This window comes from Lissotriton helveticus, chromosome 10 (genome assembly GCF_964261635.1).
Source record: "Lissotriton helveticus chromosome 10, aLisHel1.1, whole genome shotgun sequence".
NCBI lineage: Eukaryota > Metazoa > Chordata > Amphibia > Caudata > Salamandridae > Lissotriton > Lissotriton helveticus.
The window spans coordinates 988,552,239-988,696,417 of NC_136071.1; the positions used below are offsets into that span (position 1 = coordinate 988,552,239).

Genomic DNA, 144,179 nt, shown 5'->3' on the forward strand with positions numbered 1-144,179 from the left:
TTGCACCCATACTTCTATGGCATAAGGTATGGGTCACCCCTGAAACATCGCTAAATAGAGATTTGATCTCCGATTGCCTCACTCTTGACGGAGCTAGTAACATTAAATGGCTAGCTTACATTAAGAATATGCTTGCTGAGATTGGCCATCCAGAATATTTTTCGAGACCATCCAGCATGGAGCTGGTGGCTAGAAAATCATTGGCAAAAACGTCCCTAGACCACCTAGCTAGCAAGAGATGGGGCTTGGAAAAAGCTAAAGTGTCAGTTTTGGATTATCAACAAATTACCACCAAAGAGGGGCTCCAATGGTATCTTATAACTAAATCAAACTGTTATGCTCGTAGGCTATTGACCCGCTTCAGGCTTGGTACTTTTTTCCGCTTGACCACTTTTCCAGACTGTAACAATTGGTCAAGGGAGAACCTAGTATGCCCATGTGATGATGTTTCTGTTCAATCAAATATTCATTGTATTTTATTCTGTAAATTTTATACTGTACCTAGGGTTTTTTTCTGAAACCTATTTTAAGGGCGTGGGGACATCACACTTGTAGATTAGCTTTTATCAGGCTGCAACAGCTGGAAAACGACTTTGTCATCCATGCTGTATTTAGCTTTTTAAAACTAGCAATCAAGTTCAGAAATTCAATGTAAATAACGAAAAGAACTAACCTCTTTTTAGACTTTGTGGTTTTTATTGTAATCAATTTCTTACTTTTAGCGAATGTTATAAATGTAACATTTTTAAACAATGTGTTAGGCACTTTTTATCTATGCTTTCATGATTTCAATTTTGAATATCGAATAAAGCTTTTTGAATTTTGTTTTCATTAGCACCCCCTTTGAGAGGGTGTGCATCGACTTTGTGGGGCCTCTGGACCCCAAGACAGCCATGGGCAACAGGTTCATCCTGGGCTTGGTAGACCATGCCACTCGGTACCCAGAAGCCATCACTCTCCGGACTGTTATGGCCCCTGTGATGTGTTGTCCGTTGATGAGGATTTTCTCCAGTGCGAGGTTCCCCAGAGAGGTGGTGTCTGACCGAGAGACCAACTTCATATCTAGGTATATGAACTCCCTGTGACAGGAGTGCGGTGTAACCTACAAGTTCACCAGTCCTTACCATCCCCAAGGAAATGGGCTGGTTGAGAGATTCAACCGGACCCTGGAGGGTATGATTATGGGTCTTGGTGAACCCATGAGGTCTAAGTGGAACATCCTCTTACCATGCCTGCTGTTTACTTACAGAGAGGTACTGCAGAAGTCCTTAGGGTTCAGTCCCTTTGAGCTCCTGTATGGGCATCCTGTAAAAGGGCCTCTAAGTCTGGTCAAGGAAGGCTGGGAGAAAGCTCCCAGTAAACCTCCCCAGGATGTATATAGCCACATGCTGGCCTTCTGGGACCAGACTAAGCGCTGCAGGCAACTTGGTAAGGTGGATCTGGAAGCCAGCCAGGAAGAAATTAAGTGGTGGTACGATCAGAATGCCACTCTGATTGAGTTTTAGCCTGGCCAGCAAGTGTGGGTCGTGGCCCCAGTGGAGACTTGTGCACTCCAGGATAAATGGACTAAGCCATTTGAGATGGTGGAGCGCAAGAGTAAAGTCACCTATTTGGTAAACTTGCAGTCTCCCCGGAACCCCTTTGCGTGTCGTACATGTGAACCGCCTCAATCCCCACTTGGAGCGGTCCGAATTGGGCATGCTCCTAGCGACATATGATGGGATGGAAGAGGAGAATGAGCCTCTCCCGGACCTCTTGTTAGCTAAGGAGCACAATGGGTCAGTGGACGGTGTGAACCTCTCCCCTGAACTGACTCCTGAACAGCAGAGTGGCTTCCGCCAACTGTTAGGACAGCTTGCTGCTTCGTTCTCCCTGACCGCTGGTGTTACTCAGTGTTGTGTCAATGATGTGGACACTGGGGATAGTCCCCATGTAAATCAAAAAATTTAAAAGATGACTGACAGGATCAAGGCTAGCATCAAGGAGGAGGTCTCTAAGATGTTGGCGCTAGGGTTAATTGAGCCATCTAAGTGCTCATGGTCCAGCCCAGTGGTCTTGGTACCAAAGGTTGCCACACCCGGTGCCATGACAGAACTCCAGTTCTGTGTGGACTACCGAAGGCTCAATGCAGTCACCAGGACTGATGTACACCCCCTCCCCAGAGCTGATGAGCTCATAGTTCGGTTGGGAGCTGCCAAGTACCTCAGTACATGTGACTTAACGTCTGGGTACTAACAGATTGCCTTAACTGATGGGGCAAAGGATAGGTCAGCATTTTCAAGACCAGAGGGGCACTGCCAATTCCAGGTGATGCCCTTTGGGTTGAAGAATGCCCCTGCTATCTTTCAGATACTGCTCAACCAGGTGTTGGCTGGGCTGGAGACTTTCAGTGCTCCCTACCTGGATGGCATTGCAGTCTTCAGTGTTGGAAGGAGCACCTGCATCACCTCTGGGAAGCATTGAAGGCTCTGCAGAGGGCAGGACTCACAGTCAAGGCTAGCAAGTGCCTGGTAGGCAGGGGTCAGTGGTGCACATGAGACATCAGTTAGGGAGATGCCAGGTGGCACCCCTACAATCCAAGATTGATACCATTCTGGATTGTGAATCCCCCAAGACCAAGATCCTGGCAGAGGTGAGAGCCTTCTTAGGATTCACCGGTATTACACAAGCTTTGCAAGGGCTATGGCTCCTTTGTTGCCCCCTTGACTGAGCTGACCTATAGGAAGCAGCCCAGGAAAATGAACTGGACTGACACCTGTCAGAAAGCTTTTCATGCCCTGAAATCTGCCATGTGCATGGCGCCTGTGCTCAAGCACCCAACTTCTCATAGGAATTTGTGGTCCAGACACATGCTTCAGAACATGGCATGGGAACAGTGCTCTCACAACTAAATGAGGAGAGCCTAGACAAACTCGTAGCCTTCATTAGTAGGGGGCTACTTCCACTGGATCAGAGGTGGAGTGCGATTGAGCTTGAGGCTTTTGCAGTGGTCTGGGCACTGAAGAAGCTGAAGCCCTACTTGTTTAGAATTCAGTTCTGGGTTCAGACCAACCACAGGCCCCTCATATGGCTGAGGCAGATGAGGGGTGACAATCCAAAGTTGTTGAGGTGGTCTATTTCCCTACAGGGCATGGACTTCAAGGTGGAACACTGCCCTAGTACAGACACGCCAGTGCTGATGGTCTGTCCAGATTTTTCATCCTTAGTGAAGAGAACTTCCAAGAGGGTGGGTAGTTCTCCCCACATTTCAGTTGGAGGGGACATGTGTCAGACCTGGCAGCCTTGGCGTGGGTATCCCCTGCATTTTTTGCCTTTGCCTGTATCTTTACCCTGTAATGGATCTCGTTTTGCTGGTCTAGATACTTTGGGCACTTTGCCACTGCTGTTCAGTGCCAAAGTGCAAGTGCTCCCTTTGTAAATTGTTGCTATGGATTAGTGTTTCCATGATTAGTTTATTTTGTTTACTGTTAAGTCCCTAGTACAGTGCACTGTGTGTGCCCAGGGCCTGTAAAGCAAATGATGCTAGCAGGCTTGCGGCACTGATAGTTACACCTACACAAGCAGCCCTGCAACAAGGTCTGGGCCTGCCATTGCAGTTTCTGTGTGCAGTCTAGTACTGCCATGTCGACCCGGCAAGTGTGCCCACTTGCCAGGCCCTAACCTTCCCATTTCTTACATGTGAGTCACCCCTAAGGTAGTCCCAAGGTACCACTGTGGGCAGGGTGCAGTGTATGTGAAATGTAGGACATGCCCTGATGTGTGTGGCATGTCCTGATAGTGAAATACTGCCAATTTCATTTTTCACTATTGTAAGACTATCTGTCCCAAAGGAAAGAATGGGGAGTTTGCTCATAACATCTTATGAGTATTATTGCCCATGGGAACAAGATGTAAAAATAAAGTTTGACGTGCCTGAACTCAGTATGATAATATGAACTTTTAGTGAGGATGATTTTTATATTCTGGATTTGTAAATACCACTTTTAGAAAGTAGGTATTGTCTTGCCTAACCATCTAATGGGCCTCTGCTAAGCTGTGTATTGACTGTCTGGCTTTGGATTGGCAGGGAATGGGGATGTGCATTCTGTTCAGACAGCAACTTGGGGGGGTTAGGAGTGTCCTGCCTTTCCAGGGTGAGTCAGGGCTGGGCTGAATAGACCTGGGCTGCATTCAGAGTAGGGGGAGGAGATTTCTTTCACATTTGAATGGGCCTAATCTCCCTTGGACAATGCTGTCTCCATCTCCTGCCAGGAAGCTGCACATGAGAGGACAGAACTGGCTTTGGCTGGGTAAGGAGCTTATCTTCCACCAGAGAACAAAGGATTTTGTATTATAAAAAGAGGGGCCCAGACCCCAGACGTTTAGATCACTTCTGGGAATCAAGCGGAACATTTGCCAAGGAGAAGAGCTGGAGAAACTGAGGTGGAGTACTGCCCCTTTGCTGTTAGCTGTTTGGGGTTGGCCTGCAGTGGCTGTTTCTGCAAGGAAAGGACAAGGGTTTTGCTATTTGCTGTGTCCCCTGCCTGAAGAAGATCTACAAGGGCTTGAAATAGAGCTTGCCTCCTGTTTTGAAGTCTCAGGGACACAAATACTTCACCACTAGCTCCCCTGAAGTTCCTTGTTGGGAGATCTGACCTGATAAGAGGTGCCTGCTGCTGTTTTGGACCTCTGGAGGCTGTTAGCTGCTGGGAGCTGGAAAATTAATGTAACTTCGAGAAGAGCAATGCATCTGCACCTGTTTCCATCGCATCGCCAAAGAAATCAATGCAGCGCCTGGCGTGGCTCGAGAAAACACCGCACGCAGTATGCTGTGCGCCGATCTCTGACATCTGAGACCAACTCACCGATGCGGCTGCAAGAATCAACACACCGTGGGACTGCGGCTGGAGAGAACAACACAGTGTTGTCACTGCCACATTGAGAACTGACGCATCCCCGATCCTCACGCATCACATCTGGGCGTCACACCAGCAAGAACACCGGGTTGCAGTAAGAAACTGATGCATCACCTCAGCGGACAGTATGAAACCAATGCATCACCTCCCCTTCTGTAAGGAACCAATGCATCTCAATGCAACTCTGCTTCTGAAGCTGCTTTATTTATAATCCTCTTGAGCTACAACCCTCCCTATCATCCACCTACAAGTACCTCTTAACAGCTGATAAAGGGCTGAATGTGTGAAGGTTGCTTGTAGGATGAGAGGGTTAAAACTGAGGGCAATGGGCACCCCATTGTGTGTTTCTGTATGGATAGCATGGCAGGAGGACTGATTGCAGGACAAACCTGCAGAAAGTTTCTCCTTGCAACTGGGCCCATAGGAGAGGCTCCCTTCCCCAGTTCTTGATGCGCTACACAATGGCTGAGATGCACCGGGGAGGGGAGGCCGATAGGCACAATTGCAATGAGACACCTCACTCTTAATTTGGTGGCATGGGTCACGAGAGGACAGGCGTGCAGTGGCCAGACTCTGCGCACTAGTGTGGGTCCCCATGTTGGTGAGCTGAGTGTGGGGCCCTTGCCAGCTGCCCACACTGCCCATGCCTAGTGCCAGCCCAGGATATTTATTTACAGGCCATCATTGGCGAGGCATTGTCAATTGTTTAATAATGTAGAATGTAGGAGTTCCCCATTTATATGTGGTTTATCTCTTACTAGCTTGTGTGCTGGGTAGGGGTGTGTGCTGGATTACACTACATTACAGCAGTGTTATGATAATGAAGTGAAAGATGCTTACATTTTGAAGGTAAATTGAGGCGGTTTAAGGGGGGGGGAGAGATGTCACATGACCAACCTGTAGAAGAGCACCGCAGGCAGAATAGACCACAAGCCTAATAAAAGTTGTGAAGGGTCCCTTTGTCTGCACCTCGTTTTGCTGTGACCCACTCAATGGGAGGCTCAGCTCGTAGGTTAAAATACAAATTGTGTTGTGTAGTTGTATTTGTGTTGGGTTCAAGCAAATGATGATATTTAAGCCATGTGAGGGCTTTCAATGTTGTGTTTGCATAGCTCTTCATATTTCTGACGAGGCACTGAAGTGTTTATTTGTATGTTTTTGTTACAAATTAGTGTAAAAGTCTCTTCAACAGGACTGTGGAAGTGAAGGTGGGAAGCAAGCGTTTCCATCCTTAAGCATTTTGCGGGTGCATCATTTGTGTCTTTGGTACTAGATTTGATGTACTTTTGGGGAATATCTGTGGTAAATGTCTGAGAGCAGGGCTTTTGTGTGTACTTTTGGCAGAAGCGGCTGCTACCAGATGGGGGTGGTGGGCGGGGAGAGTTTTAAGTAAACCTCCCTGCGTCCTCTTCCCTTCTGCAGTACGGACAGCAGCAGGAAGCACCCGGAACACAGGCTCCCCTGAGCAAATCGCAATGCAGTGTTGTGATTAGTCTGAGTGCCGTGGATCGGCGCTCAGACTGGAACAGGGAGCCTGTGCATGTTCCTCACCAGTCTGTGTAATGCTGCCTGGTAGGAACATGCAAAGTGCGCATGAACTGTTCGGTCGGCCCAAGACAGCACTGTGGGAATGTAAACCACTCCCCCCCTGTTCTGGCTAGCCCCCTCTACACAGGCCACTGAATGCATACAATCGGAAAAATAAAATGACAATAACGATATGTTAGTGTCATTTTATTTTCCCTTTTTGCTCAGTGGGGCAACACTCCTCGGCCTTAGTAAAGGAGCTGCCACTGACTTTGGTGAATGTCTGAGATAAATGTCTGATGGGGGCATTTGTCATCTGCAGTCACGAAATGCCTGAGTTACACTTTAGCTGTACCTTTTTAAAGGATAATTACCTTTAGGCGTTTGATATCTTGCTTTTAAAAATAATATACAAGTAACGAGCATTACACATTAGATTTCCTCTCAGACTACCACAAAGTAGCTAGTAGCAACCTCTTTTATTTACGGCGCCCAGAACGGGCAGAAGTGTGGCATTCCGCTCCACACAAAATGTTCATTTAGTGTCTCATTAGCGCTAACCTCTTCATGGGGTACAGTCGCAGATGGCGTTTGCTTGAAGCAGGAATGAGCTGCTTGCGTACCTGTGAAATACACCCGGACAGTGAAGATCTGGAAATGTTGAAGCTGAAGCAGGGAGGTTGCTTTGTTTACCTTCTGGGTCTGCTCGTTTTGGCCACAAAGTGCACGTCACTTTACATTTAGTTGTAGTGGTCAGAGCCGCAGCGATGGAGCCATTCATTAGTGACTCCCACTGTACAGGAAACGCTTCAATTACCTTTGCATGGTTTCCCAGGAGAGGATCCCATAATCTTAAAATACCATAGAATTTATTTTTTTCAGAATGTGTTCTAGGAAGTGTGTAATGGTTGATAGGCATGTAAATTGATGTATGCCATTTCTTTCTATGTGTTGGTGTTGAATATTCTTATTAAAAGAAATCTCTAATGCCACTCACTATTTTTGATATATTTTAAAACATTTATAAAATGTCAACATTTGAAAGCATGTGTTCGTATACTCGACATCTCTTTGGCCTTGCATATGGCTAGTCTGCCAAATTTCCTATTACATCGGGTGCATACCTAAATATATTTTTGTATCGTATTAGACCAAGCAGTCATCTAGTGCCTAAATGCCACTACAATTTAAAATTGGGTGCGTTTCAGTGAGAATAACCTAAAGTGGTCTTGCTGCAGAGTTCAGGATTCATTGTGGTTTTTTCGTGGTTGATAAGTATGATCCTCCCTCACTCACCCCCAAACCTCTTTCTATGACTATGATCTGTTATGTTGTTATGTTATGTGAAAAAGTATTTATAAAGTGTGCATACACCAACCAGTTTCTTGGTGCTAAACAAAGCTCTTTGTTCACTCATATGCTTATATGAAAATCCATGTTTTCAGGAGTTGTTTAAATCTAGAGTAGGAAGAGGTCATTCTAATATCAGATGGAAAGGAGTTCCAGAAGCAGGGGGTAGTATATAGAATCTGGTACCATCAAAACTCTTCTTCCTGAAGGAGAGAATAGCGAGAAAATTCAAGTAGGTGGACCTCAATTTAAGAGCAGGAGTTTACCTTTGGATATGAGAAAAGACAAACTCTGGACTGTTGCCATAAAGAGATTTAAAGATGATGCATCCCATCTTAAAAGCTGTTCGCTGTTTTACTGGCAGCCTGTGTAGTTTCCTCATCAGGTGGGTGATGTGGCACCTCCTAGGTTGATGGTAAATAAATCTTGTAGGCAACAAGGTACCAGTTGTAATCTCCGAGTGAGGCTTCCAGTTAGACCTACACAAAGTGAACTAGCATAGTCTATCCACAGAATGACTAATGCAAGGATGACCTGGATGAGAGCTTCTGGGGTAAAGAATTTACAAATGTTTCTAATTTTCCAAAGCTGCAAAAAGCAGGAGGAGACTACTGCCCCTAGTTGAGGCTTCAGGGCTGCAACAAGAACTCTGACACTCCTAACTGAGTTCTAAGGCTAGGGGGAGCCCATTGCCGCTGGTCAGAATGTGGAGTTCCATGAGTCATGCGTATTATTAGTTAAAACAATCTCCAGCATTTAATTTAAGTTGATTACTATTTATCAAATCATGGATGAATAGCATCGTATTTTTGGAAGGTCATTTTTGAAGCTGGAGAATTATTGATAGCAAAAAGTAGTTGCATATGCTCTGCATAGTTATAGATTCCCAGCTTCATTTGTTGCAGGAAGTGCACCCGGGGACATACATACAAATTAAAAAGGTGGGGGGACAAGGAAGATCCCCGGGGTATGCCACAGGTGAGTTGGACCTCGAGAGATCCAAAAGGAGATAAACGGACTGACTGAGAGTGGTCCTTCAGAAAGGAGATAAACAAGTCAAGCGCCATGCCCAGGAGACATGAGGCCTCGACAGGCTCCAACAAAAAAGCTCATGATTGACCGTATCGAATGCCACAGAGAGGTCCAGTATTAAGGAGAACAAAGGTCCTTAGGATTAACAAATCTAAACAGTACAATGGAATATAGACTCAAATCAGTACTATATCAGAAGGTTTATTCAGTACCCAGCCGGGCCTGAAACTTTTTAATCAAAATATGTACAACAAAATAGGTAGAGACCACCAGAGGGTCTAATTCAAAAGCTGATAGGGTAAAAGCCTGTACCTATCCAGAGCACACTTGAACAGGGTTCAGGAGTGAAAGAAAATAGGAAAGCAAGAAAACGTGAAGAGAATATCAGGCAAGAACAAGGAGCCAACTGTCCCTTGCAACTTAAATACAATTGGTAAAGCAAGTTCAGACATACAATTACTGTAACATTATTGACAAAATTGAAAAAGATTACAGAATTGTTAAAATGTCGACGACGTTTCGATCCCTTGCTCCTAGTGAACTGGGATCATCATCAGGACTTAATAATAGAATGCCTGTTTGTACTTTTATCAAAGCCTGTTCAAAGCGGGAAAAATTAGAAGAAAATTCTTGTTTAAAAACAACACTATGTCAGGGAATTATATACAAGAAATTACTTTTTGAACCATCCATGGCATGCCAGGGTGCTGGGTGGTGGACTGTGCACACATTCTCATAGTTGTCAATTGTGGTGTTTCAATTCCTTTTGATCAAGTGCACGCAGGTTATAGAGCCAAAGCGAGTGATAGCCTAAGGTGAAATGACTATCAGCGGTATTGCGCAATCTAATTGTGGCATGCCAGTGTGCTCGGCGGACAATTGTGTGCGTGTTTTTACATTCGTGGTTCCTCATAAATAAATACACGCGAGTACGTGCCTGAATGGTCGAGTGATTCGAAGTGACTGTCAACGTGACTGTGGCTAAGGAGTTGAAAACGATCCGGCACAAGGTGTGGGCGTGCATACAAGTCATATGTTATAGCTAGGTGCCACGACTCACTTGGTGCCTGGTGAGATAGTGTATTGGCAACCAGTAGAACTAACCTGCTGGAGTGTTTACTCCAAATCAGACGACAGAGGGTAATAATCAGTTGATATGGGAGAACATCTGAAAAAGCAAACGGGCAATTATGGTGCCGCTAGGGGGGTGGACAGAGCAAGCAGTCCGCAACAATTTAATTAATCCATTACCTTCTATTGTAAAAGGGTGGACACGTTAATGTCATACGTTCAAGGTGATTCTTAAGATGAAAATTACATCGGGGTCCGCATTACAAGAATTGGTGCTCGAATGGAGACCTGAAAGGACAACGAAGTTCTAATATCAACATATGCGCGACTGCTTGTGAACGGTGGCCGGGAGAGCTACCTTTCTAGCGCTTACCTTAAATTGCAGTCAATGCTGTCTTGCTCGAGATCAGAGCAGAATTCACTCGGCGTGCTCAGTGGCATGCTCCCGAGAATGCGGAAGTCCGGAAGTGGTTGCCGACCGTCTTTGTGCTCATATATGCGCAGGGAAAGGGGAGTGAGGATATGTGACATAGTGGCGGCCATCTTGGAACGGTGTTATTTGCGTGAATGCGAGCCGTGAAAGCTAGACTCTGTGCCTGCATCTGTTACTTTTCATAGTAAGGAAACCAATTAAAGCTATGGAGAATATGGAATATTTAAAGCAACCCTTGGCCAACATTTACACATTTTTCAAAGAACATCTTTACAACAGTTATGACCAGCATATATACATACAGTGCTCAATTGTCATAATTGGAGAATACTGTAAGAGGGCTTTTTGGTCTGTATTAAAACAGTCTTGGAAATGCCCTCACGTGCATTAAAGAAGTCCAGCCCAGTCTTCAGTGCGATTAAGCCCATTCTGTATCGTATCCAGAAGTATGATACATTTCAATTCTTCTTTATTAAGAAGCTGGCTCATGTTTCCTCCTCTCGGTGGAAGCTTTAATGTCTTTAAGATAGTCCAGCGTAACTCATCCTCCTTGTGGTTAGCATTGGTAAAGTGTTCCACCAGTGGGGCATTCGGAGTTTGGCAGCGAATTCGACTCTTGTGCTGGCAGATCCTTGTTCTTATCCTCTGTGATGTTTTGCCTACATACATCTTGTTACAGGGACATAGAACCAAATATATGACATTACAGGTATTACAGTTAGTGAGGGAAGAGCTTGTAAAGGTAATGTTGTTAAATACTCTTGTCTTTCCCTCAATGGTCATGTCACACACACTGCAATTGCCACATTTCACATGTCCGACCACAGGGGGCAGACCCCATCTGGCTTCAAGTGTAGGGGATTGGTTGGAACTTGGTAGTGCTGCTCGGACTAAATGGTCCTTCAAATTTCTACTTTTTTTAAAAGCAAAAAGAGGACGGTCAATTTCCAGTGCACCTGCATTAATAATAGGCCAGTGGTGAAGTACCATTTTCCTCATTTTATTAGACACTGGGGAAAAAGTCGTGACACATGCCAGTCTATCTTGTGGGGTCTTTAGGGTAGGCGTAAGCAAGGTTTCCCTAGGTCTATACCATGCTCTCTTGAGTGCGTTTTTCACAATTTTCCTTGGATAGCCCCTATTTTTTAGTTTGTCTGCTAGAATGGCACTTTCTTTGAAGTAGTCCTGTCTGCAGGAACAATTTCTCCTAATTCTTAAGAACTGGGAAAAAGGTAGTGAGTCACGTAGAGCTCTCGGATGATTACTAGAATAATCAAGCAATGTGTTCCGCTCTGTCGGTTTTCTAAACAGACGAGTAAGTAGGACTCCATCCTGGTGGAAGATAGTGAGGTCCAGAAAGTCCATAGAGGATTTACTGGATGTCAGAGTGAAATGTAGACCACAGCAAGTATTATCCATCCAGTGCAGGAAGTGGCGTAGATCATTGACTTCACACCTCCAGATCATGAAGATGTCGTCAATATATCTACGCCACATACCGATTCCTGAATGAAAGGGGTTAGACGGGGACAGTATCACCTCAATTTCGATCTCATTCATGAATAGTATAGCTAGATTAGGAGCAAAAATTGCGCCCATGCTCGTGCCTTTTATCTGCTGATAAAATTGACCATTGAATGTAAAAAAGTTCTTGGTCAGACAGATTTCAAGGAGTTGCATAATGAAAGAAGTTGGTATTGCGTGTGGTCGTGGGCGTGTGTCCAAGATCTTCTAAATAACCCTAAGAGCAGTTACCTGAGGGATATTCGTGTAAAGGGACTCCACGTCCATTGTACATAGAGTCTCTGTTCCTGGATCAAAAGGGAGATTTTCAATCAGTGAAATCATGGACATAGAGTCTCTCACGTAACATGGCGTAGAGGGGACAAATTCCTTTATGAAAAAATCAATGAAGGCTCCTAGTGGCTCGAGAATAGATCCACAAGCTGAAACAATGGGGCGTCCAGGTGGTGAGGTTAAGCTTTTATGGATTTTTGGGAGAGTGTATATTACTGGTGTTCTAGGGCTTTTGATATTTAGATAATTGAATTCTTTCTTGGTTAAGAAGCCCTCCATGACCGCATCTGTGGTGATTTTATTTATCATCTCTTGGATTTCTTTTGTGGGGTTGGACGCTAACCTTTGGTAATGTTCCCTATTGTCTAGCTGTCTCTGTATTTCCGTAGTGTAGGAATCAAGATCTTGGAGAACGATACCGCCCCCCTTATCAGCACTCTTAATGATCAAGGAATGGTTCATTTTTAGTGTGTTAATGGCCTGTTTCTCCTTCAATGTAATGTTGTAAGGAGTAAAACTACGTTTATTTTGCAGGGCGGAGAGGTCTTTTAATACCATTTTCTCAAAGGTGACTATTTCTGGAGGAATCATACCAGAAGAAGGCAAAAAGGTAGAGGGTGGGCGGAAAGGAGTTAGAGTATTCTTCTCGTGGCTCGGATGTAATTGAAAAAATGCCTTAAGCCGAACTCGTCTAAAGAACCGCATAAGTTCCGTTTGAAGTTCTAAAAAATTGGGAGGGATTGTAGGCACGAAGGTGAGTCCTTTTTTAAGAAGGGAGACTTCATCAACTCCCAAAGAGTGTTTAGAGATGTTGAAAATTGGGATAGTTTCTATATGTGCGGAGGGAGGAGTTACCATTGATAGTAGTTGTTCCTCGTCCGTCGTTCCCCTGGTGGATTGACCCATCTCTGGGTTTTCTTGACCTTGCCTCTTTGGGGTGTGCCTTGTTGGCCCCTCTGTAAAAAATTGTTTGTGCCTGTGTTCTGATGTGCACCACCCCGTCTAGAAGTACTACTTCCTTCACCTGCGTCAGAGTTATCGGACGATTCAGCCGAGGTATCTGAAAAACTCACCAGATTACGGCGTCTGTTATATCTGCCCCAGGGTCTATACTGTTGAGAATTAGAGTACGCTCTATTTGTGTAAAAATCCTTTTGTAGATAAGGATATGTTACTTCTATATTGTATGATTTTATGTCCTTTTTGATTTTATTGGATTTTTTGTTTTGTTCTATTCTCTGATACTCTGCAATGGTTTTATCTACCTGTTCAAGAAGTTTTTTGCTATCTTCAGTCGTGCCAGAGTCTTGAATTTGTTTTAGGATATCAGAGATCTCAACCTCAAGGGATTTTAACGTTTCAACAGCAGTATCGATCCCTAGTGCCAGCCAATGACGTGAACAAGTTGTTCCTATATAGCTGAAGCTAGTTGTGTATTTAGGATTATCCGTAAAGATCCCTGGTATATTACGGACTTGTAACCCCAAGGGGATTACGTCGGCTTTCAAGTAGTCCGTTAGCATCAATATCATCAGTTGCAGACGAACCTGTTTCTTTCTTAGTCTTTCCAATTGTTCGGGAATTGTGGTACTCTCCTGACTAGGGACTTCTGAGTTTTCTGATAGAAGAGATGGGCCAGAGCAAAGTTGTTTTAGATATTCATCTGTGTAGAGTGGAGCATGGGCTGACATAGTGCAATACTTTAGAGAAAGGAGGAGAGGGATTGGGGGATTTGGAAGAATTCAAGAATGATTGGGAATTGTGAAGAGGATTAGGGTACTAGGGGACCCAGGCCCACTGAGGGTTTGGACAATTAGAGAGCCCTTGCAAACCAGCGTTTGCGCTCAAGTCTTTTCAACAAAACAAGGGAACCCACTTGGTACCTAGGGACCATGGGCAATCAATTATTAAGGAGAACAAAGGTCCTTAGGATTAACAAATCTAAACAGTACAATGGAATATAGACTCAAATCAGTACTATATCAGAAGGTTTATTCAGTACCCAGCCGGGCCTGAATCTTTTTAATCAAAATATGTACAACAAAATAGGTAGAGACCACCAGAGGGTCTAATTCAAAAGCTGATAGGGTACAAGCATGTACCTATCCAGAGCACACTTGAACAGGGTTCAGGAGTGAAAGAAAATAGGAAAGCAAGAAAACGTGAAGAGAATATCAGGCAAGAACAAGGAGCCAACTGTCCCTTGCAACTTAAATACAATTGGTAAAGCAAGTTCAGACATACAATTACTGTAACATTATTGACAAAATTGAAAAAGATTACAGAATTGTTAAAATGTCGACGACGTTTCGATCCCTTGCTCCTAGTGAACTGGGATCATCATCAGGACTTAATAATAGAATGCCTGTTTGTACTTTTATCAAAGCCTGTTAAAAGCGGAAAAATGAGAAGAAAAAGAAGATTCTTGTTTAAAAACAACACTATGTCAGGGAATTATATACAAGAAATTACTTTTTGAACCATCCATGGCATGCCAGGGTGCTGGGTGGTGGACTGTGCACACATTCTCATAGTTGTCAATTGTGGTGTTTCAATTCCTTTTGATCAAGTGCACGCAGGTTATAGAGCCAAAGCGAGTGATAGCCTAAGGTGAAATGACTATCAGCGGTATTGCGCAATCTAATTGTGGCATGCCAGTGTGCTCGGCGGACAATTGTGTGCGTGTTTTTACATTCGTGGTTCCTCATAAATAAATACACGCGAGTACGTGCCTGAATGGTCGAGTGATTCGAAGTGACTGTCAACGTGACTGTGGCTAAGGAGTTGAAAACGATCCGGCACAAGGTGTGGGCGTGCATACAAGTCATATGTTATAGCTAGGTGCCACGACTCACTTGGTGCCTGGTGAGATAGTGTATTGGCAACCAGTAGAACTAACCTGCTGGAGTGTTTACTCCAAATCAGACGACAGAGGGTAATAATCAGTTGATATGGGAGAACATCTGAAAAAGCAAACGGGCAATTATGGTGCCGCTAGGGGGGTGGACAGAGCAAGCAGTCCGCAACAATTTAATTAATCCATTACCTTCTATTGTAAAAGGGTGGACACGTTAATGTCATACGTTCAAGGTGATTCTTAAGATGAAAATTACATCGGGGTCCGCATTACAAGAATTGGTGCTCGAATGGAGACCTGAAAGGACAACGAAGTTCTAATATCAACATATGCGCGACTGCTTGTGAACAGTGGCCGGGAGAGCTACCTTTCTAGCGCTTACCTTATGTGGCGAAGATATATTGACGACATCTTCATGATCTGGAGGTGTGAAGTCAATGATCTACGCCACTTCCTGCACTGGATGGATAATAATTGCTGTGGTCTACATTTCACTCTGACATCCAGTAAATCCTCTATTGACTTTCTGGACCTCACTATCTTCCACCAGGATGGAGTCCTACTTACTCGTCTGTTTAGAAAACCGACAGAGCGGAACACATTGCTTGATTATTCTAGTAATCATCCGAGAGCTCTACGTGACTCACTACCTTTTTCCCAGTTCTTAAGAATTAGGAGAAATTGTTCCTGCAGACAGGACTACTTCAAAGAAAGTGCCATTCTAGCAGACAAACTAAAAAATAGGGGCTATCCAAGGAAAATTGTGAAAAACGCACTCAAGAGAGCATGGTATAGACCTAGGGAAACCTTGCTTACGCCTACCCTAAAGACCCCACAAGAAAGACTGGCATGTGTCACTACTTTTTCCCCAGTGTCTAATAAAATGAGGAAAATGGTACTTCACCACTGGCCTATTATTAATGCAGGTGCACTGGAAATTGACCGTCCTCTTTTTGCTTTTAAAAAAAGTAGAAATTTGAAGGACCATTTAGTCCGAGCAGCACTACCAAGTTCCAACCAATCCCCTACACTTGAAGCCAGATGGGGTCTGCCCCCTGTGGTCGGACATGTGAAATGTGGCAATTGCAGTGTGTGTGACATGACCATTGAGGGAAAGACAAGAGTATTTAACAACATTACAAAAACAATAAAGGAGTATCCACTCAAAAACAGAGAGAACGTGAAAATGCGTTCCTCTGGATAGGGGCTAAGGTGCTCAATTCAGCACCATGTGCCTCAGCCTGTTTTCGGATAATGCATATCCTTATAGAAGACCCCTCACTCACCAACCTAGTTGGTGACATGCTTCATCATCGGGGTCCCACCCCATAGGCCGAATGCCTATAGGGTGTGCTGCGACACCTGATTACAGTGGAGCTGGTTCGTTTTTTTCTTTTATATATACAGGGCGATCAAACAGGTGATTTAAAAAGGGCCAACACTACTCACTGCAAGTAATTTATTCTTGAGTGCTTGAACCCTTAATTAAAAACGTGTTGCACCTATGCCTAATTAGGTAGGCTTCGGTGGTATAATTAGTGTTTGATAAAAATAGCTAAGTGTGCTATGTGAGGTGTGATAAATACTATAAGTTTAAAAGGGTCTACATGTTTCAACCATCATTTTATTCATTGGTTTTCGTCAGGACCATGTGACTGAACTGGGTGGTCCACACACGCTAAGGTGCGTCCTGCCCTAGTCCAGATTAGAGTGCACAAATTGTGGACTCGTGTAAAATAAGTGCTTATTCTTTTGTTCAAAGAAAAAACCTGTAAAAACAGGGAAACAAAAAACAAACAGGACGGGGTCACATACAGGGGTAGACAATACATATATGTCACATTTAACATACACAGCCATACCAAGTCAATAGTCGATGATAATCCTGAGTTTGGAACAGAGGGATTCATCTATTTTAGTTACATTGCTACAGTGCTATAACAGGACTGTGGCTGGTCGCTACTCGAATAATGCCAAAGAAGTGGTGTCGACCTAGTTCTGGCATTTAGTGAATAGCTAGTGAATAATAATCGGCGTGCTATGAGTGAGTGATCTCTACTTGTGATCACGAAGTGAACGGCTGCTGGAATATGTGGGCAGTCGTGACGTCGCTTTTGGTGAATTGCGACTAGTATTGTATTTTGCTTACGCTTCTTTGCGGTATTGCCGCTTCATGGGCACCTGCACTTCCAAGACGGCAAGAGTCCGTCTCCTTAAAATCGTTATGTAGAAAAGAGGAAGAAAAAGAAAAGTTTGCCCGGTTTTAGTTGTTCTGACCAATTGAACATGTGGCCTTGCCCGCGGGCTTTCCATTTCAGAAATACGAGGAACCTCTTGTTCCTTCATTAAAACGGTTGCGCATCACTTACTTGCTGCTTCTGTTCATCAGGCGGTAAACCTACTTGGTTCCGGCTGGTGGTGCCCCGAGGAGTAACCGGTGCTCACTGTGGCTGCCGGTAAAGTACCGTTTGGAGCGCTTCCTGGTTAGGCGTGGCCGTATCACGTGGGGTAGTCACGTGACTTTGCCATTGGCCAATCAGGGAGCTCCGAGTCGGCGCTTTCGGTTGATGTCATCGGTATCTAGCAGACGCAGTCAGAGAGAGTCTCTTGTTTACGTTGCCATGGAGACCAATCGTATTTCATATGAAATCGTTTTTTTGTCGTTTTTCGAAGGGCATTTCTTCATTACCAGGGCAAAATAGGGGTAACTTATAACGGATCAGCGAACAGAGTCAGAAGTCGACTTTATTAACTGTATAATTGTGAAGTCTACATTTTACTCGATGTTTTGAGCAAATTTCGATACATCATGATATTGTTTGTGGGTAGTGATTCATGCCAATACACTATTCCACGGGATATTATCATTCAAACCAGACTTGTGGGTAGACAACCTGTATACCCATCTTTGCTCCTTTTCGAAAAGTCGTTTAGTCAGATTCGTTCCTGGCTTGACTTGCTCAATGATGGTCCATTCCAAGTCATCTGGTGTATGGCCTTTTGCAAGAAAATGTTCAGTGAGTCTTGTGTTAGTCTTTTGGCACCTGATAGTGCTTCTATGTTCTCCTATCCGGAGTTTTATTTTCCGGCTCGTCATACCCACGTATCTTAGGTCACACGGGCATGTCAGCATATAGACAACATTCTCACTGTTGCAATTTGTATGACTCCTGATAGTCCAGGTTTTATTTGGTTCCAATTGCAGCGTTTTTGTGTTCCTAGTGAAGGGGCAGACACTACAGGTACCACATCTGAAGTGGCCTGTCACTTTCGGTAAATCCCATAGAGTTGTTTGTGTCTCCCTTTCGGGGGTTGTCTTTATTGGTCTTGTGTTGACCACCCTGTCCTTTATACTCTGCGCCCTTTTGAAGCTGAACAAGGGTTTTTCCCACTCTAGGTTGCCAGTATTTAGGATATTCCAGTGTTTCCTTATTATTCGGGAGACGTCATTGGAAATGGTGTTATAGGTAGTAACACATGTCAGGGGTATTTCTCCAGCTGTTTTGTTTGTATGCTCTAAGAGACCGGAACGTGGTTGGTTCCGCGCACGTTTTTGGCTCTTTTGGAGAATCTTTTTTGGATATCCCCGGTTCTGCAGTTTTTTGGTGAGATCCTCTGCCTGGTTCTTGTAATCAGCGAGTTCACTGCAGTTCCTACGAAGCCTCAAATATTGGCCATAGGGTAGGTTTTCACGCAAAGGTCTCGGGTGGAAGCTTTCGAAGAGTAGCAGGTTATTTTTTGCAGTTGGCTTGTGATGGGTCACAGTTGTTAGTTTACCTTCTGTTTTTGTGATTGTTATATCAAGAAACACAAGTGTATCTGGACTTTTTTCATAGGTGAAGCGTGGATGTTCATCGCAAGTATTTATCCAATTAAAGAAGGAATTCAAAGAGTCCTCAGTGCCTTTCCATATGGTCAGCACATCGTCGATATACCTGCGCCATATTAGGATGTTTGAGCTATAGGGATTTGTTTGACCAAGGATGTACTTCTCCTCGAAATCGTAAACATACAATCCCGCTATGCTCGGAGCAAAAGAACTGCCCATGGATGTCCCACCCGTCTGTAAGAAGATCTGGCCTTCAAACTCAAAATAATTTCTTTTGAGAGCCAGTCTGGCACATTCCAAAACGAACTCTCTAGGGGTTCTCGACGTCCACTCTTCTTTTTCAAGGGCTCGACCTAGTACATCCAGTGTTGCGTCTTGGGGAATACTGGTGTACAGGCTTTCTATGTCGAAACTCACTAGTATAGTGTCATTCGCAACAGTAAGTTGATCCAGAATCTGAAGCAGACTTTTTGTATCTTGAAGGTAGGTGCTTGTTTTTTGTACCATTTTTTTGAAAAATACATCACAGAATTGTGAAAGGGGTTCCAATACCGACCCTATGCCAGACACGATAGGTCTGCCAGGTGGTGGTGTCTTGTTCTTATGTATCTTGGGGAGGGTGTAGAAATACGGAATCTTTCGTTCACTCCCACACAAGAAATCAGCCTCTTGTTTAGATATAAAGCCTTCCGACTCGCCATGTTCCACTAGCGATTTTATCTCGCTTTCCAGATCTTCTGTTGGATCCACTGGTAGTCTGCGGTAGCTGGTTTGATCTGCTAGAAGTCGGAGACATTCTTTTTGATAGGCTGTACGGTCTTGTACAACAATACCTCCGCCCTTGTCTGCAGGCTTTATCACAATAGTGTCACAGTCTCTCAGGTTGTCAAGGGCACTTCTTTCTTCCCTGGTTAAATTCATAAAGGTTTTTTTCGGGTTAGTAGTCTCAATCTCATTAAAGACGGCCTGCTCAAATGTGGAAATTTCCACTGGAATCAAGTGTGGTGGTGGTAAGAACGTGGACTTAATCCTAAGTCCAGTTTCGTTCATGTCCAGGTTTTCTTCATTGTTAGTTTTTTTCTCAAAGAAGGCTTTCAATCGTAGTTTACGAAAGAAAGACGACAGTTCACAGTGCAGCCTGAATTTATTAAGGTTGGCAGTGGGTACATACCCCAAGCCTTTGTTCAGCACTGAGTTTTCAGCCGTGCTCAATTGTCTGCTTGACAGGTTTGTTATCAAGTTTTCCGACTGCTTGGGCCTGCTTGTTGGGGGTTGTTCCTGTTCTTGTTCGCATTCGGATCTTCCGGTGCCCAATGTACTTGGCCCCCTTGATTCTGGGTTTTTCTTCTTCCCCGTCCTCTCCCGCCCCGGTATAAAAAAGGCGGTCTGTAGGCATTCGGTTGGAAAAAAGGTTGCTGGAACGGTGGTTGCCAGCCATACATTCCCATATTTTGTGGGTTGTAGTAGGGATCAATATATCCTTGCATCGGTACTGGGTTCATGGGTGGCCAGTTGCCTTGTCCTCTACCCCGTCCTCGCCCTCGTTGTTGTTTGGTGCTTCCGCCACTCGAGTTAACACTGGTGTTGGAGGTATTACTAGAAGCATTGCTGGAGGCGTCAGAATTATCATCTCCTTTTGACGGCGGTACATACTCAGGATCCGAGTATGGGTAAGCCTTTGTCATGGAGAATCTTTTTAAGTCTTTCTGAAATTTGTGTACTTTCTGTTGTGACAGGTTCTCTTTATACTCTGTCATCTCCTTGTTTAGTTCGTCCAGCTTTTTTTTAAAACCTGTGATGGTGGTTTTCATAGTTCCTTCCGCCAGTTGGATATCCACCTGAATTTTTTCAGAGAGTCTTATGGCTGTCTTTAGGATTAGGACTATCCAGTCATGCGTGCAATGCCACGCTATGGCTGCCCAGTCTTTCCAAAATGCTTCATCCTCAAGAAAAATACGTGGTGCGTTAGAAACCAACAACCCCTTGGGTGCCATGTTATTAGTTAAATATTGTTTGAGTATGGTTCCATGTAGGATGGTTCTGATTCTGTTTTCCTTCAGTTCAGTTAGGTTATCCCAATCTTTTGTCGTGGAAATGCTTTGTGCTATCTTCACATCCGCGAACACTGATAGATCACTCATAATTTCATCAATTTCAGCCGAAGTGTATGACAGGCCCTGGTTCTCGGCCATGTTTACAATAGAGATTGCCTGTGTAGTGATATGGTATCTATTGTGTTAAACACTCTCGCAGCTGTGCGCTGCCTAAATCTTAAATAACAAAGCGAGAGAGTAAGGGATTTTACACTTTATCAATGTGAGTTGAGAACTCCTGGTCCCCAGAATTACTTACAAAAACAATAAAGGAGTATCCACTCAAAAACAGAGAGAACGTGAAAATGCGTTCCTCTGGATAGGGGCTAAGGTGCTCAATTCAGCACCATGTGCCTCAGCCTGTTTTCGGATAATGCATATCCTTATAGAAGACCCCTCACTCACCAACCTAGTTGGTGACATGCTTCATCATCGGGGTCCCACCCCATAGGCCAAATGCCTATAGGGTGTGCTGCGACACCTGATTACAGTGGAGCTGGTTCGTTTTTTTCTTTTATATATACAGGGCGATCAAACAGGTGATTTAAAAAGGGCCAACACTACTCACTGCAAGTAATTTATTCTTGAGTGCTTGAACCCTTAATTAAAAACGTGTTGCACCTATGCCTAATTAGGTAGGCTTCGGTGGTATAATTAGTGTTTGATAAAAATAGCTAAGTGTGCTATGTGAGGTGTGATAAATACTATAAGTTTAAAAGGGTCTACATGTTTCAACCATCATTTTATTCATTGGTTTTCGTCAGGACCATGTGACTGAGCTGGGTGGTCCACACACGCTAAGGTGCGTCCTGCCCTAGTCCAGATTAGAGTGCACAAATTGTGGACTCGTGTAAAATAAGTGCTTATTCTTTTGTTCAAAGAAAAAACCTGTAAAAACAGGGAAACAAAAAACAAACAGGACGGGGTCACATACAGGGGTAGACAATACATATATGTCACATTTAACATACACAGCCATACCAAGTCAATAGTCGATGATAATCCTGAGTTTGGAACAGAGGGATTCATCTATTTTAGTTACATTGCTACAGTGCTATAACAGGACTGTGGCTGGTCGCTACTCGAATAATGCCAAAGAAGTGGTGTCGACCTAGTTCTGGCATTTAGTGAATAGCTAGTGAATAATAATCGGCGTGCTATGAGTGAGTGATCTCTACTTGTGATCACGAAGTGAACGGCTGCTGGAATATGTGGGCAGTTGTGACGTCGCTTTTGGTGAATTGCGACTAGTATTGTATTTTGCTTACGCTTCTTTGCGGTATTGCCGCTTCATGGGCACCTGCACTTCCAAGACGGCAAGAGTCCGTCTCCTTAAAATCGTTATGTAGAAAAGAGGAAGAAAAAAAAAAGTTTGCCCGGTTTTAGTTGTTCTGACCAATTGAACATGTGGCCTTGCCCGCGGGCTTTCCATTTCAGAAATACGAGGAACCTCTTGTTCCTTCATTAAAACGGTTGCGCATCACTTACTTGCTGCTTCTGTTCATCAGGCGGTAAACCTACTTGGTTCCGGCTGGTGGTGCCCCGAGGAGTAACCGGTGCTCACTGTGGCTGCCGGTAAAGTACCGTTTGGAGCGCTTCCTGGTTAGGCGTGGCCGTATCACGTGGGGTAGTCACGTGACTTTGCCATTGGCCAATCAGGGAGCTCCGAGGGCGGCGCTTTCGGTTGATGTCATCGGTATCTAGCAGACGCAGTCAGAGAGAGTCTCTTGTTTACGTTGCCATGGAGACCAATCGTATTTCATATGAAATCGTTTTTTTGTCGTTTTTCGAAGGGCATTTCTTCATTACTAGGGCAAAATAGGGGTAACTTATAACGGATCAGCGAACAGAGTCAGAAGTCGACTTTATTAACTGTATAATTGTGAAGTCTACATTTTACTCGATGTTTTGAGCAAATTTCGATACATCATGATATTGTTTGTGGGTAGTGATTCATGCCAATACACTATTCCACGGGATATTATCATTCAAACCAGACTTGTGGGTAGACAACCTGTATACCCATCTTTGCTCCTTTTCGAAAAGTCGTTTAGTCAGATTCGTTCCTGGCTTGACTTGCTCAATGATGGTCCATTCCAAGTCATCTGGTGTATGGCCTTTTGCAAGAAAATGTTCAGTGAGTCTTGTGTTAGTCTTTTGGCACCTGATAGTGCTTCTATGTTCTCCTATCCGGAGTTTTATTTTCAGGCTCGTCATACCCACGTATCTTAGGTCACACGGGCATGTCAGCATATAGACAACATTCTCACTGTTGCAATTTGTATGACTCCTGATAGTCCAGGTTTTATTTGGTTCCAATTGCAGCGTTTTTGTGTTCCTAGTGAAGGGGCAGACACTACAGGTACCACATCTGAAGTGGCCTGTCACTTTCGGTAAATCCCATAGAGTTGTTTGTGTCTCCCTTTCGGGGGTTGTCTTTATTGGTCTTGTGTTGACCACCCTGTCCTTTATACTCTGCGCCCTTTTGAAGCTGAACAAGGGTTTTTCCCACTCTAGGTTGCCAGTATTTAGGATATTCCAGTGTTTCCTTATTATTCGGGAGACGTCATTGGAAATGGTGTTATAGGTAGTAACACATGTCAGGGGTATTTCTCCAGCTGTTTTGTTTGTATGCTCTAAGAGACCGGAACGTGGTTGGTTCCGCGCACGTTTTTGGCTCTTTTGGAGAATCTTTTTTGGATATCCCCGGTTCTGCAGTTTTTTGGTGAGATCCTCTGCCTGGTTCTTGTAATCAGCGAGTTCACTGCAGTTCCTACGAAGCCTCAAATATTGGCCATAGGGTAGGTTTTCACGCAAAGGTCTCGGGTGGAAGCTTTCGAAGCGTAGCAGGTTATTTTTTGCAGTTGGCTTGTGATGGGTCACAGTTGTTAGTTTACCTTCTGTTTTTGTGATTGTTATATCAAGAAACACAAGTGTATCTGGACTTTTTTCATAGGTGAAGCGTAGATGTTCATCGCAAGTATTTATCCAATTAAAGAAGGAATTCAAAGAGTCCTCAGTGCCTTTCCATATGGTCAGCACATCGTCGATATACCTGCGCCATATTAGGATGTTTGAGCTATAGGGATTTGTTTGACCAAGGATGTACTTCTCCTCGAAATCGTAAACATACAATCCCGCTATGCTCGGAGCAAAAGAACTGCCCATGGATGTCCCACCCGTCTGTAAGAAGATCTGGCCTTCAAACTCAAAATAATTTCTTTTGAGAGCCAGTCTGGCATATTCCAAAACGAACTCTCTAGGGGTTCTCGACGTCCACTCTTCTTTTTCAAGGGCTCGACCTAGTACATCCAGTGTTGCGTCTTGGGGAATACTGGTGTACAGGCTTTCTATGTCGAAACTCACTAGTATAGTGTCATTCGCAACAGTAAGTTGATCCAGAATCTGAAGCAGACTTTTTGTATCTTGAAGGTAGGTGCTTGTTTTTTGTACCATTTTTTTGAAAAATACATCACAGAATTGTGAAAGGGGTTCCAATACCGACCCTATGCCAGACACGATAGGTCTGCCAGGTGGTGGTGTCTTGTTCTTATGTATCTTGGGGAGGGTGTAGAAATACGGAATCTTTCGTTCACTCCCACACAAGAAATCAGCCTCTTGTTTAGATATAAAGCCTTCCGACTCGCCATGTTCCACTAGCGATTTTATCTCGCTTTCCAGATCTTCTGTTGGATCCACTGGTAGTCTGCGGTAGCTGGTTTGATCTGCTAGAAGTCGGAGACATTCTTTTTGATAGGCTGTACGGTCTTGTACAACAATACCTCCGCCCTTGTCTGCAGGCTTTATCACAATAGTGTCACAGTCTCTCAGGTTGTCAAGGGCACTTCTTTCTTCCCTGGTTAAATTCATAAAGGTTTTTTTCGGGTTAGTAGTCTCAATCTCATTAAAGACGGCCTGCTCAAATGTGGAAATTTCCACTGGAATCAAGTGTGGTGGTGGTAAGAACGTGGACTTAATCCTAAGTCCAGTTTCGTTCATGTCCAGGTTTTCTTCATTGTTAGTTTTTTTCTCAAAGAAGGCTTTCAATCGTAGTTTACGAAAGAAAGACGACAGTTCACAGTGCAGCCTGAATTTATCAAGGATGGCAGTGGGTACATACCCCAAGCCTTTGTTCAGCACTGAGTTTTCAGCCGTGCTCAATTGTCTGCTTGACAGGTTTGTTATCAAGTTTTCCGACTGCTTGGGCCTGCTTGTTGGGGGTTGTTCCTGTTCTTGTTCGCATTCGGATCTTCCGGTGCCCAATGTACTTGGCCCCCTTGATTCTGGGTTTTTCTTCTTCCCCGTCCTCTCCCGCCCCGGTATAAAAAAGGCGGTCTGTAGGCATTCGGTTGGAAAAAAGGTTGCTGGAACGGTGGTTGCCAGCCATACATTCCCATATTTTGTGGGTTGTAGTAGGGATCAATATACCCTTGCATCGGTACTGGGTTCATGGGTGGCCAGTTGCCTTGTCCTCTACCCCGTCCTCGCCCTCGTTGTTGTTTGGTGCTTCTGCCACTCGAGTTAACACTGGTGTTGGAGGTATTACTAGAAGCATTGCTGGAGGCGTCAGAATTATCATCTCCTTTTGACGGCGGTACATACTCAGGATCCGAGTATGGGTAAGCCTTTGTCATGGAGAATCTTTTTAAGTCTTTCTGAAATTTTTGTACTTTCTGTTGTGACAGGTTCTCTTTATACTCTGTCATCTCCTTGTTTAGTTCGTCCAGCTTTTTTTTAAAACCTGTGATGGTGGTTTTCATAGTTCCTTCCGCCAGTTGGATATCCACCTGAATTTTTTCAGAGAGTCTTATGGCTGTCTTTAGGATTAGGACTATCCAGTCATGCGTGCAATGCCACGCTATGGCTGCCCAGTCTTTCCGAAATGCTTCATCCTCAAGAAAAATACGTGGTGCGTTAGAAACCAACAACCCCTTGGGTGCCATGTTATTAGTTAAATATTGTTTGAGTATGGTTCCATGTAGGATGGTTCTGATTCTGTTTTTCTTCAGTTCCGTTAGGTTTTCCCAATCTTTTGTCGTGGAAATGCTTTGTGCTATGTTCACATCCGCGAACACTGATAGATCACTCATAATTTCATCAATTTCAGCCGAAGTGTATGACAGGCCCTAGTTCTCGGCCATGTTTACAATAGAGATTGCCTGTGTAGTGATATGGTATCTATTGTGTTAAACACTCTCGCAGCTGTGCGCTGCCTAAATCTTAAATAACAAAGCGAGAGAGTAAGGGATTTTACACTTTATCAATGTGAGTTGAGAACTCCTGGTCCCCAGAATTACTTACAAAAACAATAAAGGAGTATCCACTCAAAAACAGAGAGAACGTGAAAATGCGTTCCTCTGGATAGGGGCTAAGGTGCTCAATTCAGCACCATGTGCCTCAGCCTGTTTTCGGATAATGCATATCCTTATAGAAGACCCCTCACTCACCAACCTAGTTGGTGACATGCTTCATCATCGGGGTCCTACCCCATAGGCCGAATGCCTATAGGGTTTGCTGCGACACCTGATTACAGTGGAGCTGGTTCGTTTTTTTCTTTTATATATACAGGGCGATCAAACAGGTGATTTAAAAAGGGCCAACACTACTCACTGCAAGTAATTTATTCTTGAGTGCTTGAACCCTTAATTAAAAACGTGTTGCACCTATGCCTAATTAGGTAGGCTTCGGTGGTATAATTAGTGTTTGATAAAAATAGCTAAGTGTGCTATGTGAGGTGTGATAAATACTATAAGTTTAAAAGGGTCTACATGTTTCAACCATCATTTTATTCATTGGTTTTCGTCAGGACCATGTGACTGAACTGGGTGGTCCACACACGCTAAGGTGCGTCCTGCCCTAGTCCAGATTAGAGTGCACAAATTGTGGACTCGTGTAAAATAAGTGCTTATTCTTTTGTTCAAAGAAAAAACCTGTAAAAACAGGGAAACAAAAAACAAACAGGACGGGGTCACATACAGGGGCAGACAATACATATATGTCACATTTAACATACACAGCCATACCAAGTCAATAGTCGATGATAATCCTGAGTTTGGAACAGAGGGATTCATCTATTTTAGTTACATTGCTACAGTGCTATAACAGGACTGTGGCTGGTCGCTACTCGAATAATGCCAAAGAAGTGGTGTCGACCTAGTTCTGGCATTTAGTGAATAGCTAGTGAATAATAATCGGCGTGCTATGAGTGAGTGATCTCTACTTGTGATCACGAAGTGAACGGCTGCTGGAATATGTGGGCAGTCGTGACGTCGCTTTTGGTGAATTGCGACTAGTATTGTATTTTGCTTACGCTTCTTTGCGGTATTGCCGCTTCATGGGCACCTGCACTTCCAAGACGGCAAGAGTCCGTCTCCTTAAAATCGTTATGTAGAAAAGAGGAAGAAAAAGAAAAGTTCGCCCGGTTTTAGTTGTTCTGACCAATTGAACATGTGGCCTTGCCCGCGGGCTTTCCATTTCAGAAATACAAAAAAACGATTTCATATGAAATACGATTGGTCTCCATGGCAACGTAAACAAGAGACTCTCTCTGACTGCGTCTGCTAGATACCGATGACATCAACCGAAAGCGCCGCCCTCGGAGCTCCCTGATTGGCCAATGGCAAAGTCACGTGACTACCCCACGTGATACGGCCACGCCTAACCAGGAAGCGCTCCAAACGGTACTTTACCGGCAGCCACAGTGAGCACCGGTTACTCCTCGGAGCACCACCAGCCGGAACCAAGTAGGTTTACCGCCTGATGAACAGAAGCAGCAAGTAAGTGATGCACAACCGTTTTAATGAAGGAACAAGAGGTTCCTCGTATTTCTGAAATGGAAAGCCCGCGGGCAAGGCCACATGTTCAATTGGTCAGAACAACTAAAACCGGGCAAACTTTTCTTTTTCTTCCTCTTTTCTACATAACGATTTTAAGGAGACGGACTCTTGCCGTCTTGGAAGTGCAGGTGCCCATGAAGCGGCAATACCGCAAAGAAGCGTAAGCAAAATACAATACTAGTCGCAATTCACCAAAAGCGACGTCACGACTGCCCACATATTCCAGCAGCCGTTCACTTCGTGATCACAAGTAGAGATCACTCACTCATAGCACGCCGATTATTATTCACTAGCTATTCACTAAATGCCAGAACTAGGTCGACACCACTTCTTTGGCATTATTCGAGTAGCGACCAGCCACAGTCCTGTTATAGCACTGTAGCAATGTAACTAAAATAGATGAATCCCTCTGTTCCAAACTCAGGATTATCATCGACTATTGACTTGGTATGGCTGTGTATGTGAAATGTGACATATATGTATTGTCTACCCCTGTATGTGACCCCGTCCTGTTTGTTTTTTGTTTCCCTGTTTTTACAGGTTTTTTCTTTGAACAAAAGAATAAGCACTTATTTTACACGAGTCCACAATTTGTGCACTCTAATCTGGACTAGGGCAGGACGCACCTTAGCGTGTGTGGACCACCCAGTTCAGTCACATGGTCCTGACGAAAACCAATGAATAAAATGATGGTTGAAACATGTAGACCCTTTTAAACTTATAGTATTTATCACACCTCACATAGCACACTTAGCTATTTTTATCAAACACTAATTATACCACCGAAGCCTACCTAATTAGGCATAGGTGCAACACGTTTTTAATTAAGGGTTCAAGCACTCAAGAATAAATTACTTGCAGTGAGTAGTGTTGGCCCTTTTTAAATCACCTGTTTGATCGCCCTGTATATATAAAAGAAAAAAACGAACCAGCTCCACTGTAATCAGGTGTCGCAGCACACCCTATAGGCATTCGGCCTATGGGGTGGGACCCTGATGATGAAGCATGTCACCAACTAGGTTGGTGAGTGAGGGGTCTTCTATAAGGATATGCATTATCCGAAAACAGGCTGAGGCACATGGTGCTGAATTGAGCACCTTAGCCCCTATCCAGAGGAACGCATTTTCACGTTCTCTCTGTTTTTGAGTGGATACTCCTTCATTGTTTTTGTAAGTAATTCTGGGGACCAGGAGTTCTCAACTCACATTGATAAAGTGTAAAATCCCTTACTCTCTCGCTTTGTTATTTAATATTTAACAACATTACCTTTACAAGCTCTTCCCTCACTAACTGTAATACCTGTAATGTCATATATTTGGTTCTATGTCCCTGTAACAAGATGTATGTAGGCCAAACATCACAGAGGATAAGAACAAGGATCTGCCAGCACAAGAGTCGAATTCGCTGCCAAACTCCGAATGCCCCACTGGTGGAACACTTTACCAATGCTAACCACAAGGAGGATGAGTTACGCTGGACTATCTTAAAGACATTAAAGCTTCCACCGAGAGGAGGAAACATGAGCCAGCTTCTTAATAAAGAAGAATTGAAATGTATCATACTTCTGGATACGATACAGAATGGGCTTAATCGCACTGAAGACTGGGCTGGACTTCTTTAAGGCACGTGAGGGCATTTCCAAGACTGTTTTAATACAGACCAAAAAGCCCTCTTACAGTATTCTCCAATTATGACAATTGAGCACTGTATGTATATATGCTGGTCATAACTGTTGTAAAGATGTTCTTTGAAAAATGTGTAAATGTTGGCCAAGGGTTGCTTTAAATATTCCATATTCTCCATAGCTTTAATTGGTTTCCTTACTATGAAAAGTAACAGATGCAGGCACTGAGTCTAGCTTTCACGGCTCGCATTCACGCAAATAACACCGTTCCAAGATGGCCGCCACTATGTCACATATCCTCACTCCCCTTTCCCTGCGCATATATGAGCACAAAGACGGTCGGCAACCACTTCCGGACTTCCGCATTCTCGGGAGCATGCCACTGAGCACGCCGAGTGAATTCTGCTCTGATCTCGAGCAAGACAGCATTGACTGCAATTTAAGGTAAGCGCTAGAAAGGTAGCTCTCCCGGCCACCGTTCACAAGCAGTCGCGCATATGTTGATATTAGAACTTCGTTGTCCTTTCAGGTCTCCATTCGAGCACCAATTCTTGTAATGCGGACCCGATGTAATTTTCATCTTAAGAATCACCTTGAACGTATGACATTAACGTGTCCACCCTTTTACAATAGAAGGTAATGGATTAATTAAATTGTTGCGGACTGCTTGCTCTGTCCACCCCCCTAGCGGCACCATAATTGCCCGTTTGCTTTTTCAGATGTTCTCCCATATCAACTGATTATTACCCTCTGTCGTCTGATTTGGAGTAAACACTCCAGCAGGTTAGTTCTACTGGTTGCCAATACACTATCTCACCAGGCACCAAGTGAGTCGTGGCACCTAGCTATAACATATGACTTCTATGCACGCCCACACCTTGTGCCGGATCGTTTTCAACTCCTTAGCCACAGTCACGTTGACAGTCACTTCGAATCACTCGACCATTCAGGCACGTACTCGCGTGTATTTATTTATGAAGAACCACGAATGTAAAAACACGCACACAATTGTCCGCCGAGCACACTGGCATGCCACAATTAGATTGCGCAATACCGCTGATAGTCATTTCACCTTAGGCTATCACTCGCTTTGGCTCTATAACCTGCGTGCACTCGATCAAAAGGAATTGAAACACCACAATTGACAACTATGAGAATGTGTGCACAGTCCACCACCCAGCACCCTGGCATGCCATGGATGGTTCAAAAAGTAATTTCTTGTATATAATTCCCTGACATAGTGTTGTTTTTAAACAAGAATCTTCTTTTCCTTCTCATTTTTCCCGCTTTGAACAGGCTTTGATAAAAGTACAAACAGGCATTCTATTATTAAGTCCTGATGATGATCCCAGTTCACTAGGAGCAAGGGATCGAAACGTCGTCGACATTTTAACAATTCTGTAATCTTTTTCAATTTTGTCAATAATGTTACAGTAATTGTATGTCTGAACTTGCTTTACCAATTGTATTTAAGTTGCAAGGGACAGTTGGCTCCTTGTTCTTGGCTGATATTCTCTTCACGTTTTCTTGCTTTCCTATTTTCTTTCACTCCTGAACCCTGTTCAAGTGTGCTCTGGATAGGTACAGGCTTGTACCCTATCAGCTTTTGAATTAGACCCTCTGGTGGTCTCTACCTATTTTGTTGTACATATTTTGATTAAAAAGATTCAGGCCCGGCTGGGTACTGAATAAACCTTCTGATATAGTACTGATTTGAGTCTATATTCCATTGTACTGTTTAGATTTGTTAATCCTAAGGACCTTTGTTCTCCTTAATAATTGATTGCCCATGGTCCCTAGGTACCAAGTGGGTTCCCTTGTTTTGTTGAAAAAAAAAAACCAGAGAGGTCCAGTAGCATCAACACCTGGATGGCGCCCCTGTTAACTTCTTCCCTTATCTCATCCACACCGAAGAGGATCACAGCTTGGATTGAATAGGTTGGCCAAAAACCCACTTCATGTGGGGGGGTCACGAAAGCTGGTGTCCTCGGAAGGAGCATAGACAACTAGAAATGTGTGCTTCCAAGACTTTTGCCAAATAAGGAAGCAAAGAGATGTATTTATTTATTTATACTAACGCTTACTTAAAAGAGCTGGAGATCAGACCTTGAGTTAAAGAGTTATTAAGTAGGGATAAGACAGGATCGGGAAAATGTGACAATACTTCTTTTAACCCTTTTAGAGGGCAGGTGTCAGAAGGGGTGCCCAATCTCAATTTTGTCAGTAGGTCCATGAGGCGCCCGTTGCTGATAGAGGGCAGCTCAGACGGTAAATTTGGATTCATATCATTGATGAATGTTTCCCCGGGGAAAGAGCTGGCGGGGATGCTATCTTTAATTGCTTTGAATTAAGAGCATCACAGAAGGATGGATTGGGTAGCGGGAATGGTTACAGTAACTCTGTTGAGGTTTGATAGTTCATACACAATTCCAAAAACATCCTTTGATTTATTTGTTGAATTTATGACTTTCACAGCATGGGGGGTTGTGGGGAGCACTCCATATTTCTCCATATTTCCATTATATCCAATCGGAACTAATCATGTTCCTAATTCGCGTGCTGGTTGGGTAAGTGCCTAAACCCTAAGGCACCAATGAACAAGCAAATAGAGGGGCAAAGTCATTGCCCCAACCCACCGCACAATTGCTCAGCCTCTCTGGCAGTCGCCTATGTCACCTTCATTTTTGTAACTCTTATTAAACATTTTTAACCATTCTTTTGTCAGTCTCTGGTAAATCCATGAATCCACTTTTAAACAGGTTTTATGTCACTCCACACACGGGATTTTGATGCAATTTTCAAATTTCTAGTGCGAATGCTGTGCCCATCCGGACCTCTTGCACAAGCACGACAGAAGCACAGGGTTCTTCCAAAAACAGCGTTTATTCAAAAACCAATGCATTTCGAGCATCAAGTGCTCTTCGTCAGGGTACGCTGGAAGTAATACAGAAACAAATATCCATTAACAGCTTTGCTTTGCTTAATGTGTGACATACTCGGAAGGGAGAGTAAATTGGATGTTTCAGCGAGAGATTTTGAGCTGCCCTTAATCTTCGCGTCCTGCGCGTAAAAACTGGAAAGGAAAGGCGTAGGAGATTTTTATATTAAATAAAAGGGGAATGGAACGACCAGCGGACGCATGGTGATATAATGGTGATGATGCACGCTTTCAGCATTCACTGATAGATACGGGCTATGCACAGTAATTGGAGCACCCGGATAGGGTATGCAGAGTATTCTGACCGTTAACCGTATTAGCAACAACACCATAGTGAATTACATGATTGGGGGATATTATAGAGAAGTGTTAGTGATTTTTTTGTCAAAAAAAGGGTTTTCCATGTTATATAACAGTGATGATTTTTAAGTAATTTAGCAAGATGTTTCGTACATAGTATGCATAGAATGATTTTAACAAGAATGATACTCACAAATGATACACCATGCACCAAGTAATGATATTGTATAAGTATGTCACACATTAAGCAAAGCAAAGCTGTTAATGGATATTTGTTTCTGTATTACTTCCAGCGCACCCTGACGAAGAGCACTTGATGCTCGAAATGCATTGGTTTTTGAATAAACGCTGTTTTTGGAAGAACCCTGTGCTTCTGTCGTGCTTGTGCAAGAGGTCCGGATGGGCACCGCATTCGCACTAGAAATTTGAAAATTGCATCAAAATCCCGTGTGTGGAGTGACATAAAACCTGTTTAAAAGTGGATTCATGGATTTACCAGAGACTGACAAAAGAATGGTTAAAAATGTTTAATAAGAGTTACAAAAATGAAGGTGACATAGGCGACTGCCAGAGAGGCTGAGCAATTGTGCGGTGGGTTGGGGCAATGACTTTGCCCCTCTATTTGCGAATTTATGACTTTCCCATATAAGCCTTTCTAGATTCTTCACTCCTAGACTCACCCCAAACCTCATTTTACTACTATGCTCTCCAAAATAGCACTTCCTAGACTTTTCCCTTCTATATCCCTCCTTTCAATCATAAAAAACTTCATCTAACAAATATGATCTTCCAAACAACACTGTCTGGACTCTTCCCTTCTACAACCCCTACAGGCTGGACTACGGCAACGCACTCTACGCAGGTATCCCAACAAAACACCTGCAACGACTACAATGCATCCAGAACGCCTCAGCCCAACTGATCCTGAACGTCCCCCGCCGCAGCCACATCACCTCCTACCTAAGAGACATGCACTGGCTCCCCATCAGCAAGAGGATCACCTTCAAACTCCTCACCCACGCACACAAAGCACTCCACAACACCGGACCAGCCTACCTGAACGACAGACTCAACTTCTACACCCCCGCCTGCCAGCTCCGCTCCGCCAGCCTTGCCCTGGCCACTGTCCCGCGCATCCAACGAACGACCTCCGGCAGCAGATCCTTCTCCTTCCTCGCAACTAAGACCTGGAACACCCTCCCCACCCATCTCTGGCAGACCCAAGACCTGCTCACCTTCAGAAGGCTCCTAAAGACCTGGCTCTTCGAGCAGTAGCAGCACTCCACCCCTCAGTGCCTTGAGACCCTCACGGGTAAGTAGCATGCTTTACAAGTTCACTGATTGATTGATTGATATCATATTCAATCAAACTGACAGACTTAATGTCCACTGCTTTAATTAACAACTTATATTTCCCTATACTAATTCACCTCTAATACTCTGCGTTCTGGAGTTGGTGTGCTACTTGCAAAAAAAGTGCTTCAATGCCGCATCATGGGTAGTAAGCATAATATAAACAGAATTACAATTAATTATGGCTGTAAGGTTGTATGCTATTGCGCCCTTCTCCGGAATGTGTGTAGTGTATTTTACCAAACTATGGAAGGCTGTCCATAGGCCTGGCAAATGGTGTCTTTCCAATAGCAAATGCATAACTGTCAACCTCTTGATTTACAATTTTGAGTCATGTGTAGTCTTTAAGAGGATTATCCTATTAAGGTGAATAGAAAATTGGCCATAGGTGTAGTGTGTTGAATTAATTCAGGTCCTGAAGCCTTATAGTACGCTGCCACAATGACTGGATGATGTTATCAGTAATGTCTTCATTGATGTTCTTTAACAAGTCATGAGTGATATAAAATGTGAGGTAGCAAGCAGTGCATGGTGAAGTGCAAGTTATAGTTAGCTCAGTAAAATATAATTTGTAAATGTCAGTGTTTTTTGGTTTTTCAAACATTGGTTCTATATCAGTTCAGCACCTAACTAAAATATCACTTTAACCTCTGGTTTTTTTCAGTGAATTTCATACACACAATACCATGGTACCATCTGGGTGAAGCTTGAGCAGTGCCTGCAATGGAAGTACTGCAGGAGGGCTGCTCTGACTCCCAGAGTGTACCATGACACCCGGGCCAATTCATTTTTTTTTTGGCTTCTTGTGTGTCCCCATAAGGGTCTGGAGAGAGGGTGTCCATAACTCATGCTGTTATGCCTAATTTCCAAACTTTTTTCAGATCACGCGGAGTAAGTTCCCAAGGGCTGAAATAGTGGCTGCAATATTTTCTTCTCCTCTCTAATTCTGTTCATGCTGGAACTATTTTGTTGAGAGATATTTTCTGATTCAACCAGTCTTCTTCTGGCTTCTCATGAGACTTTTGTTTACATGAAATGTAAACTCATGTGAAAAATGTCAGGTGATATTCATGGAAACAACATTCCACACTAGAATCATAATTCTGCTAACATTTTTAATGGGATTTCAGAAAATGACAAGAAATACACAATTTTGAGCACTGCTAATATTAAGGGCATAGCTTCTGCCATGTGATCGACCCTGACAGGTCCCTGGAAATGCTAATTCTACAACTAATGATTTTTCTAGCGATTACTCTAGGTTAGTCATGAAATACAGTGAGATCCTACCATCAAAAAAGTAATGCTTACAAAAAAGCTGTATGTTATAAGCAATATGTCATGATACACTTAAACAATGAAGGGCTCCATGTTACCGCACCAAACCAAACTGATGAGATGAATTACTGCTTGTGCACAGAAGAACTGTGTACATGCACTAATTCACTAAATCAATTTGCAGTTTGCAAGATGCTCTGCTTGTGCTCAATTTGTCTCTCTCACAAAGCTTGTGTACCGGTGCATGACAAGAGATTTGGCATGTCTATATTCAAGGGTATCCTAATTAACCCGCGGAGTTTTGTGGAGTTTCCCGCACTCCGCATTACGTGAAGGTCGACGAGTTTCGAAAAACTCTGCTTCGCCCAGCGGAGCAGAGTTTTTCCTTGCTCACCTTCACCAACATCAAGTTGGCGAGTCCGAGCAAGGGAAATCACCTCCCGGCGAGATTTTTCCTCGTTCGCGATCGCCAACATCAAGTTGGCGAGCCTGAGCGTGGAAAATAAACCATCCAATTAGATTTCCCAAAGCAGGGGTCAGGTTTCTCATTGCGAGTGGTCGTGTATGCTCGCGACCGCTTATGTTGAGAAACTGCCCGTTCTCGTTGAGAAAGCTGCCGCTCAAGTTAAAATCTACTCGAGCGGCAGGAAAGGTAAGTTTGTGCTGTGCATGGTGCTGTTCGCAATGATTGTACAGTGCGGACAAGCATCCGGCACTATGCAATCAACGCAAACTGCATTTTTCTACCGTACTCTGCTGCTTGCAGAGCTCCGCGTAGTGCAATGGAGTTTTTTTTGCATTCTCTGTAGCTCCGCATAGTGCAACTCCGCGAACTCCACCGAGGGTTAATCCTAATTCATGAAGGGATAGGTTAAAATGTGTGCATGTTGCATCTCCCCTTTATCTCTGGCAGTTCTGACCATGTGCAGAGCTACTTCTGGGGGTCTCCTTTGTATATTGCTGATCCTGAACATTACTGTTCCTGTAGTACATGAGCGGCAGTGTACAGACTTGCATTCCAACATTTAACATGGGAATAGAAATGTAAGCATTGGCCTGTACTACTTCTGTACATTATATGTAGGCTGGGACAACATTTTTAATTACAATGGTGTAATCGAAGTGATTTGAGTAATTCTGTGATACTTTGATATGGCATTACCCATAATAACGCGATTATGCCTGCTCTTGTAATTAAGATTAATTTGGGGAAAAACCGTTCTACTGCAAGAGCACCTTTAACTACCGTGAGTAACTGCTTGCTTTTGTGTTCTGCTAAATTTAGAGCTTTTTCTTAACATAAAATTCATCCTCATGTCCATTGTGGATGTGAGGGAGCATTTTGCACTAAGAAAATAAAGCTAGATGCCGGGGGTAAGTTGGGGGAAATACTACACACAGTAAATTTAGCCTTATTTCTTAGCACAAAATACCTTTTCACACCCATTTTGGACATGAATGGGGCATTTTGTGATAAGAAAATAGTGCTAAATGCCAGTGGTAAGTTGGGTGAGAATCCTACCCCAAAAGCACATTCATTGAGCAGAGCGGCTGCCCACACTTGTTTTGTGTTCTGTTGCATTTAGCTCTATTTCTTAGCTCAAAATGCATTCTCACCCCATTTTGATGCAAGGGACATTTTGATTTTAGGTAATTCACCTGATTATGCTATATTGCATTGACTAAACCATGCCCACCCCTAATTATAGGTCCATAACATTTCCAGTTAAAATTCCAGCATCTGATTCAGAGTTTAAAGGTTGACGCCCTAAATTTGTAGCAGATTATACATATTTATCACACATGGCATGGGAGTACTCGCAGAGCGACAAATTCAAAGGGTATGTTAGAGGCTAGTTCAAATGAATGTAAAATAAAGCAATTAACCAGTTAACTTGGCCTACTGAGGAACGAAAAAAATAAATTATTACTACTGGGCAGGTTTCTCACACTGGACTATGGGGGTTATTTACATTTTGGCGTATTATGGTATATAAACCAAATGGGGAGGTGTTGTTAGAGTTTGGTAGATATCTCATATCCATCAAATTCCAAATTACCACTAAACTTTTTTTAAGAAAGGAACAGCTGAACTGGAGGATGAACAGGCCTCCCTTATGTATTTGTTCTGCACACAAATTTTGACACATACAAAATTTCAAATCAATATTGAATGAAATTGAGCATTGCCATGTAGAACTGTTGAGGGCTAAAGGAATTATGATGTCTATTCAGAGAATTCTTAGAAATGATTGGCACACTTGCTTTCCCATAATTTACATTTAAAAGGGACGTTTCTTACAGATTACCTCTGAAGTTCTAATGAGCATTTGATAAACGTAGGGGCCTATTAGCAAGAAATAGCGATATTTATCGCTAAACGTGGGTAGCCACTTTTTTTTTATCGCTGGCTATCGCTGGATATTTTAGCGGAGAAAACATGCTATTAGCAACGTTTTTCTCCATTGTGCTAAAATATCCAGCGATAGCGGCGAAATGCGAGAATACCGCTGGAAATCCAGCGATATTAACGCCAATGGGGGCTTAATCTGATAATCCACCCCCCACTGACTATACAGGTAAGTCAACATTTTAGCAGTCGTTAGTTTATAGCATAATCGCGCTTAGCGCAATTTTTTTATCGCTTCGCCTGCCTTGCTAATAGGTGATAGCTGTGTTAGCGACTGTTTCATTTTATTAGCGATAAATATTGCTGACATGCAAAGCGGGCCCCAAACCTGTAGCTATCGCCTAAAAGCTGTCGCTAACTGCTTAGCGACAGCTTGCTAATAGGGCGATAAAAATATTGCCGCTTTAGCAGGGAAAAGTCCTGCTAAAGCGGCTATATTGCCCTTGCTAATATGCCTCATAATATTTTAATGATTCTATACAGAGTTTTTTGGGCTCGTCAGACCAGTGAAGTCTTTTTTTACTGCACATTCAAATAAAGTGTTTAAAAAAGAACTGGAAGCTGGCGGATTGTGTCAGTCACTTTAATGCCATACAGTCAAAAATAACACTGAAAGCGGAAACAATTGACACTAGACATAATTTTCAATTGAGTGCCATATCAAAATGTACAAAATCCTTTAAAAAATAAAATAAATTTTCATGTATAATATATATTAGAAATACACATGAATCATGTTATAAAAATAAATATTCAATAAAAAAACTACACTGCAATTTACATATTTCTTTGAGAAAATCATGCTTTCATCATTTAGATTCTTTCTGTGGCGTAGTCATCCTCAGACTTGTGTAGGTGTTCTTAATCTTTGGCTTTCTGGATCCTAGAAAGTGAAAAATCAAGTTCATGAATGACAGAACTCTACGAAAAACATACTCAGCAGATTTGTAAAAATCCCCAAGTGAAATCGATAATGTTTCAAAATACTAATTTAAATGTACAATTAAATTAGAATGAATCACATTCCCAGAAGTATGTCACATCAATATCCCACTTCAAAACATCCATATACAGAAACCATCTTACTAAATTTATGAGCAAATTTCACAAAACAGATAATTATTGGACTGGAAGTGTCCCGTTTTTAATTAAAACATATAGATTAGCACTTCTCAGTGGAAGTTCTGCATCTCTTCCAAGATTAAGCAAAAAATGTAACAGGCAGTGGCTGTTCCCATGTTTATGGAAGTGTTATCCTAATGAATAGTGTCACAATTTTATGAGTAGTCTACCACAATTGAGTCATTAAGGATCATTTTTAGATATTGATACTACGAAATATGCCTGCCTAGATAACTCGAGTTTATTAAACTACAGACCCACATTAAAATCCTACTGTACATCAGACCAGGAGCCAGACAAGCACCACTGAATACCAGTGGATGAAAGAACATGTATTCTGCCTAATGGGAGTGAAAACACTGATCCTGATGCTGGGACAGTCAAAGCATGGCAGGCCTCTTTCGATCTGGTTCACAATCAACAAACACCAACACTTCTAGTCACATTGCACAATGCAAGAAATCTGGTATACAAAAGAACTATCCAGTGGGATGGCTGCTCAAATAATGTAAATGGGATCTGAAAACAGAGGTCACTGATATACTGCAACGTCTACAAAATCAGTCTGCCAGACTGAGCCTACTTTTGGTACAGTAAGCACTCCACTGGGTCCCATCATAGCAAATAATCATATTCAACCTTGACGCACCACCCACAAGCACTGGCTTCTTATGGAAATCCAGCTCCCCATTATAATGCCAGGCCGCTATGTTCATCTATCTCGCACCTCATCCACCAACAAACCTCAAAGCAACAGAAGCATAGAGACTGATCACTGAATGTCCTGGGTCCTACACTGTGGAATCCCTTAGGCCCTAATCTTAGGGCAGAACTAAACCACTTCTGCTTCAGAAGCCTGTAGAAGACTGAATCCTTCAGGTTGCCATTCAACTGAAATCTAAAAACACAAGGGCAGAGACTGAGAAATGGCAAGTAGACACCACAAATCTATCATCTTTTTGGATCACCAGTAAACAGTTCATTGACTCCCGTGCAGCTTGTCGTGCACTTTAATGCTATGTAGAGACTATTCGCAAAATTTGGCCCTATACAAACCTCTAAAATGAGTACATAAATGCTTCTTATCAGTGTATGACAACAAAATACTGTACAGTATTGTTTTCATCTGGGTTCTGGTCTGGCCAAGGTTTAGATACTGCCTTCACTTGCCATAAGCATCTTGGCCACCCCTGACTCTTTGCAGATTTGATTAAGAGACACTCTTGCTTAGAATTGATACCGTGCTAAGAAGGAAGTGCATTGGACTGGTTCCCATAGAACATATTTAATACCGTCCTTTTCCTACTGATCTTTCTGTCTGGTTTCCTAGCTCTCTTTTATAGTACAATGTTTACACTCTTCCATGTACTGCAAAGTTATTTTCTCGCCTTTAACATTCATGCTTACAGCACACACGCCTACTGGCAATTAGACCATTGAGCTGGGAGTAAGTCAAACTTTTATGTGTATAAGTCGACGACATTCAAGCGGTTTGATAGCGTATGTCCACATATAAAAGAACGATATGGCTCATGTCTTAATTGATGCATACATTTAAAGGAGAGAGAGAAACTGTTCCATAGGTTTCGCTTCCAAGAGTGTGTTGATGTACTATCCTCATCTATTATGTTAAAACCTTTAATTTACTTTTGGATGAATACCTCCCATTCTAGCCCAATATTTATCAAGCACCAAAAACACAACTTTTTCGAACTTGTAGAAAAATGATGTAACCCTTAAATTAAAGACATTAGAATGGCAACCCAGAGATATACACGTTTGTTAATTAGGCAGAACATGTACGACCCATACTCCAAATCACACTACGTGAAATAAAAAAAGAAACAGCCACCACAACAGGGGCAAGTATTGGGGCATGTTAGAAGCGGCTGTCTCTAGTTGGCAGAGGTATACACTTCTGACAAATAGGGACACACCTTTTCTAGTCAGGGCAAGGAGATCACACACTTAGATAACCCCTGCTCACCCCCTTGGTAGCTTGGCAAAGCAGACAGGCTTATCTCAGAGGCAGTGCGTTAAGCATTTATGACCACATGCAGTAATAAAGTGAATACACTACAAATGGACACGACACAGTAGTATTATAAAACTAAGTATTTTTATATAAGGCTTAGCACAAGACCAAATAACGACAAAAATATACCACAATCTTCATAAATACTCTTGGAAGGAAAAATAATAGTTCAAGCACGGTTTCTTCTTAGCACAAAGTCTTTAGTATCAAAAGCAACTCTTCTTCTCTAAAACACAGTTCTTGGCAACAATGTAACCCACACGGGAGTCACACGACGTCGAGGCAAAGTTAATCCAAAGGTTCGGCGTCGACCGCGAGGAGCGCTACGTCGAGCCCGGAGTCGCACAGACCCCAACAACACAGTACCTTGGAAAAAGTGAAGCACTCGATGATCAGCGGCGTCGAGATGTCCGGCGTCGCGTCTTCGGCGTCGATCGGGCCTCGGAGTCGGGGCGATCTGCAGCGGCGTCGACCGAAGTCAGGCGGGAGCAGCGCTCACGGGATGAAGCAGGATACGGCGTCGCCGATGTCGATGTTGCAAGAGTGAGCAGCGCTCACGGCGTCGAGAGGGCTCGAAGTCGATGCGATCAGCGGCGGTACAGACACGAGGTCACTTGGAGCTGGAGCCGAACTCACTACTCACTGGCGTTGCTGCTGGCGTCGATCGGGCCCGGCGTCCGGCGTCGAGGAAGCGGGACACTGGAGCCGTTACTCACGATGTCGAGCTGGATTCGGCGGCGTCCGTCGGCGTCGAGATTGCTGGATTCTTTCAGAGGTGCTGGATTCACAAATTCCAGCAAATAGCACTTTAAGCAGATGAAGTCCTTTAGCCCTGTGACTTCAACAGGAGACTGGCACTCTTCCAGCCCTTGGAGATTTTCTTAGCAAAGAGTGAGAGTACACACACAGTTCCTCTCTCCTGGTTCCTTGGCAAAAATAAAGAAGCAATGCAGGATTCCCCCAACAAACAGCACTCTGGCAGAAGGGGTAGGCAGTCCTTAGATCAGCAGGCTTCTTGTCCTTGGTTCAGGTTTCCTTGTCAGAAGTGATCTGAATTCTTGGTTCAGGGGTCCTTCTCTTATACCCCTTTTTGGCTTTGATCCCTTTGTCCATGCAGGGGAATTTCCCCCCATCTTGGGTTTGTTGTGGGTGTTGCCAGGCCGAAGCACCTGGCCTATTCACTGGGCAGGGCAGAGTCCTCAGCCGCTCAGCAGGAGCGGAGCCAGCATTGTCACTGGCAGGGGCAGGGCCATCAGCTGCCCGGCAGGAGGCGAGCCAGGAAAGTCCCAGGCAAGCACAGAGTCATCAGTCGCCTGGCAGGGGGGCGGAGCCAACATTGTATCAGGCAGGGCAGGCTATCAGGAGCTACTCTTCCCCTACTCTCAATGCAAATGCCCCACTCATCCCACACTGACTCATTCAGACTCTCTGGAGCCACCCAGCTCCTGTCACACGCACACCAGAACCAGCAGAGACCGGTAGACAGTTAGACAAGAAAATAGCTACTTTCTAAAAGTGCTATTTTCAAACACAGAGTCCAAAAACCATCCACACAAACGGATGCGTTATTAAACCCTGAGTTCAGGGATACCAATCTCGACATTGCACCATGCTCCCCGAGCCCGCTAGGATTATAGCATTAATAATCCTGGCAGCCCATTCTAACTGATGGAGAGCAGGTTACCTTACAATAGTGAAAAACGACTATGGCTGTAATTCACTATTAGGACATGCCAACCTTGTCAGGCTTGTCCTACCTTATGCTTACAATGCACCCTGCCCGTGGGCCTACCATAGGGGTGACTAACATGAAGTTAAGGGAAGGTTTAGGGACTGGCAAGTAGGTGTACTTGCGCAGTCCTCGTGACAGTCAGACTGCACGTGGTCTAGCAATGGTAGACCTTCAGACATTCTTTTACTAGGCCGCTCTTGTGGGTGGCACAACATGTGCTGCAAGCCCACTAGCAGCATTTGCATTTACAAGCCCTGGCACTCCTGGTGCACGCTACTAGGGACTGATAGTAAACCAAATAAGCCAAACATGGAAGTAAATCAATACAGCAATTTCACATAGGGAGCACTTGCACTGTGGCACTGATCAGCAGTGGCACAGTGCCCAAAGCATATACCAGCAAAAACATTGAAAACAGAGGAGGCAAACAGAAAAAATGGAGGAGAGACTCATGCCAATGATGCCAGGTCTAACACGTGTCCCCTCCAGCTGAAATGTGGGGAGAACTACCCTTACCCTAGGGAGTCCTCATCACTAAGGCGGAAAAATCTGGACAGACCATCAGCATTGGCGTGATCTGTGCCAGCTTTGGATTCTCACCCCTCATCTGCATCAACCATCTGAGGGGTCTGTGGTCTGTCTGAACCCGGAAGTGAGTCCCAAACAGGTAGGGTCTTAGCTTCTTCAGCGCCCAGACCACAGCAAATGCTTCTCTTTCTATCGCACTCCACCTCTGTTCCCTGGGAAGTAACCTCCTGCTGATGAAGGCTACAGGTAAGTCTCGGCCCTTTTCATTCACCTGAGCTAGAACAGCCCCCACGCCATGCTCTGAAGCGTCCGTCTGGACAACAAATTCTTTAGAAAAGTCGGGTGCCTGGAGTATGGGTGCTGTGCACATTGCAGTTTTCAGGGTGTCAAAGGCCGTCTGACAGGCGTCAGTCCAGTTCACAAGTCTTGGCTGCTTCCGGGAAGTCAGCGAAGTCAAGGGGTGCACAATGTTACCATAATCCTTGACAAACCTCCTGTAATAACCCGTGAGACCCAAGAAGGCTCTCACCTGAGTCTGGGTTTTGGGCGGTGCCCATGCCAGGATGGTATCAATCTTGGGTTGCAGGGGGGCCACCTTGCCGCTCCCTACTTGGTGCCCCAAGTACACCACTGAACCCTGCCCAATCTGGCACTTACTGGCTTTGATTGTGAGGCCTGCTCTGCGCAGGGCCAACAACACTTCCTGGAGGTGGCGCAAGTGTTCCTCCCAGCTGGCGCTGAACACTGCGATGTCGTCCAGGTAGGCGGCACTGAAATCCTCCAGTCCAGCCAAGACCTGGTTGACCAACCTCTGGAAGGTGGCAGGGGCATTCTTCATCCCAAAGGGCATAACCCGGAACTGGTAGTGCCCATCTGGTGTGGAGAATGCTGACCTCTCTTTTGCCCCATCGGTCAAGGCGATCTGCCAGTACCCAGACGTTAGATCAAACGTACTAAGGTACCGGGCAGCCCCTAACCGATCTATGAGCTCATCAGCTCTGGGGATGGGGTGCGCGTCTGTCTTGGTGACTGAATTGAGTCCTCGGTAATCCACACAGAACCGAAGTTCCGGTGAAGCACCAGGCGCTGCAGCTTTTGGGACCAAGACCACTGGGCTGGCCCAAGGACTGCTAGAGGACTCAACCACCCCTAAGGCAAACATTTTGGAGACCTCCTCCTTGATGTATGCTCTGACCTTGTCAGTCACTCTGTAAGCCTTGTGCTTCACAGGAGTGCTGTCCCCGGTGTCTACATCATGGACACACCACTGAGTGACACCAGGGATCAAGGAGAACAGATCAGGGAATTGTCCCAACAATTGGCGACAATCCTGCTGCTGTTCAGGGGTCAGTGTGTCAGAGAGGACAACACCATCCACTGACCCATCTTGCTCTTTTGCAGACAGGAGGTCAGGAAGAGGCTCACTCTCCTCCTCCATTCCAGCATCTGTAGCTAGGAACATGCCCACTTCGGACCTTTCTAAGTGGGGCTTCAAACGGTTGACATGCAGTACCCGCAAGGGGTTCCTGAGAGACTTTAAGTCCACCATGTAGGTGACATCGCTCTTTTTCTCCACAACCTCAAATGGTCCAGTCCACCTGTCCTTGAGCGCACAAGGTTCCACAGGGGACATGACCCAAACTTTCTGTCCAGGCTGAAGCTCTACCAGAGTGGCCTTCTGGTCGTACCACCGCTTCATCTCCTCCTGGCTGGCCTCCAGATTTGCCTGAGCAAGATCTCTGAAGCACCTAGTCTGGTTCCTAAAGGCCAGCATGTAACTGTATACATCCTGGGGAGGTTTCCTGGGAGATTGCTCCCAGCCTACTTTGACCAGACTCAAAGGTCCTCTTACCGGGTGACCATACAAAAGCTCAAAGGGGCTGAACCCTAGAGACTTCTGTGGCACCTCACGGTAAGCAAACAACAGGTATGGCAAGAGGACGTCCCATTTACGCCTCATTGGTTCTTCAAGACCCATAATCATGCCTTTAAGGGTACGGTTGAATCTTTCAACCAACCCATTACCTTGAGGGTGGTAAGGAGTGGTGAACTTATAAGTTACCCCACACTCCTTCCACAGAGACTTCATATAGTTGGAAATGAAGTTGGTGCCCCGGTCTGACACCACCTCTCTGGGGAACCCCATTCGGGAGAAAACACCCATCAGTGCCCGTCCCACCACGGGGGCAGTCACTGTTCTGAGAGGGATGGCTTCCGGGTACCGTGTGGCATGGTCCACCAAGACCAGGATGAACCTGTTGCCCAGGGCTATCTTGGGGTCCAGTGGCCCAACAATGTCAATCCCCACCCGGTCAAGGGGGGTACTGACCACGGGAAAAGGTTGGAGGGGAGCCTTCTGCTTCCGCCCGCTTTTCCCACTTGCCTGGCAAGTTTGACAGGTCTTGCACTGGATGTCTACATCCCTTCTCATCTGAGGCCAATAAAAATGGGTGACAAGCCTGTCATAGGTCTTGTCCTGCCCCAGATGTCCAGCTAAAGGAACGTCATGAGCCAAACCCAGTAGGAAGGCTCTGAAGCGCTGGGGTACCACCAGCACACGGGCTGACCCAGGCTCAGCAGCCTTAGGCTCGCTATACAGGAGGTCGTTCTCCCAGTAAACAAAATGTGACCCTGACTGATCACCTGAGGTTTGGGCTGAGGCCTGCTGCCTCATACCCACAAGAGAAGGGCACACTTTCTGTTCTGCACAAAATTCTTCCCTGGAGGGACCACCATCCTGCTGCCAGTGGGTCAGCTCGGGCAGGTCTCCCAGTTCAGCAACTTGTTCACCTGTGGGTTCCAGGGCATACCCCTCAAGGTCTGCCTCCTCCTGGACCACGGGAACTATGGGGGACGGTTTCCCGCGCCCCCTGCCTCTTCTCTTCACAGCTGGGTCCTGGGCCATACTTTCAGGCTCCAGAACCCCATCAACACCCTTACTTGCTGTCATGGATCGAGTGGTTGCACACACCCACTCTGGCACACCCAACATTTTCAAATGTGTCTCCCTCTCCACCTTAGCCCAAGGGGAGTCTTCCAAATCATTGCCCAGGAGACAATCAACAGGCATGGCGGGCCTTACAGCAACTTGAAGAGTACCTGAAACTCCCCCCCATTCAAAGGAAACTTGAGCTACCTCACACTCTCTCTGGGAGTTGTCAGCAGCTACCACAGGGTAGAATGCGTGGGGAACAACCTGCTCTCTGGACACCAAGTGACACTTGACAGCTGTCACACTCGCTCCGGTGTCTCTGAGAGCTTCCACTCTATGGCCATTAATGGTCACCCACTGCCTATATTTCTTAGTGTTACTAGGCAGAGGGGGTGGCGGGACCAATTCCATGTCTCCTAGAGAGACCAGGGACATCTCTGCGGGACCCTCCCCACCATGGGCAACCATCTCCTCCCCTCCCAGGGCTACACTCGCCAACTGACGGGGGGCGGCACGTGGTGGTGCACTGGGTGGTGCACTAGAGTTCTTCAAGGGACACTGAGGATCATAAAAACGGTGTCCCACCTGCTTACAAGCGAAGCAAGTCATGGGGCCCCTACGAACAGGTTTACCTGTCGGGGCCTCTGATTTCTTATCTGGGGGAGGCTGGGAACCCTTCCCTTGGTTCCATTGGGGATTACTTTGGGGTCCTTTCTGGAACTCCTTCTGTTTACCCTTGTCCCCCCCACTCTTCTGCTGGGGACCCTGCCCACCTTTGGCTGAGTCTCCCACTGGACCCTTGTGGACCCTGGTACTGACCCAGCGGTCCGCCTCTTCAGCAAGTTTTCTAGGGTTAGATATCTTGCTATCAATAAGGTGCTGGCGCAGCTCTGGAAAACAGTTATTAGACAAGTGCTCCCAAGTAAACAAATCATAAAGACCATCATAACTTTCCACTTTGCTGCCCTTTACCCAATCATCCATGGCTCTGCAAAAATATGACACATACTCCACCCACGTAGTACCAGGCAACTTCTTACATTCTCTAAAGGCCTGTCTGTACTTTTCTGGGGTTAGGCCATACCTTAACATTAAAGCATCTTTCATATGAGCATAAGACATTCTATCCTCAACAGGCATGTCTAACAGGGTATCTCTTCCCTCATTCACAAAGCGACCCCACAACCCCGCTCCCCAATCCTTCTCAGGGACCCGGTGGGCCAACAATGCTAACTCATATGCTTTAAACCATTGACCAATATCCTCATTCTTCTGAAAATCTTTGATCACATCTTTGGGAAAATAAAACCTACTTTCTGCAGGCACAGATGGGATGCTGCCACCAGAGGGATTCAATTCTAACTTTTTAGCTTGGAGCTCCAACTCCCTCAACTTGGTATCACGCTCAACAGCTAACTTCTCTCTTTCAAACTCTAACCTTTTGATCTCCAAATCAGCTTCTCTCCTGCCTCTTGCATTCTCTAACTCCAAATGCCCATTTATCTTAAGTTTTGCCATTTCCATGTTGTATGCTCGCTCCTTCGCCCTTTCTTCTCTTTCTTCAGGGGAAAGACCTTTGGAGGAAACACTGCTGCCAGGAGGGGATACAGGCCCATTCACGGGCACTTCCTCCTCCCCTTCCTCTGTCGGTACCACCACCGGATCAGAGGGATCTCTGGCCTCTAACCAGGCCTCCAATGCTTTGAGATAATCTGGTCTCCTTGAAATGCCTGTGGTAGGAACTTTCAACTGCTTGCAAAAGGCTTTCAGCTTCTTTAGCGGATAGTCGTTCATCTTACTCCTATCAAATTCCTTCACAACAACAGCAGGGACAGTGACTCCGGCGTCACTCATGGTCAAAACTGGCAGTTTCAAAAATCAAGCTTCAGGAAATTGGAGAACAAAAAATAGAATATCCAACCAAAACAGATTGTGGCTGCGCTATGGTCTGCTTTCACTATGTAGCGCACACTAATCACTGCACATGGGTCATAAATGCAAAGTTCAAATCCCACCGCTGACCCACCAATGTTAGAAGCGGCTGTCTCTAGTTGGCAGAGGTATACACTTCTGACAAATAGGGACACACCTTTTCTAGTCAGGGCAAGGAGATCACACACTTAGATAACCCCTGCTCACCCCCTTGGTAGCTTGGCAAAGCAGACAGGCTTATCTCAGAGGCAGTGCGTTAAGCATTTATGACCACATACAGTAATAAAGTGAATACACTACAAATGGACACGACACAGTAGTATTATAAAACTAAGTATTTTTATATAAGGCTTAGCACAAGACCAAATAACGACAAAAATATACCACAATCTTAATAAATACTCTTGGAAGGAAAAATAATAGTTCAAGCACGGTTTCTTCTTAGCACAAAGTCTTTAGTATCAAAAGCAACTCTTCTTCTCTAAAACACAGTTCTTGGCAACAATGTAACCCACACGGGAGTCACACAACGTCGAGGCAAAGTTAATCCAAAGGTTCGGCGTCGACCGCGAGGAGCGCTACGTCGAGCCCGGAGTCGCACAGACCCCAACAACACAGTACCTTGGAAAAAGTGAAGCACTCGATGATCAGCGGCGTCGAGATGTCCGGCGTCGCGTCTTCGGCGTCGATCGGGCCTCGGAGTCGGGGCGATCTGCAGCGGCGTCGACCGAAGTCAGGCGGGAGCAGCGCTCACGGGATGAAGCAGGATACGGCGTCGTCGATGTCGATGTTGCAAGAGTGAGCAGCGCTCACGGCGTCGAGAGGGCTCGAAGTCGATGCGATCAGCGGCGGTACAGACACGAGGTCACTTGGAGCTGGAGCCGAACTCACTACTCACTGGCGTTGCTGCTGGCGTCGATCGGGCCCGGCGGCCGGCGTCGAGGAAGCGGGACACTGGAGCCGTTACTCACGATGTCGAGCTGGATTCGGCGGCGTCCGTCGGCGTCGAGATTGCTGGATTCTTTCAGAGGTGCTGGATTCACAAATTCCAGCAAATAGCACTTTAAGCAGATGAAGTCCTTTAGCCCTGTGACTTCAACAGGAGACTGGCACTCTTCCAGCCCTTGGAGATTTTCTTAGCAAAGAGTGAGAGTACACACACAGTTCCTCTCTCCTGGTTCCTTGGCAAAAATAAAGAAGCAATGCAGGATTCCCCCAACAAACAGCACTCTGGCAGAAGGGGTAGGCAGTCCTTAGATCAGCAGGCTTCTTGTCCTTGGTTCAGGTTTCCTTGTCAGAAGTGATCTGAATTCTTGGTTCAGGGGTCCTTCTCTTATACCCCTTTTTGGCTTTGATCCCTTTGTCCATGCAGGGGAATTTCCCCCCATCTTGGGTTTGTTGTGGGTGTTGCCAGGCCGAAGCACCTGGCCTATTCACTGGGCAGGGCAGAGTCCTCAGCCGCTCAGCAGGAGCGGAGCCAGCATTGTCACTGGCAGGGGCAGGGCCATCAGCTGCCCGGCAGGAGGCGGGCCAGGAAAGTCCCAGGCAAGCACAGAGTCATCAGTCGCCTGGCAGGGGGGCGGAGCCAACATTGTATCAGGCAGGGCAGGCTATCAGGAGCTACTCTTCCCCTACTCTCAATGCAAATGCCCCACTCATCCCACACTGACTCATTCAGACTCTCTGGAGCCACCCAGCTCCTGTCACACGCACACCAGAACCAGCAGAGACCGGTAGACAGTTAGACAAGAAAATAGCTACTTTCTAAAAGTGCTATTTTCAAACACAGAGTCCAAAAACCATCCACACAAACGGATGCGTTATTAAACCCTGAGTTCAGGGATACCAAACTCGACATTGCACCATGCTCCCCGAGCCCGCTAGGATTATAGCATTAATAATCCTGGCAGCCCATTCTAACTGATGGAGAGCAGGTTACCTTACAATAGTGAAAAACGACTATGGCTGTAATTCACTATTAGGACATGCCAACCTTGTCAGGCTTGTCCTACCTTATGCTTACAATGCACCCCGCCCGTGGGCCTACCATAGGGGTGACTAACATGAAGTTAAGGGAAGGTTTAGGGACTGGCAAGTAGGTGTACTTGCGCAGTCCTCGTGACAGTCAGACTGCACGTGGTCTAGCAATGGTAGACCTTCAGACATTCTTTTACTAGGCCGCTCTTGTGGGTGGCACAACATGTGCTGCAAGCCGACTAGCAGCATTTGTATTTACAAGCCCTGGCACTCCTGGTGCACGCTACTAGGGACTGATAGTAAACCAAATAAGCCAAACATGGAAGTAAATCAATACAGCAATTTCACATAGGGAGCACTTGCACTGTGGCACTGATCAGCAGTGGCACAGTGCCCAAAGCATATACCAGCAAAAACATTGAAAACAGAGGAGGCAAACAGAAAAAATGGAGGAGAGACTCATGCCAATGATGCCAGGTCTAACAGGGCAAATAACAACTACATCAACATACAATACCTCATCTTAACTAAGTATTTGCTGTTCAAGAGTCAAAGTGCTGCAGTGGGAAAAGTAACAAGCAACTATAAACTCCCGGACACTCCCGGATAGCTCAAACTACATATCCCGCAAGAAACCTTATGCTTGTAACCCAAACTAAGTAGATGGCACGCCAGGAAAGAACGACTATACAGGACACTTGGAATTCTAAACAAGAGGTCTGGGAGTTTCGAAAAAATGTACTACTACTCAGCAAGATCAAACTGCACCCAAATGAGAAAAAAAAATACATATCTAAAACTAAAAATATGACGGAAATAATGTACCCTTGTACCCATGAAATAAGCAAATATCTGTACAACCAGAGCTCTAAACACGCACATTCAAATACAAATAACTTGTTCAATGAATTCCACTCCCTTATTTATCTCGAACTATTGGCAACTTGCCTTTTAAAGTAGGTAGAAGAACCTATCAGTGGAAGAGAACTGTGAGTGTAAAAGTCTACCTGAAGAATTTCATCGGACGTGCTTCTAGCAAATGAACTCTGGCCTACTAAAAAATTAAATATATCTTACATATTGTATTCATTCCTTGACACTCTTTTGACTACTAAGAACTCCCAAACTGCCTTGTAGCAAATGAAGCTGGGGTATATCCACTATAAACAAAACTAAATACATGAGCTATATGAAACTCCTCGTGGAACTGATTTTCTGAAGGTAAATAGATCTGGTAAGGAAGATTCTGGGCTCCAATATTTACTCCAGGGACCACAAAAAACTGCCCTAAATAATGAAACTGTTTTCAAAGATTAAAACTGGACTCTCGTGTGGCAAATTCAGAGCCAGAGAATGAAGCCTGTGTCGGGAAGAAGTGATTTCCGTTTATAGAAAGTGCTTAAGGATCAAAGGTAAAATGTGTAAGTCTGCCCAGTGTGCTAAAGGCAGCCAGCCGCGCTCTTCTGAAATCCGGTTTAAGATTGCTTCATTTCCTAAACCCACAGTGGAGTAAGTTCGTCCATTTAATATTGTCGGTAAAGGGCTAATTGAACTCCTGGGTCTTGGCATGCAGTCAGCTTCCGCAGTTCTGTCTTTAAAAGTTACAGCAGTTGAGTCACAAAATGTAAGTTCTGAGGAACTGTGAATCTTTTAGGCTTTTTTGCTTGAAAATTAGATCAGAAAGTTTAGACAACCGTATAAACGACACCCCCAGAGCTATTGACGCAATGGCGCAAATAGACCGTATAACTCTTTTATCATAAAGTTAAGAGTTTTGTACAATTAATAAGGCATCAAATTGCTTACAATTCAGATTATTATATCTGACACACCATGGGCATAGTTTACGGTATGAATGCTAAAACACATGGCCTTGCAAATTATGTAATTTATGAAATCACTGACAAGTATGACAGATACATTAGCTTCACTGCGGACCTGGGGCCCACACCCAGAGCAGGAAGTTTTTCCAAAAGTTGCCAAGTTCTGAGGTTTTAACATATGAGGCTAGTGCCTAATTTGTCAAAAAGAAAAAAACGTACCAGGGCCCTTCTGAGAAGACCACTGCCGCTTGCACACCACCCATTGCCCCTGCCTACGCTGCTAGTGCCAGTACCAGCACAACCATCACACTCCTGTAAGTGTGACAATTCCAGCCCACCCTAAGTTATAAGAATGGCCGGGCGGCAGGTATTACAATTTTTTTTAATAAATAATGAATTATTAAACTCTGTTGTGCTCTTCTCAAATTAGACAAACAGCGCCACCATGTGTTGGACTGTCATGAGTGTCGGTGGTGAGCGAATATATGATGTTACAACGCAAACAATTACAACGCATACCTTTACTATGCAGTTTTTACATCGCAACTACCATTACATCGCATGATTTTACAACACGTCATTACAATTAATTTTTAGAAACTACCATTACAACGCATACCATTACAACGCATACCATTACAAAGCATAATACTTTTGGGGCAACAGTGGGGTAAGTGTTGGAAAGTGTAGGGATAAAAACTACTATTCCCACTGCAGTGAGTGCATCGGTAGGTAAAGTGTTGGATAGTGTAGGGTTAATAATTACTATTCCTTATCCAGTGAGTGCAATAGTAGGGTAAGTGGTGGATAGTGTAGGGGTAAAAATACTATCCCCATGTACCCCAAAACCAATACCCAGCCTAAAACAAAAAAATCCCAATTACTTACCTTATAATGCGTTGTAATGGCAGGTATTGTAGTGACATGCGTTGTCATGGCATATGCTGTAATGGCATGCGATGTAAAGGCAATTGAGTTGTGACAGCTTCGTTGTAAAGGTAGTGCATTGTAATGACTGCGTTGTAAAGGTTGTTTCCTGTGGTGAACATTACATGTCGGTACTGAGCATGGACAATCACTGGCTCAAATTAAGCACTGTGTGGCTTCTTATCCCTTGCTACTTTTACTTTAAAAAGTGAAGACATGGGGCGTGGCCATAATGGCGACGGAGTAGGACGTGTGTTAGAGTCCCTCCGGCGCCACGCTAATCTCAGCTTTGTGTAACACCCCCTCGGGGCACCGTTTCCACGCGCGGCAGTGTCACCTGCGGTCGCGCTGCTGCGGACGCCCAACCGGTGGCCTTGGTTCTGCTCCCGGTGCTCGAGAGGCGGTGATTGGTGCCGTGGCCTTCCCGCGGGCCGGCAGCCGCGTTAAGTCCTGAGCGAGCATTGGGGACGGCGGAGCCTGCGCCCGCTGCTGAGCCCTTGCGGACCCCGGCTGGGGCCTGAGAGGAGCGGTCGCCAGCGGGTGGCAGCTGTGGGGAGCCCACCTATGGGAGGAGTGACCTCCGATTCGGCGGCTAAGCGGGAGCGCAGTGGTGAGCCACGAGAGACCGAGGCTTCTGGGCCTACCCGGAGCAAAAGGAGGCGGGGCCGGGAGCGGGCGCTCCTTGCCGGCTCTGTCCGCCGCTGTCCCGCCGGCTGTGCAGGCCTGCCCTGGGGTGCTGGATTGCCTTCTGGGGCTTTGACTCTGGGCTGGGTTCTGGAGTGCTCCGAGGCCTTTGCTGTCTGGCCCGGAGGGGGCTCTCCCCCGGTCCCTGGGACCTTGAGGCCTACCAAGGAGTCGAGAGCCTGTTGAGGGCTGGCTGCCTCGTGAAGATCCCTCGCAGTGTGGATCCTTCTGCCTGCCCCCCACGCCCCCCCCCCCCCACCCCCTGGACTGTGCTGCCTGGCCGTAAGGTGGCGGACGCGGCGTGGGTCCCTGTATAAATTGGCGAACTGGCGGCCTGCCTGCCGGGGTGAGTTGCTGAGCCCCGTTCCCCGGGGGTGTGTGGAGTGCACTGGGGTGTGGTTGTCGGGGGGCCTACTGCCCCGCCCCTATGGACTGCGGCTTGAGAGCCATTAGCGCCCACTGCTGCCTGCCTTTTGGGGGGGGCCCCGCACCTCTGCACTGAGGCCTGAGAGACACTTGTGCCTACTGCTGCCTGCTTTGAGAGGTGATCAAGGGAAAAGTGAGCGACCCAGTTAAACCCTTGAGGGCTTGGGTAATAGAATAAATGGGTAGAGATGCCTTCAAGGGATGTGATTTAAATGAAACTAAATTATTTAGTCTGACTTAGTGGGAGGAGAAATCAATTAACCCCATGTATAAATCATATGTTACTATGCAAAAGATCTATTCGTTTGAATCATATTTAACAAAAAAACAAACACATTAAAACATAAAAACAACGAAACACAAAGGTGTATATACAAAAGGATTTTATCACAAAAAATTCTCGGATCAGCAATAAATCAAGAAAGCAGGTAAGGAAATGCTGGTGTAAGTAGCGTATTAATAAACTAATAAACAACACAGCAAAACCTAAAAAAGAACATCTATCCCAAACAAATAATGAATCAAACACTGCAGGGATAAGACGGATCCCTGCAGTGTTTGATTCATTATTTGTTTGGGATAGATGTTCTTTTTTAGGTTTTGCTGTGTTGTTTATTAGTTTATTAATACGCTACTTACACCAGCATTTCCTTACCTGCTTTCTTGATTTATTGCTGATCCGAGAATTTTTTGTGATAAAATCCTTTTGTATATACACCTTTGTGTTTCGTTGTTTTTATGTTTTAATGTGTTTGTTTTTTTGTTAAATATGATTCAAACGAATAGATCTTTTGCATAGTAACATATGATTTATACATGGGGTTAATTGATTTCTCCTCCCACTAAGTCAGACTAAATAATTTAGTTTCATTTAAATCACATGCTTTGAGAGGTGACCCTGCCCCAGGGAGCTGACTGGAGTGCACTTGAGTGGTGCGCCACACCTGGCGCCTGGGTTGGAGCGTGACCACAGATCTTGGCGCGATGGCTAACAGGCCCCGTAAGGAAAAAACAGGCAAAGAGGGAGTCCCGAAGGGGTCGCAGTTGGCGGCGTCGCCGGGTGCCAGTGCTTCCCCCAAGCGGAACGATGACGAAGCCCCCGCTACCAAGGCCTTTATGTTGGAGCTCTTCTCTGCCATCAAGGAGGACATCTCGGAACTCCACTCCCAGCTGGCTTCTGATCTCAGAGAGGTGAGGAGAGACGTGGATGGCATAGGCGAGCGGGTGGCAACGCTGGAGGAGCATGACCTAGGGCTGGCAGGGGATGTGCACCAGCTCCAGAAGGACGTGCTCAGGCTCACAGAGCAAAACTTGGACCTCCAGGCCCATGTGGAGTACTTAGAGAACCGGTCCCGCCGGAACAATATCCGCATTCGTGCTGTGCCTTGGGACGGTGAGGCAGGAGACCTGCGAGGCTATGTGGAAGCCCTCTTCTTGCAGGTTCTGGGAGAGGACGATGTTACCGAGATCCGGATGGACAGGGTCCATAGAGTGGGGCTGCCGAGAGGAGCGACTGCTACACCTCCTGACATCTTGGTGTGTGTACACGACTTTCAGCTTAAGGAGCACATTCTTCGGAAGGCGAGAGGTATCACCGCCTTGCAGTTTCGGGATCATCACCCCCAACTCTTCCAGAATCTGGCGGCCTCCACGCTGCAGAAGAGATGCGACTTTGAACCAGTGACGACCTTTCTGCGCGACCGCAATGTGGCGTATTCCTGGGGCCATCCCTTCCGCCTCATTTTCAGATGGCAGAATAGATTGGTCCAGCTTCGGTCCCTGCAGGCTGCCAAGGACCTTCTTGGAATGGACGACGAGGCCCCTTCTCCGAGTGCCGGGCGCTCGCCGGCGCGGCGCAGGCGGCGTTCCTCTTCCTCCTGGCAAAGGGTGGGGCGGCCCACAGCGCAGACTAGGCTGGACCTTGCGGCTAGCCTGCAGGAGAGAAGTGGGGCAGTGGCCTCTGTAGTAAGCGTGACTACGGCACCGTCGCAGGACAGCTCGTCTGCTGCTTGACTCCAGAGGGAAAAATGATCGGCGTCGGAGGGACTCCCCCTGCCCCCCCTTCACTCAGGTACCGAGGGTAACTATGTACTTTTTGGGAAGACGCCCCGGTCCGGTGAGCGTATGGGGCACTAACTGTGACATCAGTCCCCGCTCCCTGAGGGTCCTAACGACAGCCCTCATTGTGGAACTATTTCTATTTCTGAATTTTTCTGTTTGTTTTCTTTTTGGGGCTTTTCAAGTACGAGTTGGGAAGGTACTCCTGTTGAGGCTCCCGTGTCCTGGGGTTGGGGGGAGGTGGGGGGATCGACTGTGGGATTTCCTTTTCTCCTTGTTGCCGCTCACTGTTCCATTGGTTCTAGAGCGGTACTTACTCTTCTTGGGGGGAGGAGGGTCTCAAGGGGGGTTGTTGGGGGTAGTGGGGGAGGTGGTGGTGACTTGGCTATGCGGTTCGTTGCGACTATTAGTATGTGGTATGCTGTATGTATGTGTTTTGCCGATCTGGGCCCGTGGGCTCTAGGTGCTGTCTGGGCCCTTGGGGTCCCTTGCTGGGGGGTACTGACGCGGACTGTCCTGGGGCGGCCCTGGGTGAGGACGGTGGGGAGTCCCTTTGACAGTGTGCGTGTAGCGAGGGGGAAGTCACTATTTTGTAATGCCTCTTAGTATTGGCAAGTGGAATGTGAAGGGCATGAACTCCCCACAAAAGCACCAAAAGGTTTGGAAGTATCTGAATGATCACCAGCTCGATGTGGTGGGTCTCCAGGAGACTCACCTAGCATGCAGGGATGAGCTCCGCCTCAAACACAAGAATTTCCCCCTTATTTACAGATCTTCTGCTTCCACAAAACACAGGGGGGTGGCCCTTCTCTTCCATTCAACCCTCCATTTTCAGCCTATGGGGGTGCTCAGCGATAAGAATGGCAGTTGGTTGATGGTTAAGGGTATGGTGTGTGGTAGACTGTGCACCTTTGTGGTGCTGTATGCCCTGAATGCAGGACAAAATGGGTTTCTCCAGGGCTTGCTGCGGAGCGTGGAAGATTTTGTTGAAGGAGTCCTGATCCTGATGGGGGACTTCAATCTGGTGTGGAACAGGGAAATGGATAGCTCTCACATTCAGAGGTCTACTACTGGCTTGTTCTCCTCTGAGACACAGCGACTGCTAGGTGACTTGGGGTTGGTTGACGGTTGGCGCTCCATGCACCCACATTCTCGGGATTACACTTTCTTCTCCCATGTCCACCACTCCTATTCATGTCTGGACCACATTTTCTTGAGTCAAGCCCTCAGAGGGGATGTCCGCGACTCCAGTATATTCCCGCTCTCTGTCTCTGATCACAGCTTGCTGGTGCTCGGACTGCATTGGTCGGCGCAAGATGTTGGGCAACGCATGTGGTACTTTCCGGCCTCGCTTGTAAGGGATGAACCCTCATGCAAGGAACTGAGGCAGGCCATCCGGGACTTCTTTGCTCTTAACGCCGTATCTGACACGGCAGTTTTCACCACCTGGGACGCCTTCACGGGGTCCCTGAGGGGCACCTGTTTGGCCCTCAACGCTCACCTCAACAAGTTGCGGCGTTAAGAACGTGAGGAGCTCGAGGAGGAACTCGCTGCTCTAGAACAAGCGCACAAGCTTAACCTTTCCAGATTGACCCTTCGCCCACTGACTGCTGTAAGGGGGAAACTTCGGGCCCATTAATACAACAGAGCGGAGTTTACCCTGCTTAGACTTCGGCACCTCTCCTACTCCCAGGGGAACAAGGTGGGGAGGCACCTGGCCCGACAACTTAGGGATAAGAGGGAAAAGGGCTACATAGGGGGTATCCGGGATGCGTCGGGGACACTGCAGCATCGGGATGAGACCAAAGCTACTCTATTCGGACGCTTCTATGCCGCACTTTATGCAGGAGAGTCCTTGGACTTTAGGGACCAACAGGACTATTTAGGAGATCTGCCCTTACCTCAAGTGTCCAAGGAGTGGAACGAACTACTGGCTGCCCCTGTTACCAGAGCGGAAGTGCTAGATGGCATCAAGGCGTTAAAACTCCATAAGGCCCCTGTTCCGGATGGCTATACTGCTCTTTTCTATAAGATATTCGCGACGGAGATAAGCGACTATTTGGTCACTCTTTTTAACACCATGGCAGAGGCCGGGGAAACATCCGGCTCCATGGCAGAAGCCTTGGTTTCGATTATCCCTAAACCAGGGAAGGACCCGACTAAATGCTCCTCATATCGCCCGATAGCCCTCCTTAACATAGACGCCAAGCTGTACTCCTCCATCCTTGCAAGTCAGCTCCAAGACTTGCTGCCAGCGATCATTCACCCAGACCAATCTGGGTTCATTAAGGGGCGCCAGACCCACGACAATACGAGGAGGATTATCCACCTGATCGAGAAGGCCAACAGATTTCATATACCAGCGGTCCTGCTTGGTCTCGATGCGGAAAAAGCCTTTGATCGGGTGGACTGGGGTTTTATGTTCCACACCTTGGCCGCCTTCGGATTCTCGGCTAAGTTCATTTCAATGATCAGAGCGAATTACAACAGCCCCCGCTCTAGAGTGGCGGTAAATGGCCACATATCAGAGTTTTTTTCACACTCCCGGGGCACCAGACAGGGCTGCCCTCTCTCCCCCCTGCTCTTTGCTTTAAGTATTGAACCACTGGCACTGGCGGTGCGGGAGCATGAGGGGATAAGAGGTCTCCCCTTCTCTGGGGAGTAACACAAAATTACCCTTTTTGCCGATGATGTCCTGCTATCTGTTGTTGATCCGGCTACCTCTCTTCCACACATTCAAGAGGTGCTACTGCGCTTTGAGGAAGTGGACGGTTTCAAGGTCAATTACGATAAATCGTATGTTCTCAATCTAACACTCTCCTCGGCAGAGGTGGACAGAGTGCGGCCACTTACGCCACTCCCTTGGGCCTCCCACTCCATCCTATACCTAGGGTTCCGGCTGACCCCATCGATAGGGAAATTATACTCTGCTAATTTCCCCCAGCTGCTGGCAAAGACCCGTGCGGAATTGGACCGATGGAGACCAAAGTATATCTCATGGCTGGGCAGAATTCACACGCTAAAAAAGGTCCTTCTGCCCAAGTTTTTATATCTTTTCCAGGCACTCCCTATACCGATGGACTTGGATTTCTTCCGGCGCCTCAAGACCCAGATGCTCCGCTTTATTTGGCACGGGGGTCGGGCGCGGTTCTCCTTTGCTACTCTGCGTCAGCCGCGGAAGGAGGGAGGAGTGGGCTTCCCAGATATGCACCTCTACTACAAAGCCGCGCAGTTACGAGTTTTGGTGGAGTGGTCCCAGCAATTCTCGGAAAAACATTGGCTGCATATGGACAGGAGTGTAGCGGGGAGGTCGATCTGGGATTTGGCATGGAAGCCTAAGAGGGACAGGCCCAAAAACGCGTACATCAGTACCCCCACTGGCACCACCCTGAAGGTTTGGGACACAGTGTCGCGTGATGAACGCTGGACTACGTTCCCGTCCTCCTTTACGCCACTACACTTTAACCCGGCCTTCCCACCGGCGTTGCATGAAGGGCCTTTCGAGGTATGGAGGGAAGGAGGATGTAGGGCTCTCACGCACCTGTTTCATGGCCATACCCCGCTTACCTTTGCCAATTGTATGCGGGACTACGGAGTCCCTGCTAACGAGAGATTCCGCCACCTCCAACTACTTCATTGGGCCACGATGCCTCTGGTTAATGAGGCGGCCACAAGGCCCCCCTCTCCCTTTGAGGCCTTCATCTTGCGGACCACTGTCATGAGGGGTGCTATCTCCTTTCTCTATAGCTTGCTGCTTACCTCCGCCGTATCACCTCGTCCCAGGTATATGGCCCATTGGGAGGAATTCCTCGGACGAGATATCTCTGAGGTTGAGTGGTCGTCCCTGTGGCGAGACATCACGGCACATAACCAGTCGGTGGCGTTGAGGGAGGCCCATCTCAAAACTCTCATGGACTGGTATCTGCACCCGGCCAAGTTACATCGCATCTTCCCGTCTACGTCGGACAGATGCTGGAGGGGCTGTGGTTTGCTGGGAGATTTCCGCCACATCTGGTGGGACTGCCCGATCATCCGCCCATGCTGGGAAGAGATCCTAACCCACATCAAAAAGATTCTTGGATACCCAATAGCTGACTCGATGGCCCATGTACTGCTGGGTCTACGAGACCCAGCTCTCGAACACCAGACCCGAGCAGACAAAAACATCTTGTGGCTATGTTTCGGGGCCGCCAAACTCACTTTGGCAGCTGCCTGGAAAAAGCCGGAGGCCCCGGCCCTGTCCCGGTGGCATACAAAGTTGTGGCAGCTTCTGAGCATGGAACGAGTAGTGGACATCTTCTTGGTCAACTTCAAGAACTTTATATTCCGTTGGGGACCCTTGGTCCGCTTCCTTTCACATGGGTTACCTTCTGCAGTGTGCCCGTCTACAGTGCGGGCTCTCCATTTATTTCAGGTTTGAATGTGGAACTAGATTGAATGACTGATTGTGTGATGTCACCACCACCAGGGGGGGTGGGAAAGGTGGGGGGTGGGGTTAATTTCTTGTTCGTTCGTTCTTGCGGCGCCCTCGATGATAAATGAGGCATACAAGCGACGTGTATAGTGGTGATGTGTATGGGTTCCACTGTTCGGACCTCTCGGAGCGTCTCACCCATCGAGATCTTGAACTGTGGCCAGCGCTGTCCCGCACTTCGCTGCCCTATCACCTCGATGAACTGCCCACTGGGCTACAAGGACACCGCTCTTTGGGACCCATCACCTTTGCTTTTTGCCTCTGCTTATGCCCCCCTGTGTGGGAAGTTGTGCGGGATTGTCGCTTTTCTTCTTTCTGTTTTCTCCAATAAATCAAATAAAGATAAAAAAAAAAAAAGTGAAGACATTACAGCCTGCTCCTGATGGGTCCTTATCTTCAATAACTGAGCGAAGGTGAAGTTCATTCTTAACTGTGCACATTTAGCTAATGAAAGATTGTGTTCTCTCTTCTCTGTTCCCTAAAACTGCTCAAAATGAATTACAGTGGAAAGTGCGTACAGAGTGCTTCCTCCAATCAGCAAGCAATGTCAGTCAGGAGACAGGGTACGGTGCGCACTCACACTTCTCCACAGTACCTATGACGTGTTCAAAGGAGAGGAGCTGTAGCAGTTTAGATGGAAGAAGTTGCGTGGCGTCGTTATCAATAGTTTAGCAGGTGCAGTAGCACCAGGGCTCAGGGGTGAGAAGGATCCTGCGCACGCCAATTGTATCATTCACTTCCCTAACAGGATCTGCGGGTCAATTTCTGTGCTTGCATTAGAATCCATGGCACCACTCCTACTCCCCTGAGTAGGCCTTAAGACTCAAGATTCTTAAACATTTTTGCACACCAAGGCACAATTTATGCACATAAAAAGGCAGTTATGAGCCTTTATTACAAAGACATTAGTAGTGTCTGCCATATTTCTTTCACATAAAACACTTCTGCTATACTTCATTGACCTGCCCTGAACCTTGTGCAGTTGTGGCTAAACCAGAACTCCTGTTTTTGCTGATATTAAGCTTATACTCAACGATAAAATTGAGGAGCGCGTGATTATATAGAGGGGGGGCTGACGAACTGACAAAGAAGCCAAAAGAGGAAAAAGTACTGTGGGACATGAGCTTTCAACTACGGGTTTCAAAAATGTTGAAATATGTTGTACAAACAGTTTTGCCCTTCAAATATTTAAACTTAAAGCATGCTTTTCAAATAGACTTGTAGACATTCCACATTTTGTCAACTATTTTTCTGAATATTGAAAATGTGACATACGACAATTTGCTTTAAAGCGAACACATTGTCCATAAAAGTTTTATTTTTAAATATTTTTAGATTGTCCATCCACTTCTATTTGTAACATGTCTAACTTGTGCCCCTTTGTGCCAGTATGTGTCTTTAGTGATAAAGATATTAAGTATAGAGGCTTACCTTTTTTGCACACACTGTTACAGTCTTTCAAAGACACAAAGTTATTAGAATTTCCTCCACATCCTGTGTAAGCAAACTCTTCACAGGCCTTACTTTGTGGGTTGTAGTAATACCGAGTAACCGAGGCGGAGCAAGACCCCTCCTCCTTTGGGCTGTGGCAAAAGGAGGGCGAATCTGAAAAATAAATATCACCTAGGTAAACTAAAGGCACCACTGATGGCAATGAATGAATGATGAATGAATGGCAAGTGAAGCATTGCATGGATAAAGGTTATACTTTGCGATGAAATTCTTGCTGCGCTTATGATGCTTTGCAGCACACATGCATATTGCACATGATCATTCATTCATATATCTTTGTCCTGGTGCAGGTAGAGTGCGCGTAAGCAGCCTCAAGCTTTGCACAATCGATGGTCTGCAAAAAGTGCAGCTTGCTGTGAAGTGCCCGCTGCTCTGATTAATAATAATGAGGAAGGCACACTCAGTGCTCACAGCTTCCAGGAGCAGTCACTGTTACAATCAAAGATGTAGTCTCGTAGGTTACAAAAGATGTAGGTTTATTAGGTTTAGATCAGGTTACAGCTAAATCAGGGAAATCCCTACCAGGAGCAGCCCATCTCGATCCAAATGTCCACTCATCCAAGCACAAACACTCTCAACATTCCAACCATACAAGGACCTCACTCACTGGCTGAGCAGCAGGGAACATCAAGACTGGGGAGAAGGCATAAGATAGCAAGAAGCCATAACAGTCACCTGCACAGGCACACTGCTGTGGACATCGCAGAGTGGATGAAATACGTCGTGTACCCACTTGTCCTTTGTACCGTGCACTGTATTTGCAATGGCAGTCGTGAATTAGCACTGTGCATTCTTTCACAAAGTCAACTATGCTGACTTAAAGAGTGCAAAGTGATTTCACGACTCATGAATGCAGCACACTTACCTGTGCTTTTCCAAGGTGGGTAATGAAGCACAAGGAATTGTGTAAGTGGGTGCATTATCAAAGAGGACAGTATCCTTCTCCCTCCAAAAATCCCTCTAGGACACATTCTGAAGTCGAGAATCAGTGCCTTCAGCTATTCAATAATGAATATGTTAGTTCTCTTAAAGAATGATGTGAAATGACTTACACCCAGACATGCCAACCCTCCCGATTCAGGCGTGAGACTACCGATTTGAAGGCTGGTCTCCCGCCTCCCGATTCCTACAAGCAAAAACCCGATTCCTTGGGGGTTTCAGCTGACAGGGCTTGGTGTTGTTTAAAGTGCTAATTCTTCCAGCAAAGAGTGGCGATGCAGGGGCGCTTGAAGTGGTGAAAAACCAACAAGGCGTCATTAACAAGGGAATCGTCTTCTAAAGACCTGCGAAGTACTGGAGAGGAGTGGGGGGGGGTTGCTGTGTGTGTGCAGGGGGAGCTGTTTCAGCCCGGGCTGTCACAGAGGGGTGGGGGGGGGGGGCAGGCACTGCCAACAACCTGCCAGGCCAATGTACAGCACTTGTATTACCCTCTCTCTGCCTACCATTATGCTCCATGCTTCTGAAAGGTAAGAACAAAACGTGCATTTGCGTTTCAAATGTCCGATCCTACAGCAGCACACTTCCAAAGCCCATACATTCCAGTAACCCGATTCAAGGCCCCATTCTCCCGATTTTTTTTTTTAAATCTCCCACTTTGCTCTCCTGAAATGTTGGCATGTATGCTTACACCCTTTCCACATACAAAAGAAGGGTTGTGGAATGTGTGTTTCAAGAATTTTGCACATCTCTCCTCCTTCCTGTTATGTTATGTTATGTTATGTTAAATTACACTTTTACAGCGCGCTGACACCGGAGGTTTCCTGGCGCTACATGACAGAATGAGTAGATGAGTATAAGACCAGAGGAGGAGGAGTTAGCCTAAAGATGGAAAAAGGTGAGTTTTGAGCATTTTCCTGAATTGAAGCAGAGTTGGGCTGGACTTGATGGTGAGAGGGAGAAAGTTCCAGTTGGCGGGGGCTAGATGGGCAAAGCGACGACCGCCGAATTTCTTGGTTTTGATTTTTGGGGCGGTGAGCAGGTGAAGATGGGCAGAACGAAGGTTGCGCGTAGGTCGGTGTGGGGTGATGAGTGTATTCAGGAAGGCAGGACTGGTGCAGTGGAGGGCTTTGAACGTAAGACCGCCCAGTTTGAAAGCCGCCCTTTGTTCCATCGGTAACCAATGGAGTCTGTGAAGCATGGGCTTAGCTGATTGCCACTTGGGTATTTTGTAAATGAGGCGGGCCGCCTGGTTCTGTACTCCCTGAAGGCGGCGAAGCAGAAATTGAGGAAGTCCGAAATACAGGGAATTGGAAAAATCCATTCTGGATATTACCAATGAAAGAATAACCTGAACCAGTGCGGAGTGAGGCAGTAGGTGACTGACTTTGCGAATTTTCCGGAGTTGGTGCATACAGGAGGAAATCACAGTGCTCACTTGGGCTTTGAGGGATAGCGCGCCATCAATGATCACACCCAAACTTTTTACAGATTTGGCCGGAACTGGGGGGGAACCTAACTCCATAGGCCAAAATTGTGGGCCCCAATGAGTAGGGCTAAGTCCAGGGAGAAGGAGCTCGGTTTTGCCAGGGTTTAATTTAAGTTGATTATGATTCATCCACTGTTGGATGTGAATCATGGCAGTGTGAAAGTTACTAACGGCATTCGGGGAATTAAGTGGAAAGACAATTTGCAAGTCGTCCGCATAATTGACACTGTAATGTTCCATGGCTGAAGAGAGTGCCTAAGCTACCATTTCTATATTTTTCAGGATGTGGTCATGAACAGTGGTGTGGCAAACGTTTCAACCACAACCAGTAATGTGAAGAATTAAATATATGTGCAAGCACACACTCACGCGCTCACGCACACACACACACACACACACACACACACATACTACTAAATATCACTTGGCAAGAGCCTCCTCGGTCCCAGGAGCGGCCATTTACATGAATCCTTCTATTGTGATCCCGAGTGTGTTATGCTGTGACGTACAGATGCTATTATCTTCAAAGCTGAAATGTCATGCAGGCATAGGCAAGGGCATGTTGGGCGTACTTCCTTTTATTCTCTAATGTATATATTTTTTGGGGTTCCCATTGTCTGCCCTTCCTTGTAAACAACCGCAAAACGCATTACATTTTCCATGACAGATATAACTGGTGTGAAGGAAACACACATGTAACATTAAGATATGAAACTGAACTCCAGCCCACGAATATATCTTTTTTAAAGCGTCTTTCACTCCACCCTCTGCCAGGCCTTTCTTTGATACTATTCCTGACTGGGAGGAGATACCCAAGCTTACAAATCAGCATCAGTTCGCAACTGTGTTGACCTTCCTACGACGCCCTCTAGAGTGCCACGGCATTGGCCAAGAATAACACGGTTGCCCTCCAACTATGTAGAGAATACACTCTCTGCCCAGCATGATGGAGCCTGGTGGCGCACATGGATCTCGTGTTCACAACTGAAAGAGAAAGAAGGTGGCACTGACTAGGCAACAGAGTTTCGGATGGCAGGTCTTTTCTGCCAGACTCTGGGAAAGTACTTTTCAAATGATTCTGATGTAATGGAAGGATATGCTGGAATATGTTCAATTTTAAACCACTTAAAGGAGGCAGAACAAAAAGGGGTGATTAGGAGTGAGGGCTTACTTTCTTGTATAACAGTACTCGAACATGCACTGTGCAGACAGTAATAATAGGGGTGCCGTTTGCTTCTCCTGAGGGAAGGGCACAATTACTTTCTTTCAAGTGAAATGATATCTGGGATGTTTCTGTTCGGAAACATTATTTTGCATTGGCAAATCCACAATGCTATTGGGCCACCATACAGACGTCACAGACAATTCACACAATTCTGCAGGATGGGAACTGGTGCTGAGATAGAAATCCAACTATGAAAAAAGAACTGGGTTAATGATCAAAGACCGATATATTTGAAGAAATGTTCAATTGTTTTATGTATTATAAATGCCAGTAGAGGTGGAATTACAGAAGTAACAATGTACCCCTGGACAACTTTCAGTTGGTGATGGGATAGGACAACTTGAAATATTACTAAGTGTCCTTCAGTTTATATGTGTGAGAGCTTCCCCACAACACTACGTCCACTCTGGGTTTTTAAACACAGTGCACATCAAGTCACCCAAAACAAGAATGTACTGCCCAGGTCCGTATTTCCCTGAAATGGGGTTTGGGACAGCCTCTCGAGAAAGTTGTATACTTTAACAACTCCGGATAACTTACCAAGGCTAGGCCATATGCTAACAGAAAATTACACACCAATCGCAAATCTCCCACTGATACGTAAAGAAAAGATAGGAGACTTTTAATAGAAAGGGAAAAAACGTTCAAATTCTGTAACTTTAAGTTTAGGCACCCATACAAGGATGAGCACATGTGTTCTTAACAGATAGATAGATAGATAGATAGATAGATAGATAGATAGATAGATAGATAGATAGATAGATAGATAGATAGATAGATAGATAGATAGATAGATAGACAGATAGATAGATAGATAGATAGGCAGATAGATAGATAGGCAGATAGATAGATAGGCGACGCTTCAATGTTTGTAAAAGGTTTGTACAGTCTCACTTACAGAGGAACGCACAGGCAAGGGATTAATCTACATGGTTCAAAAGCTGAACTTCTAGTACTTTAACCCAACCAACTAGCTGAATGATCCACAAAGTATTATTTTACAGAATCGCATGCCAAAAGATGTGGGTGTCATCTTAAAAAAAGCACCGTACTTTGAAAAAACAGGTCGATTAGTTTGCAAGGTCAAGCGACACCCAATTCGCAGCCCTGAAAAAATCTTCCTTAATTTAGTCCCCTAGAAAGGCGGAAGTGTTAGGAGTAGGGGCACTACTCAACAGACAGGCCGAACATTCTAACTCAATACAAGTCACTGAACATCTAAAAACACATGCTACCTGCTCTCAGAGAGCCTTCACAATCTCTTACTGGCGACCAGAGCAACTTCATGGTGATGGCCAACATTTATTATGTTTGCATTTATGTACTTCCTGTGAGCATCCTCACTAAAATGATGCGCACCTCTTACAAAAGGTGGTACATGGATGAAAAAGGATGGAGGCAGCAAAAGCCACAATGGTGGAAAGTAGGAGGTCTAAGATTCACTTGCCTCATACTCAAAACCAAGACATTGCTGACCAATAAAGTGTTGAATACAGTATGAGAAGTTATATCATTTAGGCATAACATCATTTTGTTCTTAGGAATGGTCTGAACGGTGGAACAGCAAATCCATGTGTGTGCTGCAGGGAGACTTGGGAGGTAAGGGAGTGCTACGTTAGAGATGTGTGGTGACAACAGCGGCCTAGAGGATGATAGATTCACTGAAGTTGGGGAAGAGAGGCAAGACAGTAGACTGATTTGAAAACATTTTGTGAATGAACAATCAAGCGCAAGTACCTATATGTCAAAGTTTTAGACAGAGTCAGTTAATACACCAAAATAACAAAAATACATTAATGCTCATAGTGCTTGCCAAAAGCACCTTAATTAGATCCTATTTTTAGGGTAGAGACATATTTTTGGTAGGGCCAAACCATTCCTTCAGAACCTGCTACCACTGGAACTGTGATCCCAAACAAATACTTGTGTGTTTCTGAACTCAAAATCCATATGTTAAAATCTCATCTCATTCCGTAATGGCCTCATATGCAAGGCAGTGAAGCAAAGCATTTAGACGTGATTCAGTCTGCAGTACTGCATGTTCATGGCATGTGTTTCTGATTTAATTCACTGTTATGTTATGTTACGTCACGCTACATAACATTATGTTGTGTTATGCTATGCTATGCTATGTTATGTTTTGTTCTGTTAAAGTAGTTCCAGAGCATATCAAATGGCCTTAGGGTGTCCTGGCACTAACTGAAGCGGAAAAGAAGCACAACAGACCTCAGGAACCAAAGTCCTTTTGGAGAAAGAGAATGTTGTTTTTTCCACAATGCAGAGCGACAAGGTATGGATTTCAAGGGAAGAAGGAGAACATTTTACAGCTTGGAAGCAAAGTGTGAGAATGAGCAGTCCTAAAGGCAAACCGGATATTCACCTCACTTTTTATTGCATATACCATTCTTCAGTGCAATTAATCCCAATTTTCCCTTCAAAAACAAGCTGGGATGAAAGCTTGGGAGTTGGGGGTTGGCTGTGTTTGCTCCCCTCAACAATAATGTTTCCTGACTGGCGAGGAAGCAGTGTGATGTAACTGAGTGGGACCCTGATCATTTTAAATAAGTTGCCAGTGTGTCGCTTGTCCCAGGTTTGGGGAGGATTGGGGCAGATCACCAGTGAAAATGTTGTGTTGGACAGAAAGAGGATAAATCTTTTTTATAGGTCGAACCTAGGCAGCACGCATGGGCTGTCGGCAAGACCTGGTGTAGTAGGTATACAGAGTATAATCCCGCCTGCTGCTTCCTGCTGTTTGCCATTGGGTCATTCCCACATTGCACTGCATTCCCAGCTCCCTAAAGGCTGGGGGTTCCAAGAAGTCACTTCCGCTGCATGGCTGGCAGCACCGACCAACTACAGTGTAGTTACACTGCAAGGCTGCATCTGTTTTGTATTGGGACTACTTTACTTATTGTCATGGCACCTGGATCACAGGCCGCCATGCTTATAAGTTTAGACACTTTTATATTTCTCCTTGCCGCAGCCACAGTTTTTATTCACTCCAGACACAGAGCAGCCTTGTTCCAGTGCTGCATCATCTTCGGCTACTTGTGCCAGTCCTGTGTATCTAGTGCTGCTTCCTTCCAGGGCAGTTTTGACGGAGAAAAGTCTAATTCCGGTGCTCTCTCGCCCAGCCCCTGCAGCCACTGTTTCCTCATGTAGAGCAATCTTGGTCAGGGCTTCATTAGCATAGCCCACTCCATCTGCGTGATAGAATCTAAATGTCTTAAGGGAAGGGTGCAGTACTACAGGCTGTTACTAGGTTTTCCTAGTAACAGCCTGTTGTACTGCACCCTTTCCTTAAGTCATAATATAAGAATGACATTACTATTTGGCTCAAGGAATGAGCGTGAACATATTTCCTTTATTAGTGGAATTAATTTTTTTCTCACAAAGGCTCCAAAAGATTAAAATGCTCGCACTCGTTTCTTAAGCCTCATGGTAATGGCATTCCTATAATATGTCTTAATGAAAGGGTGCAATAGGCTGTTACTAGAGACACCTAGTAACAGCCTGTGGTACTGCACCCTGTCCGTAAAACCAAATATAGGAATTCCATTACCACAAGGCTTAAGGAACAAGTGCAAGCATTTCTGTGCAATTTTTTAGGCTTTTGTAGCCTTTGTGATAAGAACAGAAATTCCACTTATTAAGGAAAAATGCTTGTGCTCGTTCCTTAAGCCTCATGGTAGTAGAATGTAAATATGTCTTAAAAAGAGGGTGCAGTACCACAGGCTGTTACTAAGTGTCCCTAGTAACAGCCTGTGGTACTGCACCATTTCCTCGAGACTTAATATAGAAATTCCATTACTATGTGGCTCAAGGAACCTGCGCAGGCATTTTTTCCTTCATTAGTGGATTTTTTTTTTCATCACAAAGACTACAAAAGATTAAAATGCTTGCGCTTTTTCTTCAGCCTCATAGTAATGGCCTTCCTATAATATGTCTTAAGGAAAGGGTGCAATAGGCTGTTACTAGAGACACCTAGTAACAGCCTGTGGTACTGCACCCTTTCCGTAAAACCAAATATAAGAATTCCATTACCACGAGGCTTAAGGAACAAGCGCAAGCATTTCTGTGCAATTTTTTGGGGCTTTTGTAGCCTTTGTGATAAGAACAGAAATTCCACTTATTAAGGAAAAATGCTTGCGCTCCTTCCTTAAGCCTCATGGTAATAGAATGTAAATATGTCTTAAAGAGAGGGTGCAGTGCCACAGGCTGTTACTAGGTGTCCCTAGTAACAGCCTGTGATACTGCACCCTTTCCTTGAGACATAATATAGGAATTCTGTTACTAAGTGGCTCAAGGAATCAGCACAGGCATTTTTTCCTTCATTAGTGGAAATTTTTTTTTCATCACAAAGGCTACTAAAGCTTAAAATGCTTGTGTTTTTTTCTTCAGCCTCATAGTAATATCATTCCTATATTATGCCTTAAGGAAAGGGTGCAGTAGGCTTTTACTAGGGACACTTAGTAACAGCCTGTGGTACTGATCCTTTCCTTAAAACCTTATATATATTAAGCCTGGGCAAAGCACTACCCTACGCTTGCGGAGTTTGTGCCACTTCGCACTACGCAAATTGAACGTAGCACAGTGCAAACACGCGAAGCGTTGCGTAGTGCAGCGGTCATTTTGTGCTTGCTCGCGGTCCTCAACATCAAGTTGGCGACCGCAAGCAAGCAAAATGACATACCGGCGAGACGTTTTCTTCGTTCACGATAAGCAACATCAAGTTGCCGATCACGAGCGTGGAAAATAAACCTCCCGGCGAGCTTCTCAACGCGGGGAGGTCAGGTTTCTCATTGCGAGTGGTTGCATATGCTCACGACCGCTCGCGATGAGAAACTACCAGTCCGGTTCAGAAAGCTGCCGCTCAAGTAGAAATCTATTAGAGCGGCAGAAAACGACCGCTTGCACTGTGCAAGATGCAGTTTGCACTGATTGCACAGTGCGGACAGGCATCCGGCACTGTGCAATCAGTGCGAACAGCATTTTGCACAGTGCACTACTCAGTTCACGTAGCTATGCCTAGCTTGTGTGGTGTGAAGTGCACTTCGCGTAGCTACACGTAGCGCTACTACGCAAACTACGCCCAGGATTATAGGAATTTTATTACCACGAGGCTTAAGAAACGAGCATGAGCATTTCGGTGAATTTCTTTTAGGCTTTTGTAGCCTTTGAGGTAAATGAATGAATGAACGGAGATTTGTATTGCGCAACTTAGCCCAAGGGCATCAAGGCGACAACAACAGACAGAACACATAGTCTCAGGGTACCGGATCCAAGATCTACTGATAGGCCTCAGCAAAAAGCCAGGTTTTAAGTTGTTTGCGGAAGAGCGCCAAAGAGGATTGTCCTACCAGTTCTGGGGGGAGGGAGTTCCAGAGCTTGGGTACCATGGTGGAGAAAGCTCTGCCTCCCCACCTAGCTCTTGCAAATCTGGGGACTAGGAGAAGATTTTTAGAGGCAGAGCGGAGTGCTCTGCTGGGAACATAGGCAGAAACAAGGGACCTGATGCCTTCAGGTCCAGAGCCATAAACAGCCCTATGAGCAAAGCAAAGAAGTTTAAAGGAGATCCTGGATTGAACAGGAAGCCAGTGGAGATTTTTCCTGGCCAGAGATACAGAGGAAAGCCTTGGGAGATTCAGGACCATTCTGGCTGTGGCATTCTGTACCATCTGAAGTCGATGAACAGAGCTCTTATTTATGCCACTATACAGGGCATTACAGTAATCAAGTCTCGAAGAGACAAGGGCAACTGTAGCTTGCTTCCGAGCAGCAGGAGACAAATAGGAAGAGATCTTTCTAAGTGTCCTGATAATGCCACAACAAGTGGACACTGTCCTATTGACCTGAAGGTCAAAGGAAAGCGCAGAATCTATCAGGACCCCCAGATTCCTAGCGGAATGGACGGGATGGGGACAATCCCCAAGGGAGGCCGGCCACCAGTCATTAGACCAGAAGTCCTGATTGCCCCCCGAAGATTAAGACCTCTATCTTCTCCCCGTTAAGTTTTAAAAAGTTCCGGATCATCCATTGGGATACTGCCTCCATACAGGATCTAAATTTAAGAGCTGAATCGTTGACCGACTGAGTGATAGAGACCATAATTTGAGTGTCGTCGGCATACGACAAAACCTCAAATCCAAAGGATCTCACCACCTTAGCCAGTGGGGTTACATAGATATTAAAGAGTAGGGGACTTAACGAAGAACCTTGAGGAACCCCACAGTGCACTGGCTGGAGGGAGGACAGAAAGTCGCCCAACTTAACTCTCTGTACCCTTTGATGGAGAAAGGAGGCCAGTAGACTGAGGGCCAAGCCTCCAACACCAATCTCCCCAAGCCTAGTGACCAAGACTGAGGGGGACAGAGTGTAAAAAGGCTGCCGTCAGGTCGAGCAGGACCAGAAGAGTGGTATGGCCCTTATCAACCATGGACCGAATGTTGTTGATAATAACAGTCAAAGCAGACTCTGTACTGTGAGCCTTTCGGAAGCCATGTTGTGAGATGTCTAATAAATTTGATTCCTCCAGAAAGGTTGTAAGATGGCGGTTGAGATGGGCCTCTAAAATCTTGGCAGGGGCCGGAAACAGGGAGATGGGGAGAAAGTTTTTCCATTTCAAAACGAAAAAAAAAGCTCACGCTAGTTCCTTAAGCCTCATGGTAACAGAATTCCTATATTAGGTCTTAAGGGAAGGATGCAGTACCGCAGGCTGGTAATAGGTGTCCCTAGTAACAGCCTGTGGTACCGCACCCTTTCCTTCATGTAGAATTTCTTTCTTATTATGTATGCTGCTGCTGGCATCATTTTAAACAAAAAAAATAACATTTGCAACACCAATACTTCACATGTTCACTAATGTGAGACCTATTGCATTGCAAAGGCTTGTTATATGTGTGCAGTCTCTCTGAATGACTTCCGGGAGGTGCAGCCTGTAGTGGTTTCCATTGGCTTTCTTAGACTAACATGAGCAGAAAACACCTTCTGTATGTGTAATCGGGATTCGCTCCATTCTGAGACGTCATTTCAGACATGTGATGCTTGTTTCACTGTAGGTTGGCCACCATAAGCCGCCCTCCCAGTTCAGCTCAGGCAGCTTTCATCTGAGGGGGCGTGTCTTCATTGCCCAAGACCCTACTCTCTTTGTAGGGCAGTGTGTCAGGGGCACATGGGCTAATCTCAAAAACAGAAATCATCAAGCCTTGTGAGTGTCACAGCCCCAAAACTCCAGGAATACTTACACATATCGGGCACCTTTTACACCCATGCTGTATTTTGCTGAGCTGCACAATGATAGACCAGGACAAGTTGCCTTAGCCTAGTCCAAGATCTCTCTCCGGTCGTGCAGTCTAACACGATATCCTATCATATGAAAGACTGTAAACAAGGCCTAACTTGTTTAGGGGTGTTTTCTTTAGAACAGGGATTGGATCTGATCAGCTGGGACAAGAACGAGCCATTTCCTGAGGCAAACTGAGTCAGAAAGAGGATGTTGTTCACACCTTCTCGTCTCTCCTCCCAAAAGCCAAGAGAAAACTCGTCCTACTTTGTAAACCGCGTCATAGTGTAACGTGCACAAACACACACACAAACACATACACATCTATGTTTATCTTGCCTGCCGGCCCTCTGAAACAACACATTTATAAGAACTGTCAATAATCCTGGGAAAACTTACAAATAGGTGGCAGTACTGTGCATGTTGGAAGAGAATTCTGCAGGATGCCTTTAGACAGGCGTATTGTAGCTTAAATGTCAAAGTTTTCGTTTTATTTTAACCGATCCCATTCCTACAAAGAGCGTGTATGAGATTTCGAGGTTGCCTGTCTTTTATGGTTACGAACATGCTTTGAATGGAAATATGAAATCAATTTGCCATTAGAGTGTCCTATCTAGTAACAAGACATGTACTCCAGTCTGGTACTAAGGAGGGCTAACTGCCCGTGCAGTGCAAGAGAGGTCCCTTGTAAAATATTCTCATGTGTCATTTGTGTAGCTCATTATTGCCGCTGGTGGGGCCCCTAAGAGCCTAAACCTCAAAGACATGCAGGTTTATGCACGTGTGGAGGTGCAGAATCCTGAGTGCCAGCAGTACATAGGCTGAGGGGCTCCCTAATAACTCAGCACCAATAGTCACAGCCTTCAACACCTATATTAATGGTAAACAGAGAAAGCCTTCACTGAAATCCTTACTTCTTTTCGGAGCACAGTACTCCATGCAGGAGGCCTCATCTTTGAAGTTGTTGTCGTTCCCATAACATCCACCGTACGCGAATTCCTCACACTTCTGCGAATTTAGGTTGTAGGAATATCGTTTGAAATAGCCTCGACAAGGGCCTTCATCAGCCTCCATCCGGCAAACTTTGGGAACTTCTACAGAGAAAAAAAACATGTCAAATGTATTAACTAATCCAGGTAGATGAAAAACACTGTACACTCTTTCTAACATACACAATTTAGAATTAATATTGCTTTAGCACAGACGCCTAATCACCTGTGAATTAATTCTTTTGTTAACAATATAGTTGAATAATTCGCAGCACATGAGAGAAAAAAACATGGGAAGGTGTTAGCAGACTGCAGTCGAAGTTACATTGTGAACTTGTGGTTGGGTTCCAGAATACTGCAGTTCAGCAGTGGGTGTATGGACCAGAATCAGGATCCTATAGGAACATATATTTCAGGTATGAAAACTTTACCATGGAATAGTGATTCTCGAATGGGAGGGCTTTGAACTGAGCATTATTGTCTCATGGTATGGACAATATGCTGCACAAGCTGCCATGGTCTTGCCCTGCCACAGGATACAGTGTCCCCATTTCTTTCCAGCTCTTTCATTCTCAGTGGCCTTTCTTGACTTTGTTCTCGTCTGGTGCTTCCATCTCAAGCCATATTTTATCTTTCGTTGCCTCTCTTCTTCAATCTGCGTCTCTTATTCCCTCGTTTAGCTCCCTGCCGCCTAGACACACATACAACCTGCTCTTAAGTTAACTCTGCATCTCTCCTCTGGAAGGCTCCCCCACTTCCTGATTCAAGGCCAGACTCAACATCTTCAGCACCCATTTGGGGGGCAGCCAGAGGGCCTGCGTTGCCCCTATCTTTCTGTCCTTATTGATCTGACACCTTTCCCAACAGTGAGTTTAATATGGAACATGGCCGCAGGATTCCACAAACACTGGCGTCCAACTCAGACAAGCAACCTGCTGTAGGAGGCTAGGAGCAAAGCAATGCTATGTACAGAAAAAAATCACAGAGACATGGATTTTAGGGACAGTAAGTAGGGACTGTGGACCGAAGTTTGAAGCTTTTTTGCGGTACCAAAACCTGGAATTCGTATACTGACGGGCTTCAGGATCAGAAGAAGGCTAGTCACAATGAGCTAAAGGTGCACTGCAAGTCAGAAAAGTATTTACAACTCGCAATTTGCACTTGATGACTCGTTACAATTCAGAAGATGCAGGTTGCATTTTTTAAAAGAATGTCCCCAATCTCGTTCAAATTTGTAATTCCATATATTAAAATGATGCATCGGTAAATGCAATAAATCATTGCTTGGATATTAAAACGTATAATGTGGTGGTATCGATTTGAAAAGTGCAATGTAATAGAACGGTCTAGACTCTAGAGGTTTAAACAGCTCGCATACCCTGTTCGTGGGTAAACCACGTAATAAACTACACGACTCTACGGGGTTCTTTCACAACTAACACGCACATCTCCAAAATGAATAGTGCCACGGGGGAGGGTATAGGCGAGGGCACGGGGAGGCCTTAGTCACTCGGTCAACGAACCGATATAGGGACTTGTGTGAAAAATATACGATCACACTTCCCATCAACAGCAGCAAGACCAGCACGAGGGACGCTTCCTCGGCAACCTGGCCCCCGATATCAATCACCGCGCCGCTTCCTTGAATACGACTAGATGGCTTCTACACACTAAGGGCTATAGTGCCCTAGCACAAGGCTCCTACAATGTGCTATGACTTCCTACCTGGATGTACATTGTAAACACGTCCTATGGAAACAGTGCATGAGTCACCAGAACTTTTTGACACACCCGGTTGTATCTGGCTATTGAAAATATCGCAATGCACTACAGGGATTTTACATTTCATTTACTACTAATCCCATTTAGTAGAACAAAAAAAAGCAATGGACTGGTGAGATAATGTTTAAAGATGATTACCACAGTTGCTTCTTCCTTTTATGTCTTATGAAGGTGTCCCTCATTGTGGTCAGGACCCTCCATTACGCCTAAGGAGCATTACCAAGCCTCTTTGGAGGTAAGTGATTACAATGCCATAAAGGCTGCGTCCTCTACGTCATGTGTATAAGGCCAGCGTTCCCAATACTACATTTTGATGTCCTCCACCTACATGTTGCACGTAAGAATTTTAATCTAATGTTTGTTGAACTCTGCACTGTGAGAACTGATGACCTCACTGAAAAACAGAGCAGATACAGGTCACTCCTTTCGATAGGACTTGTAAATACACAACTGCACCTGTATACCAATTATTGCACCTGTTTGGTACACCTTGTCGTTTATCTAAAAATGTGTGTTGCTTGTTCCTCTCCACCTTATGTCTGCCTCTCTTAGGTGGAATCAATGAGCGGCACCCGTATAGGGGATACCAGCAAATACTAAGAGGTCTCTCTTTACTCTAGAGGAGACCGTCAGCCCCAGATAGGGGATTAACTGACTTTTGGTCCTGACGAAGTGACGCCCGAAGATTGGGCTTCCATGGCACAAAACATGTTGACCACACCATTCAAGTGACCACTTTTAACTAGTAGCTATCCTGGTACCTAAAGACCACAAGATAGCACTACTGTTTTTACTTAGTCCTGGTACCGTGTGCTCATAAAAAAAAATTAAAAAATAAGGTTATCCAGAGCCTATTTTAGTCACTTATCAATCACTACACTCACTTAACTCCCTCACCTGCATTCATTTTTATGGCATCTCCAATAAAAAGATCTCCGAAAAAGAAGCCCCCAGGCACATCAGGCATTGCAGCGCCGGCCAGACAAGGAGCACCCAATGATGAAGCATGACACCCTAACAGGTGTGTAAGGGCACTAAGATCTGTTTTCAGATCTTCCAGCAACACATACCTTAGCCACCTGGCTCTACTGTTTGTGTCCACTTGGCAGAGGAGGAACTACCCTGATTTTGATAATAATCAATGTATATAAGATAGACAGCTTCCACTCTGTGAATGTGAGCTGATGTATTTTGGGAGTTGGCCGCAGGGCAGGGGGCGTCAGAGGTTTGGGGGACTGCTGCATTCTCTCTGAAGTGCACTCACATATATTTTTTTTTTTAAGAAACCTTTGTCCCATTAATTGACAGGGCCTGTCAGCTATTTCATTCTGCAAACGCAAGGGTAAAAATCTGTAGCCTTTAAATAGGTTCGACAAGTGCAAACAGGGAAAGTGCACCCTATTACCATGAATTTGCTCTCCCCAGGGCAACCACGAACTTGTGCTGCCCTGGTGGCAGTGCTTTCAAGTGAACTATGGAGGCGCTGCTTAAAAGAGATCCCCTAGCAGGCGGGTGCAGTGAGTGACTGCACCCACCTACAGCGGGATATCTTAGGGGTCCATGAGACCCAAATTCTCCCCTCCACAGGGCTGCCTTTAAGAGGGGCAGTGAAAGTGCACCACCTTTTTGTGGCGCACTTTCAGTGCGCCTCCTAAAGGCATGTATGCCTCTGCGCCTGCATCCATAATAGGGCGCAGACTCAGAGGCAAAGTGATTCCCTCATTTGCATGGGGCCACGTCCCCAAACCAATGAGGGAACGCTCTCTAATGATAGCGCTGGCGCTACCTGCGTGCCAGCTCTATCTGTACTACAGTAAGGGCTGCACAAGCGTCTGTGGCCCTATCTGTAATACCAAAGAGCCCTGGACACGCATAGAGCGGGCGCACATGCTCATTGCTCCCCCGGGCACTCTGTGTAACGCAGCCCGTGTTGTCTCTCACATCGCTCCATCCCGGAGTTTGCTTACTTTTGGAAAGAGCAATGAACTACATCTCTGTAGCATTGATATCAGCTGCGGCCGGTAATTGGAGTACCGGCTGGGCGGTGACGTGGGGAGGGGTAGGGTGAGAGGTAGTAATGTCCTATTACTTACCGGTAATCTTCATTACTCCGGGTCCCGTAGTCCTCGACACCTTCATACTTAACTAGTGGAGATGACCATCTCCCGACAGAAAATAAAAACAAGAGGAATGCTGGGACACTAATACTGCCCCTCCCCCCGGGAGTACATAAGCAGTACTTACCCAGCAGACCTCCTGTACTAACAAGCCCAGACAGGAAGGCCGGCCGCCCGGGAGGGAGGGAGGGGCGCATGAAGGTGTCGAGGACTACGGGACCCGGAGTAATGAAGATTACCGGTAAGTAATAGGACATTACCCCCAGGTCCCTCCGTCCTCGACACCTTCATACTTAACTAGTGGAGAATACCAAAGCAGAAACCCGGCCTTCCGCACGCACAAGCACACCCAGGAAACCACAGCAAAAGCAGCCACCCAAGGGAGCACCGAGAAGGAGGAAAGGAAGACCGCAAAAAACATCCGACCCGCAACCCAGAACAGGACAGCAGGGACAAGGGCCGGAGAGAAAGAAAAAACCCAGGGCTCCAAACAAAGGAGGCCGCCAACCCGAGCAACCGGCAACCGGGACCCGGACCAGAACAGCAAGACCAGCCAAAACAACTCACCGGAGAAGACCGCCCAGGCCAAAACCAGCAGGAAGGCACACTGGGCCACTGGGCCAGGCAGACCCACCAGGAAGACGAGACAACCCGGAAGAAAGCCAAAGAAGAAAAGGCCAACAGAGCGCAGGCACCAGCACCCAGCCCAAAAAGGAAGGAGAAGCACAGGCCAGAAACACGGCCAAACTCCCATAAAGAAAGGACCCGAGCTCAAGAGACCCGAGGAGGAAACCCCGCCGAGGAGGCCCAGGAAGCAACAAGCACCCAGGAGCCGAACAGGACCGAGAACCCGACCCAAAAGACAGGGACGGGGAAGAACCCCAGAACCCAGCCGAAAGCCCACCAAACAAGGAGAGGCCAACCAGACCGGAAACCAGAAACAAAGAAACTCAACCAGGTCGGGAACAGAGAAAGCGACCACAAGCCCAGAAAACCCCAACCCCAAAGGGAAGGAACACAAGGCAGGAGGCAGGAGGGGAGCACAGAGCAACCGAGAAACCCCAGCAGCCGCCCAACGAGGCACAGAGGGCAGCACACAGAGGGCAGCACAAAGAAGACCCAGGACCGCCCAGGAACCCCAAACCCAGGCCAGACAAGCAGCAAGGGCAGGAGCAGCGGGAAAAAGAATGACCAGGGAGCACAGCACCCAGACCACAACCATAAGGCCCCAACCCAGCAAAGCCGGAGAGGAGCCAAGCAAACCTCAAAAAAAGAGGCCAACAAACACCAACAGAACCGGGAAGCCAGGACCAGAGCCAAGCAACCCGACCACGCAGGAGGAACAGCAGGCCCAAGCAAATCCCAGAATAAGAGCAGAGGACCAAGTAGCAGGAAACCACAGACAACCCGCAGCCAGGAGGGAGGGACCCGCAGAGGCACGAGCACCACAGAACAGCACCCCCACCACAGATGGAGGGGCAACCAAACAGACCCACACCGGGAACAAAGCCCGGGAAAGCAAGGGAGGAAGGAGCGAGCCAGGACCACAGAACCAGGAAAGAACCCGGAAAAGGCCGGCAACAACCCCCAGAGCAGGCCAAAAATGGGAAGCACAGCCCGAAAACCCAGAAGGCACAGCCCGAAGCCACACACAACCAGCAAGAAGCCGGCAGAACCGGAGCCACAGAACCCCACACAGGCCCACAACACCGGGAAAACAAGCCCGGGCAGAGAACCAACAGCAGGAGAAGGCCCAGAAGGAACCACCAGGAAGCGGCCCCAACGCAGAACACCCCGCCAGGACCCAAAGGGACACCAGCAGGGAAGCAGAGCCCAAAAAGGAGCCCAACTAGCAGGAGCAGCATGCCCCAGCCAAAACCTCAGCCAGGCACCCACCAAGGGAACCAGACGAGACCAGAACAACTCAGGGAGCAAACACCCCCAACAGGAGACGGACCCGGAAGCCAACAGCCCCAGAAGGCCAGGCAGGGACCAACCCGGCCCGACCAAGCATAACACAGAGCAGACAGCGGAGCACGGGGACAGCACACCAACCCGGAGAACAGGAGGCATGACAGGAACCGGCAGCAGCCCGTAGGCCCCAGACAGGAACAAACCAGGCAGGCACCCCGGCAGAAACAGGAGGGGCAGACAGCCAAAAGCCAGCCCAGGGGGAGCCAGCGCAGAAGCAGCCAGGCCAAGCACACAGAAAAGCCCCCGGACAACACCAGAAGCCCCAAGCGGGAGCAAGGGAAGCCCACACCAACCGGAAGACCCAGGCAGGCACCACAAACGGGCACCAAGCAGGGAACAGACGAGAACAGGAGCAGACAGGGCCAAAGCAGAACCGCCGAACCCAAGGCAGCACAAGCCACCCAAGTGCAGGCAGAGGGGGCAGACCACTCCAAAGAGCCCCCGGCAAGACACAGGCCAGCACTTTTTCCATGAGCGGAACCAGGCACAGCCCAAGGGACGGGAGTAACAGGACCAGGAACCAGGAGCCCCAAAGGCGACCAACCACACAGAAGCCAGGAAGCGAAGAACCAGGACACCCAGGCGGAGCAGAGGCCACAACAGCCAACCCGCAGCTGAGGCAAGGCCACAAAGGGAAAACAGCACGGCAGGCCAACCGGAACCAGGGGAGCCCACAGGACCCCACCCCTGCAGCGGCCCGAGGAGCAGGAACACCGACCCACCACCAGGCGGGGCAGGCATCCCGAAGCAGAGGGGGAAACAGAACGCACCCCCCACAGGCCGACACCAAAGAAGAGAGGAACGCCACGCAGCAGAGAGCAAGGTGCAAGCAAGCACGCAGGAAAACCCCAACAACACAGGGAACCCCAGGAGCAAGCAAAGGCAGAGCCAGCGAAAAAAAGGAACCAGCCACCACAGAGGTGACCGGAACCCACGCCAACCCAAGGCAAGCCACAAACAGAAAGAGCGAACGCCCACAGAGCTGCCAAGAGCACAGGCACATCCAGAAGAAGAGCACCAAAGGGAGCAGACCCCGGAACGCCCACCAGTCGAAAACAGCAAGACCCGGGGCGGGCCCGCAGCAAGGCCGCAGACCAGGAACAAGCCACACAGGAGGCAATCAGCGTGGACCCCAGAGACAGCAGCAGCACATCCTTCGGACTCGAACCCACGGGCAGGAGCGCCCGCGACACCAGAGGCACAAGAAGAACCACGGAGCCCAGCGCCTCGCAGCACCTAGAAGAAAAAAGTGCGGGCGAAAACAGCCAGAGCGGGGGCCAACAACACAACAAGGCCCCCACCGCAAATGCAAACGTGACAAAAACACATACACAAGCAGCATAGGGACAAGACACCCCAGCGCTCCATGCCACACAAGCATGCCACAAAAGCAAGCAAAAAAACAGAAGGCAAACCAGGGTCGCAAATCCCTGAACAACCTCCTCCCCCCCCCCCCCCCCCCCCCCCCCCGCCGAGCACAAAAAGCTCAGGGAAAAGCAGAGGCACCTCGCCCAGGACACCCAAGGCAAAGGAGAGGCATAGGGGCAGCAAAGGCACCAGGCGCAACACATGAGGACACAGGAAGATGCGTAAGGCCATGGGAATAGCAAGCGACCCGCCCAGAAGCACAGGACGCAGCGTGTGACCGCCGAGACCCGAACCCGGCACACAAGACAGGAGGGGGACTGCACCAGCCGAGAGGCGAACTCCCCACCCCACAGCAGATGACACAGGCGGGCCAGCAAAGGGAATGCAACACACCGCAAGAATTGCGCCAATACCCCACAAAGCACCGGATCAGAGGGCAGGTAACAGGACCAAAGGAATGACCCACACACAGAGCCCACAGCACCACAAGGACGGAAAAAAAAAACACAGTCCTGGACATTCGTCAGAAACCCTCCAAAGGAGACACCAGGAATTGGAACAGGAAACACCCCAGCGCTGCCAGCGGCACAGCGTGGGGAGCCCACACAGCATGAGACCCTGCAGCCCCATGAAGCACACCCGCCGGGGCATATCAGAGAGCCATAGGAGCGAGGCCAGGAGCCAGCCGTAATGTAAAGGAAGGCGTTCCGTTCCGAGCTGAAGAAAAGCAAATAGAAATAAGCGTTCAGGACTCCGTGAACTGACAACACTGAAACAGAAATAATTCAGTGCAGGAGCAGCCGTGAATGCGTGCTGGCAAATACAGGACGAAACACAAAAAAGCACAGCTCCCCTCAGCTCCCAAAGAGACATCCACGTCGACATGGGGAGAAAGAAACAAACACATTGCATGAAAGTGACAAGAACAAGTATTTCCAAATGTCACATCAGGGCCCTTCTTAAACAGAAAGAAAACGGGTCACGAGCGCCAGGCAGAAGAGAAAAAGGGATCCCGAAATCGGGACTCACCAGGAGTGGGGGCCAACCCCAGGAACAAGGCCCCCACAGCACCGCCGAGCAGAAGACCATCAGGAGCTCATCCAGCAAGGCACGGCTCCCCGGCCAGGCTCGGGAAGCCGAGCCCGCGACCCGGAAGCAACCCGGAAGGCAGCACCAGCCACAAAGGGCCGTCAGGTGCAGGGTCACACAGCAAAGCCAGGAACACAGGAAACCAAACACCGGCTCCAGGGAAAGACTGACTCCAAGCAAGCCCGGCAGGCCAGGAGGCAGTCCAGGGAACCCCACGCCCACACAGCCAGGCAGCAGGGCGGGGGGAGAAAAGAAGCTCAAGCCCAGCAGGAGCAGCACCAGCACACCATCATCTCTGTCGACAGACAGAAAAAAAGAACAGGAGGTCTGCTGGGTAAGTACTGCTTATGTACTCCCGGGGGGAGGGGCAGTATTAGTGTCCCAGCATTCCTCTTGTTTTTATTTTCTGTCGGGAGATGGTCATCTCCACTAGTTAAGTATGAAGGTGTTGAGGACGGAGGGACCTGGGGGTAATGTATGGATTACGGACTTTAACAGGTGAGTAAACATAAAAATAAATAAAACAAATTTTGTTGCGCGCACTGCATCGCATTTGGTGATGCAGTCCAAGCAACGAAATTTGTTTTATTTATTTTTATGTTTACTTACCTGTTAAAGTCCGTAATCCATACATTACTACCCCCCACCCTGCCCCTCCCCACGTCACCGCCCGGCCGGTACTCCCATTACCGGCCGCGGCTGATTGATATTAATGGGTCTGGATTTTTGCGAATCCCAGCTTCTGCCACTTTTGCACTATAAAGAATTAGTATATGTAACAGCACAAAATAATCTGGCAGATGTTTCGCAAGATGGCATTTACGATGCCACCCAGGCCTGACTACACACATTTATCGATGAACAAAATTTGCCCTCTAATGTGTGGATGGCAGTTTCCCAAAATGTCTGTTGGAGACAGATTTAGGTTGGTCAACAAATTCCAGGCAATAAATAAAGATACCTTTAAATTCTGTAATTATTATGTCACAGTTACAAAGCTTCAAAGACAGTGGTCAAATGTTAGGTTATGTCTTCTGCTGCTTATTTTGTAACACAGAGACAGGTGTTTATGATCTTCGCTCACTTTGCAGTCAGAAAGAAAAATAAAGTGACTTATGTGACGATCCTGCTGGGGTACAGGGAGTTGGAAAGAAAAGCTGCAGGGTGTCATTTTTTCAACACACAACAAAATGTCAATATCTGTAAAGGAACTGTACACATTCAGCAGTTAGGAATGCAAAATGAAACATATATTTTTTTATAATTCTGAAGTGTGATATAAACAAAGATTCTAGTAAGATCAGAACAAATCAAGACACTTTACTTGGTGATGCACAATTGATAAATATTCACTGAGACCAGATTCTTACACTTTAAGATTTGTGTGCAATATAGTTTATCAGCAAAACTGCATGTCTGTGCAAAGTTAGTGGGTATTTCAATGGAAAGTGTGGTGTCTACAAATAACAATATGCTACCACACGATACTTTATTACACTAAAAAATCACCACCTTATGTCCATTAAAGCTATGTGGGCTGCGAAAGCTTGTCACACTAAAAAGTGGGTCTTGGGTCCAAATAATGTGGGCAGCACTGGTTTATGCCCTAAGCAATGTATTCATTTTGTGAGCACAAAACTAATTACGAGCAATATATTTAAAAAAAACGTGAATATGGGAAAAAAGAGACATCAAAATAATTAAAGCAAAGTGCACTCTTGTGTGTGCTGATTCAAAAAACTCTATAGAGTTCCAGCCACCTCTGTTCTGCAGTTAGACATATGTGCTGACACTTTCCAGCTTTTAGCGTGAACATCTCCTATGCGGTGCACATGGGAGCATCAATACATTTCGTTTCTCTTGCTAAGCCACTCAATAAAAAACCCACAACAAGAACAGAGCAGAACGTGAGATCTATTCTATAATTAAAACAAAAATCTAATTATTAAGCTATTTGTATCATAATGCGTTACAGCTACAAAGGGGTTTCAGATTCATTCTAAATTATAGTTTTAAAAATGATGCACAAATCTGAAAGACCAAAAAAATATTGAGCAATCCTAAATGTGTAACAAAGGCCACACACATTGAAACAAAAAACAGGCTGTATCAGGTTTTATTTTTGCAGATCTCAAATGGTAGTCTTGTGATGAGGCCTGGTAATTAACAGTATTTTATAACGTAGGCCATTTACAATCCTACGACTAGAAAATACATTTGGATACCAAACTTGTAGACATTTACATCACCACGAGTCATTCAACAGGAAGGGAACGAGTAGCCAGATAGCGCCTAGACCGAGAAGAAAGTCAAAATTCTTCAAATGTGTCTAACTAAAAGCACTTGCTTTAGTGCGTTTTTCAAAAGCCTGCATAATATAGTGACAAAGTTCTACGAAAACAGAATGCTAGATTATACTCAATTTGACAACAATGTTGGTTCTGTAACTTTCAGCTTAAATAATATTATAGATGCTTTGATGGGCCTCACTTTAGGAAAATACATGGAGTAACCCACTGTGGCTATTGTAGAGTCCTAAATGTTGTCACTAGTTAACAGAATGCATCCCAGCAGATACGTGCTACACTGCCCACTATTAATCCCTATAATCAGTCAAATGTTCTTGAAATTTAAAAAAAAAAACAGAGAGTAACAGATACCCATATTTCTCCCCAAGCTTCCACCCGCACCATTCTAAAACAGCCCAGGACAATAACGTCATATGCTTTGTACCATAGCAAAGCACTGTTTGCAGGTGGTTCACATACAAAATATTTTGGGGGAACTGGGGGCCTATTTTTCATCAGCAGACTTACCTAGAAAAAAAGCAAAAGGCAGAAAAGAGAGCAAGGGGAGAAGAAATATATGAAAATGGTGACAAAGGGAGAAAGCAGATATGAAAAATAATATGAGAGTGAGATAAAGAGGCACGAAGTGTGGGGTGGTGGATGAAAAAGGTATGAGGTGAATCTAGACTATGTAACCCTGGCATTCAGCAATCCTGGCAGCACAACCAACAATCTCCATTGACCTCCTGCACTTTTGTTTTACAAATTAAGCACTGGCTAATGTTCTTGCTACCTGAACTGAAAAGGGCCTTTAGGGCAAAAAAATGATTACCTGGACCCCCTTCTACAAGTCAAAGGGGTCATCCGGTTTAGGGAATAAACCTTTCTTTACCCAATTTGCCAATTCTTGCATCACTAAAAGTCACCTACAGTAGTCATTCTAGAATGTTGTTTTGTTTGACAATTTCAGGTTGGGTTTCGAGCTGTTTATGACATCATTCACCGGATTATTCATTCAAAGCATGGGTTATAAAAAGGAACTACCCACAGCCACAGTTGGTGCAAGTAAGGGCGGTGTGGCAGCACGGCGGGGCGGGTTGGGGTCATGATGACAGACGGCGGAGTATGATTTATTTATTTATTTAATTTTCCCTATCCCGTCGTCTGCCAACCCCCCTCCCGCTTCGCCCCGCACCACCCCACCCCACCCCACTGCCTCACCGCGCTTACCTGCACCGGCCGCCGCCGACTACCCATGGGTTAAAACAAAAAATGTTTAACGAGCATAAGCATCTCCTAACTGGACTGAGTATTACTTAATTCCCTAAATAAGTATTTAATTTCCAACTTCAAAAAGTAAGGAAGAAAGTCCTACTTCAAAAGTCTATGTGGAATCCCGATATTAAGTTTAATATTGTGGGATGTATATGATACGGGGTGCATTCTTCTCAGTGGACAAGTTGGAATTCTTTTTTGCCATCACCAATGAAGTTCTCCAATTGGAACGAAGATGCCTGTCTGCGACCTGATGCAGGCGCAATCTAGTCACTGAGCTCAGCATTTAACAGCACAGGCCTTTTAGAAGACAAACGTGCTTACTCTGTGCAGACTTGCCGTAGATCACACCTTAATAGTATTCAGTGGTAGTTATTACCCTTTCAGACATTGCTGTAGTGCTGGCAGCATCCTGCACTTACTAATACAACAAGTATGTGCTTCCCTGGTAATCTGCCAATGTGATCCGGAGAGAATTCCTCACGGAATACGAACTCTGCGCCCTGCATTTTGTTTGCTTCCAAAATCATTTTCTTTCTGCTAATCACACTGCTGTTTATGTTCCAAAATTAGGGCCGGCACAGACTCGGATGCACTAGCAGGCTATCGCTTCATGTTAATGAGAATTTGCATAGCGCAACGTTAGATATTTATTAGGCCTCTTAGCACTTTATTAATGAAGGATGTGAGGCCGCTTTCCCCATGCTTTAACAACACAAAGTTCAGAATGCTTGGGTGTGTGGCTTCCAGGAGCGCGGGCACGACCAGGACGTGACGTACAGCGTGAACATCCGCTGACGAGCACGATGAGTCAGACGTCATCTTTGCAACTGAGTGCTTACTTTGCTCAATGGCAAATCAGCTGCATTAAGTCCCATGATGGATTATGCTTATCCTATTTGCGGAAACGAATTTAGTTTTGTATTTGCATTTCAATGTCATATCAGTTATTAGTCACGGGAAAGGCAAGTTTCCATTGTCTACGGCTTGAACAGCAGTGCGTGCAAGTGTGCATTTTTCTAGAGAGAAATCGATAAGTTAGGCAAAGTTTATTGAGACACATTTTAGTTGCTTGAATCAAAAGGCTATGACTTACATAAAAAGTATGGGTCCAGTTCACAAGGCCATTTTCAGTCATAGAAATTACAACCGAAAAATGTTTCATTTAGGCGATTAGTAATTCGCAGAACGATTCTGAGCAGGGCATATTTGGTTTTTGTACTGCGGAATTCACTGACAATTAAATACCCTCGCCTGACTTGGGTACATTAAAGTGTGTTTTGCCTTAAAAAATTGCAAATGGACACAAACATGTAAGTTTGTAGGTATTAATTAACTAAAATCTGAGCCTTTCCTACCCAGAAAATTGTTAATGTTTTGCACCAGCAAAGGGCTGGAGTAACTCCTTCACCACAGTTGGATGGGAAATGGATCACCCCTGATCGTCCAGACGATGGAAATGAAAGAGTTTCCTTACAAGGAAAAAATAAAGAAAAGAAATGTCCATTTGCTCATCGGATTTCTTTGTCTGTCGGGCAGGCGCGCCAAGATCTATTACTCTATCCCGAAACCTCTAAGAATCAATCCCTCATACTCCATCTTCAAGAAAGAAGCTAAAACCTTACTCTTTCATCTCCTCTTTCAGTCATGATACGACTCTATTCTGACGTTGTTTAAGGAGTCGCCAGCAGAAGTCGTAAAATCATTACAATTAATATTTGACTTTTATGGCCACCTTTCTTTTGCTTAGTCACACTGCAACTTAAGTTTCTAAGAAGACGCTTTGTTCCATTTACCACCTCATTCGTGACTCCTATTACAAACTACAGCATTTAAAATATAGATGAACATTTACGCAGACCAGCTGTTAAACCCCTACATTTTGTGCAATGCAAATCTGTTCCTCTCTAGATTCTTTGCATACCTTTGACTTAATTATGTAAAACACTCTGCTACCCTAGTGGTTCTGGCTAAGGCCCAGAGGTAACTACAGCAGAGTAATCAGAGTAATTTTGGTAATTCCGCTTTACTCTGACACCGAATTACCAATAATGTGATTACACCCTCTCACGTAATTAGGGAGTAACTTGGGGGAAAAAATCTTACTGCTCAAGCACATTTAGCGTGCGTGAGCAGTTGCTTGTGCTCACTACTCATTTTCTGTTGCATTTAGAGCTATTTCTTAGAACAAATGCATCCCCACGTCCATTTGGGATGGGAGGGGGCATTTTTGCACTAAGAATATGGCGCTAATTGCAGAATTACTCTTCTTGAGTAATTTTGTGTAATTGCTTTAATTTTTTTGGGGTCATTCCAGATGATTATGCCACACAGAATTACGCATTACGCCCACCCTTAGTTCTGACTCGCACTGCGTAAGACTACACATAAATAAATAAATTCTGCATTCAGGAAATGGGAGCTCTTAGGCCATGTCTAATGGCATTCCATGGGGTAGGCCTGAAAAGCTGCACTTGGCACTGATTTCTGCGTTTACTGCCGGGAATGCTTCTGAAAAAGAGTAGAAACACTGCATCCTTTCGTAGGAGTTCCACTATGGGTGCGGATTTACTATTTTACGTCGTGAAACAGGCCCTTTGGGTCACAGGATGAAGTGATTCTCATGGAGGCCTTGTTCAGCCTCAGCTCAGGGTCTGGTTCTCTTCTAGTTCTATGCTGCTCCTCGTTGGGCTTTGCATAGGCACAAAGCAACCACAGCAAAGATGGTTCCTAAAGAACTCTGGGAAAAAGAAAGCAAGAGATGCAGAATAAAGACAGCGCAGGTCCCTTTGTTTGGCCCCTGCACTCTGTTGGTGTAGTCTGTGGTCCCTCTCTTCCAGGTATCTTCTCAATTCAAAAGGACACAATTGTGCCAAGTTATATAATGTGAAAGTAAGGAGAACCAATATCCAGCAAAAGGGATGATACATCACTCAGTGCCAAGAGGTGGGAAATCACACACAGGTTTCTATGGTTCTTCTCCAACGTATGTCCGAATAGATTTATTTTTAGCAGATGGCATCTAAGTTTACATGGATATCTCTGAGAATTCATCACCCTGTTGTTGCAGACTAAGTTCTGCAATGGGAAACTAGTAAAGCGCTTCCTCGCCCCAGTTAGGTTCTAGCGCTATATAAGGTAACAAGAAAAGTGTGACTTACTCTTGATCATCCAGCAAGCCTTTTCGCAGTCCTCGAGCGTCTCGAAATTGTTGTCATTCCCATCGCAGCCGCCGAAGGAGAACTCTTCACAGGTCTGAGTGTGCCTGTTATAATAGTAGTGAGCAAGGAGCGCCCTGCAGGGCCCCTCGTCCGGTGGGAGGAGGCACGTCGCTCTGTTGCCTGGAAATAAAGTCAAAAGTTTTTATAGTCCGAGGTCTCAAAGAGAGGATGTTACAAACAGCGACAGTGAGACACTCTGGAGATAGTCAGACCCCTACTCCTCTGTATACAGACATATCCTCCTGATGGAGAACCCAGTGCTGTACAAAAACAAATATATCTGAAATTGGACAGAAGTTTTAGCAACGAGTGATGTTTATAAAGTTGGTTAAAATAATCTACCTTCGTGCTATAATGCAACTTTAAATTTCATTTGAAAGCTTTTTAAAATTGGAGTATGGTTCAAGCAGCCGAGAGCCTTGGTACAGGCAAATGTGGCAATCTGCCGAGTGCACTCGCCCTGTTATTCTTTTGAGGTCAGTAAAGGTTTACAGCGCTTAGAAACTGCAAACGCGAGGCATGAAGAGTTATTGGCAAGATGATAACAATTATGGTGCAGTTTTTTAAATGTAAGCACGGTACGGGGTTTGAGCTTCACTCCCACAACCTCCCATAGACATTTGGATAAACCAAAATCATAACTGTGTGCTTTCTTATGTTAGATATTTTAAAAACTGTAGTAGTTAAAGGGTGCCGAGGTAACATTCCTAATACCGAACGTGTGGACCATAATACAGTAGCCATGTTCAATTAGATGGCAGTGTTCCATTGGGGAAAACATCATCACGCGTTAGAAAAAAAGGAATGTGCCAAGAAAAATAAGGATATTTCTGTTCAGGGGTGATTCCAGCAAGGGCCGCCTCTGCATGCAAGTGACAGCAATGTGAGAACTATCTGCTTCGTCCGTCACATCCCTCTGACTGAAGCCTAAAAAAACACTCCCCTTCCTTTATGGAAGTTTCCCATTGTTTTTCACCCCGATGTCATTCACCCAGATGTGTCTGACAGAATCCGATGACTCAAAGCAGGTCACGAAGCAATTACAGAGACCTCACTTGTGCTAGCCTCAAAGTTTGATTTTCCACATATTGTGAAGAACGCACAGACTTGTATTGTATTTTATTGTGCTTTGCATTTATATAGCTCTTGCCAACTCAGAAAATGCGTACATATTACCTATGTCTAATAACGTAAGAAATGTAACCTGTCACAAGACAGACTCAAGAACTCAAAAGTGTACCTTTCCCGCCTGGCGGCCAGAGCGGTTGCACACATCACAGGTAGATTAGTAAAGCGCCTTTCTCGTCGTCTGTGAAAGATGAAAGTTCTAAAAACCATTAAGCCTGTGAACCAGTGCTAAATTATTTATCACTACTCTTTGGGCACTACGCCGTGCTTTGCGCCGAACTCTTACGCGAGCCAATCAGAGTCGCGTAAGTTTCCATCCTTACCTTTCAGCGGTGTCCCGGACGCGGACAGCCAGAGGAGCAGGAGGCAGACGCCCGCAGGAGCCGGTGCTGCGCACATCTTCGGGTCGACGGGACGGGAGGTGCTGGCTGCGGGAGGCTTGGGGTGCAGACACAAACGTAGCTCTCCGCCCGCTCTTTTATCGAGGGAAAGGGCCCGGGAGAGCCCCGGCCGCACCTTCCCGTGTGCGCAATGTGTGGGAGGGCGCCCGTGACTCACTCTCACTTCTGGGCACTGCTGGCTCCCACCGAGTGAGTGAGCTGGAGGAATTTCTACAGAAATGGTCAGCGCGGGGGTCCCTACGTGAGCACGCTGCACTCCCAAAGAGGCCACGCCCGCTAAGACACCGCGCGGTGCCTGTGCGGGGCACTGGTCGCTCCATGACGCCTGGGTGTTAGCGCTGGTATACACCAGGGGCAACTCGGGAAGTACCCCAGCAGGGGGGCTGGTACGGCCGGCACGGGGCTGCTGCTGGAGCACAACAAAGTGATGGAAAAACCTGCGCCATACATGTGTGCAAACCACCGGAAAATTCCGAAAACACAGGATTTCAAAATGTTCCAATACCCCCTCACCTGTCTTGCTCCTCACAGTCCTTACTAATGACTTACTCACTTCAGGGGCGAAGACATCATCAGTGCAGCAGGTATAGTGGCACTGGAGCGTAGGGGTTTGAGGGGCAAACTGTACCCAGTTACCACTGTCTGCATCCAACTAACAGGCGGCTTGCTGGCACTTTTCCTTGCTTGCATTAGGCCTCCTGGCGCTTTACTACTCCATTATCTGGATTACTTTCAACCAAGATGTCCCTTTTGTCCATAAACATAGAGACCCCCCAAGTTGTACTGTAGCACTCAGGGCCGCCTTTAGCGCTAGTGGCGCCTGGTGCCACAATCATTTTTGGCGACGCCACAATTCCATGACCGCCTCATCAAATTTTCTCACTACCACCAGGCTAAAGTGCCCCTCATCTCTCTAATCTTAAGTTATTGCTAAACACAGCACCCCCCTAAAGTAATCGCCCTCTCCACTTGTTAGCACCCAGTGTGGCCGCACTGGTTGCACTGCCCTTAAGCCGGACCTGGTAGCACTTGCACCTCACACCTTTGATAGGTCTCCAAAGAGCTTTCGGTGGTCGAGTAGAAGGCTTCTACTTGCTGTGCATTGCTGGTTTTGTGAGTGTTTGTGTAGTGGCCTGTGTGGGAACCAGTTTGGTGTAAAGCATGCAGCTCAGAGAGATAGGCCTGACATGTTGTAATGGACTAGTAAATGCTTTCATGTATGGCATGAAACATAAACATCTAGCAGAGTGGGCGATATTTGTGTATACTTACCATCTTCGAGTAAGAAGCTACTTCGTTTGCGGCGCATGGTTTGTAGGTTGTGTATATAGAGTGGCCCTTTGGGAATGGATTTGGTGTCATGTGTGTGGTTTGAAGGGTGCAGTAAGTAAGTAAGTAAATTCTTTATTGTTTAGTTAATTAAAACCATTACAATATAGAAAAAATGCCACTATGTTTAAAAAGCAAGACATTGACACTACAATATAAAAGATAAAATCTATAAAATCAGTTGTCAAACATTCTTGAAGATAAGCTTGATGAGGACCCTAATTCTGCTATGATAAAGGGAATTCTGGTATCGAGATCAGGTCTTTGCCAGAAGGCCTCGCTTTTTCTCAAAATTGTTAATGAATTTGACTGTTCTACAAATCAATTGTGGATCCACTGAGCATAGGATTTGAACAATCGCAGACCGACAGGTGCGTACTCCATATTCCTTAAACTTAGCTTTCAGCCAGCATCGACGAATTTTGTTCATGGCTGAACAAATGCAAATCAAATGGATGAAGTCTTGTTTACCTGCACCACAAAGTTCGCATTCTTTACTTTCTTGAGGCCTCCATTTCGGTTGATCTGCACTTGTTGGAAGGTTGCCCAATGGCGAGAAGGCAAGATCTAAATAGGCTGCTGGTACAGGCTTTTTATATGATTTAATGGTCATCCAGGCATGAGTTCTGTGACTGAAGGTTAACTTATCGTTAAATAGCGAGTGCCTTTTGGCCGCCTTCTTAACCCCTTCCATGCTGGTGACGGAACCGTTCCGTCATCAGTCACGGCTGAGCTGTGCTGATGACGGAACGGTTCCGTCACGACCGCGCCCTGTTCTGGAATGTCCAGCACAGGGCGCGGCTTCGTCGCCGCGGTCAAGGTGTTAACCACCTGTTTGAATGATGTTACTGGAAGCTTGGATTCCCAGAGAGTAGTCAACTCAGTTTCTTCTAACGATAGTCTTAAGTACTTTGCGTACTCAGAGTTCGGACTTTTTTGGATTGCTTCCCACATGGCGTGGTAGACTTCATTTTCCTGGTTCCTCCAAAGATCATACCAAAATTTGATGGTCTCATACTTTTTCAAGAGCACTTGCGACTGCAAACCAAATTCAAGTCTTACTTGTGCCGGTGATGTGTTGTTTGGTAAGGCGAATACACGCTTGTAGACTTTGGTTTGTATTTTGTCAATGAGTGTTGCACTTTTGCCATGATGTAATACACTCCCGTATGCAATTGTAGGCAGTAACTTTGCTTTCATTGCGGTTAGCAAGGGGGAGACCACCGGGCCTTTGAGCTCGAGCGCTAAGTTGGCAAAGGCATGTAATAGTGTTGAACCCTTTTTATCAATCTCTCTAAAGTGTGCAGAGAAGTTAAGGCGCTTGTCTAGTTGTATCCCCAGATACTTGTAGCTGTCCACCACTTCCAGCTTAACGTTGTCTATTAGGAAGGCTGGTGGGGCTTTGTGGCGTCGTGTTATAACCATGATCTTGGTTTTTTTGCTGTTTATTTCTAGCAAATTCTGTTTGGTGTATCTGGTCAGATCTTGCAGTAGACGTTGTAAGCCTATTCTCGTCTGACTCAATAGCACCACATCGTCGGCATAGGATAGATGTGTTACACGGAGATTACCAAGCCGGGGAGGGTGAGCATTAATCTGGTCTAGGCTTACTGTCAGGTCAGCCATAAACAGATTAAAGAGGATAGGGGCCAACACACAGCCTTGTTTTAGGCCGTCAGCGGTACTGATCTTCCGTGTTAATCGCTGCCCGTTGTCAATCTTTACCTGCATCCAAGTATTGGTATACAAGTCGATAATTGGCGTGAGGATTGAGTCCGGCAGGCCCTGATGTTTCAGTTTAGCCCACAGTGTTTGCCTGCTCACACGGTCAAATGCCGCCTTAAAGTCCACGAAAGAAGTGTAGAGTTCCAGGTGGTTTTGTAGACTTTTTTCAGCAATCAGGCACAGGGCCATGGCATTTGCCATGGTTCCCGTCCCGCGGCGAAATCCCGTCTGGTTCAGCGGTATTTTGTTGTTCATTTCAGACCATTGAGCTAGATCGGCTAGTACAAGTGATGCATAGTATTTTGCTTCAGCATCAATGAGGGCTATCAGGCGATAATTATTCGGATCTTTGCGATCTCCACCTTTGTAGATTGGATTTATGATAGCTCCCCTCCAGCTATCTGGGACTCGACCAGTGTTGTTTATTGATCGGAACAGGATATTGAATTTGCTGGCCCAGTACTGGGGGTCCTCATTGAAGATGGCCTGCGGGATGCCGTTAGGACCTGGTGCGCTATCTTGCCTGCTTTTCTTAATTATTTGTAGTATGAGAAACTCGTCATCTTGCCGCAACTGTCGATCCATACTTTCATGATTGTTGAACATGTTGCTAGCCTGGACAGACGTGGGATCTACCTGCTCCAGTATTTCGGATGTTTTGCTTGCGGATGTTGTAGTTGTTGTTAACAGTGTCACTGACTTGATTAAAAATGTATCGACTATATGTTGGGCCCATACAGTTTCAGTAATGCAGGTCATGCTTATTGGTTGCGCTGTTCGATTTAGGGAGTTGACTTGTGACCAGAAGGCCCTGGAGTCCGATTTTTTTATGTTATACAACAGTTTAGTCCAGAAGTCATATGCTTGGTTTTGCTTTTCTATCCAGATTAATTTCTTGTATTGTTTCTTTGTTATCCGGACTGCTTGCCAGATGTTGGGATTTAGGCTATGGCCATATGCTCGTCGTGTTAACTTTTGTAAGTGTCTCCTCAATGAGAGTGTAGTTTTATTGAAATTGGTATTGCTTTTGAGAGAGATTTTCTTTTTGAAATTGACGCTGGTCCTGGGAAGCTTTCCCAAATACTCCGACCAGGTTTCTGTCCACAGGACGTGCTCATGGGTTATCGTTTGGAGTTGCTTCTTGGCGTCATGCGCTATTTGAGGGAGAGGTTCGCTCGTCCATTTTAATTGCTTCAGATTGATGGTTGAAGTATTACCTGCTATCGTAGGTGCTTGCGGGTACTTAGTTATAGTCAGCATAATCTCGATATATTGCTTAGAGTGGTCACTATCTAGAGAGCAGATTATGTGGAAGTTTTTTATTTGATTTAGCAAGGGTAATGTTACAATTGTATAATCCAGGATGGAGCTTGCATTGTGGCCTGTGTAAGTGATGGTCGGGGGGTTATCCTGGTTAGATCTACCGTTTATTACCCTTAGCCCAAGGTGTTCAAGATCCCACATCAGCTGACTGCCCTCTTTGTCTTTCTTCTTGACCAGTGGAATCTCCTGGGGTGCGACGTTCCACATTTCATTTGCTACATTAATGTTATCCTCATCTTCTGGTTCGTGTAGGAGGTTGGAGTTGAAATCGCCAGTAAGAATAACCTCCCAACTTGGTTGTTCAAGACGGATGTTTGATACTACAGTGACGATGCGTTGAAAGAGCGCTTTTTTAAGTGCCTTTTTCGGGTGGGCATATATGTTAATTAAGATAATAGATCTAGTTTTGCCCTTTATTTAGCTTTCCAACGTAATAATTTGCATGTCTGGTGTCGAGGATGCCAGTTGTGTAGCATTAATCTTCATGGCGGTTGTTATGTAGACTGAAAGCCCCCCACTTGCCCGCCCGTAGCGCTGGAGGCGGATCGCACTTACGTGGAAACATATTCTGCCTGGTACATCAATTGGTTCTGTTAGCCACGTTTCCTGTAGGGCTATGATGTCATATAGATCCCAGGAAGCAACCTTACTGTGCTTCTTTTCGATGTCTTTTGCGCCGGCGATATTCCAGGAGAGGATTTTTATGGTGTTTCCTTCGTTATCATCTAGCTGGCTGTGGGTTCAATTGATGTTAGGAGACGATTTCTGTCTCAGGTGTTCATTGTCAGCTGATTCTGCCCCCCTAGCACCTTGAAGCACTGAGTGCGTTGGTCGATTTATCCGAACTTGATTCTCTCTTTTGCTATACTTTCTTAGCAGAGGAGATGGGTAACCTGAGTTTATCACTTCTTTCAGGGTAATTCCCCACTCTTCGAATTTAACCATTTCAGAAAGGATGTGTTTTACTATTCCCACTTCCCTCCAGGTTGTGAGCGTGCTTTCCTTCGTCTCATTGTCTTTTGAAGCAATAAATTCAATTGAGAGTAGGTCAGCAGTTGTTAGGTAGCCGAGACTTGGAATTGAAGATGTCAAATGGAGTATATTCCCGCGATTTAAGAAGTCTTGTGAGCCTTGTGGCTCATAGTTGGGGACAAAGAGTAGCTTTCCTGTGCTGGCTGATTTCACCTCGGTTGCTTGGTCAGTGACGATCGGTGTTTTACCATTTTGGCTTGGTTTCGTTGGTTTATAACTCTCATTACCCGTTGCATTGACGTGCAAATATTTTGCTGTTTGGTTATGTGTGTCATTTTGAGTTTGCATGAATAACATGCTGGGTAAAGGTTTTGCTTCTCGTTCTGCACATTTTGCACCGACCATTTCCAAGGGACACCCGTATTCCTCAGCGGGTATCTCAGGGCGTAGTCCTGTCCTTTCTAAGTTTGTTATATCTGGTCTTTGCTGTACTACTCTTTTATCAGTGGCAAACATTACTTGAAGGTAATCATGAGTTTTTCTGTCCACCTTTGTTGATATTTGCCTGTTGTTTTCGATGTCGCTTTTCCCTGTTGTAAGATTAACACTTGGGATTGTGATCAAGATTGACGGAGCTTTCTGTTTTTTGTCTGCGCTTTTAGCGACAGGACTGTAGGGTCTGCAATTGCTTGCCTCGTACTTTTTCTGTTCATGCTCATTTGTGGGGTAGAGTTTATCGTCATACAATGTGCCGGCCTTTTGGCCTGGAGCGATTTCCGTTTTTTTTGGCTCGTATTGAAAACGCTCTAGTGATTTATTTAGTTGTACAACGATACTAGCCCCTGGATCATGGCTGATATCTGTACAACTAGTGGCGGTGGAAGGGGTCATATGATCAATGCTGGTAAAGTTCCCTTCTACAAGGGCTTTAGCTTGGACAACCCCCTCTGTATGTGTAGTTCTTTTTGATGGTGTTTTACGTGCTCGATCATTGGGGGTTTTTGGGGTCAAATTGTATTCCTTATCTTTAGTCAAAGTCTTCCGGTCTTTACCATCGTTTTCTCTAGTTTTTATCGGCTGGCATGGTCCCTTTTCGCTATTGTGCTCATATTTTGAGTTTATTTTGGCCCGGTCGAAGATGGGGAAGTTGGTTAATGACACCTTACTTGCTGGTGCGCACTTTGAGGGATGGTTTCTGTTTTTTTCTTGCCCTTTTTTTCTGTCGTTTGGTTAGGCTCTTCTGGTTATTATGATTTTTTCCTCCATCTTGGGCAGATTGTTCTTTTGTGTCCGGTAGATTGGAACAGGTGTTTTGTCTGGTTGGGGAAGTAACACATGTTGCTTTTGGTTCCTCTGTTATTTCATCAAGTGTTATTATTGGGTTATTTTGTTTATTATTTTGATCTGCCATTTGCTGCAGCGAGGCAACTGAGTTATTTTCTTTGGTATTCCTGTGTTTAATTACATTGCTTGTTTGTGTGTTTTGACAGTGGTCGAAAGAAATTAAATCACAGCCAATCCGGGTTCTGTTATTAGTTTGGTTGGCATACTTACATTCCTGTAAGATGTTATTGAGTATACATGGCAAATCCTGTAGTTTTTCCAGTATTGGGTGACAAGTACATGCCTTGGATGGTGTACCTGGGCGAATCTGATCCTTGATAGAGTTGAATGTGCTGGCCATGATGTCTAGTTTTTTATTTATGCCAGCTATGTGTTCCGCCATTGTACCCATAAGATGTATTTGTATGTCGAGTTTGTCTGACTGCATATTGAGAGTTTTAATAGAGGTTTCCAATATACACCCCAGTGCACTGTGTAGCATAAGTATGGATTCCAGATTATCTTTAACATCCTGTCCTGCTTCTTGCTGGCACTGGTGCACTTTATTGTGATTAATGATGACTTCCGGTTGTGTTTGTTCTTTCGGAGTTGTGACATTTTTCTGCCCCTGAGTTCTTTTTTGACTATTCCCAGGACTTTTTGTTATTGCTAAGCCAGCCATTGTAGAAACACTTGGGATTTCTATTATTGATGTTTCCTTTTGGTCATCTGCGTCAAGATCATTTGATGAATCTATAAGTATTTCATTGTCCTGTTCCTGATTCGTTTCGCTGGATATCTCGATTATATTTTTGCTTAATGGATCCTTGATTAATGAGTTTTTCGAGTATGAATCCTTTGTTATTATATCCTGGTCCTCCTTTGTAATAATTGTTGGTTTGTCATGGGTGTTTGTTTGCTCAGTGTTACTTTCAGTTAAATTAATGTCCGAGTGGTCCTTGTGTGTTAAAGATTTTTCGTGATTCTTTGTAGATGTTTGGAGTGCCCACCCGGGGTAGCGCTCCTTTATTTTTTCTGTACAATTTACTAATGCTTGGCTTGAGCATGGGACCGATCTTGGGGTTGAGTGATTGTGTGGATGAACCTTGTAGGAGGAGTCATGCGTACTGGTATTGTGTTGTTGATCCCTTTTACTTGTGGGTTGTTTGCTTCCAGTCATAGATAAGTTTGTATCACAATTATTTGATATACATTTAATTGTATGTCCTTCGATGGAACAGTCCAAGGACCTATTTGATGATAGTATTGATGTTAATGATTTCTCAAGTCCCTCTCCTTGTGGTGGATCACAACTTTTATTTTCCATATGCACTTGAGCTTGAGTTAGCATCATGTATTTATTTTTACCGTGGGTGGCTTCCATACAGTTTAGAGTCCCCTCTGTTCCATTGGCCCTTTCAGCAATAGTGCTAGGGGCAAACAAGGTGGTCTTTGTATCCGTCGACTTTGTACTTAATATGTTAGGCGACATTGGTTTTTGCAGACCTTTTGGTGTTACCGGCATTGAATACATAGCTGTCACGGGATCTTTCAGAAAGAGAAATTTGCCAGTGGGGTTCATTGATCCAAAAATTGAATAGATGGGGGGGATTAAGGCGGGAGTAGCGCTACCCTCTGGGGGATGCGTGATAGATTTGGTCTTAACTTTCTTCTTTGCGTTTTTTGGAGGGTTTGTTCGGATTTTCCCTGACCTCATCTTCCTTTTTTGCCAACCCTCTGGCTCTATGGGTTATTTACTCGGATGGGAGCGCCTTTTGATGGCTAGAGCAGCGAGTTTGCTTTGTTTTCCTCGGCTTCCGGCTTAGATGTTGGCTGTTTGCAAGGATGGCCTCGGGTTTTCTGAGTCTTATGAGGCTTCAAGCCCCCCGCTACGCTCTATGGGGTCCCTCGATGTTAACTATCTGCTCTTTTGTGGTGCATGTGCTTGCACCTAATCAGTCCTCAATCCTTAGAAGAGACGGGAGTACCACTCCGAGGGCTATGCAGGGTCTATGCAGGGGACCGGGGTCTGCCACATGCCTCGCGCGCGAGCCCAACGCTACCCCTACCACGAGCAACTGCCAGTAACTGTATGGAGGAACAGGCGCCAAGTCTGGCAGTGCTTTCAGCTCCCAGTCGTCTTTTCCCCTATAACGGCAAACAGTACCCAGCAACCTCACCTCCACAATCAGGCGTGCGTTGTTCACGTGGTCACTGTATCTTCGGGCAGGGTTTCCGGCTCTCTGGTCCTCCACGCAGGATCGCCGGATCTCCGGGGAGGATAGGCGCGGCTTGCTCCCGGCCCTGGTGCTATTTGGCAAAGGTTCCTGGGTCTTGGAGTCCGCCTTGGTGCCCTGGCGCGACTTCAACAAGCCCAGGACCACAGTGCTGCAGTGTGGTAACCCCTCTTCACTCAACCAGGGTCCACGTGTTCAATAATGTCACTGGGACACCACAGCTCCTCTTGCCGCTCTGGCCTCACTCTCCTCTCATCTTTTAACTTTTGTTCCCTTGGGTCCCCCCGCCTTGCCACCGACGGCAGCTTTGCTACAGCTTTGCTACCGTGGGCGGGCCGGGACCGGGACAGGCTCAAGCAGGCTGAAGCGGGGCTGAAGCGGTGTGGGCGTGGCAGCCCGGACCCGTCACCGGACCCCCGACTCACTAACCGCTCCTGCGGCGCTGGCAGTGCTGGCTCTCATGCAGGGGAGACTCAGGCAAGGAGACAGGCGGGGGGAGTCCCGAACTTCAGTAACCGCGGTAACTGTTCTCTGCTCAGCCCGCGATCAGCTCCGCAATCAGGGACCTTGTGTGCTGCGGCGAACTCTCTCTCTCCTGGAAAATCTCACGGCCTCCCTGTTCCAACGGACTTCCGGGCAGTAAAGACATAGCTGTACCTAAGCATGACGTAAGACAGAGATGTTATGTTATGTTATGTTATGTTAACAGGGGTTTTATAAAGCGCACAGCTACTCTGCTGAGTGTACCGGCGTTGTGTGAATGAAGGCTAGCATTAAAGGGAAGAAAAAAATACAGAAACCAGTGTACTGTATTATTGCTGGAACAGCCATGTTTTAAGAGCCTTCCTGAAGGGGAGCAAGTCCTAAGAAAGTCTCAAAGCAAATGGCAGATTATTCCATAGTTTAGCCACTTGATGCTGAAAGGAGCGTCCGTCTATTCGGGAACGCTTCACCACTGGAGTGCAAACTAACGCCAGAGAGGTGGAATGGAGAGAGCGGCGAGGGTGGTAGAATTGGATGTAAGATAGAGTGTCACATTTGCACAGATGTACCTTACCTACCATCTTTAGCTGATTGGCAAGGGGCTAGCCCTATGTTTGTGTGTGCATAGTTTGACATGGGTTTGCAGTATGGTCTGAATAGGAAGTATTCCGTGGAGTGCATGGGAAGCTCCAGTCATCTACATGTTCCTGTGGTGTGGTGGTGGAGCAAGCAAAAGAAAGTCCCATTTCTAACCCAGATGAATAGTGAGACGCTTCTATGTGCACACTGGACTGATGCAGTCACATAAATGTTTGTTTTAGCCAGTTTCAATTTGTCTTACAAATCTTGAGCTGTGAACTATAAACAGCTTTGTACAATTCCCGATATACATTTGTGTCATTTCTTTTGACTAGCATTTATTTTTCAATTAAACTTCTTTAAATTGTTGATTTTCCTACATTCACTGAAAAGCTGCAAATATTTGAACACCTTCCAGCACTTTCTGCATTACATATGCCAGAATCGCTCAAGTCTAAGTCAGATGTACAGCAGAGGGTGCGTGACTAGCGCCCAAGGAAGATGGCGGCATCCGAGTGAGCCTCCTCAGCACGGCACAGACACCGGCAGTCTTGACAACGCTTCTAATGCTTGCAGACCACTGATAATCGGGTCGCAAACTCTGTGAACAACAGAGATGTACTGAAGTGAGTGTTTTGGGTCTCAGCACTTCACGAACCTCCAACTTTGTTTTTCCTTATACGCGCGGCTCCCTCAGCACGCCGATCTTTAGGAGCTGCACGGCTGAATAAACAGATGTCAGTGCAGCCGCGGTCGGCAGTAGGAGTTCCTGCAGGCCGGTGACGTGGGGAGGGGCAGGGTGGGGGGTAGTAATGTATGGATTACGGATTTTAACAGGTAAGTAACCATATAAATAAATAAAATGAATTTCGTTGCATGCACTGCATCACCAAATGCGATGCAGTCAGGGGCGTAGCTAGAGCTTGTGGCGCCCGGGGCTACCCCTCAGATTGCCGCCCCTTGGAGGGGGGGGTGATGGGGAAAAAGGACGGTTAGCACTTGAAAGATGTCCGAGTCTCCGAGGAGAGACACGTAGTATTGCTGCTAACAGTTACCTCGATCATGAAAGTTACATTTGTGTAGGGGGCGGTGCACCGGACCCGGGGCCTCTCACCATACTGGTGTGGCATTCGGAAATACTACAGCCAGCTGGGTGTCTCACAGCCTCTCCTGAAGCCTGCCCAGCAATCATTGCTGTAACACATGTCATGTGCGGATTTCGGCGGCTGGAGTCGGTGAGTCAGCTGACTCTGATTAATTTATGGTACAGGCCTGAGGCAGCTTAGCTCTGTGTTAGGACCATCACATCCAGTTTAGGGTCCTATGGTTCGGCAGTCTAAACGCTAGTCCTTGCTCTTCTTGGTATTCATTCTTAGAAGAGCCACGTGACCTGTTTTAGAGATGTTCGCTTTTTATTGTTTTGTAGTGGTGGCATCTGAGGCTGATATTAGTAGTTACTTGAAACGTCTTACATTCCAGATTACAACATTTGCTTATGAATAAGGTGGCCCCTGCAGTGCAGCTTTACCGACTACGTTCACAACAGTCCATGAGATAAACCTTTTCCTATCACATTCATTTTTTGCATGATCCCAACTTGGACAACAGCCACCACATGGCTAAAGTGATTTGTTTTATTCTCCTTGTTTTAACATGCTCCTTCTCTTTTATTTTTGCCTAATTAGCATTATTTTCGCCTTTTTCCTTATTAGTCAATACATTATTCTATCCAAAATTCACGAGTTTATTATACAAGCAGCATTGTACAAGGGCAGCAATTAAATAGCAATAGAATAAAACACATACTTCCTATCGACACTTTTATGAAATATGTAAGTATGGGCATGGTCTTCAAAGCTTTGTCATGTGAAGTGATGCCCACCCTCTTTCATAGCTGCCAAGGTTTCAGATTGCTAGTAGGTGTGACAAGATTTTGATAATTTAGTTCGTAATTGTGAGTCAGCCAAATCTGGCATTTGCAGCCGTTTTAAGATCTTCTCAGAGTTTCTCTATGCTCAAGTGAGTCTAATTTCAAATATTTATAAGTTTCCCTCGTCTTCATTGTATGATGTTCTGCTTGCAAGACAGTGTCACTCATAGTAGTTGAAATGTCACTCATAATTACACTGAAATTATGAAGATGTCACAGTCACACATAGCGATTTTACTCCTTCAAATTGGGGATCGAGAACAGTTGTCTCAGTAAGATAATACCAGTTTCTGAAGTCCATGCTTTTTGATGTTCTGTACAACACCTCCACATATTTATAGAACGTTTTCTCAGTCTTCAGCTTCTTAAGTTGTGGATGAGGAAATACTTTCCCACATAGTCTAAGCCTTTCTTGGTGTCCTCTGTTTAGTGTTCTCCAAGGAAAACCTTTCCATTAGGAAACCATTTTAACCAATATCATCCTGGCCATAATTCAAAAGGATCAAACTCTTGAAAAGGAGTAATACAATTTATTTAATTAGTAGTCTATCAAATATATTGGCCTGTAATGATCTGACAACTGTGTTTTTTCCGAATTTCATAATGACAATCATCGTATCTAAAAATAAGACAGAAGGTAAAGATCCACCTATTTGCCACAAAAAAAGTTAAAATGTGCTTGAGGTTGATAAAAGGAATGTATAAAAAGTGAGCATTATAGCTATGAATGCTGTGCTCCATTACAAAAGAATGATGATGTTTTTGCACAACCAGTTTGATGTAGGGTTATTGGATGGATAAACATTTCAATCTCCAGTTGTTGGAATTTGGGTTACTTTGTTTCAAAAAATATGTTTTTGTTCAAGTACCACTAGCAGATATTTGATACTAAAATCTTTGTACTCTTTATTCTGCAGGTTGTTCGACACCCGATACAGTATGTATACGGGAAAATGGACGATTTGAATTGAAACTCCGCTATAATTAAGCCCCACCACCCTGGTATCATGTCTGCCCCCATCTCTGGACTCGACTCGACTCCCCCCCCGTGGCCCCGCTGCGACCGACTCCCTCTCACCTCAATTATTTTGGTGTGTGCCTCCCGCCTGCAGCCAGAGCCCACAGCACAGAGAGACAGTACAGTACTGTAAAGCGCTGAACAAGGCAGGGCAGCAGGGCCCCGGCCAGGCCAGGCAAGAAGAATGGTGGTGGTGGTGGTCTCCACAGTCCACTCCTCGACACGACGGGAGGGGCTGGGGCGGTGAGCGCGCAGCACGTAACGCGTCACAGGTCACACTTGCTTAGCTGGCTGGCTACTGTGCAGCAGCGAGAGGGCTGGCCCAAAATCATGTTACAGGGCCGTCACTGGTTGCGGCTGTGCGCACAGCGCACGCTACCTGATTGACGGCCCTGTGAGCGAGGCTGGGAGGTGGGGGACCTGAGTTGATGACGTCGTGATTGCTAATCGGAAGTGAAACCAACCCACCGACATACATTTATAATTAAATGCATGGTGTGCTACTGTGCTTAAATCAGAATGGGAGATCTGATTTACTGTCACTGTCCCGGCCGACTCACCGCACGGCCGGCCCACGGGTCAAAACTCAAAGTGTCTCCTCCTGGTACCGTGATTATGTGTTAAGCAGCGCTGCGCCACCGGCCACGGGCCACCGCGCCGCCCTAGTCACAGCTCAGAGGCCTCCGCAGCCGCAATGGGCCTCGGCCGGGCCTCCTCCAGTCAGTCAGTGAGAGTGCCGGCCCGCCCGTGCGGCCGTGGCCGCCTCAGCCGCCTCAAAAAAGGTGCCGCCTGGGGCGGACCGCCCCCCCCTAGCTACGCGGGTGGATGCAGTGCGCGCAACAAAATTTGTTTTATTTATTTATATGGTTACTTACCTGTTAAACTCCGTAATCCATACATTACTAGCCCCCACCCTGCCCCTCCCCCTCCCCACGTCACCGCCCTGAAGGAACTCCTACTGCCGGCCGCGGCTGTGTCAGTGTGTTGGTACTTTCGTCTGGAGGTAAAAACTGAAGTTATTCTGTGGTCATTCCCCAGATATTAAGAAGAACGCAGCTCTCGTTTTCGGAGCGACTTTGCACACGCTGCATTTTATGAGGTAATGACCGCTTGCTAAATAGCGGCTTGAGCATTCCAAATTCCTCCTTGCTCACATCGATGCTGCACAGCTATATTCTATGGCACACCTCCTCAAATTAAGTGCTGATATGTTGTTTTTCTTCACTTATCTAGATACGGGATTTCACAGACTTTCTTTATGAAACTTAAATATGTGCGGTGATATTTCAACTAAGTTAGTACATAGGATTATTATAAGGAGATATCTATTCTAAAAGTATTCTGACCTGCTTCTTACTTCCTCCTCATATGGGCAGACTGAAAAAAACAAAACTTTGCTGACGCCTTCTACTCACAAATGTATAAATCGCTCATATTTTCTCACACATCTTGCCTCAATGGAGGACTCTGAGACCTCCTTGCCTAAAGGTGCTTCCTCATCCAATGTTAATGTACCTCCTGCGCCTGCCAAGGCACCCACTAAACGCCTGAAAAAAAGATTCTCCTTCCCATCCAAAACAGCTCCAGACCATCTCTATGGATCTTCTTTTTGAAGAGATTTATGCTCTACGTCCCTTTGTAGTAGAGACCAATGCTAAATTGCAAATTCTCACAGATAGATGGAGACAGATGAAAGAATCAGTACAACCGAACAAAGCATTCAATCAATCAGGGATTTGTGAAGCGTGCTACTCACCCGTGAGGGTCTCAAGGCGCTGGGGAAGGTGAGGGCGTGCAGCTTTGAATCAGGCAAAGAGCCAGGTCTTGAAGCTCTTTCTGAATGTTTGCAGAGTGGTGGAACATCTGATGTTGAGTGGGGGCTTGTTTCAGGTCTTTCCCATGATGTGGGAGTAGGGTCTTCCACCTGCTCTGGCTCTGTGGATGCATTGTGTTTCGGCCAGGGCGAGGTTGACGGAGCCTTCTCTTGGGTACGTGGAAGGAGACTCTTTCGTTGAGGCAATGGGGTCCAGTGTTGTGGAGGGACTTGTAGGTGTGAGCGAGTAGCTTGAAGGTTACTCTCTTCACAACGGGGAGCCAGTAGAGGTCACATGGGTGGTGGGTGATGTGAACATGTCGTGGGATGCCGAGGACAAGTCTGACAGCAGTGTTCTGGATGGTCTGGAGTTTTCTGAGCAGGTATTTATTGATTCCGGTATAGAGGGCATTTCCTTAGTCCAGTCTGCTTGTTATGAGTGCGTGAGTGACAGTCTTCCTGGATTTGGGAGGGATCCATTTGAAGGTCTTGCGAAGGATGCGGAGGGTGTTGAACCACGTGGAGGAGACCGCATTGATCTGTTGGGTCATGGTGAGGGAGGAGTCGAGCATGATGCTGAGGTTCCAGGTGTGGTCTGTGGCAGTGGGGGGCTTGCAGACGGCGGTGGGCCACCAGGGGCTGTCCTATGCTGAGGGGGTGGGTCAGAGGATGAGGACTTCTGTCTTCTCTGAGTTGAGCTTCAAACAGCTTCAAACAGTCTTTCATTCCTTCCTGGAAGCTGAGTCTGGTGGTGTTGGGTTCTTTCATAAGGGAGAGGATGAGCTGGGTGTCGTCGGTGTAGGATACTTTGCTGAGTCCATGCTGCCTGATGAAGGTGGCGAGGGGGGACCATGTAGATGTTGAAGAGCATGGGGCTGAGTGATGTTCCTTGGGGTACTCTGCAATTGATCTCCGTGGGTTTGGAGAGGAAAGTTGGGAGTCTGTTTGGGTTCGGCCGGTGAGGAAAGAGCTGATCCAGTTGACGGTAGTTCCCTGTATGCCAGCGTCGTGGAGTCTGGCGGTGAGAGAGCAGTGGGAGATGGTGTCAAAGGCTGCAGAGAGGTCTAGTAACATGAGGCCAGCTGTGTGGCCTTGGTCAAAGAGAGTGCGGATGTCGTCAATGGCGGCAAGGAGGGCTGTCTAGGTGCTTTGGTTGCTGCTGAATCCGTATTGGGAAGAGTCGAGGATGGACTTGGCTTCAATGAAGTTCGTGAGCTGGATATTGACGATCTTCTCAGTGACTTTCGCCGTGAAGGGGAGGATAGAGATGGGTCTGTAATTTTTGTGGTCTGTTGTGTCTGCAGAGGGCTTTTTGAGGAGTGGCTTGACTTCTGAACATTTCCTGTCTTCGGAGAATGATCCGGATTCGAAGGAGGCATTGATGGTGAGTCGTAGCTGGGGTGCTATGAAACCGAGGGCTCTCTAGAAGATGTGCGGTGGGCAGGGGTCCATGGGGGCTCCTGATTGAATGCTCTTCATGGTTGTGGCAGTGTGTTTGGTGGTGACTGGGGTCAAGGTGGAGATGTGGGCTGGCTGGCGTTGCTGGAGGTAGGAGTGGTTTTGGTGTCTGGTGCCTGTTCGTTGAAGTTGTTGTAGAGAGACTTAATTTTGAGATGGAAGAAGGTGCCGAGTTTGTTACAGAGATCTTGGGAAGGTATGACTTCTGAGGATTCGCTGGGGATTTTGGTGAATTCCTGAATGATGCTGAAGAGCTCCTTCGAGTTGCTAGAGTTGGCGAGGATTTTGTCCTGGATAAAGGTCCTTTTGGTAGATCTGATGCATTGGTGGTATTCTGTCATGGTGTTCTTGTAGGTGGTCCGAGCTGCGGCCTTTTTTGCAGTTTCGTCATACTTTCTCGAGACATCGGCAGGTGCGTCTGGATTCTCGGAGGTCGGCGGTGAACCAGGTGGCTTTCATGGGACGCTGTCTGTAGGAGTTAAGGAGGGGAGCAAGCTTGTCTACGCAGTTGATGATCCATCTGTGTAGTTCGTTGGGAGGGGGGCTCGTGGTTGAGAGTGGCGTTGAGGTGCTCCTCTTTGAACATTGAGACTTTGGGGTCAACTACTCTTAGGGTAAACCCTCTTTAATCCCACGTTTCATCTCTTCAGAAACAGGTAAAAAATCTTGAAAGCAGGAACCGAAGGAACAATATTCGCATATATGGCATAACAGAAGGCTTGAAGGCTCTGATCTCATTGCCTTTGTTAAATCATTCCTTCCAAAAGTTCTAAATTAACCAGGAGGAACTTAATATTCAGCGCACCCACAGATTAGTTCCTCTACACGCAGCTGCTTCCAACAAAAGGAAACCAAGAGTGGTTATAATGTACTTTCTAGAATATACCGACCTACTTAAAGTTTCGTCAGCAGTCAGATCTATAAAATGGGTTATATGGTCGGGCAAGCCTTTATTCTTCTCACAGGATTACGCAAAGGATACGGCTGACAGGCGCAGAGAGTTCCTAGTTATGAGACCAGATCTTCGCTCTATTGGTGCACTCTTTGGCCTCTTTCATCCCTGCTTATTCAAAGTAACCTGCAATAACAAGACTACTACCTATGAAGACCCTGTCAAACTAAGAAGGTTTCTCAACTCTTGCAGGATAGACACTATGGACACCTCTCTAGCACATACTAAGTAGCTTGCTCAATTCTTCTTTATCTCTTAAAGTCATATCCGATATCCTTCAATGATCCATTATATAAGGATATTGAAAAAACTTTTATTTACAAGTTAGTAGGTGATAATAATCATTTTCTCTCCGTATAAGTACCATCTCCAAGTTGTATGACTTTCCTTTTTTCATGCTGTGTGTGCTGGAGTACTCCGACCACTCCCCATGAACCCTGGACGTGTCATCTGTTCCATGTCGCCTCATCTACCCCACCACTCTGTGTTTCTGAGTTTTTGTAGGTATGATCTACTTTCTTTTTTTAACTTTAACATCAATCTTTTCTTCTTCTAAATCTAATTTGGTTCTTTTTTTGTCTTTTCCTACCCTGTCTCTTACTACCATCTTTATATCTCTTATCCTCTTTCTTTTTCTTCTCTCAGCTTTTTGTTTTTTAATGTTATTATATTCATACTTGTATTCTGGTTTATGTTTGATTTCCCATACATCATTGCTGGTTTATTTAAGTCCATTCTCTTTTCAAGAGCATTTTATGTCTTTAACAATTGTTTCATGGAATGTCAGAGGCTTAAACTCCCCCATCAAAAGACAGCGTGTTTTATCATATTTATCTAAATTGGAAGTAAATATAGCCATAATGCAAGAATCACACCTTATAAAGTCTGAGTCACTAAAACTAAAAGGAAATTAGGTAGATGGAGTCTTCTTTTCACCTGGTGATGGCAAAAGAAACAGTGATATAACCTTATGTCATACAGCATTAAAATCTAAGCTTATATCACAAGAATTTGATAATGAAGGCAGCTGGTTGTTCACCTACTTACTGATCAGGAGGAATACACTCTCTTTTTTCAATGTTTATGCCCCTACTAATGGCGATGCTCCTTTATGGTCCTAAATTTCCCAGATACTCGCAAAATTGCCTGCAAAGAACTTTATATTCGCAGGTGACTGCAATCAGGTGGTTGATTCGTCTAGATCGAACATCCAAGTTTTTTTTTACCCCTAATAAAGCACATCAATGTTTCCTACAAACCATAAAGCAATGAAACACAATGGATGCATGGGGGATTTGCAACCACTCTTCACAAGAATACACTTATTGATCCCCACCTCATCAGACCCAGTCCAGAATTTACCATTTTCTATTCACACAATGTCTCTCAATCTCTACGTACAGCTGATTTAGGCCACATTCTCATATCTGATCATGCTCCTGTTTGGAATCAGCTGGATATTTTACCTCAACCTGCACTTCCCAAAAGGTGGCATTTCTATAACGCCTTGCTTCTAGATCATTAGATAATTCTTCTTTTGTCTCTTTTTTTATGAATATTTTCATTTTAACCAAACTGACAATATTCCATTCCACATATTTTGCATATTTTGAGATGCTTTTGAAGCTGCTGCACGTGATTTCATTATCAGATATTTTTCCAGCAAACGAAAAAAGTTGTGAATATCCAATGTCGAACTTCTAGCTAAGATAAAGAGATTGGAGCACTTCTTTTATGCATCCAAGTCAAAGGAATGTCTGTCAGAACTTGTGAAATCTAAGATTTAATATAATAAGAGTTCCATGGATAATGCCTCTTTATATTTATCGAAAACCAGTGTGAACTATTACGGGGGAGTCGTAGTAGAGTTACCGGAGTGCCGGTGCTAGGGAGCGGGTGCCAGCAGCAGCTGCGAGGGTTACAGGCGCTGCACCGCACCGTTGCACCGCCGGACCGCCAGACCGCCGAAAACCGCCGGAAACTGCCGCGAAAAATCCGCCGCAAAACACGCCAGAGACTTTGGTGGACTTTGGTGGTGCGAGCTGACGTGAGCTCACGCGGGCTGAAGGGAGAAGGCAGAAGCGGAAGGCGGAAAAAGTACACGACTGCAGGCTACAGGTGAGCACAGGCAGAAGGCGGTAGAATAGTGTTGCCGCAGACAGTAATCCTCCGCCCTTGTTTCTTCCCCTGCCTCGGCCACACTGCCTCTGCACCCCAGTTATAACTATAGCCCCGCCGGCTCCTTTAAAAGACCTCATCATAACCCGCAATAAAAAAACGTTAAAAAAAAAACGGCTTAAAGCCCACACAAGAGCGGCCACATCCGGCTGGACTCCCCTTAGACACCAGGGGTCACAGTGGGCAACTAGGAGCCCAGAATACAGCACCTCAACCCAGCTGATAGCAGCTGCACAGTTCATGGTCTAAGCCGCGGGGGAGGAGCGTGTAGGCTGAGATCTTTTGGGCAACAACCAGCATTGACTCGACCCTAACGGATACACTAATATACGATATACGGTTCCCATCACCGCTCTTTCCGCCAGGTTCAGTAACATCAAGGAGGAGGAGAGGATAGGCCGCAAAAGACTGACGTGAGCGCGGCTGCCGTTAGAGGCGGTCACTAAGTAAGAGCCGGGGGGCAAGACCTAGGCAGACGCGACTAGGTCCACCTCTGCCGGCAGGTCTCCCCTGTGTGCTCCGCTCATATCCTGTCCCGCTTGCAGCCTCACTCTCATCCCCACCCTTCCCAGCGGCAGCTGACCCATACAGCTTTGATTCTGAGCAGTGCGAGAACAAGTACGGCACCCACTGCAACTACAGCATTAAAGCTTAGACGCCGTAGCAAAATCAAGGCGACAGCTAAGCACCTACTGGCGTAGACCCATCATGCGAACAAGGAACGCCGGTTTGACACAACCCCACTCCAACTACCGTCCTCACAAAACAGCGAGACGCCAAAAGGCCAAGATGCTATACCCTGTGGGCAACATAAGACATGACTCGACTGCACAGGACAAGTCTATAAATGTTGAACAAGTGGGAGCAGAAAGAGCTAACTCCCCATCAATTCCTGGACACACAAGGACAAACGGGGCCACCGGCACCGCAGGAACCCCGCGTTACAATGATGGCACGGACAGCAGAACTCGTAACAAAAATACAAATGCAAACGATTGCCACATCACTTGCAATAGTAAAAGCATCAAGGGAGACAATGACATTAGGAAATACTTGCAACAACAACCGAACCAAAGCAACCCTCCAGCACATGGAGAACCAACCAACACACCTCCTGCAGCCCCCAGGCCGGCCATTCACCGTTTTAATGTCAACAAATCGGTAGGCATTACTGAAAATGCCACACCAAATCATAATTCCCCACTAGCCGTCCCTCTCTCACCAAACATTCTGAATATTAAAGGCAAGACGAAACAAATTGAAGAACTTCCAAAGGAGCATAACCCAATCGGAGCTAACGATTTAGGAGCCCGTACACTGGTTCTCGAAAGCTCCCCTGATGAACCACCAGAACCACAACTAAATACTGCTGCCCCAGGGGGTAGTGAACTAAACAAACAACTCCACACCCAATCAGAAAACTCTGCCTACCCCAAAACCACTGGGGCATCCCCGGGATCTCAAATGAGCTTTCCGACAATCCTGACAACCCCGCAGACGTCCACCAACCTGGGGGTAGAAGACGCTGAGGCGAGACTACAAGGAAATGACTATTCGGTTTCCGGGCTGGAGGAAAGTATAACAACCTTGAACGCACACTTGCCAGCCTGGGAATCCAGTCTGGTCCCACAAAGGATAGAAAACTATCTTGCGGTAATCAACGAGGCTTTGATATCTATGGGAAATGCGGTATTAATGCATGCCGACAAATTAGACATCCAAATAAACATCTTCCAGTCAGTAGCAAGCTCTATCTCTGGAGTAGACTCAAAACTGGAACACCTAAACTCCTTAATACGCAGAGCACAGGCGGACACAGAAATAACGATGAAACCTGTGGACTGTGGGTGCTCCCCGATACTGCACTCCCTGGAAAAACTTCCTGAAATAATGAACAACCTAGTCATGGATCTTAAGCAAGAGGTGAACAGGACGAAAACATCAAACTCACAGATCAATTTGTTCCCAAACCAATGCTCAAAGGTCACCTGGAACAGTCTAGAGAGATTCAAAGAAACCCCCAGCAACACCAACTATGAAACAAACACCCAACGGAGCTCCAACCTTCTGAATTCAAACGCAAACTTTCAACCCAATCAAACAATTAACATTAGCTCCAGCAATTTGGACGATTTAGTCTCACCACTTCCAGCCCAACAACCCTTATCAAGGAAAAATAAGAAAAAATTGAAAAAACTCAATAAAGCAAAAAAAGACAAAAGCTACGCAAAAGAGAAAATTGATCATTGGTTCACACCTGCAAACAAGGTGAACAAAGCATCGAACATGGAGGAGGAGAAGGGTCGGGGCTCAACCCCCATAGACCAAAAGAAAGACATACAAAAACAAACAAACGAAACATCCGCCATAACAATGGCCCTCAGAAGTCCAACAGACGCCCCCAGGGAAAACCTGCCCGAAACTTCAACCGATAGAGCTCCCGTGCCACGTAGCCCCCCGAATCACGCACTGGGCATGCCGGCTCACAATTGGGAGAACTACAACAGTCTAAAAACAGACTTGATAGATACAAATATCGATAAGGGCCGCCAGTTGGAATTAACAGCTAATGCTCAAGGGAAACAAACCTTCACCCAAGTAAGAAATAATGGTGATCGATTTCAGGGGGAACACACGATCGCCTCAGGGCTTATCCCGCACACTCACGCCACAAGAACAAAAGGGACTGACGAGGAAAGGGGCCCAGGGGCCAACTACGCTCATAACCCAAGAGAGCCCACTGTAGCTTCCATGGCGCCATTAAACACAATTAATCCGAGGCAGAAAATCAAAAAGTATGGCTATATCCAGAATATATTTCACAAGGGAGCTGGTACATCCTCAACAGAGGGAACCTCTTGAAACTCTGTAAAAACATTTCGGGTCTGGAGAGTATAAAATCAACGGACATTGAGAGGGTGACCTTTGTTGACCCAGGGCCTAGCGAACAAAATGAAACCACCGAGATAACCTTCGCCAATTCCAACATGGCGAAGGCCCTGAAGGGACACAAAACACAGCTGGATATTTGGGGAATAAAAATCAAAAAAATCAAATCCCCACCACCGACGAAATACCCGGAAATCTTGAAAGGAAAAAACAGACAACAGGGAGACGAAGATCCGAAGGGGAGGAAAGCCATGTACACCACTCGTTCAATCCCACCCGCCTGCGGATCTATCCTACATGGATCACTAGGAGGCACACAAGCAACCGAGTTGGGCAGCAATTCAATACACATTTTTAAACACACAGTAGGTGGTCATCGATCCTGCTCAATATTGGGGCAGGGCACTAAAGATTGGTCTTGGCTGGCCCAGGTTTTTAACTCCACTTCCTAATACCAACATAGGGCCTCCGTTAAATAACCCCCCACCCACAACAATGAACAAGCAGGACACTAGCTGGCGCATCGTACCTGCTTCATACATCATCAGCCCCGACCAAGAGCTCGGAAACCACACAGCTCAAGTAATTTCGCACACTAGTCGAAACTCCAAAATCAATTCCACAAACTATCCAACCATCAATATAATGTCCTGGAACGTCGCAGGGTTACATAAAGCCCTGCAAAGCCCCGACGCTGTTGCTCTCATGGTTGGAGCAGACATACTTTGTGTTCAGGAAACATGGGCCATCTCAGCAACACCATTACGTAATTATGCCGAATACTTTAAACCTGCAAAAAAGGTCAACATTTTTGGGAGATCGTCAGGGGCATTTCAATCTACATTAGACATGCATTACAAGTGAACTTTGAAGTAATACAGCACAACTCAGATATGTTTCTGGCCGGGATCCTGAAAGGCCTAATAACGCCCAAGTGCCAGACTTCAATTCTTCTCATCAACATTTATTACAACTACCACGGGTCGAATCCAAAAGATAAATTCACCGACCTGTTAAAACAGATCGAAAACCTACTGGTACGTTACGCGGCCATGGATTCAATTATCTTGGGCGACTTTAATTTGCACGACATAGGGCACCCCACTGATGAAAAGCACCATAGTGGAAACACTAGAAAACTCAATGCCCTAATGCGAGCTTACAAATTGGGAACAACACACCACATCTCCAAGAAGAACAAACCAACAGTATTGACACCTCCTACCTTTAATAATCAAACAACAATTGATTACATCTTATTAAGCGAATACTTACAAAAGTATATGTCACGTTACACCGTCCTACCTCGGACTGATAGCGATCACGCTGCTCTCATATTAGAGCTGTCCATGAGTGCAAATTTTAGACAGTCTCTCCATCACATAGGATCCTCAAATGGAGATGAACTATATAGACTGCTCAAAAGAATCAAATGGGGACCGCTCCCGACCCATAAGTTTGCTGAATGGAAATCTTCATGGAAAGGGTGGCAGACTGACCATAAGGATCAGGGAAGAATTGGAGAATGGGGCGTCCTCGCATATGATCTAGCCCAACAGCTCAGAGGGAACACCAATCAAAGAGCACTTGATAACACCATATACAAACTGGGATCTCAGCCAGCAATAAAGGGTTCCAAAAAAGTGCTCAATTCCAAACGCCGGGCCTACAGGGCAACCGGATCACTAATCGCAAAAAAGGATCTAAAGGAGGCGGCCAAGGCTCATAAAAACATCGTCTGGCAGGTGAAACGTGAAGCAACTGAGCAAAAATGGTTGACGATCTTCAAACTGCTTGCTCCTTGTAAGTCGCAAGAATTCTGGCAATATATAAACAAACTCAGCCACGGGTCTTGTAATAGAGAGAATTCAATTGATGCGAGTACCTGGGTAGTCCATGTAAAATCCCTCTACACCAACGACTCAGAAACAAACCCAGGCAAAAGATCCTCCCATGATGAACAGTTAACTGACGAATCAACCGAACCAACGCCCCTCCTTGCTAATGTCACATCAGCTGGAAAAAAGGCTCTGAGAGCAATCTTGAAAAAAATACGCCCCAATGGGGCACCCGGACCAAATGGCCTGCCGGGCTCTCTCTTCAGAGAGGACACCGACTTTTGGACCGAGAGCCTGAGCCAGCTGTACGCGGAGTGCAGACTTATGATGGACGTCCCAGACTCCTGGAGGGGATCCCTGTTACACCCAATCCACAAAAAAGGGGCATGCACCGATCCTAAGAACTATCGAATGATTGCCCTACTGGATGTGGAAGGCAAAGCATATGCAAGCTCTCTCCTTACAGAACTAACACATTGGGCAACTAAGGAAAACTTGCTCCCCTTCCACCAAACAGGGTTCCGCCCGGGAGGCTCAACTATAGATAACATCATAGTCCTCTCATATTTCATACAACAATCAATGACCCAGGGTGCCCAGCCTCTCTTTGCCTGCTTTATTGACTATACAGCAGCATTTGACGGTGTCGACCGGAACATCTTATGGAGTAAATTGGCAGGTTGGAATATCTGCCCGAAACTTCTACAAGCGATCAGATCACTGTATACCCAGACATGGGTAAGAGTCAAACTTTCGAGCCAATCAGCCACGGAAAAAATTGGTACAGATCAAGGGCTAAAGCAGGGGTGTGTCCTTGCCCCGCTCCTTTTTAACTTATATACAGCTGATTTGGGCAAAGCTCTTAAGGGAGCAAATCTGGTGACTCCAAAGATCGGGGGAACCAGACTTCAATTGATGCAGTATGCCGACAATCGGGTCCTATTGGACCATACCAAAGTCGGTCTCCAAAAAGGGCTAACTGCACTAGCAGACTATAACGCCAAAAACAAACTGGTGGCAAACCAATCAAAATCTAAAATACTGATTTTCGGCAGATATCCAAAAAAGAAACTAACAAAATGGAGACTGGGATCGCTCACGTTATCTACCACTCAAGCATATAACTACCTCGGAGTATGGCTCAGTGAACCCGGCCGACCTCACGTTCATCCACACAAGCTCATGCAGAAAGCCAAAATGGTAACCTATGCAATTTGCAAATTAAACGCAACCTTGGAAAGCCCGACCACCACGGCCATCCAACGGGTCTTGAAATCAAAACTATTACCCACCGTCAATTACGGCATACAGGCGTTCCCAGGAAAACTGTGGCAAGACCTCGAAAAGATCAACTGCGCAGCATATAAAAAGTTATTTTGTCTTCCATCTTGCACAAGGAATACTCTAATCCGCCTTGAATTTAACCTCACCCGACAATCCTTGGAAGAATTGGCAAGCACGGCAAAATATTTTTACTTAACGACCGCAGCTCCAGAGAACTCGATGAAGCAAGTAATAAACAAAATATTCACAAAACCTGGTAATCCCTGGTCTGACAGCCTGACTCAAGCCAAAGAGCATCTGGAATTAGCAATAGAAAACTGGGATCCTAACATAATAAAATATACAAACATCAAAGCAGTTATGAGAAAGCAAGTAAGAACCCGCTCACGAAAACTTGATATTGAAGCCTTGACGATCAGGGGCTTCCATGAATCTCAAAGCTCTCCGCACATTTTAAATGGTCCAAAACCACATTTGGTACAGTCGGTGGGTAGGCAAGCTCTTTAAAGGATCCTGGCTGCAAGACTGCATGCGCTCCCCTTAAAACAGCTATACCCATCCGTCAAAGCTGGCCCTGAGATCACGGAATGTCGCCTCTGTCATTACAAGCGTGAAACTCTATCTCACATTCTATTATGCTGCCCTGTCCTCCTGTCAGCTCGTAGAATCCATCTAAGACCCATCCTCCTCCAAATAGGAGTACGGACGGCAGAAGAGGCTGTTCTCCAATTATACCTGTTGGACACTGTGAAGTACATGGCTAATTTCGCCAAATACATCTACCATGCGCGAACAGCTTTAATGGACAAGTCAACCACGGTTGTAGCTGACTTTCAATGGGTTGAATCTTCCAAGTAGCACACGCCACCTTAATATATATTACCTTCTTAAACTTTATTCTTTTTCTCCCCCCCCCTTTTTTTGCATTGTTTATATATTTCAAATAGAAAATTCTTAGCCTAAGAATTCAGAGGTTCAGTTTTTAAATGGAATATGAAATTGTTCTAAACATGTGTCTCTTTGTACAGATTGCTAAAATTTTAATTAATTAAGCAATAAAGATTACCATACCACTCTATTACGGGGGTCAAAACAAGTCAGGTAAATTATTAGCCAATTATTTCGAATCAAGTCCATTGTCGATGCAAATCAAGCTCCAAAACAAGTATTAGTACAATTTTATAGATCATTATACACACCAGAGAACACACCTTCAGATACAGATATATCCCACTATCTCTATACTATCCAAAAATCTCAAGACTCCTGACAAACCTAGAGCTTTTAGAATCTGATATAACACAGGCAGAACTGCTTAAAGCATTGAAAGTTCTCCAAAAAGACAAAGCCTCAGGCCCAGATGGATTAACAATCAAATTTTATTCACATTTTGCCCCAATACTACTTCCACAACTACACACTCTCATATCCTCTTTTCTCAATTCACACAGGTAGTCCAACTCCTTTTTAGAAGCTTTAATCTGTCTCATCCCAAAAGAAGGAAAAGATTTGCGATACTGCAAAAACTATAGACCAATTTCCCTAGTCAATGTTGACTATAACATTTTCTCCAAAGCTTTAGCCCTCCGACTTGAATCCTATCTTCCCCAACTACTTGGCAAGAAACAGTTGGGCTTTGTCAAAGGGTGTTACATCACTGAAAACACACGTTTATTTTTTGATATTTTGTCCAAAACATCACATTATTCGGAATCCCTTGCAGCAATTGCCTTGGATGCTGAAAAGGCTTTGATCGGGTTTATTGACCATTTATTTTTCACACACTTAATTGGTTTGGATTTGACCCAAAAATCATTTAGCTAATTGCTTTACTCTACACAGAACCCAAAGCTGCTATTTTCGTTAATGGCCTTACTTCCCCCTATTTTACTTTACATAGAGAAGTGCGCCAAGGATGTCCTCTATCCCCTTTTCTTTTTAATTTGGCACTGGAACCATTTTATCTAAAATACGACAAAATCAATCCATAACTGTATTCAAATCTAATACCCATTAGATCAAGATAGCGGCTAAAGCAGAAAATGTCCTACTGTTCCTTTCTCTACCTCAATCCATGCTCCCAGCATTTTTGAATGAGGCTAACTCCTATAAGGCGGTATCCGGTTATGAATTAAACAATGAGAAATGTGAAATACTGCCTCTGACCAGATACTCCTAAAGAGGAGTTTTCAATCTCTAATTTTACATGGATCCCCAACATATCAAATATTTTGGCTTATGGTTCAACCCTTCAATTAAAACATCAATTTCCTTAATTTTTGATAAATGCTTGGATAAATTAGCTACACTTACAACAAAATGGCACCCTCTTTACATTGTCCTGGTGGGGTCACTTGGACACTATCAAAATGATGCTTGTCCCTATCATACTTTACACCAGATCTAATATCCCACTATCTATGCCAACTAAGTCCTCTCAGAAGATTAATTCCATTATTTTATCTTTTTATGGAATAACAAAAAATCTAGAATGTCATTATTAAAATTGTCACGCCCAAAATCAGAAGGAGGAGTAAATTTTCCTGATTTTTCTAAATATCATAATTGTCCAATTAAGACAATTATCCAAATAGATATCTGATCCCTCAATAGACTCCCCATTATGGGTTTACCTTGAGAACTGGTTCCCTTCCCCTTTCTCATTTCAAGAATACTTATATTTCACTCTTAAACCACAAAAGATATCCACAACAATTCTTAAACACTCCTGTAAGCTGTTAAAACTTCACTCTACCCCGAAAGATCTTGATAATTTCACACTTCCACCATTTGGCATAACAACTATATACTCATTAAAAATAAGCACATTTACTGGAAAACAAGGAGAAATAAAGGATTAATTTTGGTACATCAACTATTTGAACAAGACACATTTCTCACATTCTCACGGGCGTGCTCTTTTTCAATTACCCCTTTTTTTCAACACAAGTTTTCAGTTTTACGAACTGCAGTACTTGAAGCACATACTCACTTTCAATCCCTTACCCCTTCCTCCTTCCTGGCTGACTCTAGGTGGTATAATCTTCTCCGTTTACATCCTAAAGCTTCAAGTATTTATTCTCGCCTGACACACTCTTCCATTGGGATAAAACAAAAGTAGAACTCTCTTGGGAAGTTGATTTTGACACAAAATGGTCCATTTCTCTAGGGAATAGGGTCTGGACAAAAATTAGGATATCATCTAGAGCAGCAAGCACTACAGAAACTCATTTCATCATTTATAAGAGGCTCTTATTAACACACTTGACCGTGCACAAAATGCACGCTGAAATTCCTGACACTTGTTGGTCGTGTTCCCTCGAACGTGCTGACTTAAAATATTTAATTTTCACATGTCCATTTGTACTTAAATTTTAGAAGCAAATCTGGACTCGGATCAACACAATTTTTCATACCACAGCCCCTTTTTCACCCAATAAAACATTTTGGGGAAGCCTATCTGCCGACTGAAATATGGGTCAATCCCAGGTGCAAATCATAGATTTGTTGTTAGCAGTTGCTTTTCAACAGATAACAAATTGGAAGGATACATTTAAATTATCTTATCTAATTTGGTGGTGCGTTGTATGTCATAACCACAGATTGGGCACCACATTTGCATATTATCTCTTGCTAGGAAATGTTTACATTTATGGTTCCCTTTAACACAGTTTTTAGAAAATAGCGCAAAACCGTTCTTTGCTCCTGTGCCACTGCTACAAGAAACTGTTCAGCCTCCATCATTTCCCTTTTATTGATGATAACAATGTTTAACATGTTATGTCTTGATTATTCACACAATTACATATTTATATTATATTAAGTCTTTCTTTTTTCTTCTTTTCTTTTTACTGCTTACACGAACCAGCTGCTTGTATTCTTAAACTATATTATTTCTCTTTCCCAGACAGAATACTTAATACTAAAGTTGTTCCTTATGTATTCTTTAATGTTTAATTGTACAAAGCATTGATGTTTGATTATATATATATTTTTTTCCACTAAACTTACTTTTGTTTTAAGTCAGATGTATAGATAGCTTTGAGAAGTTCAATACAATATGTTTGTGGGTGAATGTATGATGTTACAACGCATACATTTACAACGCATGCCTTTACAACGCAGTTTTTACATCGCAACATCCTTTACAACTCAATCCATTACATCGTATGACACTACATCGCATTTTTAGAAACTACCTTTGCAACGCATTCAATTACGTCGCATTACATCGCATTATACCTTTACAACGCATACCATTACATTGCATTTAAGGTAAGTATTGGACAGTGTAGGGGTAAAAAATACTATTCTAACTCCAGGGGGTGCAACAGTAAGATAAGTGTTGGATAGTTTAGGGGTAGAAAATACTATTCTAACTCCAGGGGGTGCAACAGTAGGGTAAGTGTTGGATAGTGTATGGCTACTTTGCGTTGTAATGGTATGCGTTGTAATGGTATGCGTTGTAATGCCTGCGCTGTGGTGACATGCGATGTAGTGTAATGCGATGTAATGCCTGCGTTGTAGTGACATGCGTTGTAAAGGATGTTGCGATGTAATGACTGTGTTGTAAGCAGTGCTTTAAATGGGAAAAAATAAGTGCAGGTACTCATTAAAATAAGTTACTGGTGTGGCAAATGGGCGGGGCTAGGGGCGGGACTAAGGGCAAGATATGATGATACATAATGACTTCTGTACCAGTTGTAGTACATATCAAAACACATGAGAAATGCGTTTATGTAAACAAATCAGGTTAACTCATTACACAAAATGAAAGCCAAACAGGATGATATGTTAACATTTCCTTGTTTTGTCATATTTGCTGCTTCTTAATGTCATATGTTATTTGTTGTTGTTTGGCACCATACTATATATTCTCAAGCGGGCACACAAACTAAGAGCGAAACAAGCTGAGATGAACACAAAACCATTTCACCCATTCCCTTTAAAATTTCTCCTACGAGTGTCCTGATTCTCTCCCTCTCACACAATAAATAGGCACACACAGGTTAGCAAGCACACAGACATATATATATATATATATATGTATGTATAAACGATTATTAAAGTTAACAAGAAATGCACAGGATTTTTGACTGTACACAATTTTGTGTTAAAATACAATTCCAAAGCACATTCATGATTTCAGAACTCAACAAATATCTGGTATTTTTATGTGCAAAAGTTGGCAATCCTAACTTCACCTGTCACCTCACTTCTATACAGTCATCCCTCTCCCAATCCTTGAGCTAATTTCTGGAGTGCTGCAGCGTCCCCTGCTGTTCATTTCTCTATGGGAAGGGCTTACTTTACACCCATGGAGCCAGTATTCCGGTCAGTCATGTTATCATACAAAGGCAGCAATTAGTGATGCAAAAAAAAAACGGCTTTGGGGAAGGTAGAGGATTGTGTGACGCTGCCGCACACTCTAGCACAGTCAGTGCATTTCCCTAAATGGAACAGGATTACTGACTGGCAGCCCCAGCCAATTTCACACGCCTCATTTTACTTGTTTGTACACAATCAGTAGCAGGGGGGGAGAAAGGTTTCGGGGCACTGCTCCCTATAAAGGTTACATGATGATATGACGCCTCTAGGGGTGTCTTTGGATCACCCACTGCCCCCTCCCTGTGTATGCCATGGGACAATTCCTGATTCAAAAGGTTGTAGACCTGTTGGTGTCCGCCCCTAGGGATGGTTAAGAGATAGCTGACACGGAGTATCCTTTTCAGACGCCAACACTGGGGTGGGACCCTTCTGCTGGGGCTGCCATCTGATCCAGTACCGACAGAACATTTCTCACCACTGCAGTGTGTCATCATTAAGTCAGTCAACATGGTCCAATGGACCTAAACCGGTTGTTTACTGGCACGTTAAATGGGAGACCACCCAATGAACGCTGAAGGTGCAAAGTGCAGCGGGGAGTGAATAATTGTCATTCAGGATTGAAACTTTGCTCTCTCTAAGGCCGATATGGAGTTATAAAAATACCCCATTTAATGGAGTACTAATTCAGTGCCCCCTTGCCTGATAAAAATGAAAACCGAATAACAATTGGTGGGCCACAGCAGGGCTCCTGAAGTTGATGATTACGCAGCCACCGGGGCGGCCTTTCATTTCCCTACCAATCCTCCTTACTCGAAGGGTAAGAAGAATGTTGTGGGCTTTTGATATTTGATAGTCCTTGAACTTTCCCACCCATATTTAGACATTCCATCTTCAGAGCCCCTTGAGACCCGATCTGTCCATCTCTCAATTGTGGAACTCCTGTCATCACCACCACATATGGGCAGGCTGGTGGTGGTGAATGAATTATCTGAAGGTTTTTAGTTTCTTTTTTGTGGTGCCTCCCTCCCCGTTTTCTTTGACTCTTATGGTGGCTGAGATTCCCTGTGATGAGATTAGATTCGTACTGGGCAGAACTTTAGTCTCCCGACCATTCATTTTAAGTGGCAAATTGTAATCTGGCCCGATGTTTTTATTGGTGCCACTGTTCCCCTGGACGTCCAGTCAGCCCTGGGCCCCTGGGAAGTATTTGTGTGCATGCATGCGTGTATCTCTTAGCATGTGAGTATGTGCATATGAGAGTAATTGACAGAGTGACTAAGTGAGAATAAGTGTCAATGAGTGCATGTCAGTGAGCAAACGTGAGTGTGTAAGAGAGAGCGGGTATTGTGAAAGTGAGTGAGTACATCAGAAGACGTGAGAATAAGTGACAGTGAGTGTGACAGTGAATAAGAACAAGTGAGACTGAGAGCGAGACTGCGAAAGTCAGTGACCAAGGAGTGAGTGAGCATGACAAAGTGAGTGAAAATGAGTGTGAGGCAGTGTGAAAGAGAGTGAGCTCGTATGGGTGAGAATACGGTGGATTGAAAGTAAGAGAGCATGTTTGAGTCCGTTACGCTCGTTAGTCTGCACTGGCCTAGAGGTAATTATTGGCTTACAGGGGCACCCATTGCAAATGCTGTCATATTGGTGGTAGTTTTCGTCACAAGGAGGGCCCACAGCAAAACACTGACACACCAGATGTAATTCTTGGTATATGAAACACCCATAGCAAAATGCTAGTGTTGGCATATTGGATATCATTTGTGACGCCTGATGGAGGAAGTGGGGGGCTTAACACCCTGTCCTGATCACAGCATGATGCAAGGCAGCCCTCTCAGACCCCTGCAGTCAGGGGCATTCAAGTGAGAGCTGCTGTAATCTCCCGCAGCGAATGTGCAAAAGGCCACTGAAGGGCTCAGTGTTTTGCAAGCTCCTCGGAAGCAGGGCGGCATTTGCCCTGAGCTAGAGGAGAGCAGTAACCTGAGCCTTCTGGGCTCTCAATCAGGGCACCGGTACTCTTCCCTGACCTAAGAAAAGTGCCGGTACTGAGGGCCAGAAAATTCGGAAGTGCCGGTACTCAGTACCGGTGAGTACCGGACCCTTTAAAGCACTGGTTGTAAGTGTAGTCCGATGTAATGGTTGTGTTGTAAAGGATGTTTCCCTTTGTGGGTAACCACAAAGTTAGCACTATGGGGGTGTTCACTTTATTTACATCATATTTCCTTAATCACTCCATGAAACTGTAAACACTCGCAGATCTAAATGAATTTAAAAGGTATGTGTGTATATTGGACCCATCAGGTCATACAAAACACAGGACACAGATATAGAAGGCACACAAAGAGACAGATTGCACAGCGACATGACACAAATAGTCTGTGAGCTTCTTATGCAAATTCCAGTATTTGCATACATTAGCACATTATAGCTAGACCTTTTTGTGATGACGATGCTTGTTGTTAATGTGTTTGATGTTTATCGATTTCACCATTGAACCAGGAATTTTGAGTTAGCACACTGTGTTTTTTAATTGCCATTATATTTCCTAAGCATGTAAAAAAATGTGTCATTATGCAACTTTATATGTCCTATCAAGATGAATTAGATGTGTTAATTGTCTGTCAATATGTATGGCCCAAGATCTTTAACACTCTCAATTCCAAAATGTAAGTGAGATTTCAGGTCTATTTCATGTCTGGGGGAGGGTGCAGTGTGTAAAGTACTGGGGATCATGAGCTTGGCGCGTCCCCAAGATAGAACAATTAGCTGGACAGCAAGTCTTTCTCCATTACCATTCATGGAACATGACACTAGAGAGTGGGGGTATTGGGGAGGAATAGACAGAAGGAAGTTTAACGGTACCATAAAAGAAGCAGAGGAGTCAAAGGGAACATGCATTGGCAGAGCAAATAGGTCTCGCCTTTAGGCCCTATGGCTTTGCCAATGGTTTATGCTGATGCTGTTCAGCATGGCTAATAAACATGAAAAATGCCTATGCAACCAGTTTATTATATGCCCATTCCAAGCAACAAACCAAAAAGTAAGAGAACCTAATTGCAGTACAGCAGCCAGTCTCATTTGGTGCCTAAGTCAGGGTAAACAGATCAACAGGACAAGAGGATGAGTTGAAAGTTTAGGGGCTATTTGGAACTAGTCAGTAATAGAGCAAGGGGTGCCCTAGGTAGGTACACTCTGGGCATCTGGGCCTCCTGCACAGGGTATATTGTTGTAGGAATCGGATTAGTGGACATATTTTCTACTCTGCACTGTTATCTTTTTAGAAATTGCCTGGAGGTGTGACAGTAAAATTACACAATAACCGTAATTGTCCAGTGTCCTCAGCGGCCTTTTGCTGCCAGGGTGGATGGGCGAAATGAAGACTGCTGGTAAGTACATTTATGAATCCTGTTCTATCAGTGTCCATTCCAACATAAAACAAAACAAATAATCTTTATTTGAACCCCAGAATTACCACAAGAGAGGGCTTTTGTATTTCAAAAGTCTGCAAGTCTCGAGAATTTTCCACGGTTTGTCTAGGTGAAAATGGATTTCTCCTGGTACTTTTAATCAAGTGTGCCCTTACTAAACAAAATAGGAATGGGAAGAGGAAGGCTGGGTTCTGATTGCAAATGCATTATGTGCTTTAGCCCGCGGTTGTGATGTGGACGTGTGCATTACTGACCTCCATTGTTGCTGGATGGTGTTGCAGGGTATTGGTTATTATAAACTGTCAAACTTCCTCCTTGTTGGTTGCAATACACGACAAAGAACTGTGAATGTACCCATGGTAAGGGGGGCGGGGGGGAGGTAGCGTCCACAAACCATGATTATGTTATTGGTATCAGTTAATATCTTACCCAGCTTCGCTAAAATGATTTTTAGGGCTCGGGCCTGCCGTACACTGTGCATGCAGTGTCACGCAGCGAGAGTCCTTTTCCCGGGGATTTGAAAATGGACCTGGAAATTCCACGCAGTTTGTGCGTGTTATTTCCAAGGTCCATTTTCATTGGCCTTCGCGTGCGTGCTGTTTTTTAACAGAACACGCAATAGGCCATGGGCGGTCGCATAGCTCCGCCCATGGCCTATTGATGTCTGTTAGGCGCACCAGAGGCCATATGTTTTGAATTATTGTGGCTTGACAGCCCCGATAATTCAAAACATATGCTTGCAATGGCGCGCGGGCGCGCGCACCACGCGCTGGCTTTTTTTTTTGTAGTTTGCGATCGCTTTCGATCGCTTTAATTTCTCATCTCCTTGAGTTGTCAGTCACAATTATTTCTACAAAGCCTTTTAGGCCGCAGTGCGCTGTACCAGTAATAATAAATACAAATAAAAAACACTAGTAAAATGAATAATAAATAAAACATAAACGATATGACCACCTCCCTTACTAGTTTTTGATGCTTCCTTAGAATCAGGGTGAACAGGAGAACTCCACAATTTACACCATTGTACTATACGCCATACGCGGATTCCGTGGTTTCTTCCCGTAATTATTTCTCCACAAAATATCCTGTCTCAAAACAGCCCCATTGAGATGTGCTGGCACTGCCCATAGAACGTGAATCAGCCCCGTTTAGATGTGCTGGCACTGCCCATAGAACGTGAATCAGCCGTGTTGAGATGTGCTGACACTGCCCAAAGAAATCAGCACAGCCATGTCGAAAAGTGTTGGTACTGCCCCCGGAAAGTGAGGCAGCCCTGTTATGAAGTGCTAGCACTGTCCAATTAAGGTGGAGAAACCCTGGTGACAAGTGCTGACAGGCACTACCCATAGAATATAGAACATTCCGGCTTTGAAGGCCATTATCTAGCACCCTGCGCTGTTGGATTTAGATCACAGGGCGGGAGCGCACATTGCATGTTCCTAGTAGCATGGGGCACGAGCGCACACTGCAACAGTTCGTGGTGCATGAATGTGGGATGCATGAGTGCAGGCTCCAGTGGGCATTGTGTATTAAACAGTTTGTCTGGGCAGGGTGCATGAGCGCCTAGTGCGCAAACGCCTAGTGAACGGAACATGGTGCTTGAGTGCTCCTACGTGTGAGGTATGGCGCATCCGCGGCATACATGAATCTCTGACTGACACCGATCAGACATGCACCTGTGTCGAATGACGTCGACTAAGCTTGGAACGTGTTCTGCCAATCAGAAATGAGGCCCTTCCTGGGGACCAACGGTCAGATTTGGAAACTGCTGTGGATGAGGGCGCGAGGTATACAGTGGGTGCAAGGGCGACAAGGGCTCTAGCTCGTACCCACCGCTTCACTGGTTGAGAAGTAAAAAAATCCAAAAGTGGGGTAGGATGGCCTCGCACACCTGTGCTCCTGCGCCACTACCCCTGCTGCACCAATGGGAAGTACAACCGCGTGGCAAGGAATCGATATCGACCAGTCACTGAATGTGAGCAGGGTGACATCTATGTCGGGGCTTGGGACACGTGTGGGCTAACACGTTCCTTGAATCGAATGGCGCACGATGTGTTCGCAGTGGGCACCGATACCCACTAGGGGAACCGCCATCGACCAAGACGTGGGATGGGTGTAGTGAATAATACCACAATCCCAACCAGAGGGCATCTTACGGGTGGACGCCCTGGGCTATTTACTGTTGGTGAAGGCTGGCGAACCAGGACTGTGCAAGGATGTAGCTATGATGGTGCAACAGGCGCAGTGCCCAGGGTTGGACAGGGGCCCTCTGCATCCAACAGGGGTAAAGGGGTCCATTTTATTTGCTTGCATTAGGGCCAATAGCATTCCCGGGGCCGTGCTGAGGCAGTCTAAAGGAAAAAAGAACGTTTCTTTTCACTGGAGGGCCCCTGTAATCTGACTGGCAGATGGCACCCACCAGAGAAGTGTCAGCGTTCACTGGGTAACAATTTCGAGATGATCCAGTTTGCAACTTTTACTAATTATAACTATCACAGTAGAGAAAGTGTAAAATGAGTGTTAACACGCATTACGTCATTTGTAAAAAAAATAGAAACATATATGCGAGTTGCTAAAATTGAGCTATAGTATATCTATTTTTCAAAAAATGTGGTTTTGATTTAAGTGCCGGTACTACATTCTCTCTCTTTTGCACGGGCTCGCGGTTAACGATTGGTACTTGTAGCACTTTATAAAAGGGTCTTCGAGGACATATCTGTTGAGACTGCAACAATGTACAAGATCAGACACTCGCAGTCTTTAGGAGAACCATTAGCAATTCAGAACGCGAGGCATCGCGCTGCTAAGTATATTCGAAACCCTAAGCGAGGGTGAGAATAAACATGTCTATTGTTAAGTTTGTGCAAGATCTTTCCATTTTTTCTCACTTCTTTTAAACCTTCTACCTGACGCGTAAAGCCCGTTTTGTTTGGGAAATGGGATTTGTTTCTGGGTATACTTTCCGTGCGAACCAGTGACAAGCGCGCGACTGGTGACGTCAGTGAAAGGATTCTTCTTCCCGGCTACAGCTGGAAAAAGAAGAATTTTTCAGATTGTACGTTTTCGCTCTGCTTATTTTTGACACACACAGATATATAAATGCCAATGTATAGATATATAGCTTATCCGTCTATTGGATGGATGGATGGATGGATGGATGGATGGATATGGAAAGTCGTCATTAATTAATTACTTGTAGACGTATTAAACATCGCCGAAATAATCAGGAAATCAAATAGGCCCTTTTGTGAAATTTAACAATAATTTCAGTCACTGTCACACGTCTGTGTTTTGTTCTATACACCAGTACTCTGGGTTTTCTAAAGTACCCAGAAACAAGTATATTATTGCTGTTGGATGCACAATTGCTTTACAATCAGATTGCTGACTTGCACTTGAGCACTCTATTCGCATGATGGTATAATAATAGGACTTATTTACAGCATTGACAGTGGTATTCCTTTTTTCAACTTCAGAAGCATGAGCAGTTGAGTGGACCCACCAACATCCAACTTGATGACTTTCTATGATAAAGCTTCGTTGCCCTCCTTATGCCACAGGAGCAGCTTTTTCAGTGATGTTTTGAGAGGACTATATTTCATGGGCTACTCTGCTTCTGGTTATGACATATAGGAGAGGAGCAGGGACGTTATACTCATTCTAATCACTTTTCCCCTGATTTCCCAGGCTAAAACTGACAAATTCCACACAGGAAAGGATTTCCTTGAAACAATTAAAAGCAGAAAAGCTCTAATATTCAGAGTAGGAGAAGCCATGGCGTGAAATTCCACAGTTGACCACAGATTAGTGTACTTGTGAAAAGCAGGGCTGTGCGAATTTTTATTAAATGACCATAGTTCCGTGTAAACCAAAATTATTGGCCTACAAGTAGCTCGCAGAGTTTCCTGCAGAAATATATTTTTCACAAAAACTGGCAACATTTTCTTGCGAGTGCCAATAGTTCCGCACAAGTGTTAAAATGGGCATGCCATATTCACAGGAATTATTGTCAAAAAAGTTTGGGGCACGTTTATAAAAAAAATCAAAGCGCAGCATGCTAGCTTGTGCACTGCGTCATAGGAAAAGGGCACACATGCACCGTATTTAAATGATACGACACATTCATGTCTGTCTCCTGTGCTGGTGCACAATGTGCTGCCTGTCAAGTTAGTCAAAAATTAGTAAGGGAGGTGGTCATATTGTTTATTTTTATTTTTTATTCATTTTAGACAGGTTCATTTAGGGATAGGTACGGAATGTTAAGTGATTGAGCACCAACGACAAACACATTGCGAGAGTGATAGCAGCGTAAGAGTGACAGCAGAGTGAGAGTGACAGCAGAGTGACTGTGACAGCAGAGTGAGTGTGACAGCAGAGTGAGAGTGACAGCAGAGTGAGAGTGAGAGTGACAGCAGAGTCAGTGAGAGTGAGAGTGACAGCAGAGTGAGAGTGAGAGTGACAGCAGAGTGAGAGTGACAGCAGAGTTAGAGTGACAGCAGGGTGAGAGTGACAGCAGGGTGAGAGTGAGACAGCAGAGTGAGAGTGAGAGTAGAGTGAGAGTGACAGCAGAGTGAGTGACAGCAGAGTGAGTGACAGCAGAGTGAGAGTGACAGCATGAGAGACAGCAGAGTGAGAGACAGCAGAGTGAGAGTGACAGCAGACTTAGAGTGACAGCAGAGTGAGAGAGACTCAGCAGTGTGAGAGAAAGTCAGAAGTGTGAGTGTTCCAGAGAGAGCAGGGTATACTTGTGCGCTTACACGGTGCACTGAGACACAGGAGCTAAAACAAAGAACATCTGAACACGTGTCTTGGGAGCTTCATGGAGGCAGCCGGCCCTCTGTGAGGGGAGCAGCAAGGAGGAGACGCCCTAACCAATAAAACGCAACTACTCACAACCTACTGTACGATTACAACACAGGCCAAAGGGCAGAGCTAGGTCTTTTCGGATTAGGTAGGGTGAGCAGTGTGTGAGTGTGTAAGGTGAGCAGTGTGTGAGTGTGCAGGGTTAACAGTATGTGAGCGTGCAGGGTGAACAGTGTGTGAGTGTGTAGGGTGAGCAGTGTGTGAGTGTGCAGGGTCAACATTGTGTGAGTGTGTAGGGTGAGCAGTGTGTGAGTGTGTAGGGTGATCAGTGTGTGAGTGTGCAGGGTGAGCAGTGTGAGAGTGTGTAGGGTGAGCAGTGTGTGTGTGTGTAGGGTGCACAGTGTGTGTGTGTGTAGGGTGAGCAGTGTGTGAGTGTGCAGGGTGAACTTTGTGTGAGTGTGCAGGGTGAACAGTGTGTGAGTGTGTAGGGTGAGCAGTGTGTCAGTGTGCAGGGTGAGCAGTGTGTGAGTGTGCAGGGTCAACATTGTGTGAGTGTGTAGTGTGAGCAGTGTCTGAGTGTGTAGGGGCAGTGTGTGAGTGTGCAGGGTATGAAAACTCGAGCTAGCTAAGTCCACCACTCACACACACATAACACCACACACATAAGACTACACACATAAGACCACACACACACCACACACACACCACACACACAACACACACACAACACCACACACACACACAACACCACACACACACACACACACCACCACACACACACCACCACACACTCACCATCACACACTCACCACAACACACTCACCACCACACACGCAACCACACCCTCAACCACACACAACCACACCATCAGTGCACGCTTTCGCCGGGCACAAACACCACCAGCCATCAATGCACGCTTTCACCGGGCACAAACACCACCAGCCGTCAGTGCAAGCTTCCACCAGGCACACACCACCAGCCGGCAGTGCACGCTTCCACCAGGCACACACACCACCGGCCATCAGTGCATAATTTCTACAGGCACACACACCACCAGCCATCAGTGCACACATCTATTGTTAACGCATCCACAATTAACTATTGTAGCAATCGCAGTATGGTGCACTTTACTTTTAAACATATTCATCTAAAGTGCAGCATGCCACCATTGCTACAATTCCAATCCAACCCACATAATTCCACTACACACCACATGCATACACTCCATAACACATGGCTTTAAAGACATTGCCATTTACACTGCCATTAGCTCTAACTCAAATAAATCCGAGACCTATTGCATTTCCAATGCTTGTTATGTCGAATGATCAGTTTTCATGTACACTACATGACACCCTTAAAATACCTACATCAGCTGGAATATATGATGATACAACGAATTCCGTTGCAACGCATGCCTTTACCACGCATGCGTTACAACGGAATTCGTTTACCACGGATAAACTTTTCCTCGAATAATTGCGTGGTGACGTCATACGTCGTTAAGAGAAAACGGCATTTTTTTCTGATTTTTCTTTAACGACGCTGACGCCGACGTGACTTATGGTGAGTTGTTTTATTTGGGGGGGAGACCCCCCCAAGCCCCCCTTTTTTTCTTTTTACCTTTACCACATATGCCTTTACTACAAACATCGTAGTAAAGGTATGCGTGGTAAAGGCATTAGTGGTAACCACGCATGCGTTGTACTGCATGCGTGGTTAAAGATTTCGGGGAAACGGCTTCGTTGTAAAGGCCGTTTCCCCATCAGCTGGTACGCAAGACCAAGCCGGTGACTAAACGACTACTCGGTTTGAATGAGGATGGCAATGGATGCGACTGACAGAACGTGATTTTTTAAATATACTTTTAAATCTTTACAAAGAAAGGGGCAGACAAACATAAAAAGGCCATGTATAGTAGACATCGTGTCAGAACGAAATGAACAGCGGAATGCAACACATAGGAGGAGGAATACGCAAAGCTCTCATGCTGCAGTCCTCCATACTACCACTTGCAACTTTCGCACACGAACATCCTTGGCCCTTTATTTCATCCACTTACACGCCACTATCGTTTGCAGCTACTTCTAAATAGTAATATATTTAATTTGAATTTACATTATAGTTACTCATTTTCTCTAAAACTTTACTTGACGTCGGATCGAGCTATTGTTCCTGGAGCAAACTACAGAACATGACAATCTTAAAAGACTTTAATACTGACGTGTGACCAAATTAAGTCAGACATTTATCTAATTCAATATTTGTACTTTGTGGTTCGACTTTTGTATTACAAAGACACAAAAAACGTGTTACACAAAATGACACTGTCTATTTTATATAGCTGGCAACGGTGTATATAAAAGGCCAACAAATGAATGGCTGAAAGTTAACTAAAAAAAAGCGCTATGGCGCATTTATGTGAGAACTGGGCACACAAAAGCTATGAAATAAAAATTGGCACAAGTCGTGCAGCAAGATGTCTTCAAATGCTCCAATGAGTTATGAAACCAGCGAAATGCTTGGATGAGAATGTTTCCATTAGTGCCCATGATGAATTGATCTGTTTCATAATAAGTACCTTCAACAAATACTCATTTTAATTCTCGTTTCTGATTAATGCATATGAAAAACACAAATGGATTGACTCAAATAAACAACAATGTATACAGGAGGGCTATGAAGTATTATAGCCAACACCACTGTGAAGCAAAACAATACACAGAATACTCAAAGCTGAGTTCACTTCCTTTTGGAATAATTCTTGATGGCTTCAGTGCCTCGGTTTTCTTCCTACCCGGGTATTGAAAGTGAGAAACGTGTGACTCCTTTTGTATTCCAACTTTACTTTTATAGATCAGACAAGTAACTTCATGTTTCTTCATTCTAAAAACTCTGAAGAAACTTCTCCCCTTCTGACCCCTTGATCTGCAGAAAACAGTAACCACTTCTCGTGCTATCAAGGCTGGACTACTGCAATGTCTTATACTCCGGTGCACAGCAAGGCATTTTTAAACAAGCATTTGCAATGCAATAGGTCTCGCATTTGTGAAAGCTATTGCTCTTGGTGTTGAAAATGACAATGTTTTTTACTTTAGCTTTTTTGTATGCAGTGGAGTGCTGCATATCACTGTTGCAATTCGTATGGCCTCACGGCGCTGGAGAACCGGAACATGGGAAATAGGTTATGAGGGAGGGGGGACATGAGTAATATTCTGGCTGAAAAAAAAAGTAACAACAGTGGAATTATATACTCCTGAAGCTACAACATTTTAAACCAGACTATGCATTTCAGAAACATGACACATAATCCACAACATAACTCATAATCCAGGGCCGGACTGGCCATATCGGGCACCGGGCAATCCCCTGCTGCACTGTACGGGTGGGGGCCAGTTTTGGGCCCCTGGAGGCCGTTTCTTGTTACAGGGCCATTTTTGCCGCATAGCTGCAAAATCGACCCGTACCAAAATCGGCCGAAAACCGGCCCGGCAAAGAGCTCAGCGGCACCACCAACCCCCCCAGTGGGGAGGGGGGGGGGTGGCCAAGCACTTTGCCAGGGCCGGTTGTGGTTCCCAGTCCGGCCCTGGCATAATCTCAGATTAAAACAACAAACACACCATCGCTCAAACGAAAACAAAAAAGAAAAGCATGATACGTGGTGCTGAGCACTGGCTCTCCAATGTTTAATCTGTCAATGTATAGTTGTTGATTGTTGAATTCATGTACTAAACTGGTACTAATGAGGTAAATTTTTTCCCTAGCCAGTATTTATTGTCACAGATATTGTTCTTAGTAAATCGCTCTCACCCAAACCCTGGGCCTTTTATGTGCAATACATTTTCTTTAAATATAAACATAGATCCACAGATAGACATACACAAACGTGCAAGCAGAGATACAAAGAAACATGCATGCACAGACGCACACATGGACATGCACACATTTGGAAACACAGCCACCTGCAGCCGCATACACAAAATGATGCAACCACAAAGGCAAACATACACACACAGACTCATGTACCCAAACACATGCACGCACAAGCACATACAAACACAGACACACATACATAGACATGTACTTAAGCATGCATGCACATACATATACAGCATTACCAAGAGGAGATACATTTACACACTCACACACATATGCACATATACAAGCACACAGACACTACTACATACCTACTCAAATGTGCATTGCAGACACACATGCAAGCAGGCATGCACATGCACATATGCACGCACACACTCTTGTGTCTGCGAGGTGGCTTCAATGAAATATTTATTTTGCACCTTTGAAAAACAATTGCGTTTGAAGTGCTCTGACAGGGGCAGCGGGCAGGTAGAAGCAGCCTCGATGTGGGAGTGATGTGGGTGGCAGGTGCAAGTAAGGATGGGGGAGGAGGGGAGACAGCTTGCTAAAACATGAACTCTAATGGAGAGCGACAACAATAAAAATGTAAATTAGTTAATTAGATTCTGCAGTGACGCAACATTTTTTCCATTGCATCATGTATTTTGTCTGAGCATCAAACTCAGATAAGGCAACATGAGCTACATAATTGTGTAGTTGGTTAAAGTAGGGTCAGGGGGAGGAGGGCGAAGATGGCAGCCGAGCTTAGGGTGGAGCACAGTGACCAGGATTACTAGGAGAAGGATGTGAGTGTCACAGAGCCCTCTTCACCCAAACCCTGTAGAGGTCTTTTCTATTTCCTGAACCACAGCTGTAAAGGTTCAGAAGACCCTGCGGTTCACTGGTCTGTAATGGGAGATTTGAAGCATCCAGATGAGAAGAAATAAGAGATTTTAAGGACAGAGAGCAAGATGGGGCTACATAGGTGGATGGGTAAGGAGAGAGAGCAAGAGAGAAAGGGGAAAGAGAGAGATGAAGATACAGAGCAGAGTGGGTATGGTGAGAGAGAAAGAGAAGGAGGGGGAGAGAGAAAGAGAGATGGGGTGACTTGGTTGAAGAAGTAAGATGAGGGAGCAAGAGAGAAAGAGGAGATAGATTGTATTGTATTGTATTGTAATTGCATTTGTATAGCGCTTACCACCCCTGACGACGCGTTGAAGTGCTTTTTCAGCAAGTAGCATGCTACTCCGGGACCCTTAGAGGATTAGTGTTGAGTTAGTATAGTGAAACATGCAAGTACATTTTAAGTGGTGGATAGGTTAGTCAGTTATTTGGATTCAGAAGGATAGCAGAAGGATAGAAGAGGAAAAAAGGTTTGTATTTATATAGCGCTTGTTACCCCTGATGGGGTGTTGAAGCACGCTACTGGGTGGGCAATATGAAAGATAAATAGATGTCCTTCACATCTAACATGGGCTTCAATTGGAATTCCATAGAGCATATTATCATGCCCATTATCGCTGTTTTAGCTGCAGTTTTCTGGCCGCACTTTAGTGCAGCTCTGCTGACCGGAGTGCCCATCCTGTCAATATCCTGCAGTTCCAGCTCGAAAACAAAACAGCAATAGACGTACTTCGATTGCGCTGCACCTATGCCAACATATTCACTGAAAAATACTAACATCAGACCAGGCTCGGACGCCGAATGTGGTGCATTTCCCTGTGGACCCTACCTCCCAAACTGGCAGAATAGATGATGTTCTGAAGCCAGGAATGAAGCCTGCGGGGTTGCTGGATACTGTGATCGCTGGGCGAGGCTGGGGGACGTGCAGCCGTCTAGCGGATCTCGGAGATTGCGGAGTGCCGGTAAGTGCGAGCCGTCTGCCTGCTGCACGCGCCTGGCCTCCTCTGACACCGGGTTCCCAGGACCTGCGAGGTGAGCGGCCTCTCCCGGCATTCCCTTGGTATCGGCCCCGCCGCGCCAGACACCATTGCTGCAGTTTTCAAGTCAGCTCTCGAGCCCGTCCTGGGAGCATTCCACTGGGAGAGCAGCAGATGGGCCCACACTGGGGCCTACAGCCTTCTGGAAGCCCTGCTCCTGGAGTGAGTGGCTTGGCGCTGCAGCCCTCTAAATTGTTTGGCCTGTGCTGGCGGTGGGCACCTAGATTTGCGGCGACACAGGAGATTCCGTGACCCCCTGAGAAGCGGACTGTCGACACAACAAACACCACCTGCATCCTGTGCTTCTTCACCCCACAACACTGTGTGGATTCCGAGTGACGGCGGTGAGTATTCGCTGTTACAGCTGGACCCATCGGGTGCCTGTTGATTCGACATGCGCCGTGGTACGGCCCCACGCAGTATACTGGCCATTTCATCATATAAAGAGTTGTGCTTGGCAACCGCATCATCGTTGTGGTGGAGTGTATGTCCATTATAAAGTTCGTACATCAGTGTGCGGTGTGCAAGCTCCCCCTCTGTACTGTGACATTGTGGACCCCAATTAGGTAAGCAGGGTGAACACATGAGACTGGCCTATTTGCGGACCTGTATGTGACCCATTTTGGCGCTACATGCCCCATCTCAGTAGAAGAGGACCACTCTGGACATTGACGGTGCGAGTTGAGTTCCCTCTACACCGTTACTGTGTCCTCTGTCACCACCAGCACCCCCTGCCTCCGTCCGCACGTAAAAAATACACAAACTCAGGTTGCAAGAGGTGCAGAAAGGAACGAGGAGAGCCCCGCCTCACGTTTGAGCCTTTAAAATCCAGTAAGACACAACAACATGCCACATCGGACTCTGAAATAGACAGCCCCACGGACAGTTTAACTGCGATTGAAAAAACACTTGCCGCAGTCCAAAACAGTCTCCAGAGTATACATGGCAAGATCGACAACCTAAACCTGAGAATGGACCATATGTCAACTAAACTGGACTTGAAGAGGCGGAAATGCGTATATCGGACGCCGAGGACGGGTTGCAGCAGGTAGCCACAAGGACGTTGACTATGGAGAAGGTGCTTGAGGTGATACAGGCCAAGAACGAAGATCTTGAGGCGCACTCGAGACATAATAACCTGCGCATTACGGGTAGGCCTGGGCGGTGAACTTCGCTCCGTTCGCGGAGTTTGCAAAGTTTTCTGCACTCCGCACTCTGCAGAGCTCACAGAGTGCAGAAAACTCCGCTTTGCGATGTGCAGCGGAGTTTTTTAGATGCATGCGATGGCGAACTGTAAGTTCACGAGCGCTAACGGTAAGTTCACAAGTGCGAGCTTCCGCTCGGGTAGAATTTCTACCCGAGCGGCAGGAATACCAGCACAAACTGCAGTTTGCACTGCACTCTGCCACTCGCGGAACTTCATGGAGTTCCACGTAGCAAAACCCCGCAAACTATGCCCAGGCCTGATTACGGGACTGCCGGAATACACAAGCACGGGCCGCCTCAAAACGTACATAGAATCCCTTCTACAGGCAATTTTTGGGGTAGACAACTTGTCACCTGTGCTGATTGTGGAACGAGCACATCGCTCCCTGGCTGCCAGACCGCCACCTGGGTCACCTCCACACCCCATAACTGCGCATCTCCTCAATTATAGAGACCAGGATGCTGCTCTCCGCATGGCCAGGGAAAAAGGAACTATTGTCCACAAGGGCAACTCCCTGGCCTTCTACCTAGACTTCACAGCAGCGGTACAAGCGGCACGAAAATTATTTCAACCGGCAAAGAAAATATTGATGACCAAAAAAGCCCCTTATGTATCCAGGCCATCTGCACATTGAAATAAATAGTAGATATAGAATCTTCACAACACCAAAAGCTGCAATGGACCATGCCAAAACACTAGAACGCAAGGCCAAGAATTCTCCTAATCAAGAGGGCGATGACAATGATGCAGGCTCGCAAAGCACGACCGAATGACATTCACTACAGACGAAAAATAATTCTTATTGAGGAGAGCGGTGCTGCCTCGGAGCCTACTGGTGGGCCTGCTTGTCGGGGCCCTGTGCATAAATGACACAGATTGGGAGGCTCACGCATGGAACTGGTAGATAAGACTTTACCTTTATCACACTTGTTTATAGTCTATCCTACTGTTATCCTTGATCTGCAATGATTCACATGTTAGCCAGGGTGGAAATTAGTATTATCTGACTCCGGTCACCTCCCTTTACACCTGGGAGTGACGTTGTGCTCATGTGCCCCCTCCGCAGGTGTTCCCCACAGGTGCTCTGGGATTTTTTTTCTTGGGGGATACTGTTAGGGGTGGTTTGGGATTGCTGTGGCAAGTTGGGTTTGCTGAAGTGGGTGGGGGGTTTGGGTGGGAGGAGGGCCAAAGGGAATGGGTTGTTGTGGCTGACAAGTACTAAGTCATTCGGTTGCATGATATACAGTGGTACAAAAATGTCGTCTTGTAGTGCACATCATATGTTACATCTACAGGTCTTAGATAGCTCATGAAAAAATTGTGTGTTGAACATGGAATTTGCGTGGATTCAATACCCCAAAAAAGATAAGACAGACACTAATTTACCTAGATCGCCACGATGTAGAAACACACCTAACACGCTACACAGGGACCGAATGGGCGGGATACGGACAGTAGTCGTCATACTCATCATATGCTAGAGGGGTTCTCACCCTCATAAAGAGAAACCTACCCTACACTATGATCAAAGGTTGCACGGATGATGCTGGCAGATACGCCATAACTCACGGTAAGTTCACGGGGTCCCTCATTATACTGGTTAATGTGTATGGTCCCAATATCGATGACCCTGATTTCTACGAGTGCAAATTCTCCATACTGCGGGAGTGGCCGGAAGCTACCATACTACGGGGGAGACCTGAATACCCATTTAGATCCAAGCAAAGACAAGTTGAGTGGGTTAGCAGGACACTCTCCAAGATCTGCATTAGTTATCAATGCAGGCATGGCGGAGCTCGCACTATCGGATGTGTGGCACCTGCGCAACCCGTCTAAACTTGCAGGTACACATGTTTCCACCGCTTACGCTAGTTGGTCCCGTCTGGATTACTGGTTAACGAACAACGCCAGCACCACCTCCAGGGTATTGGACGTAGAGGTGCTCCCTAAAACACTATCAGACCATAACCCTGTTGGTTTTGAACTTCACATCCCACAAACCTTCTCCTGACAGTTCACATGGTGATTCCGTAGCGATGCACTACTTGATCCTATCTTTACACATACTGTACGGGAGGCGATAAGACAATATTTTGAGGTGAACAAGGGCACGGTGAACAGCGCGGCTACTCTTTGGGAGGCCTTCAAAGTAATGATTCGAGGGGTGTGCATTGGCATGACTGCATGCATACTAAAAGGTATCAGTGGCCAGCTGTCCCAGACTGAACGCACCCTGCAATGCCGAGAGAGAGACTATGACCGATCTCCTACCTTAGCATTCCAAGCCCAAATCAAGGAATTAATCACAGAATACAATAAATTGGCGGAAGATGAAGCTCGCTATCTATCCAACCGCCATGTTGCCCACGCATATGGGGAGGGGGGCAGGCCGGGACATACACTAGCTATGAAAATCAAGGCTAGGGAGGATACACACCCCATCATTAAAATAACTGACGTCTCCGAAATGACCATTACTCCCCAAGAGATATAGTTGGGCAATTCCAGGCTGCATACACATAAATGCATGCATCAAAAACCGGTGCACCGGCCGCAGAACTAGATGATTATCTCGCCGACATCGCACTAGCGTGGCTCTCGGACGCCCACAGAGAATACCTTTGCCAACCTATAACTGAGGAAGATATCAAAACAGCAATAAAATCCCTTCCGAGACGGTCTCACAGTCTCACCTATGAGTTCTACAAGGAGTACGCGGAGGAACTGACGCCCTATCTCCTTGAAATGTACTCTGAGGCTTATGAAGTCGGCTCACTCCCTGCGACGCTCCGGGAGGCCCTCATCATCACCCTGCTTAAGAAAGATAAACCTCCTAATCAATGTGATTCTTATCGACCACTCTCACTTATAAATATAGAAGCAAAACTGTTGGAGAAAATAATACTGGCTACCAGACTTACACCGTTAATGCCTCTCCTAGTCTTACCGGACCAGTCCGACTTCATACCCAAGAGATCTACGTCACACAACCTTCGCAGGCTGTTTGCTATGTATCATATTCTCGACCCCGGGTTACAGGTGGCTGTGGTGCTTGATGCTGCCAAAGCCTTTGCCTCCGTAGTGTGGAGTTATCTTTTTCGCATCCCGGCTCAGATGGGCTTTCCATCACTGTTCATCAACTGGATGCGACTACTGTACCTTGCCCCCTCGGCGCGGGTACGCATCGAGGGCATAACCTCAGACTCCATCTCCATCTGCAGAGGTATGAGACAGGGCTGCCCCCTCTCGCCGCTCCTCTTTGCGATAGTGCTGGAACCACTGACTTGTATTATCTACCCACATCACAGGGCGGCAGCGCTGCAGTTTGCCAACCTCCCCGTGAGCATATCACTCTATGGGGACGACATGCTACTGTTTGTAAGAGAGTCACAGACCTTTTTATCTCCAGTGCTCAGGGAATATATATGCTTCGGTCGGTTCTCTGGCCTTACCATTAACTGGTCTAAGACACTATTTGTCCCGTTCACTGCTATCACCTCTCCCCCCATGTTGGGGTTCCCCCTGTTGTGGTCGACGGAACCGGTAAAATACCTGGGAGTGTGAGTGCCTTGAGACCCAGAAGTTGTGGTCCGCGAAAATGATATAATCGCCTGCACAAAGCTTGAACAGCAGGTGTATAGGTGGATACATCTACCACTATCACTAGCGGATCGGATGGCACTGATAAAAGTGGTTATTCTGCCTAAACTCCTTTACTTTTTTAATACTATCCCCATACCACTGCCTACAACATTGTTCAAAGCAATTCGCATGCTTCTAATTTAATTATTATGGGGTGGTAAACTGGCCTGTGTGAGGCTCTCGACTCTAGCCCTTGACTACAGCAGGGGAGGCTTTAGTGTGCCTGACATATACCTTTACTACCTTTGTGCACAGGCTCAGTACGCTTACTACTGGTACTGAACCCACGATTATATACCACATGTGGCTGTAGAGGATGGGGGTGCGCACCTCATCCCTCTAAGATCCATACTAACTCATACACATAGGGGCACCCAACGCTCAGAGATCAATACTGTTGACACTACCATCATTGCTTGGCAAGCACTGGGTCATAAACCCGGTAAACCTCTGATATACTCCCCATTTATGCCCCTAGCATATCATGCTGGGATCTAAGTCACACAAGAGACGGGCGCTATGCGTTCTCTTGCCCTCGCAGGTATTGATAGAATGCAGGATCTGTTCCCTTATGGTAGCTTTATACAGCAAGCAGACCTCAGCTATATAAAAAAAGCAGGCACCTCTTTTCATCTTCACTATCCATAGGCTCCGAAAGGCACTACAGACACACCACCTCACGTTCCCAGTAGAACCCCCAACACTACAATCCCTGCACACACTACTCACTAGCCCTACGAGATATAAAATTGGTGACTAAACTTTACAGAGTGGCAAGGGATGACACTCCAATGTCACAATATAAAAGTCTGGAGATATGGCACAGGAAGCTGGAACCGCCACTTACACTGAAGGATTGGGAATACTGCTGCCAAATAACTAAAGCACTCACATCCAATGGCAATTTAAGAATAATCCACTTCAAGTGCTTGCACCAAGTTTACCACCTACCATTTAAGTTATATAAATGTGGTCTCAGAGACCATGACAGATGCAAGCAGTGCAACGCCCCAGGGGTGGATTTCTGGCACCTGGCATGGGAATGTAGCAAGGTGGCGAAATATTGGATAGCTGTGATTAACAAACTACATGACATGATGGACCTCACCATGGAGTGCACACCACATGTGTGTCTGTTGGGCTTTGTCCCAACTCTGCGGGGAGTGCTATGCAGATTTATAAAAATAGCGTTATTGCTAGCTAAACGCAGAGTGGCCATGTGCTAGGACAGCCCTGTCTGTCCCTCAGTTACAAACTGGTTAAAGAACTTGGTGTAGTGTCAAGAGATCCTGGCCCTACACGGTGAAGAATTGTCCGCCACATCTAGGCCTAAGGACATTTGAGAAACATTGTTACAATATCTTTACTACTTTATTCCGATGTTTAAATTGACTGTACAATACTAAATTGTCAAACCACTGCTTCGCATATACTGTATACTCGATCAACCAGAATGTATGCACTATTGTACCATTTAATGCCACGTGTTTGTATGTTTGTTTAAACACTTGAAGCACTTCATAACACCATGCATGTAACATGCATAACTTTCAATAAAAACTTTATAAAAAAAATAAAGGGGATCACCAACTTAAACTGGAAAAAAATGCAGGTATATTACTTCCTTTTCGGCTCATTTTAGTTTATTAAGATATAAAAGACTACGTTTTGGAGTGTCATCCGCTGCAGAACTCTTTCAGGATAGCTGCAGTACTCTTTCAGGATATCACTCCTCGCATAATACAGGTAGTCACAAGTGCTTTCAATTACAGTGATAGTTCAAGTTCCAAAATTTATATAGCGCACTACTCACCCAGAGGGTCTCAAGGCGCTTGGGGGAGGGAGGTGTTTTTACTTATCGAATATCCAAGTTTTTAGTTGCTTTTTGAAGGAGAGGTGGTTCTGTGTAAGGCGGAGGTGGGTGGGGAGAGAGTTCCAAGTTTTGGCCGCTAAGTAGGAGAAGGATCTTCCCCCCATGGTGGATTTGTGGATGCGCGGAATTGCGGCGAGGGCTTGATTGGACGATCGTAGAGGGGGTGTAGAAGGATAGACGCGTGTTGAGGCATTCGGGTCCTAGGTCGTATAGGGCTTTGTGTGCGTGGGTGAGGAGACGGAACGGTATTCTCTTGTTGACAGGGAGCCAATGGAGGTCTTTCAGGTGGCGGGAAATGTGAGCTTGCCGAGGGATGTCCAGAATGAGTCTGGCTGAGGCGTTGGAGTTTTTTCTGTAGTTTGGTTGTGGTTCCGGCGTAGAGGGTGTTTCCGTAATCCAGTCGGCTTGTGACCAGAGCGTGGGTGACCGTCTTTCTTGTTTCGGTGGGGATCCAACGGAAGATTTTTTTGAGCATTCGTAGGATGTTGAAGCAGGATGATGAGACGGCGTTGACTTGTCTGGTCATCGAGAGGGAGGAGTCCAGAATGAAGCCTAGGTTACGTGCATGGTCCGTAGGTATGGGTGCGGTTCCGAGGGCTGGAGGCCACCATGAGTTGTCCCAGGCAAAGGGGGATGGCCCTAGGATGAGGACTTCTGTTTTGTCCGAGTTTAGTTTTAAACGGCTGATCTTCATCTACTCGGCTACTTCTTTCATTCCTTCGTGTAAGTTGGTTTTGGCAGTGTTTGGGTCTTTGGTGAGGGAGAGGATCAGCTGGGTGTCGTCTGCATATGAGATGATGTTGAGGTTGTGTTGGCGTGCGATGGAGGCGAGGGGACTCATGTATACGTTGAAGAGGGTGGGACTGAGTGATGATCCTTGTGGTACGCCGCAGATGACTTCGGTGGCCTCTGATTTGAAAGGGGGGAGGCGGACTCTCTGTCTTCTTCCTGTGAGGAACGAGATGATCCAGTCCAGTGCTTTTCCTTGTATTCCGACGTTGCTGAGGTGTTGAATGAGGGTGCTATGACAGACTGTGTCGAAGGCTGCAGAGAGGTCAAGTAAGATGAGAGGGACTGTTTCTCCGTTGTCCAGTAGTGTTCGGATGTCGTCTGTTGCAGCGATGAGGGCGGTTTCGGTGCTGTGTTTGGCTCGGACGCCGGACTGCGAAGGGTCGAGGGATTTGTTGGATTCGAGGAAGGTGGCGAGCTGACTGTTGACGGCTTTTTCGATTACTTTGGCAGGGAATGGGAGGAGCGAGATGGGGCGGTAGTTCTTAAGTTCGGTTGGGTCTGCCGGGTTTCTTCAGAAGGGCGCTGAGTTCGGCATGTTTCCAGTTTTCCGGGAAGGTAGCGGCGTTGAGGGAACAGTTAATGACATCGCGGAGATGGGGTGCGATGATGGAGTCTGCTTTGTTGAAAATGTGGTGGGGACATGGGTCGGTTGGTGATCCTGAGTGGATGGAGTTCATCAGGCGGATGGTGTCTTCGGTGGTGATAGGGTTCCAGGCGTAGAGGTTGTTAGAGTGCGGTTTTGGTTCGGAGGTGGGTGGAGTGGACCTACCATTTAAGTTATATAAATGTGGTCTCAGAGACCATGACAGATGCAAGCAGTGCAACGCCCCAGGGGTGGATTTCTGGCACCTGACATGGGAATGTAGCAAGGTGGTGAAATATTGGATAGCTGTGATTAACAAACTACATGACATGATGGACCTCACCATGGAGTGCACACCACATGTGTGTCTGTTGGGCTTTGTCCCAACTCTGCGGGGAGTGCTATGCAGATTTATAAAAATAGCGTTATTGCTAGCTAAACGCAGAGTGGCCATGTGCTAGGACAGCCCTGTCTGTCCCTCAGTTACAAACTGGTTAAAGAACTTGGTGTAGTGTCAAGAGATCCTAGCCCTACACGGTGAAGAATTGTCCGCCACATCTAGGCCTAAGGACATTTGAGAAACATTGTTACAATATCTTTACTACTTTATTCCGATGTTTAAATTGACTGTACAATACTAAATTGTCAAACCACTGCTTCGCATATACTGTATACTCGATCAACCAGAATGTATGCACTATTGTACCATTTAATGCCACGTGTTTGTATGTTTGTTTAAACACTTGAAGCACTTCATAACACCATGCATGTAACATGCATAACTTTCAATAAAAACTTTATAAAAAAAAAAAAAGGGGATCACCAACTTAAACTGGAAAAAAATGCAGGTATATTACTTCCTTTTCGGCTCATATTAGTTTATTAAGATATAAAAGACTACGTTTTGGAGTGTCATCCGCTGCAGAACTCTTTCAGGATAGCTGCAGTACTCTTTCAGGATATCACTCCTCGCATAATACAGGTAGTCACAAGTGCTTTCAATTACAGTGATAGTTCAAGTTCCAAAATTTATATAGCGCACTAC

The 144,179-nt window shown here is 45.7% G+C and overlaps 1 protein-coding gene across 1 annotated transcript; it reads right to left on the minus strand.

Annotated features, from left to right (window-relative positions):
* Nucleotides 1-38,192: 38,192 nt before the first annotated feature.
* TFPI2 (tissue factor pathway inhibitor 2) lies at nt 38,193-90,551 on the minus strand. The gene is made up of 5 exons (XM_078664411.1): nt 90,272-90,551; nt 88,761-88,940; nt 73,632-73,811; nt 61,705-61,878; nt 38,193-38,506 (listed from the first exon to the last, which is right to left on the minus strand). Exons 1-5 carry the CDS (start codon nt 90,345-90,347, stop codon nt 38,433-38,435), a joined length of 684 nt encoding a protein of 227 aa, XP_078520537.1. The 5' UTR covers nt 90,348-90,551; the 3' UTR covers nt 38,193-38,432.
* Nucleotides 90,552-144,179: the final 53,628 nt, after the last annotated feature.

Coding starts and splice junctions, on each gene's coding strand:
- TFPI2 (XM_078664411.1), bottom strand. CDS start 90,347: ATGTGCGCAGCACCGGCTCCTGCGGGCGTCTGCCTCCTGCTCCTCTGG. Junction 61,879..73,631: donor GTACTGTGCTCCGAAAAGAA/GTAAGGATTTCA, acceptor TTTATTTTTCAG/ATTCGCCCTCCTTTTGCCAC. Junction 38,507..61,704: donor TAACAGTGTGTGCAAAAAAG/GTAAGCCTCTAT, acceptor TTCACTTTCTAG/GATCCAGAAAGCCAAAGATT.